Source organism: Hemitrygon akajei, chromosome 27, assembly GCF_048418815.1.
Source record: "Hemitrygon akajei chromosome 27, sHemAka1.3, whole genome shotgun sequence".
NCBI classification, from domain to species: Eukaryota; Metazoa; Chordata; class Chondrichthyes; order Myliobatiformes; family Dasyatidae; genus Hemitrygon; species Hemitrygon akajei.
The window spans coordinates 40,891,673-41,035,851 of record NC_133150.1 but is presented as its reverse complement, the minus strand read 5'-3'; the positions used below and the strand labels follow the sequence as shown (position 1 = coordinate 41,035,851).

The window sequence follows — 144,179 nt, the reverse complement described above, 5'->3', positions numbered from 1 at the left end:
GAGAGGTGATAGGCAGGTCAGAAGAAGTAAGAGGCCAGGGTGGGGAATAGAACAAGGGGAAGGGGTCGAATTTTATTAACCGTAAGAAGAAACCAATATTCATGCCATCAGGTTGGAGGCTATCCAGATGGAATAGAAGGTGTTGCTCCTCTACCCTGAGAGTGGCCTCATCTGATTCAATACCACCCTAGGGTGAGACAATTGATGAATGGTGATGTTAACTTGTATTTAATGAAGCCTTTAGGATAAGATCAGAGGAGCCATTAAGTGGCCATATCCTGTATTAACACAGTGTTAAAGGTATATACCTGTATTTGTACAGTTGGGGGACATCGCTCAAATCTGCAATAAAATATATATATATATATTGGCTACCTGGTGTTTATGGTCAGAAGCTCTTGGACCAGCTACAAGTATATTAAAATTCAGATTTGCTGTTCATTTGGGATGTTCTCCCATTGTAAATATGCATTTCGGCAATGGTTTTCTGTCTATTTTCAACAATTTCAACAATTAAAGTTAAGGGATAAGTAGCAATAACTATTTGAATGCATTTAATCATTGATTGTTGTCTTTTTGTTTACAAAGTATAAAACATCACTCTACTGTTGTGTGTGGAGTGAACAGAAATAGATCCTCTGTATCTGCTGTGTTGAATAAAGTTCTTTTGTATCTCACACGTTCGGTGTCCAGCTGGCTCAGTTCAACACTGTTACATACCAGCAGCAATAGATCACACATTGAGTCAGGTTTTAATGTTAAAACCATTATCTTTATTAGTACCTACTCAGAATATAGAGAATTAGATGAAAAACAAACAGATGTTAAAGGTTTGTGTGTGTGTTACTCCCAAACTGTCAAGCTTAGGAACAGTTCTTGAAGTCTTAAGTTAGCAACTGGAAAGGTCCAGTAATCTGCAGAATACATGAGGGGAGAGATTTGTAAATCCACATTAAGATGTAGAGAGGAGGTGATAACGAAGAATTCCACAGGTTCCACGCTGGGAAAACAAAGTAACAGTCACTGAAGATCTCGTCCGTCAAGTCGTCATAATATCACAAGGTGACAGCCAGAGAATATCCCGTCGCACAAGTAGTAACCACTTAACACACTCGAATCCAGGTAAGGGTTAACTACCTGGATTCGAGTGGTCACCACAGGAGTGACCAACCACACCATTCGAGTGGTCACCACAGGAAACTCCAACAAGATCCACGTATGGATCATATGAAGTGACAGTCACACATCCAATACACACGGTGCGCCGTTAATCAACCCAATCCTTTGGGCATGGGAAAAGCATCAGACTTTACTCATTCATAATGAGCTGTTCCTGCTCACAGTTTGAAATGTTGTCTCTCTCTCTACTGTGTCTCAGCAGCCTGATGCAGCTTGTTATACTGACGTCAAGGCTCCGCCTCATCCAGGCGTTTTTTAAAGTGACACTCACAGTAAACAAAACCCATGGTCACGTAACAGCACTCACAACAATCTCGTAGAGTTACTGAGCAGTGCAACACAGATAAAGGTCTTTTGGCCCAGTCTGTCCATGCCAGCCAGTGCCCATCTAGCTGGTCCCAATTCAGGAAGGGAAAGACGAGCGAACACACACCAGTGCACAGTGAGAGATCAGCAGTGGAAAGGGTGAGCAGTGTCAACATTTCTGAAGATCTATCCTGGGCCCAACATATTGATGCAATTACAAAGGAGGCACTACAGTGGCATATTTCATTAGAGGTTTCAGAAGACTTGATATATATTCAAGGACACATAGATTTCTGCAGACGTACTGTGGAGAGCATAACTGGTTGCAGCACTGTCTGGTACAGAAGGGCCACTGCACAGGGTCAGAAGAATCTGTGGAAAGTTGTAAACTCAGCCAGCTCCATCATTGGCGCTACTCTGTCCAGCATCGAGAACTCTTTCAAAAGGCGATGCCTCAAAAAGGCAGCATCCATCAGTGAAGACCCCCATTACCTAGAGCAGGTCCTCATTGCTATCATCAAAGAGAGGTACAGAAGCCCAAAGACACACAGTCAATGTTTCAGAAACAGCTTCAACACCACCCCCCCACCAGCAGATTGATGAATGGGCAGTGAACCCCTCACTGTTCCTCTCTTTCTGCATTACTTATTTAATTTAATTTTCCATATATATGTAGTTATTGCAATTTTCTTTATTTATTATTATGTATATTCATGTACCTCTGAAGCAAAACAAATTTCATGACAAAGGGCACTGATATTAAACCTGATTCTGATTTCCTACATTCAGCCCACATCTCTCTAAGCCTTGCCCCTCCATGTACCTATCCAAGTGTTTCTTAAATAGCACTTTTGTACCTGCCTCAATCACTTCCTCTGGAAGACTCCGCAACTCAAACCTCTGCTGCCTTGCAGTTACACCTACTCATTGGCAAGGCTTGGGGAGTACCTGGAGCTGGAGTCCCTATTCAAGTCCTATGTTGAGTTCAATGCTGAATGGCAACTCCTGTGATGTCACTGGTGCCAAACTGTATCTATCTCTGCCGTTCCTTTGGAATCATCAGCTGCGTGGAGAGTGGAAGCCTGGTACACGGGCAACAGTTTGCTTTTCACATTGTACTAGCTTGCTTATAACATGGACAGCTGGGACCACAACATCCATGGTCAACCCCAACCAGCAGAGGTCCTCTTATTATCTTTTAATTTTTTTTCTCAGCTCAAGCTGGTAAAACCTGAGGCTCGGCCAGAGCCAAGCACATTTATTTCTCAACTGTTAGGAGGTTTTGGACTATTCTAGTGGTGTAGATATTAGTATTTAGTCAATGAAAATCCTGTTCCTGTTCCGTAGTCCTTCAATTTGCTCTCTTAATTCGGTATATTTCTCTTATTTTTCACCGATTTATTTCTGCATGTTGCATATGTTTCAGATGTCTTTTTCTGTTTAGTTGTTCTTTCTTATTTATACTGTAATATTATATCTGGACAGTTATTATCGATTATTCAATCAGTAATAATGGATTGGTTGTACTATAACTTATTGAACTTTGACACCAAAACTGGATAAGGCTTGAATGGAGAGTAAGTTATGATGTATTTTTGTGAGTTTATGTTTTAAGGCAAGGTTTTGGCAAATGATGTCTGCCAGTTGATTGTGCCCATGTAAGTAATCAGATTGAGTTAAATTGCTGCAGGATCTATTATTATTATGTTTTTCTCTCTCAGATCAAGCTGGTAAAATCTAAGGTATGGGGATAGCCAAACACACTCATTTATCAATTGCTAGGAACTTTCAGACTATTTTAGTGGTGTTTAGTGTTGCGGTTTTCTGAAGACTTACATAGATATTGGTGAGTAGCTCTAATTGCTTAATGCTATTTGGATGCATTTAGGATGGTACCAGCTCTGGATATTAGTATAGATAGATAGATACATAGATACTTTATTCATCCCCATGGGGAAATTCAACTTTTTTTTTCCAATGTCCCATATACTTGTTGTAGCAAAACTAATTACATACAATACTTAACTCAGTAAAAAATATGATATGCATCTAAATCACTATCTCAAAAAGCATTAATAATAGCTTTTAAAAAGTTCTTAAGTCCTGGTGGTAGAATTGTAAAGCCTAATGGCATTGGGGAGTATTGACCTCTTCATCCTGTCTGAGGAGCATTGCATCGATAGTAACCTGTCGCTGAAACTGCTTCTCTGTCTCTGGATGGTGCTATGTAGAGGATGTTCAGAGTTATCCATAATTGACCGTAGCCTACTCAGCGCCCTTCGCTCAGCTACCGATGTTAAACTCTCCAGTACTTTGCCCACGACAGAGCCCGCCTTCCTTACCAGCTTATTAAGACGTGAGGCGTCCCTCTTCTTAATGCTTCCTCCCCAACATGCCACCACAAAGAAGAGGGCGCTCTCCACAACTGACCTATAGAACATCTTCAGCATCTCACTACAGACATTGAATGACGCCAACCTTCTTAGGAAGTACAGTCGACTCTGTGCCTTCCTGCACAAGGCATCTGTGTTGGCAGTCCAGTCTAGCTTCTCGTCTAACTGTACTCCCAGATACTTGTAGGTCTTAACCTGCTCCACACATTCTCCATTAATGATCACTGGCTCCATATGAGGCCTAGATCTCCTAAAGTCCACCACCATCTCCTTGGTCTTAGTGATATTGAGACGCAGGTAGTTTGAGTTGCACCATATTACAAAGTCCTGTATCAGTTTCCTATACTCCTCCTCCTGTCCATTCCTGACACACCCCACTATGGCCGTGTCATCAGCGAACTTCTGCACATGGCAGGACTCTGAGTTATATTGGAAGTCTGATGTGTACAGGGTGAACAGGACCGGAGAGAGTACGGTTCCCTGCGGCGCTCCTGTGCTGCTGACCACTGTGTCAGACCTACAGTCTCCCAACCGCACATACTGAGGTCTATCTGTCAAGTAGTCCACTATCCAATCCACCATGTGAGAGTCTACTCCCATCTCCGTTAGTTTGTGCCTTAAGATCTTGGGCTGGATGGTGTTAAAGGCACTAGAGAAGTCAAGGAATGTAATCCTCACAGCACAACTGACCCCCTCTAGGTGAGAGAGTGATTTGTGCAGCAAATACGTGATAGCATCCTCCACTCCCACCTTCTCCTTATAAGCAAACTGAAGAGGATCCTGGGCGTGCCTGGTTTGTGGCCTCAGATTCTGTATTATCAGCCGCTCCATGGTCTTCATATCGTGCAACGTCATACATTGTGGCAATGTATACAGGTTAATGGTCCAAAGTAGTTTAATTTCCTCTTTTAATTCAGCACATTTCTGGCATTTTTCCCTTATTGGTTTCTGTATGTTGTGTGTGTTTGGAATGGGTATATCTATTAAGTAAGATGGTGTTGCTTGTTTATCCCATATTATTATTACCAGATGGTTATTATGGATTATCTGGTCTGTAATAATGAATTGGTCATAATATAACTTGTGGGACTCTGACTCTAAAAGTGAATTAAGCTTGAATTTATTGTAAGGTATGGTGTTCACTTTATCTATGCCTCCCATAATTTTAAGCCCTTCAATAAAGTCACTCCTCATTTTCCTGCATCCTGAGGACTAATAATCTAACCTGGCCATCCTGTCCATATAACTCAATGTCCCCTAATCCTCTAATACTTGGTGCTCTGACAGATGAAGGCCAGTGTGCTGGACATTTGCTTCAGCATCTCTGTCACCGTTTTTGATGAACCGTGCCCTTGTACTTCTAGATCACACTGTTGCATTATGTACCCACGCACCATGTCTTTCATGGTATAAGCCCAATGGCGGCTTACCTTTCCAAAATTCATCATCAAACACAATCAGTGTATTGAAATCCATTTGCAGCTCCTTATTCAACTTCCCTAACTGACCAAGATAATCCCATAATCTACACTAAACTTCTCCACTGACAATAACATCTCCTAATTTTCTGCTCTTCACAGACTTATTTGTGCACTTGCATCCAAATGATTGCTATAAACAAGGAATAACAATGGCCCTGACACTGATCCTTGTGGCATGATATGAGTCACTTCAAGCCAATTTTGATTTCTCCTTGCTATCTTTCCCTGGATTCCATGGGACCCAGCTTTCCTGATCAGCTTCCTTTATGGAGCCTCATTGAAAGCCTTTCTAAGATCCAAGTAGACAGCATTCAAGACTCTGAAAGATTCATTAGGCATGACAATCCTTGAGAAGATGATTGTGTGATTTATTCTTTCTGTGCCTCTCATGATTCTAGATCTCTCTATAAGATATATAGACCTCGAGAAGGTCATTGAAGCAAAGAAGCACCACCTGAATCCACAGCTGGTGACAAACTGAGTTTGGGGCAGGGCTCAAAAACAACACCGAGATTCTCTCCTATTGAGAATGTCACACTTTATTGAACATTGTACGGTCTCTCGTTTTACTCAAAATCCATCTTTCTCTTCAATTGTTAATTGACTTTTGAGCTCTTTATCCAATGATTGTCCATCTGATCAAGCCTGACAAATATTTGATTTGAGTTGAACATGACAGTCTCCTCTGTATCCTCTTTAAAGGTTTCACATCCTTCATATAATCTGATAAACAGAATGAAATGCAATGCTTGAAGTCTGGTCTAACCAGGACTTTATAGAATTGCTACAATACTTACTGGCTTTTAAACTCAATCCCCCAAGTAATGAAGACCAGCACAACATGTACATTATTTCAAGAGGTTTAATCAGAGAAATTATTTAAGGCATGGTTGGATAGATTTTTGCATAGCAGCCGAATGAAAGTTTATTGGGAACAGGCAGGTAGGTGGAGATGAGTCCATGGCCAGATCAGCCAAGATCTTATTAAATGGCGGAGCAGGCTCATTTGGCCAGAGAGCCGACTCTTGCTCCTATTTCTTATGTTCTTACTTAACCAGTAATCATGCTTTGTGAACCAGTAAATTAGCAAATAGAATTATTATATGTACTGAAATACAGTAAAAACAAACTGTCTTGCATGCCACCCATACACATCAATTCATTACAACAGTGCATTAATGTAATACAAGGGAAAACAATAACAGAATGCAAGATAAAGTGTTACAGTTTCAGACATGGTACAGAGCAGGGAGACTAAGATGAAATTTATGAGGTAAATTGTGAAGTCAATCATTACATTTTTGTAATAGATGATTATTCAATAATATTGTAACAGGAGGATAGAAGCCATCCCTGAGACTGGTATTGTGTGCTTTCAGGCTCTTGTATCTTCCACCTTATGGAAGTGGAGAGCAGAGAGAATGTCTCAGATATGTGGGGTTTTTGATTCTGCTGGCTGCTGTATTGAGGCAGCAAAAAGCACAGACAGAGTCCGTGCAGGGTTGGTCATTTTCCATGATGTTCTGAGGTACGTTCTCAATTCTCAGCATTATCTGTGGTCATGGGCAAAACACTTGCAATGACAACCACCATGCATTGATAAGAACTGGGGAGGGTGAAAGCTGACATGCCAAATTTCTTTGTTTCCTGAGGAAGTAGATGCACGGGTCACATTTCTTGGCAGTGGCATCAATGTGGTTGGACAAGGACAGACTGTTGCTGATATTCACACCTCGGTGTCAGGACTGTTCCCTCAGACCACTCTCAGCATGCACACGCAGGCACCTCCCAGTCTCCAGCCAGGTAATAGGATTCATCTGCTGCTCATTCCAGACCAATCACCTGCTGCCTATTGAACCCAGTTGCATCCACAGTCCTTGTTCATTCATTGACCCAGCTGGCCTTGACCAGTTGTTCCTGGCCTTCACTCTCACTGCATAAAGTTGTCCTTTGTTGCCTGCTGTGTTTGTTTTCTGTTCTCTTTTATTTTTGCTCCTTACCACTTGTTATATTGTGGTCCATTAATTAACTTATTGTCCTCTCTAAATCATCCCCTCTGCTCTGCTTTGGTGTCAGACTTCCTGTGTATTTCTTGCAGCTCTCAACTCACTCACCCTCAGGACTACTGCTGTAAGCAACAGCAAGTGTATCAGCCCCTTCCTGAAATGAATAACCAGCTCCTTTTGCCTAATTTTGAGGGAAAGTTTGTCACAATGTCACCAGGCTCTCTTATGTGCTTCCACTACTCCACCTCATTGTACATTGAGCTATGGCCCACTAGGAAAAGGTATGGTTGGAGTTAGATTTGAATCTGCCACTACTATAAATGTGTTGGGAGTAGAATAAGGGGTGAGGACACTAGTTTTGAGAATAATGGTGGTGGCGGTGTTGCTGCCTACCATTACAGATTGTGGATTGTTGGCAATTAAGTGAAGGATCCAATTGCAAATGGAGGCGTTGTCCCCTATATCTAGGAGTTTGGAGATGGGTGTACAGTACTTGAATTTATTATGTTGAAGGTGGGCATCACGTAATTGGTCGATTTCCCGGTCTTGTCCATCTATAGATTAACGTTTGACCTACTAACTGTGCGTGTGAACAGCTTCATTGTTTCCGGGTGACATGTCAGGCAGACCATTTCGGCTGCACTGACGCGATAAACGTTCCGTAGCTGTAACAGTGGCGACAAGGACTAAATCTGTGACACTCCCTGTTTTAGAATAAATGTTTGCATTTGAACAAGGAGTTAATTGGAAAAGTTGAGGAATACTGTGATTCGCAATACCTCTGAAATATTTACGTGGAATGTTTGGACCTTCGAAATCTCATGAGGAACTTGAGATCAAATGGGTCTCATTCCAATCCTGAACCATCAGTTATCGTGGACCGCTTTCGATTCAACAATCGTATTCAGTTAGAAAATGAATGGGTAGCAACGTTTGTTGTTGAATTAAGAAAACTGACTGAATTTTGTGATTTTTGGAGCTGTTCCAGAAGATATGATACGGGATTGCATAGTTGTCGGCATGTATGTGTTGTTTGCCTTCAGTGTCGCGTATTGGCAGAATCAGAGCTCGAACTTAAGTCACCTTCTGACATGGCAAATGGTATGCAAGCAGCAGTTAATAATGCAGTTTTGTTGCAACGGTGAAAAGTACACCAGCTACAAGTGCCGCAGGAACTCAGGAAAAGAAGGGAATTATATTCCGGGTTTCCGATGTTACCGTTCCGGTGACTATCACCTGAAGCCTGCTGACTGTCGACATCGAGATTCCGTCTGTTATACCGGCCAAAAGAAAGGACACTTGACAAAAATTTGCCGATCTCCGCCTCCATCTAAACCAGATCCTCCCACAGCAGCACAGTACGCGGTTAGAAACTTCTGTAATGTACTCAGCTGATCGAGGGCCAGTTCTCGCTTCATGGATGGTTTTAAAGAGTAAAGAGAAATGGCGGACCCGTTTCCTTTGAGCTCGACACTGGGTGTGCTGTTACTATATGCAGTGGAAAGGCATGGGTAGACGTGTTTGGCTCTGACTCCGAAGACACACGCCACCGCATTACACTGAAGCCTTACACTGGGGAGCAGTTACAGCTGTGGCAGGGTTCTTCTTGAGCGTGAAAATCAATCTACTATTGAGGGAGAAGGAGTGAATTTACTCGTGTGCGATTGGCTACAGCAAGTGCCTGTTTTAGGTCTGTATCAGATGAAAACCGGCAAGTCGGTCAAGCGGAAACATTATTTTTCGGCAATCCTGATGAAGGTAAACTCAAGGGTACCAAAGTACGTCATCAAGGAACAGGTACAGCCAAACCAGCATTATTCAAGGCACGTTCCCTGCCGTACGTGCTTCGCCCCAAAGCCGAAGCGGAGTTTCGCGATTGCAAGAAAACGGGACCATTGATCCTGCGAGATTTTCACGATTGCAACCGCAGATGTGCCAGTAATCGAGAGTGATGGGAGCGTAAGAATATTTAAAAATTTAATCTAATCTAATTATTAATCAATTAATCTAATTAGCTTAGAAGTAGGCAATGGAGGCAGTTGAGTGCTCCGTTTGCAGGATGTGGGAAGTCAGGGCGTGCACTGTTGTCCCTGATGACTACACCTGCAAAAGGTGCATCCAGCTGCAGCTCCTGACAAACCGTGTTAGGGAGCTGGATGAACTTCGGATCATTCGGGAGGCGGAGTTACAGGGAGATAGTCACCCCTAAGAGTCAAGAGAGAGGTAGCTGGGTAACTGTCAGGAGAGGGAAGGGGAATAGACAGGAAGAGCAGAGCACCCTTGTGGCCGTTCCCATCAACAATAAGTATATCGTTTTGGGGTACTGTTGGTGGGGACGACCGACCAGGGACAAGTTGCAGTGGTTGCGTCTCTGGCACCGAGACTGGACCCTCAGCTCAGAAGGGAAGGAGGGAAAAGAGGAGAGCAGTAATGATAGGGAATTCGATAGTTAGGGGGACAGATAGGAGGTTCTGTGGAAGAGATCGAGAATCCCGGATGGTCTGTTGCCTCCCTGGTGCCAAGGTCCGCGATATCTCGGATCGAGTTCTCAGTATTCTCAAGAGGGTGGGTGAGCAGCCGGATATCATGGTCCATGTAGGGACCAATGACGTGGGTAGGAAGAGTGAGGAGGTCCTGAAAGGTGAATTTAGGGAGTTAGGTGCCAAGTTAAAGGACAGAACCTCCAGGATAGTAATCCCAGGATTGCTACCAGTGCCACGTGCAGGTGGGTTTAGAAATAGATAGTGCAGACCAACACGTGGCTGAAGACATGGTACGGGGGGGGTCAGATTTATAGATAATTGGGCAGTTTTCCAGGGAAGGTGGGACCTGTTCCAGCGGGATGGTTTACATCCGAACTGGAGGGTGAAAAATATTCTTGCAGGTAGGTTTGCTAGAGAGGCTCCAGTGGATTTAAACTAGATACAAGGGGGGAGGGGAACCAGAGTGTAGGAACAGATGTATGGGAGAAGGAAGAAAAAGAAGATAGTAAAGTTGTTTATACTGTTAGAGATAAACAGAGAGGAAGAGGTGGAAAATATCTTAAGTGCATTTACTTTAATGCTAGGAGCATTGTAAGAAAGGTGGATGAGTTTAGAGCATGGATTGATACCTGGAAATATGATGTTGTAGCTATTAGTGAAACATGGTTGCAGGAGGGGAGTAATTGGCAACTAAATTTTCCTGGATTTCGTTACTTCAGGTGTGATAGAATTGGAGGGACAAGAGGGGGAGGTGTTGCTTTGCTTGTCAGAGAGAATATTACAGCCGTGCTCTGGCAAGATAGATTAGAGGGCTCGTCTAGGGAGAGTATTTGGGTAGAATTGAGGAATAGGAAAGGTGTAGTAACACTTATAGGAGTGTATTATAGACCACCTAATGGGGAGCGAGAATTGGAGGAGCAAACTTGTAAGGAACTAGCAGATATTTGTAGTAAATACAGGGTTGTGATTGTGGGAGATTTTAATTTTCCACACATAGGCTGGAAAGTCCATACTGTAAAAGGGCTGGATGGTTTGGAGTTTGTAAAATGTGTGCAGGATAGTTTTTTGCAGCAATACATAGAGGTACCAATTAGAGAAGGGGCAGTGTTGGATCTCCTGTTAGGGAATGAGATAGGTCAGGTGGCAGAGGTATGTGTTGGGGAGCACTTCGGGTCCAGTGATCACCATACGATTAGTTTCAATATAATTATGGAGAAGGATAGGACTGGACCCATGGTTGAGATTTCTGATTGAGGAAAGGTTAACTTTGAGGAGATACAAAAGGATTTAATAGGAGTGGATTGGGAGAATTTGCTTTATGGGAAGGATGTAATAAGGAAATGGAGGTCACTTAAAGTTGAATTTTTGAGGGTACAAAATCTTTATGTTCCTGTTTGGTTGAAAGGAAAGGTTAAAAGTTTGAGAGAGCCATGGTTTTCAAGGTATATTGGAAAAAAGAGAGATATCTAAAATAAATATAGGCAGCATGGAGTAAATGAGGTGCTCGAGGAATATAAAGAATGTAAAAAGATTCTTAAGAAAGAAATTAGAAAAGCTAAAAGAAGATATGTGGTTGCTTTGGCAAGTAAGATGAAAACAAGTCCAAAGGGTTTCTACAGTTATATTAATAGCAAAATGATAGTGAGGGATAAAATTGGTCCCTTAAAGTACCAGAGTGGACAGCTATGTGTGGAGCCAAAAGAGATGGGGGAGATTTTGAACAAATTCTTCGGTATTCACTAAGGAGAAGGATATTGAATTGTGTAAGGTAGGGGAAACAAGTAAGGAAGTTATGAAAACTATGATGATTAAGGAGGAGGAAGTACTGGTACTTTTAAGGAATATAAAAGTGGATAAATCTCCAGGTCCTGACAGGATGTTCCCTAGGACCTTGAGGGAAGTTAGTGTAGAAATAGCAGGGGCTCTGACAGAAATATTTCAAACGCCATTGGAAACAGGGGTGGTGCTGGAGGATTGGTGTATTGCTCATGTTGTTCCATTGTTTAAAAAGGGTACTACGAGTAAACCTAGCAATTATCGGCCTGTAAGTTTGACGTCAGTGGTGAGTAAATTAATGGATAGTATTCTTAGAGATGGTATATATAATTATCTGGATAGACAGGGTCTGATTAGGAACAGTCAAACTGGATTTGTGCATGGAAGGTCATGTTTGACAAACCTTACTGAATTTTTTGAAGAGGTTACTAGGAAAGTTGACGAGGGTAAAGCAGTGGATGTTGTCTATATGGACTTCAGTAAGACCTTTGACAAGGTTCTGCATGGAATGTTAGGAAAGTTCAATCATTAGGTATTAATATTGAAGTAGTAAAATGGATTCAACAGTGGCTGGATGGGAGATGCCAGAGAGTAGTGGTGGATAACTGTTTGTCAGGTTGGAGGCCAGTGACTAATGGTGTGCCTCAGGGATCTGTACTGGGTCCAATGTTGTTTCTCATATACATTAATGATCTGGATGATGGGGTGGTAAGTTGGATCAGTAAATATGCAGATGATACCAAGATTTGTGGTGTTGTGGATAATGAAGTAGGTTTTCAAAGCTTGTAGAGAGATTTAGGCCCGTTAGAAGAGTGGGCTGAAAGATGGCAGGTGGAGTTTAATGCTGATAAGTGTGAGGTGCTACATTTTGGTAGGAATAATCAAAATAGGACATACATGGTAAATGGTAGGGCATTGAAGAATGCATTTGAACAGAGTGATCTAGGAATAATGTTGCATAGTTCCCTGAAGATGGAATCTCATGTGGATAGGGTGGTGAAGAAAACTTTTGGTATGCTGGCCTTTATAAATCCGAGCATTGAGTATTGGAGTTGGGATGTAATGTTAAAATTGTACAAGGCATTGGTAAGGCCAAATTTGGAGTATTGTGTACAGTTCTGGTCACTGAATTACAGGAAATATGTCAACAACTTAGCGAGAGTACAGAGAAGATTTACTGGAATGTTACCTGGGTTTCAGCACCTAAATTACACAGAAAGGTTGAACAAGTTAGTTGTTTATTCTTTGGAGCATAAAAGGTTGAGGGGGGACTTGATAGAGGTATTTAAAATTATGAGGGGGATAGATAAAGTTGACATGGATAGGCTTTTTCCATTGAGAGTAGGGGAGATTCAAACAAGATGACATGAGATGAGAGTTGGGGGCAAAAGATTAGGGGAACACGAGGGGGAATTTCTTTACTCAGAGAGTGGTAGCTGTGTGGAATGAGCTTCCATTAGAAGTGGTAGAGGCAGGTTCAGTATTGTCATTTAAAATAAAATTGGATAGGTATATGGACAGGAAAGGAATGGAGGGTTATGGGCTGAATGCAGGTCAGTGGGACTAGGTGAGAGTAAGCGTTCGGCACGGACTAGAAGGGCTGAGATGTCCTGTTTCCGTGCTGTAATTGTTATATAGTTATATAATATGTCGAGATTACAAGATCACCGACCGAGACATACCCGATTCCAAAGATAGAAGGAGATTAGTCTCGGCTCGAAACGTTGGCTACTCTTTTCTCACGGATGCTGCCTGAGATGCTGAGTTCTTCCAGCGTTGTGTACGTATTCGTGGACCTGCACTTCATCCACCTTCACTGCTGTTGTGATGTATCAACGTCTTCTGCCAGCTCTGCCGTTGAGAACTTGGTTGGATCACAGTTTATCTGAAAACTCTCTCCTTTGACCATTCCACCATTGTCTTTCCTGGGTCTGTCCACTGGGGCAATACAGGGAGTTGTGCTTTGGAGTCTCCAAGCTCACCGGCGGGCCAGAGCTCTGCGTGGAGTGGAAGTCAGTCCATAACTTAACTGAGAACCTGTTCAGTCCTGACTGAGTGAGAAAAGTAGAGGGGGGTGAGGGGGAATGTCACTCAACCTTACTCACCGCAACACTGGACTGTTCCTTCAATGTATGGACTCAATTTCAAGTTCTCTTCATCTCATGTTCTTGATATTTATTGCTGATTTATTGTTATTTTTTTTTGCATTTGCCCATTTCATTGTCTTTTGCCCATGGGTTGTTTGTACGTCTTGTGTGCGGTTTCTCATGGAGTCTGCGGTGTTTCTTTCTATTTACTGTGAACGTGTGACAAGAAAAGGTCGGTGTTAAAGAGGAAGAAGAGATTTATTACAGTTAGTATGTGGACTACATTTTTTTCTAGTGTCACCTCCTGGGTAAGCGGTATTCCTTGGATTGTTTACCCGTTATGTCTAATTGTTTGTCTTTCGACTATCTGGGTTTTTCACTTTGTTTTCTAGGCGTCCCATTTCAGATCATGTAGATTTTTAAGCTCTCTTTGTACTTATCACTTTTATTGGATGGGATAATTAGCATGGTATTTGCAATGTTTTGCATTGGAGTTATCGTCCTTGGGGATTATTGTTTTGTGTGGACACCTGTGTCATATGATTGACACTGAATTCCTATATATTCCAGGGTGTATTTTAGGGGGTCATGCCAACCCCTCCTTGCTCAGTGATTGTAGATCCTTGTCTGATGAAACCCAGAGTTCTCTGTGTAATGTGAGTGACTTCATTTCTTCAAAACTCTGTATAGAGTGCCTGTCTTCTTGGTAGTTTTCCTGCAAACTTAACTGGACAATGAAAGCAAGCCCCACTCACGAGGAGTAGCCCCATCGATGACCGCCAGTTTTCACCCATCATAAGCTCAGTATGATCTGTCCCCTGTCCACAGGCTATCGCAGAGGTGAATGTGGGGCTGTGCAGCACACACACGGCAGAGCCAGCTTCAGGAACAGTCACATAGAAACATAGAAAATAGGTGCAGGAGTAGGCCATTTGGCCCTTTGAGCCTGCACCGCCATTCAGTATGATCATGGCTGATCATCCAACTCAGAACCCTGTACCTGCTTTCTCTCCATACCCCCCTGATCCCTTTAGCCACAAAGGCCATATCTAACTTCCTCTTAAATATAGCCAATGAACCGGCCTCAACTGTTTCCTGTGGCAGAGAATTCCACAGATTCACCACTCTCTGTGTGAAGAAGTTTTTCTCATCTCGGTCCTAAAAGGCTTCCCCTTTATCCTTAAACTGTGACCCCTCATTCTAGACTTCCCCAACATCAGAAACAATCTTCCTGCATCTAGCCTGTCCAATCCCTTTGGAATTTTATACGTTTCAATAAGATCCCCCCTCAATCTTCTAAATTCCAGTGAGTATAAGCCTAGTCAATCCAGTCTTTCTTCATATGAAAGTCCTGCCATCCCAGGAATCAATCTGGTGAACCTTCTCTGTACTCCCACTATGGCAAGAATGTATTTCCTCAGATTAGGGGACCAAAACTGCACACAATATTCTAGGTGTGGTCTCACCAAGGCCTTGTACAACTGCAGTAGAACCTCCCTGCTCCTGTACTAAAATCCTTTTGCTATGAATGCCAACCTACCGTTTGCCTTTTTCACCGCCTGCTGTACCTGCATGCCCACCTTCAATGACTGGTGTACAATGACTCCCAGGTCTTGCTGCACCTCCCCTTTTCCTAATTGGCCACCATTCAGATAATAATCTGTTTTCCTGTTCTTGCAACCAAAGTGGATAACCTCACATTTATCCACATTAAATTGCATCTGCCATGAATTTGCCCACTCACCTAACCTATCCAAGTCACCCTGCATCCTCTTAGCATCCTCCTCACAGCTAACACCGCCACCCAGCTTTGTGTCATCCACAAACTTGGAGATGCTGCATTTAATTCCCTTGTCTAAATCATTAATATATATGTAAACAACTGGGGTCCCAGCACTGAGCCTTGCGGTACCCCACTAGTCACTGCCTGCCATTCTGAAAAGGTCCCGTTTACTCCCACTCATTGCTTCCTGTCTGCCAACCAATTCTCTATCCACATCAATTCCATACCCTCAATACCATGTGCTTTAAGTTTGCACACTAATCTCCTGTGTGGGACCTTGTCAAAAGCCTTTTGAAAATCTAAATATACCACATCCACCGGCTCTCCCCATTCACTCTACTAGTTACATCTTCAAAAAATTCTATAAGATTCGTCAGACATGATTTTCCTTTCACAAATCCATGCTGACTTTGTCCGATGATTTCATCTCTTTCCAAATGTGCTGTTATCACATCTTTGATAACCGACTCTAGCATTTTCCCCACCACCGATGTCAGACTAACCGCTCTATAATTCCCCGGTTTCTCTCTCCCTTTTTTAAAAAGTGGGGTTACATTAGCCACCCTCCAATCCTCAGGAACTAATCCAGAATCTAAGGAGTTTTGAAAAATTATCACTAATGCATCCACTATTTCTTGGGCTACTTCCTTAAGCACTCTGGGATGCAGACCATCTGGCCCTGGGGATTTATTTGCCTATTTTAATCCCTTCAATTTACCTAACACCACTTCCCTACTAACATGTATTTCCCTGAGTTCCTCCATCTCACTAGACCCTCGGTCCCTTACTATTTCCAGAAGATTATTTATGTCCTCCTTCGTGAAGAAAGAACCAAAGTAGTTATTCAATTGGTCTGCCATGTCTTTGTTCCCTATGATCAATTCACCTGTTTCTGACTGTAAAGGACCCACATTTGTCTTGACCAATCTTTTTCTTTTCACGTATCTATAAAAGCTTTTACAGTCAGTTTTTATGTTCCCTGCCAGCTTTCTCTCATAATCTTCTTTCCCTTTCCTAATTAAGCCCTTTGTCCTCCTCTGCTGGTCTCTGAATTTCTCCCAGTCCTCATGAGTGCCGCTTTTTTTTTGCTAATTTATATGTTTCTTCTTTGGACTTGATACTATCCCTAATTTCCCTTGTCAGCCACGGGTGCACTACCTTCCCTGGTTTATTCTTTTGCCAAACTGGGATGAACAATTGTAGTTCATCCATGCGATGTTTAAATGCTTGCCATTGCATATCCTCCATCAACCCTTTAAGTATCATTTGCCAGTCTATCTTAGCTAATTCACGTCTCATACCTTCAAAGTTACCCTTCTTTAAGTTCAGAACCTTTGTTTCTGAATTAACTATGTCACTCTCCATCTTAATGAAGAATTCCACCATATTATGGTCACTCTTACCCAAAGGGCCTCGCATGACAAGATTGCTAACTAACCCTTCCTCATTGCTCAATACCCAATCTAGAATGGCCTGCTCTCTAGTTGGTTCCTCGACATGTTGGTTCAGAAAACCATCCCGCATACATTCCAAGAAATCCTCTTCCTCAGCACCCTTACCAATCTGGTTCACCCAATCTATATGCAGATTGAAGTCACCCATTATAACTACTGTTCCTTTATTGCACGCATTTCTAATTTCCTGTTTAATGCTATCCCCAACCTCACTACTACTGTTAGGTGGCCTGTACACAACTCCCACCAGCGTTTTCTGCCCCTTAGTGTTATGCAGCTCTACCCATTTCGATTCCACATCCTCCAGGCTAATGTCCTTCCTTTCTGTTGCGTTAATCTCCTCTCTAATCAACAATGCTACCCCACCTCCTTTTCTTTCCTGTCTATCCCTCCTGAATATTGAATATCCCTGTATGTTGAGCTCCCATCCTTGGTCACCCTGGAGCCATATCTCTGTGATCCCAACTATATCATATTCATTAATAACTATCTGCACATTCAATTCATCCACCTTGTTACGAATGCTCCTCGCATTGACACACAAAGCCTTCAGGCTTGTTTTTACAATACTCTTAGCCCTTATACAATTATGTTGAAAAGTGGCTCTTTTTGCTTTTTGCCCTGGATTTGCCTGCCTGCCACTTTTACTTTTCACCTTACTACTCTTTGCTTCTACCATCATTTTACACCCCTCTGTCTCTCTGCACTTGTTCCCATCCCCCTGCCACATTAGTTTAAAGCCTCCTGAACAGCAGTAGCAAAACAACAGCAGTCACCTTCAGCAAGATACCTGATGGGGTCGACAGTCTTTGTCCCGCCACCCTACTGATGGTATCTTTAATGTGTAGCACTTAGTGTAATACCCAGCACTGCCTGTAAGAACGTTGTGCGTTCTCCCCGTGACTGTGTGTGTTTCCTCTGGGTGCTCCAGTTTCCTCCCACATTCCAAAGACACACAGGTTAGCAGGTTAATTAGGCAGTGGTTTCTTGTTGGGCCTGATGAGCTTGTCACTGTGCCATACCTCTAAATTAAATTTAAAATTAAAATATACAGGTGTCAATGGACAATGTCCCCTGAGACAGTGGTGGTTATGAACACTCCTACGTTACTGAGCATTTTTCTCTGCAGATACTGCCTGGCTCTCTGATTTACTGCAACAGTTTCTGTGTTGTTCTTGTTGTGGGCAGGGTCGGGAAAAAGGAATTCTCTGTGTGGGCAACAGGGATGTCCCACTGGCCGAGCAGATTCAATAGAGTGGGAAGGACTTTGAAGAAAACTGTTGTGACTAAGCATTGTGCTAACTGCTTAATCAGTGGCTCTCACGAACATCCCCTGTGATTCTGGGAATAAAAGAAGGTATTTCCTGTGATTCTCAACATGTCGCCATTTCTGGCTCAGCCCATAATTCACCAGAATCCCCTTATTTAAGTGTGATCATTCAGTCCCGCTAACATTTTAGCACTCTTCACAAATTTTTATCACTTGATGAAATTAATGTACTGTCTCTGTTGTGTATACTTCATGAACCTCAATCGTTCAGATGTCAGATGTCATCCGCTGGCTCACTATGATTTCTAATGACTCTTCCTCCTGCATAATTCCTTGTTTCTATTCTAAGGAAGGGTTTCACTTCAGACCATTATTTAGATGATGTGTAGTAAGAGCTGGATGACTGATGAACAAAGTTCCAGACTGTGGTGTTTATTCTAGGTAGCCCTGAGCTACACAAAAAAGCATATTCAAGACCTTTACGAAATAATCAGCAATGCCAAGAGACAATACCAGCCCAAAATTGAATCCCAGATGACTGTCAGATGTGGAATGTCTTAAATGCTGTAAAACAAATCAGTATGTTTGGCCACACTACATCCCTTCCCAGTAAAGTTTATGCATTCTGAGCATGTTTGGAACAGAAAGGGTTTGGAATGTCATCATTTGCCCTGACAGCCTCCAGTGCTTCTGATCCCCCAGTCACTGTGACAGATGTCCATTCAGTCTGGAGACTCAACCTACAGAAAGCATCTGGACTGGATGGTGGACCTGGCCATGTTCTCAGATCCTGGGTGGATTAATTGGTGAGGGAGTAGGCAGACATTTTTAATTTCTTCCCGCCTCCATCTGAGGTACCCTTCTGCTCTAAGATGAGCACTATCATCCTGGATCCAAAGTAAAACAAAGTAATTTATTTAACCACTATTGCTCATTAGCTCTGACATCCACCATTATGAAGTGCTTTGAGAGCCCGTCATGGCACACATTAACATTAACCTCCTAGACAACCTCAGTCTGCTGCAATTCACCTACTGCAAAAACAAGACTATGATGGAGGCCATCTTCCTTTACTCTTCTTCGGAGCATTTGGACAGTAAAGAGCTCCGATGTTAGACAATTGCTTATTGAATAAGACTCCATCTTAAATACAATAGTTTCAAGTACACTCATCTCCAAACTCCTTAATGTGGGGCAGAGCACCTCCATTTGCAATTGGATCCTTCACTTCCTGATCAACAAACCACAATCTCTAATGGAAGGCAGCAACACCACCACTACGATTATTCTCAAAACTGGTTACCTGAAAGATTGTGTCCACAGCCCCTTGTTCTACTCCCAACACATTTATGACTGTGGTGGCAGATTCAAATCTAACTTCATCCATACCTTTGTAGATGATACCACCATAGTGGGCCATAACTCAATGAACAATGAGGTGGAGTAGAGGAAGCACATAAGGGAGCCTAGTGACATCGTGACAATCAACTTCCCCTCAGAATTTGGAAAAAAGAGCTGGTTATTGACTTCAGGAAGGGGGTGGTACACTTGCTCTTGTTTACATCAGTAGTCCTGAGGTTGAGCGAGTTGAGAGCTGTGAGAAATTTAGAGGAAGTTTGACATAAAAACAGAGCAAAGGGGATAATTTACAATGAACAATAACTTTACTAATGGACCACCATAATAACAAGCTGGTGGGGGGGGTGCAAAAACAAAAGAGAACAGAAAATAAACACATCAGGCAACAAAGAAAACTTTATGCAGTGGGAGTGAAGGCCAGGAGCAATTGGTTAAGGCCAGCTGGGTCGATGAATGAACAAGGACTGTGGTTGCAACTGGGTTCAATAGGCAGCAGGTGATTGGTCTGGAATGAGCAGCAGATGAATCCTATTACCTGGCTGGAGACTGGGAGGTGCCTGTGTGTGCATGCTGAGAGTGGTCTGAGGGAACAAGTCCTGACACCGAGGTGTGAATATCAGCAACAGTCTGTCCTTGTCCAACCACATTGATGCCACTGCCAAGAAATGTGACCCGTGCATCTACTTCCTCAGGAAACAAAGTAATTTGGCATGTCAGCTTTGACCCTCCCCAATTCTTATCTATGTATCGTGGTTGTCATTGCAAGTGTTTTGCCCATGACCACAGATAATGCTGAGAATTGAGAACATACCTCAGTACATTATGGAAAATGACCAACCCTCCACGGACTCTGTCTGTGCTTTTTTCTGCCTCAATACAGCAGCCAGCAGAATCAAAGACCCCACATACCCTTTCTTTTTTTTTTACAATATTTTTATTCAGAAAAAAAAGATTTACAGAGTGCAACACATAGATACATCTCAACATAACTTGTGTGCATTCATATATTGTAATAAAATTGATCAAACTGTTTGGCATGACACATAAAGGTATACCACTCTGTAATCAAAAATTTAAAGATAAGTCATACATCATAAAAGAAATTTTTTATATAAAAAAAGTCAACCCCCTAACAACTAGCAAAGAAAAAAGCTGATGGATGACAATGGATAATTAGAAAAAAAATGACATATTCACTTAAGAAGAGAAGATAAAAATATACATAAAAGTCTGTGCACTGCTAAACTTCATAAATTGGAAAAGTAATTTAGGAAAGGTCCCCCAAATATCATAAAAAGATTGTTTTGAATTTAAGACTGAGCAGCAGATCTTTTCTAAATTTAAATAAGACATAATATCACGTAGCCATTGAAGATGTGTAGGAGGGGTAGACTCCTTCCATTTAAGCAAAATTGCTCTTCTTGCTAAAAGAGAGATAAAAACTAAAACCTGTAGTTTAGCAGTACTTAAGTTATATCTTCATTTGCAATAATACCAAACAAGGCAATAAGGGGATCTGGGTCAAATTGGACCCTAAAACGTTGTGAGAAGGTATGAAACACTTCCTGCCAAAACTTTTCAATTGTAGAACAAAACCAAAACATATGAATTAAAGAGACATCAGCAGAGTTGCATTTATTACAAAGTGGAGAAACATTCGGGTAAAAACTGGACAGCTTCTGTTTAGAAATGTAAGCTCTATGAAGCACTTTAAATTGTAGAAGAGAATGATGAGCACAGAAAGATGATTTATTAACCCATTTAAGAATTTTATTCCATCTATCATCAGAAATCTGACAATTTAGGTCATCCTCCCAAGCTTTTTTTATTTTATCTAAAAAGTCTTGTCTAGAATCAATCAAGAAGTGTTAGATACCGGTAATAGAACCATTAACAAGAGGTTTTAAATTTAAAGGATCGTCCAGAAAATTTTTATCAGGACCTATAGGAAAATTAGCTAATTGGAAATGTAGAAAATCTCTAATTTGAAGGTATCTGTAAAAATGTGTTTTTGGAAGTGCAAATTTATTTGACAATTGATCAAATGAAGCAAGAGATCCTGAGATAAACAAGTCCCAAAAACACTTAATACCTAGTACATCCCAATCTTTAAAGACTTTATCAGTCATGGAAGGGATAAAAAAATAATTAATGAGAATGGGAGATGATAATGAAAAATTCGCTAAACCAAAAAATTTTCTAAATTGAGACCAGATCCTTAAAGTTTGCTTAACGATTATGTTATCTGTTGTTTTATTTGCTGAAAAAGAAGAGTATGATCCAAGAAGAGAGACAATAGAGAAATTTTTTACAGGATTAACTTCTAAGGAGACCCATGATGGGCAATCTTTACGATAGATATAATAGGACCAGAAAATAATATTCCTTATATTGGCAGCCCAATAGTAAAACCTAAAATTGGGTGGGGCTAGTCCATCCATCTCTTTATTTCTTTGTAAGTCAACTTAAACGAGCTTGTTTATTATTCCAAATATAAGAGGTTAAAATTGAATCTAAAGAATCAAAGTACGTCTTAGGAATAAAAATAGGTAAGGCCTGAAAAAGATATAACAACTTAGGAAGAATCTTCATTTTAATCCAATTAAGGATAAAGAAAGAGGGGACCATTTAGAAAGCGTCTTCTTCACATAATTCAATAAGGGGTTTAAGTTTTCTTTAAATAAATTCTTGAAGTTTTTAGTAATTGTTACACCTAGATATGTAAATTGACTTGTAACAACTTTGAACGGAAATTTGGCATTTGATGACATTAGGTCATTTAAAGGAAATACTTTTATGTAGGTTCAGCTTATATCCTGAAAAAGAACTAAGCTGGGAGATTAAAGAAAGAACCAAAGGTAAAGAAGTTTCAGTGTTAGAGATAAAAAGTAAAATATCATCAGCGTATAATGAAATTTTATGAGACATACCTTCCCTTAGTATACCAGAAATGTCCTTAGATTCTTGAAGTGCTATTGCTAAGGGTTCTATAGCTAAAGGAAAAAGTAAAGGACTAAGAGGACAACATTGTCTAGTTCCCCGCTGTAATTTAAAGGGCTTAGTAATTTGGGAGTTAGTAATAACCTGAGTGGTAGGAGACAAGTAGATTAATTTAACCCAACAAATAAAATTAGGCCCAAAATTAAACTTTTCTAAGGTCTTAAAAAGATAATTCCACTCAATCCTATCAAAGGCTTTTTCTGCATCTAAGGATAATATACACTCTGATTTTTTTTGGATGGTGAATATATCACATTCAATAACTGACGTATATTAAAATGTGAGTAACGATTTTTAATAAATCCTGTCTGGTCATGTGATATAATAGATGGTAGAATATTTTCAAGTCTTCGAGCTAAGATTTTGGATAAAATTTTTGCATCAACATTTAATAAAGAAATCGGTCTGTATGAAGAACATTCAGCTGGATTTTTATTTTTTTAAGAATAAGAGAAATAAAAGCTTCATTAAAAGATTGTGGGAGTTTACCTGATTTAAAGGACTCTGATAAATCAGAGGATGAATAAAGTGTAAGTAATGTAGTGAAAATTTTATAAAACTCCCAAGAAAGCCATCAGGTCCTGGGGTCTTACCAGAATGTAAAGCACGTATAGTCTCAGCCACTTCTTCATTGGAAATAGGCTGATCTAACTGTGCTAGACCATCAGCAGACAATGTAGGAATGTTGATATTACTGAAAAAAGTATTCATATAGGTATCATCTGAAGAAGAATCAGACTGATACAACTTAAGGTAAAAGTCTTTAAATACGTTGTTAATTTCAGAATGGTCAGATGTCTTAGTTCCATTATCTTTAAAAATTTCTGTGATTTGATGGTTAACTGTAAAAGATTTTAAGCGATTGGCTAATAAACTACCAGTTCTATCCCCATGAATGTAAAATTGAGTTTTATCTCTCAACAGCTGTCGTTCAATTGGGTAAGTCAGCAGAAGATTATACTTGAATTGGATTTCAATACACTTATTATATATACTTGGATCTGGAGATAGAGCATACTTTCGATCAAGATCTTTTAATATCGCTGCTAGGTCAGACCTTTCTTTGTCAGCTTTTTTCTTTATATAGGTAGAGTAAGAGATAATTTCTCCACGAATATATGCTTTAAAAGTATCCCAGACTATATTACCAGCAGTATCTCCTTTAAAATTTTCTTTAAAGAAAAAAGTAATATAGTTTTCCAAAAACATTAGAAAATTTTTATCAGATAACAATGGTAAGTTAAAATGCCAACTTCTATTTGGTACAGAGTAAACAGGTAGTCTTAAAGTCAGAAGCACAGGTGCATGATCAGACAAAGCAATCTCCTTATAATCCCAGGATTGTGCCAGTGGAAGCAAGTTTCTATCTATAAAAAAGTAGTCAATCCAAGAGTACATATGATGAACCTGAGAGAAATATGAATATTCCTTTTCTTGGGGGTGTAAAAAATGCCACACGTCAAGAATACCACATTGAGATAAAAAAAAGATTTAAAAAGTAGGACTGATTTATTAGTGACAGGGGTTTTACTTGTGGAGCGGTCTAATATAGGGTCAAGCCAAAAATTAAAATCTCCACCCATCACTGAGGAATACCGATTCAAATCAGGCAGAAGAGAGAAAAGACGTTCAAAGAACAAGGAGTCATCTGTATTTGGAACGTATACATTCACAAATACCATTAGCTTATTCTCAAGACTACCCAAAACAATAACAAAGCGCCCATTTGTATCAGAAATTACATTATTTTGAATAAAGGATACATGCTGATCAAACAGGATAGAGACGCCTCTTGATCTAGTTTGAGAGGGTGAGTGAAAATGTATAACCTTCCATCCTTTGAAAGAACGTGAAATATCATCTTTACGAATACAGTCTTTTTTACCGAGACTAATACTTATATTTTTCCATGGTTTTTTTTCATAATTAGCAAACTTATTTACTTTGATATTTTGTTTATATATATATTTACAATCGTTTATTCAGCACAGCTATACATATATATTTTCTGGACCCACATACCCAAGACATTCTCTCCTCTCCCCACTCCCATCAGGCAGAAGATACAAGAGCCTGAAAGCACACAATACCAGTCTCAGGGACGGCTTCTATCCTCCTGTTAGACTACTATTAAATAATCATCTATTACAAAAAGGTGGATGATTGACTTCACAATTTACTTCATAAATTTCATCTTACTGTCTCCCTGCTCTGTACCATGTCTGAAACTGTAACACTTTATCTTACATTCTCTTATTGTTTTCCCTTGTATTACATCAATGCACTGCTGTAATGAATTGATGTGTATGGGTGGCCTTCAGGAGAGTTTTTTACACTGTACTTCAGTACATATAATAATTCAATTTGCTCATTTACTGGTTTACAAGTCATGATTACTGGTTAAATAAGAACATAAGAAATAGGAGTAGGAGTTGGCCATCTGGCCCATCGAGCCTGCTCTACCATTCAATCAGATCATAGCTGATCTGGCCATGGCCTCATCTCCACCTACCTGTATTTCCCCCAAAATCTTTAATTCCGCTAGAATGCAAAAATCTATGCAACTTAGCCTTAAATATATTTACTGGTTAAACTGCTTGAAATAATGTGTATGTTGTGTTGCCCTTCATTAATTGGGGGATTGAGCTTAAAAGACATTAGGTATTGTAGCAATTCTATAAAACCTTGGTTAGACCAGATTTGGAGCATTGCATTCCATTCTGCTGATCACATTATATGAAGGATGTGAAAACTTTAGAGAGGATGCATAGGAGACATTAATGTTCAGCTAAAAGCAAATATTTGTTCAGCTTGAGCAGATGGAGAATCATTGGATAAAGAGCTCAAAGGTCAATTAATAATTGAAGAGAAAGATGGATTTTGAGTAAAATGAGAGAGTTGGACCTTACAATGGTCAATGTGGTGCGACATTCTCAATAGAAGAGAATCTCGGTGTTGTTTTTGAGCCCTGCCCCAAACTCAGGTTGTCACCAGCTGAGGTTCAGGTGAGATATTCTTTGCTTCAATGACCTTCTAAAGGTCTATTGATCTTATAGAGAGCTAGAGAATCATGAGAGGCACAGAAAGAGTAGATCACACAATCATTTTCTCAAGGAAAGCCATGCCTGATGAATCTTTTAGAGTCTTGAATGCTGTCTACTTGGACCTTAGCAAGGCTTTCAACAAGGCTCCATAAAGCTGGGCCTCATGGAATCCAGGGAGAGATAGTGAGGAGGAATCAACATTGCTTGAGGTAGGAAGCAGAGGTGTTGTTTGAAGGCTATTCTTGGCATGGAGATTGATGATTCATGTCATGCCACAAGGATCAGTGTCAGGGCCCTTGTTATTCCTTATTTATATCAGTCATTTGGATGCAAGTACACAAGTAAGTTTGTGAAGAGCAGAAAATTAGGAGATGCTATTGATAGGGGAGAAGGTTAGTGTAGATTACAGAAGTATCTTGATCAGTTAGGGAAGTGGACTGTAAGGCTTCAGTGTAATGCGGTGGCGTGTGTCTTCGGAGTCAGAGCCAAACACGTCTACCCATACCTTTTCACTGCATATAGTAACAGCACACCCAGTGTCGAGCTCAAAGGAAGCGTGTCTGCCGTTAATCTTTAAAACGATCCATGAAGCGAGAACTGGCCCTCGATCAGCTGAGTACATTACAGAAGTTTCTAACCGCGTACTGTGCTGCTGTGGGAGGATCTGGTTTAGACGGAGGCGGAGATCGGCAAATTTTTGTCAAGTGTCCTTTCTTTTGGCCGGTATAACAGACGGAATCTCGATGTCGACAGTCAGCAGGCTTCAGGTGATAGTCACCGCAACGGTAACATCGGAAACCCGGAATATAATTCCCTTCTTTTCCTGAGTTCCTGCGGCACTTGTAGCTGGTGTACTTTTCACCGTTGCGACAAAACTGCATTATTAACTGCTGCTTGCATACCATTTGCCATGTCAGAAGGTGACTTAAGTTCGAGCTCTGATTCTGCCAATACGCGACACTGAAGGCAAACATCATGATGACCACACCTGCAAAAGGTGCATCCAGCTGCAGCTCCTATCAGACCGAGTTAGGGAATTGGAGCGGGAGCTGGATGAACTACGGATCATTCGGGAGGCAGAGGCAGAGGCAGAGATAGATAGGAGTTATCGGGAGGTAGTCACACCGAAAAGTCAGGAGGTAGGCAAATGGGTGACAGTGAAGAGAGGCAGGGGGAGCAGACAGAGAGAGCAGAGCACCCCTGTGGCCGTTCCCATCAACAATAAGTGCACCGTTTTGGATACTGTTGGTGAGGATGACCTAGCAGGAACAAGTTGAAGTGGTCCTGTTTCTGGCACTGAGGTTGGACCCTCGACTAGGAAGGGGAGGAGTGAAGAGAAGAGAGCGGTAGTGATAGGGGATTCTACAGCCAGGGGGGTGGATAGGAGATTTCGTGGGAAAGATCGGAAGTCTCGGATGGTATGTTGCTTCCCTGGTGCCGGGGTCTGAGACATCTCAGATCGAGTGCAGGTTATTCTCAAGAGGGAGAGCAAGAATCCAGATGTTGTGGTCCATGTAGGGACCAATGACGTGGGTCGGATGAGTGAGGGGGTCCTGCGTAGGTAGTTCAGGGAGTTAGGTGCGAAGCTGAAGAGCAGGACCTCCAGGGTAACAATCTCAGGATTGCTACCTGTGCCACGTGCGAGTGAGACAAGGAACAGAAAGATTTTTAATACGTGGCTGAGAGGATGGTGCAGGAGGGAGGGCTTAAGGCTTTTAGATAATTGGACTTTGTTCCAGGGAAGGTGGGATCTGTTCCGAAGGGACGGTTTACACCTGAACTGGAGCGGTACTAACATTCTTGCAGGGAAGTTTGCTAGTGCTTCTTGGGGGGGTTTAAACTAAATTTGCAGGGGGCGGGGATCCAGAATGAGAGAGAGGATAGCGAGATGAAGAATAAAGGACAGGTGGGGACTACACGGTTCCAGAATATTAAGTGTGTAGTAGAGAAAGGTGAGGCGGAACAAGTGATAAGGAGGACACATGTACACAGGGATGGTCTGACGGAACATGGCGTTAACTGTGCAGAAAGAATAGGTAAATTTAGGAAGGACAACATAATTCTAGGGGCGTATAGCCCGATGGGAGTTCGGGGAGCTGGGTTAAGCACAATAGGCAGAGATTCAAACAGAGAGAGGAGAAATGGGCTAGAAATTCTATATCTGAATGCACGAAGTGTCAGAAATAAGGCGGATGAGCTTGAAGCTCGGGTGCGAATGGGTAACTATGATGTTGTTGGGATAATGGAGAGATGGCTGCAGGGGGATCAGACCTGGGAAATGAATATACAAGGGTATACGTGCTATCGTAGGGACAGAGATGTAGGCAGAGGGGGTGGGGTGGCCCTGTTGGTGAGGAATGAGATTCAGTCCTTTGCAAGAGGGGACATAGGATCAGAAGTGGAGTCTGTGTGGATAGAATTGAGGAATAGTAAGGGCAAAAGGACCCTAATGGGTGTTGTCTATAGGCCATCAAACAGTAGCATGGATATTGGGTGCAAGTTGAATAGGGAGTTAACATTGGCATGTGGCAAAGGTAATGTAGCAGTAGTTATGGGGGATTTCAACATGCAGGTGAACTGGGAGAATCAGGTTGGTGATGGACCCCAGGATCGGGAGTTTGTAGAGTGCCTACGGGATGCATTCTTGGAACAGCTTGTACGAGAGCCGACCAGGGACAAGGCTTTTCTGGATTTAGTGTTATGTAATGAACAGGATTTGATAAGCGATCTTGAAGTAAAGAAGCCATTAGGAGGTAGTGATCATAATATGATGTTTTTTCTGCAATTTGAGAAGGATAACGGCAGCTCGGAGGTGTCAGTGTTGTAGTTGAGCAGGGGAAACTATGGAACCATGAAGGAGGAGCTGGCCAAAGTTAACTGGATGGATATCCTAGCAGAAAAGCTAGTGGAATAGCAATGGCAGGTATTCTTGGGAATAATGCACAAGGTGCAAAATCAGTTCATCCCCCAGAGAAGGAAGGATTCCAAGGGGGGAAAGGGGCCACAGTGGTTGACAAAGGAAGTCAGAGATTGCATAGCATTAAAAAAAAAGGAAGTATGACAGAGCTAAGGTGAGTGGGAGGACATATGATTGGGAAATTTTTAAGGTACAACAGAACTTAACTAAAAAGGCAATACGGGGTGAAAAAATGAGGTACGAACGCAAGCTAGCCAGGAATATAAAGGAGGATAGCAAAAGCTTTTTTAGGTATGTGAAGAGAGAGAAGATAGTTAAGAACAATGTTGGGCCCTTGAAGAATGAATTGGGTGAAATTCTTAAGGGAAACAGAGAAATGGCAGAAGAATTTAATAAGTACTTTAGATCTGTCTTCACTAAGGAAGACACAAACAATCTCCCAGTTGTATGGATGGGCCAAGGACATAGGGTAACAGAGGAAATGAAACAGTTTGACATTCGGAAGGAAACGGTGATGAGTAGACTGATGGGACTGAAGGCTGACAAATCCCCAGGTCCAGATGGTCTGCATCCTAGGGTATTAAAGGAGGTGGCACTGGAAATTGCAAATGCATTGGTAATCATTTTCCAATGTTCCTTAGATTCAGGATCAGTTCCTGAGGATTGGAGAATGGCTAATGTTATCCCACTTTTTAAGAAAGGAGGGAGGGAGAAAACAGAGAACTATCGACCTGTCAGCCTAACATCAGTAGTGGGGAAGATGCTAGAGTCCATTATTAAAGATGAAATAGTGGCACATCTAGATAGCAGTGATAGGATTGGGCCGAGCCAGCATGGATTTACCAAGGGTAAATCACGCTTGACTAATCTATTGGAGTTTTTCGAGGATGTAACCAGGAAGTTAGACAAGGGAGATCCAGTGGTTGTAGTGTACCTCGATTTTCAGAAGGCATTTGATAAGGTCCCACATAGGAGATTGGTTGGGTAAAATCAAAGCTCATGGCATTAGGGGGAAGACATTGACATGGATAGAAAACTGGTTGGCAGATAGAAAACACAGGGTAGCGGTGAATGGGTGTTTCTCGGAATGGCAGGTGGTGACTAGTGGGGTGCCACAGGGCTCGGTATTGCTGTTACGATTTACGTCAACAATTTAGATGAAGGCATTGAGAATAACATCAGCAAGTTTGCTGATGATACTAAACTGGGTGGCAGTGTGACATGTGATGAGGATGTTAGGAGAATTCAGGGTGACTTGGATAGGCTGGGTGAGTGAGCAGATACTTGGCAGATGATGTTTCATGTGAATAAGTGTGAGGTTATCCACTTTGGGAGTAAGAACAAGAAGGCAGATTATTATCTGAACGGTGTAAAGTTAGGTAAGGGAGAAATACAAAGAGATCTAGGAGTCCTTGTTCATTAGTCACTGAAGGTGAATGAGCAAGTGCAGCAGGCAGTGAAGAAGGCTAATGGAATGTTGGCCTTTATTACAAAGGGAATTGAGTACAAGAGCAAGGAAATCCTCTTGCATTTGTACAGGGCCCTGGTGAGACCACACCTGGAGTATCATGTACAGTTTTGGTCTCCAGGGTTAAGGAAGGACATCCTGGCTGTAGAGGAAGTGCAGCGTAGATTCACAAGGTTAATTCCTGGGATATCAGGACTGTCTTACACAGAGAGGTTAGAGAGACTGGTCTTGTTCACGCTGGAATTAAGGAGATTGAGAGGGGATCTGATTGCAACATATAACATTATTATGGGATTGGACAAGATAGAAGCAGGAAATATGTTTCAGATGCTGGGAGAGTCCAGTACCAGAGGGCATGGTTTGAGAATAAGGGGTAGGTCATTTAGGACAGAGTTAAGGAAAAACTTCTTCTCCCAGAGAGTTGTGGGGGTCTGGAATGCACTGCCTCGGAAGGCAGTGGAGGCCAATTCTCTGGATGCTTTCAAGAAGGAGCTAGATAGGTATCTTATGGATAGGGGAATCAAGGGATATGGGGACAAGGCAGGAACCAGGTATTGACAGTAGATGATCAGCCATGTTCTAAGAATGGCGGTGCAGGCTCGAAAGGCCGAATGGTCTACTTCTGCACCTATTGTCTATTGTCGATCATGCACTCTGACAACTATGCAATCCTGTATCATATCTCCTGGAACAGCTCCAAAAATCACAAAATTCAGTCAGTTTTCTTAATTCAACAACAAACGTTGCTACCCATTCATTTTCTAACTGAATACGATTGTTGAATCTCAAAACTGGTGTCCTGAAAGATTGTGTCCTCACCACTTAATTCTACTCCCAACACATTTGTGACTGTAGTGGCAGATTCAAATCTAACTCCAACCATACCTTTTCCTAGTGGGCCATAACTCAATGTACAATGAGATGGAGTAGTGGAAGCACATAAGAGAGCCAAGTGACATTGTGACAATAAACTTTCCCTCAAAATTAGGCAAAAGGTGCTGGTTATTCATTTCAGGAAGGGGCTGATACACTTGCTGTTGCTTACATCAGTAGTCCTGAGGGTGAGTGAGTTGAGAGCTGCAAGAAATACACAGGAAGTCTGACACCAAAGCAGAGCAGAGGGGATGATTTAGAGAGGACAATAAGTTAATTAATGGACCACAATACCACAAGTGGTAAGGGGGCAAAAACAAAAGAGAACAGAAAACAAACACATCAGGGAACAAAGACAACCTTATGCAGGGAGAGTCAAGGCCAGCTGGGTCAATGAATGAACAAGGACTGTGGATGCAACTGGGTTCAATAGGCAGCAGGTGATTGGTCTGGAATGAGCAGCAGATGAATCCTATTACCTGGCTGGAGACTGGGAGGTGCCTGCGTGTGCATGCTGAGAGTGGTCTGAGGGAACAGTCCTGACACCAAGGTGTGAATATCACCAACAGTCTGTCCTTGTCCAACCACATTGATAGATAGATAGATAGATAGATAGATACTTTATTCATCCCCATGGGGAAATTCAACTTTTTTCCAATGTCCCATACACTTGTTGTAGCAAAACTAATTACATACAATACTTAACTCAGTAAAAGATATGATATGCATCTAAATCACTATCTCAAAAAGCATTAATAATAGCTTTTAAAAAGTTCTTAAGTCCTGGCGGTAGAATTGTAAAGCCTAATGGCATTGGGGAGTATTGACCTCTTCATCCTGTCTGAGGAGCATTGCATCGATAGTAACCTGTCGCTGAAACTGCTTCTCTGTCTCTGGATGGTGCTATGTAGAGGATGTTCAGAGTTATCCATAATTGACCGTAGCCTACTCAGCGCCCTTCGCTCAGCTACCGATGTTAAACTCTCCAGTACTTTGCCCACGACAGAGCCCGCCTTCCTTACCAGCTTATTAAGACGTGAGGCGTCCCTCTTCTTAATGCTTCCTCCCCAACATGCCACCACAAAGAAGAGGGCGCTCTCCACAACTGACCTATAGAACATCTTCAGCATCTCACTACAGACATTGAATGACGCCAACCTTCTTAGGAAGTACAGTCGACTCTGTGCCTTCCTGCACAAGGCATGCCACTGCCAAGAAATATGACCCGTGCATCTACTTCCTCAGGAAACAAAGAAATTTGGCATGTCAGCTTTGACCCTCCCCAGTTCTTATCAATGCATGGTGGTTGTCATTGCAAGTGTTTTGCCCATGACCACAGATAATGCTGAGAATTGAGAACGTACCTCAGAACATCATGGAAAATGACCAACCATGCACGGACTCTGTCTGTGCTTTTTGCGGCCTCAATACAGCAGCCAGCAGAATCAAAGATCCCACATACCTGAGACATTCTCTCTGCTCCCCACTCCCATCAGGCAGAAGATACAAGAGCCTGAAAGCACACAATACCAGTCTCAGGGATGGCTTCTATCCTCCTGTTACAATATTATTGAATAATCATCTATTACAATAAAGTGGATGATTGACTTCACAATTTACCTCATAAATTTCGTCTTACTGTCTCCCTGCTCTGTACCATGTCTGAAACTGTAACACTTTATCTTGCATTCTCTTATTGTTTTCCCTTGTATTACATTAATGCACTGTTGTAATGAATTGACGTGTATGGGTGGCATGCAAGACAGTTTGTTTTTACTGTATTTCAGTACATATAATAATTCTATTTGCTAATTTACTGGTTCACAAAGCATGATTACTGGTTAAGTAAGAACATAAGAAATAGGAGCAAGAGTCGGCTCTCTGGCCAAACGAGCCTGCTCTGCCATTTAATAAGATCATGGCTGATCTGGCCATGGACTCATCTCCACCTACCTGCCTGTTCCCAATAACCTTTCATTGAGTTTAAAAGCCAGTAAGTATTGTAGCAATTCTATAAAGCCCTGGTTAGACCAGACTTCAAGCATTGCATTTCATTCTGTTTATCAGATTATATGAAGGATGTAAAACCTTTAGAGAGGATACAGAGGAGACTGTCATGTTCAACTAAAATCAAATATTTGTTCTGCTTGATCAGATGGACAATCATTGGATAAAGAGCTCAAAGATCAATTAACAATTGAAGAGAAAGATGGATTTTGAGTAAAATGAGAGACCATACAATGGTGAAAGAAGTGTGACATTCTCAATAGGAGAGAATCTCAGTGTTGTTTTTGAGCCCTGCCCCAAACTCAGGTTGTCACCAGCTGGGGTTCAGGTGGTGCTTCTTTGCTTCAATGACCTTCTCGAGGTCTATATATCTTATAGAGAGATCTAGAATCATGAGAGGCACAGAAAGAATAAATCACACAATCATCTTCTCAAGGATTGTCATGCCTAATGAATCTTTCAGAGTCTTTCAGAATGCTGTCTACTTGGATCTTAGAAAGGCTTTCAATGAGGCTCCATAAAGGAAGCTGATCAGGAAAGCTGGGTCCCATGGAATCCAGGGAAAGATAGCAAAGAGAAATCAAAATTGGCTTGAAGTGACTCATATCATGCCACAAGGATCAGTGTCAGGGCCATTGTTATTCCTTGTTTATAGCAATCATTTGGATGCAAGTGCACAAATAAGTCTGTGAAGAGCAGAAAATTGGGAGATGTTATTGACAGTGGAGAAGTTTAGTGTATATTATGGGATTATCTTGGTCAGTTAGGGAAGTTGAATAAGGAGCTGCAAATGGATTTCAATACACTGATTGTGTTTGATGATGAATTTTGGAAAGGTAAGCCGCCATTGGGCTTATACCATGAAAGACATGGTGCGTGGGTGCATAATGCAACAGTGTGATCTAGAAGTACAAGGGCACGGTTCATTGAAAATGGTGACAGAGATGCTGAAGCAAATGTCCAGCACACTGGCCTTCATCTGTCAGAGCACCAAGTATTAGAGGATTAGGGGACATTGAGTTATATGGACAGGTTGGCCAGGTTAGATTATTAGTCCTCAGAATGCAGGAAAATGAGGAGTGACCTTATTGAAGGGCTTAAAATTATGGGAGGCATAGATAAGGTGAACACCATACCTTACAATAAATTCAAGCCTAATTCACTTTTAGAGTCAGAGTCCCATAAATTATATTATGACCAATTCATTATTACAGACCAGATAATCCATAATAACCATCTGGTAATAATAATATGGGATAAACAAGCAACACCATCTTACTTAATAGATATACCCACTCCAAACACACACAGCATACAGAAACCAATAAGTGAAAAATGCCAGAAATATGCTGAATTAAAAGAGGAAATTGAACTACTTTGCAACATTAACCTGCATACATTGCCACAATAGTAATATCCAGAGCTGGTACCATCCTAAATGCATCCCAATAGCATTAAGCAATTAGGGCTACTCACCAATACCTATGTAAGTCTTCAGAAAACCGCAACACTAAACATCACTAAAATAGTCTGAAAGTTCCTAGCAATTGATAAATGAGTGTGTTTGGCTATCCCCATACCTTAGATTTTACCAGCTTGATCTGAGAGAGAAAAAAGTAATAATAGTGAATCCTGCAGCAATTTAACTCAATCTGATTACTTACATGGTCACAATCAACTGGCAAATATCATTTGCCAAAACCTTGCTTTAAATCACAAACTCATAAAAAGACATCATAACTTACTCTCCATTCAAGCCTTATCCAGTTTTGGTGTCAAAGATCCATAAGTTATAGTACAACCAATCCATTATTACAGATTGGATAATCGATAATAACTGTCCAGTTATAATACTACAGTATAAATAAGAAAGAACAACTAAACAGAAAAAGCCATCTGAAACACATGCAACATGCAGAAATAAATCGGTGAAAAATAAGAGAAATATACTGAATTAAGAGAGCAAATTGAAGGACTACGGAACAGGAACAGGATTTTCATTGACTAAGTACTAATATCTACACCACTAGAATAGTCCAAAACCTCCTAACAGTTGAGAAATAATTGTGCTTGGCTCTGTCCGAGTCTCAGGTTTTACCAGACTGAGCTGAGAAAAAAAAATTAAAAGATAATAAGAGGACCTCTGCTGGTTGGGGTTGACCATGGATGTTGTGGTCCCAGCTGTCCATGTTATAAGCAAGCTAGTACAATGTGAAAAGCAAACTGTTGCCCGTGTACCAGGCTTCCACTCTCCACGCAGCTGATGATTCCAAAGGAACGGCAGAGATAGATACAGTTTGGCACCAGTGATATCACAGGAGTTGCCATTCAGCATTGAACTCAACATAGGACTTGAATAGGGACTCCAGCTCCAGGTACTCCCCAAGCCTTGCCAATGAGTAGGTGTAACTGCAAGGCAGCAGAGGTTTGAGTTGCAGAGTCTTCCAGAGGAAGTGATTGAGGCAGGTACAAAAGTACTATTTAAGAAACACTTGGGTAGGTACATGGAGGGGCAAGGCTTAGAGAGATGTGGGCTGAATGTAGGAAATCAGAATCAGGTTTAATATCGGTGCCCTTTGTCATGAAGTTTGTTTTGCTTCAGAGGTACATTGATATACATAATAATAAATAAAGAAAATTGCAATAACTACATATATATGGAAAATTAAATTAAATAAGTAATGCAGAAAGAGAGGAACAGTGAGGGGTTCACTGTCCATTCATCAATCTGCTGGTGGGGGTGGGGGGGTTGAAGCTGTTTCTGAAACATTGACTGTGTGTCTTTGGGCTTCTGTACCTCTCTTTGATGATAGCAATGAGGACCTGCTCTAGGTAATGGGGGTCTTCACTGATGGATGCTGTCTTTTTGAGGCATCGCCTTTTGAAAGAGTTCTCAATGCTGGGCAGAGTAGTGCCAATGATGGAGCTGGCTGAGTTTACAACTTTCTGCAGATTCTTCTGACCCTGTGCAGTGGCCCTTCTGTACCAGACAGTGCTGTAACCAGTTATGCTCTCCACAGTACGTCTGCAGAAATCTATGTGTCTTTGATGATATATCAAGTCTCCTGAAACCTCTAATGAAATATGCCACTGTAGTGCCTCCTTTGTAATTGCATCAATATGTTGGGCCCAGGATAGATCTTCAGAAATGTTGACATTGCTCACCCCTTCCACTGCTGATCTCTCACTGTGCACTGGTGTGTGTTCGCTAGTCTTTCCCTTCCTGAATTGGGACCAGCTAGAGTGGGCACTGGCTGGCATGGACAGACTGGGCCAAAAGACCTTTATCCATGTTGCACTGCTCTGTAACTCTACAAGATTGTTGTGTGCGCTGTTACGTGACCTTGGGTTTCGTTTCCTGTGAGTTTCACTTAAAAAACGACTGGATGAGGCAGGGCCTTGACGTCAGTATAACAAGCTGCATCAGGCTGCTGAGACACAGTAGAGAGAGAGAGACAACGTTTCAAACTGTGAGCAGGAACAGCTCGTTATGAATGAGTAAAGTCTGATGCTTTTCCCATGCCCAAAGGATTGGGTTGATTAACGGCGCACCGTGTGTATTGGATGTGTGACTGTCACTTCGTATGATCCATACGTGGATCTTGTTGGAGTATCCTGTGGTGACCACTCTTGTTAACCCTTACCTGGATTCGAGTGTGTTAAGTGGTTACTACTTGTGCGACGGGATATTCTCTGGCTGTCACCTTGTGATATTATGACGACTTGACGGACGAGATCTTCAGTGACTGTTACTTTGTTTTCCCAGCATGGAACCTGTGGAATTCTTCGTTATCACTTCCTTTCTACATCTTAATGTGGATTTACAAATCTCTCCCCTCATTTATTCTACAGATTACTGGACCTTTCCAGTTTGCTAACTTAAGACTTTAAGAACTGTTCCTAAGCTTGACAGTTTGGGAGCAACACACACACAAACCTTTAACATCTGTTTGTTTTTCATTTAATTCTCTATATTCTGACTAGGTACTAATAAAGATAATGGTTTTAACATTAAAACCTGACTCAATGTGTGATCTATTGCTGCTGGTATGTAACAGTGTTGAACTGAGCCAGCTGGACACCGAACGTGTGAGATACAAAAGAACTTTATTCAACACAGCAGATACAGAGGATCTATTTCTGCTCACTCCACACAAAACAGTACAGTGATGTTTTATACTTTGCAAACAAAAAGACAACAATCAATGATTAAATGCATTCAAATATTTATTGTTACTTATCCCTTAACTTTAATTGTTGAAATTGTTGAAAATAGACAGAAAACCATTGCCGAAATGCATATTTACAATGGGAGAACATCCCAAATGAACAGCAAATCTGAATTTTAATATACTTGTAGCTGGTCCAAGAGCTGCTGACCATAAACACCAGGTAGCCAATATATATATATTTTATTGCAGATTTGAGCGATGTCCCCCAACTGTACAAATACAGGTATATACCTTTAACACTGTGTTAATACAGGATATGGCCACTTAATGGCTCCTCTGATCTTATTCTAAAGGCTTCATTAAATACAAGTTAACATCACCATTCATCAATTGTCTCACCCTAGGGTGGTATTGAATCAGATGAGGCCACTCTCAGCGTAGAGGAGCAACACCTTCTATTCCATCTGGATAGCCTCCAACCTGATGGCATGAATATTGGTTTCTTCTTACAGTTAATAAAATTCGACCCCTTCCCCCTTGTTCTATTCCCCACCCTGGCCTCTTACTTCTTCTGACCTGCCTATCACCTCTCTCTGGGTTCCCTCCCTCTTCCCTTTCTCCTGTGGTCCACTCTCCTCTCCCATCAGATTCCTTCTTCCCCAGCTCTTTATTTTTCCAACCCACCTGGTTTCAACTCTGACCTTCTAGCTATCCTCTTTCCCTCCCTGCTCCTTGTTATTCTGGCTTCTGTTCATTCACTCCCATGGATGCTGCCTGACCTGCTGAGTTCCTCCAACATTTTGTGTGTGTTGCATTAGAATCAGAATGTCCCACACTCATTGCTTGGTTTCAATAGCCTGAGATGATTAACAGATTACATTGTATTTCAGGAAGCCTTGTTCCCATTTTAATTAATACTAATTATCTCTATAATCTCATAACTCCTGGAACATACACGGCAGTGAAGAAAATGATTGATAAAGACAGTGCAGTGGATGTTGTAGACATGGTCCTTTGTAAACCATTTGACATGGTGTCTCTTATTATGCTGGTCCAGAAAATTAATTCACACCAGCTCCATAGTGAGTTTGCAAGTTACAAACAAAATTGGCATGTTGATAGACAACTGAGGCCAATGGTGGAGGGGTGATTAACTGACTGGAGGCCTGTGACCAGTGGAGCTCTGCAAGTTTCAGAGTTCACACTTCTGTTACTTGTAATAGATATAAATGATTTGCATGAAAGTATAGGTACTTTTGTAGACAAAACAAAATTGTAGGAACTGTGGACAGTGAGGAATGTGGTTGAAGGATACAGCAGGATATAGATTAGTTGGGTGTTTGGTCAGATAAAGCCAGATAGACTTCAAATCATACAAACATGAGATATTGCATTTTGGGAGGTCAAATGCAAGGTAAAATTATGTAGTAACTGGCAGGACCATTTGGAGCACTGATCTACAGTGGGATCATGGCATGAAAGTCCACAGCCCTTAAAAGTAACAATGCAAGTCAGTAAAGGCAGTGTATGCATTGAGTATGAAAGTTGGCAAGTCATGTTGCAACTGTATAAAACTTTGGCAACGTTTGGAGTAAATTTAAAAAAAAATTTAAATTTATTTTTATATATTTTTTAATTTTATTTTTATTTCGAGTAATTGTGTGCCGTTTCGGTCTCTACACGATAATGTGGAGGCTTCAGAGATGGTGCAGTAAAGGATAACCATGATTTGGCTTGGATTAGAGTATAATAGATACATGGAGAGCTTGAACAAAGTTGGAGTGTCAGAGTATGAGGGTGACATATTGGAAGCGTATAAAATTATGAAAGGCATAGACAGGGGAGTAAGTCATATTTACCTGGGTAAAAGTATGAAAACCAAAGGACTTACATTTAAGGTGATCAGGGGAAAATCTTGAAGGAGATTTGAGAGGAAATTTTATACAGGAAGTGGATTATTATTATTATTACTGTGGTGCGACAGAAGAGAGAGAAGGAAAGCTGTGGCAGTCACTACCCAGCCACAGCCTTCGGCCTTCGTGTGCAGCAGCTGTGCCAAGGACTGCTGCTCCAGAATCAGCTTATTCAGCCACAGCCGACGCTGTTCCACTCCTGATTAAGTCCTTAACCGGGTACAACCATTGTCTACTTCGAAAGATGGAGCCATTAATAATAATAATTATTATTATTATTACATACTTTATTATTAGTTAAATCTGCACACTGTTAAGCGTGTTTTTTAACGTTGATTCAAATGCAATCTCAGCACAGCTCTGTGTAGTTGGATCATGATAAACACTCTGTTAATATCTAAATATATGAAAGAAATTGTGATTGAGGAAGGGGTGGTGGGAGTCGAGTGTCAGAGTGGATATTGTACCCTGAGGGGTAAGAGCATTTTGACATTTGTACAGATGATCTAGCCTCCAAGAGGGCCAAAATCTTGTCACGGTTTGGAGGCTTGTGTGCCTCAGTGACCCAGAGAGCTATGTTGGCTGGATTCAAGTGTTATGCTTTGGTTCTTGGTCTGGTCATCTTGCGAACAGGTCAAAGGGTGGAGACCAGGCTAAGAGTGGTTCACAGGTCCTCCAGTTTTGGGGTTCCGTTCAGGTAAAACAGCACTGTTGTGGAAACAGCAATGAAGAATCATTCTACATCTGAGTGCGATGGTATTCCAGAGTCTCTGCCCAGGATTTGCACGACTATCAGTCGTGAAAACTGAGATGAAGCTGCTGACATAATGAAGGAGGCACCGAACACCACCAGAGATGGAGGACCACCATTGCTGCTCCAAACGCCAGTGGCATAACAGAGATGATCAAGAGTCAGGCCCTCATTGCCAATAGGTCATACTTGCTGATGAAGGGAACTGGAACGTGGGGGGTGTGGAAGAAGCAGCTCAGAAAAAAGCTTGACAAAGTAATTATGTGGATTGATTAAGGCATAACAGTGATACTCAGTGGCCACTTTATCAGGTACATCTCAGCTCATAAATGCAAATAACTAATCAGCCTATCATGTGGCAGGAACTCAATGCATAAAAACATGCAGATATGATTAAGAGGTTCAGTTTTGTTCAAAAGAATTGAGAAGAAATGTGACATCAGCGATAAACAGAAAATCATCCGGTGAGTGTCGGTTCTGTGCATGCAAATGATTGTTAATAAGAGAGGTCAAAGGTGTTACAAACTACTGCTTTTTTAAACAATGCTTTTTATAAGACTTGTAGTTTTTAACAGACTCATTTTTGATAGTACAGTATGTGCTGGTTTGTCCCCACTCTCTGGAAGAAAGCGGTATTGCAGTTAAACAAATAATCACCTTCCTCATTTTTCCTCATTTACATTAACAAACAGGTGTCCAAGTGTACTTAACAAAGTGGCCTCTGAGCATAACCCTTCTGCCTGAAATAGATCCAGATAATGACCTTATCAAGCTTATTCTGAGTCCTGTGGAGTACCAAGAGAGAAAGGTTTCTGTTTGGGCCTTGTGGTTTGGCTTTGAAATTTGATATCTGCATAGGTGGGGTTGTCCTCATCCATAACAGAGCGTCCTGCTCTTGACTTCCTTTTAAATTTCATGTTTGCATACACAGTTTCATTTTCATTGTTAGCCGACTGGGCAGCTGCCTCATTGTTTCGAACATTGTGTATATCTGCATAAGCGATGTTTTCTTCCTGAAATGATAAACAAATTCCAAGATCTATTTTATGTCTGATGAATGTGGAAGGTGAGAATGTGAAAAGTTACTGGGAGAAGGCAGGATAACAGGGTGAGAAGGAAAATAAATCAGTCATATTTGAAGTGCCAAGAAGTCTTGATGGGCCAAATGGCCTAATTCTGCTCCTATATCTTATGGTCTATGGTCCTGTTGTGGATTTTTTAAATTATTTATCTTATGTTTATAGCTTGACTTATGCTCTCATCTGTAAGTAGAAACATGTTCACTACTCTATAATTTGGATACTGTTGCAGACATATACCAGATCATCCTCAGTTTTCTGCATTTAAATAAACCCTGATCCTTTCAATCAGCTTGTAGAATGTAATTTTTCAGAATGTTTGATAACGGTTTATGACTGAGTGGTAGTGATCCTTAGTGAGGACCAACTACTAAATGTACAATAACAGCATGTTGCTTCACAACAGCAACACACTAAAGCTGGTCCTAGATGTTTCACAAGGATTCAGCAAGAGAAGAGGATGAAAATGAAGTTGGGAATTATTTGGGCAAATTGCAATACATTTATGGTTTACAGTCTAAATGGTTTGTCGTAGGAGGTTAATTGATCACACGGGTGTAATTGGGTAGCTCATGGGCTGGAAAGACCTGTTACTCTGCTGTATTTATAACTAACAAAAGTTAAGAGGACAGAATTGCAGGAGTTCATGGGGTTAAATCCAGTGTGTGGGATTTGGGCAGCTGAAGCTACTGACATTGTGGTGGGATCAGAGACTGGAGGATGCACAAGAGGAACACACAGTTCTCTGAGGGTACAGCTTTTGGAGGGAAAGTGATGCCAACAAGGGAAAATGTATGGCAGAGCAGAATTCTTCAACAGTCTCCACCCTGCAGTTACCTTTGAGAATAAAAAGGCAAATGATAATATTGAGAAAACAGTGGAAGCTCTTTGATAATATTGAACCCAATCATTCAATAATGAAAAAGGTTAAATCAATTGGGACATTAATTAAGAAGGTAAGAATAACCAGCGAGCTGAAAATAGCAGAAAATATTACTAACAAAAATTGTTCATAACAGACCTAAGAGACAATAGACTATTCATACTGGTGTCAGGATTGAGGGGTAGAGTGAGAAAGTGGGTGGGTGGGGTCAGCACAGAACAGATATTTACTTATTTAGAGACACAGCATGGAAACAGGCCATTCTGGCCCAAAAGCCCGCATCACCCAATTAAACCCAAGTGACCAAACTCGAGCACCCAGAGGAGACCCACACGGTCACAGGGAGAACATACAAACTCCTTCCAGACAGGAGCAGAAGTGAATTCAGGTCGCTGTCACTGCAATAGTTACGCTAACTGCTACGTGACCGTGCCACCCCTAATTTATTATTCTGAATAGACCTGTCCTATTTTTTCTGATTTCACGTCAGAGTTCGAGACTCAGACAGAATATACAAAATGTAAACAGGAAAGTCATTGAACCCAAAGGGAGATTTAGACAACTAGACGTTCCATCTCTAACAGTAGAGAAAGAACCAATCTCACTCTTCACCATTCAGTAATGATAATAAAGACATTGGAGAATAGTCACATAAAATATTATAGATACACTTAAGGAAAAGCTCGATAAACACCATAGAAAGTGACAAATAACTATAAGGATATGCTGATGGGAGTACGTTCGGAGGATTCTGTAAAATATTGATATGGAATGGCGTAGTGAGGATGAATGACGTGCAAACTCCCATGTATTCCAATTGTTAAACATGCTGAAGCATTCGGACAATTTGGACAAAGCTGTGCAGAATATCTCCTTACCTTAGAAATTGCCTAGGGTTACTCATAGCCCTCTACTTTTCTGAGCTCCATGTACTTACCCTGGAGTCTCCTAAAAGACCCTATCATATCTGCCTCCACCACCATCGCCGGCAGCTCATTGCACGCACTCACCACCCTGTAAGAAAACTTACCCCTGACATCTTCTCGGTACCTACTTCCAAGCACCTTAAAACTGAGCCCTCTCGTGCTAGCCATTTCAGCCCTGGGAAAAAAGACTCTGACTATCCACACAATCAATTATCACCATACCTGGGTTTCATTGTTGCCTCCTCCATGACGTGTGTCGTGCTTCCATTCTGGAAAATACAACATTACTGCTAAAAAGTCCATGTCAGGAACAGATAACAACTTTTATATATATATATATATATATATATATAGATATGTGTGTGTGTGTGTGTGTGTGTGTGTGTGTGTGTGTGTGTGTGTGTGTGTGTGTGTGTGTGTGTGTGTGTGTGTGTGTGTGTGTGTGTGTGTGTGTGTGTGTGTGTGCACGTGTGTGCGTGTGCGTGTGTATAGACACAGTACAGAGTAGACACTTGCAGCCCTTTGAGCTACCATGGCACCCAATATAATCTCAGAACTACAGACCACGCCAACCACAGCTGCAACGCAATAATGATTCTATACACAGAGCAAACCTCTGCTCTGGTTACTGCACAATATTCAGAAATGATCATATTGTTTTATATCCCACCTTCTGTGCTACTGAAAACTGAGTTTTTCCATCTTTGAACATTGTAATGAAGGATTTAGATTTGAAATTTTAATTTTCTTTTTATTACTACAAATTCTGTCCGATCTGCTGCAATTCTACTGCATTTCCTGCAATGTCTGTACGTGCTTTTAGATAATATCTCCCCTTCACAATACACTGATTACCTGACAATATTTACACTGCCCCATGAACATCTCACTGATTTCTCCAGGACTCTGTTGCAGATTGTCACTCAGGCAGAAGGAACAAACTGACCAAAATAAAAGTCTTCTCATTTTCCAAATGGCCACAAAGCCACCTTTTGAATTCAACATTGAGATCAACAATTTCATACAGAATCCAAATGTCCTATCCTCAATGAACATGCTGAGTGTTCCTAGCATTTTTCTGCTTATATCTCAGGTATTGATCATTTGGGGAATTTCTCTTTGGAAAAGAATGCACTCCTTTTGTTCAGATCTTTGCAACAAACAGTGACTGATGAATAATACTACGCTGAAAGTAATCGTCTGGTTTGTTGGGGAGAGGGAGAGAGAGAGGCCTGGAACTACATCACAGGGAGCAGTCGAATTATTAGTTATAATTTTCAGCCATTGAGTTATATTCTGTCAGCCGATGAGTTGAAGGTTGCAGGGGGTTTATTCTCCAGTGATCAACTCCATTTCCCCATCTGATAATAAGAGCCAGAAATCACCGTACGCACAGTTCTCTTCACTGGCTACAAAGTCTATTTCAGGGACAGAAGATTATTTATTTATTTGTTTGGTGATACATCACAGAATTGGCTTTCTGACCCTTTGACCCACGCCAACTCATCAATCCTGAAAAACCTGACTAAACTTAACCTAATCATGGGACAATTTACAATGACCAAATAACATAATCTCTCCCATTTCTCGCACATCTGCCCTCACCCCATCTGCCCACCACTCCACCAGCCTCCAGATCCAATTTATAATTCTCCGTAACTTCTGCCACCTCCAACAGGATCCCACTACCAAGCACATCTTTTACTCCCCCCTTTCTGCTTTCCGCAGGGATCGCTCCCTACACAACTCCCTTGTCCACTCGTCGCCCCCCATCCCTTCCCACCGATCTCCCTCCTGGCACTTATCCTTGTAAATGGAACAAGTGCTACACCTGCCCTTACACTTCCTCACTCACCACCATTCAGAGCCCCAGACAGTCCTTCCAGGTGAGGCGACACTTCACCTGTGAGTCGGCTGGTGTGGGTATACTGCATCCGGTGCTCCTGGTGTGGCCTTTTATATATGGTGAGACCCGACGCAGACAGGGAGATCGTTTTGCTGAACACCTACGCTCTGTCCGCCAGAGAAAGCAGGACTTCCCAGTGGCCACACATTTTAATTCCACGTCACATTCCCATTCTGATATGTCTATCCATGGCCTCCTCTACTGTCAAGATGAAGCCACAGTCAGGTTGGAGGAACAATACCTTGTATACCGGGTGGGTAGCCTCCAACCTGATGGCACGATCGTTGACTTCTCTAACTTCCGTTGATGCCCCTCCTCCCCTTCTTACCCCATCCCTGATATATTTAGTTTTTTTTCCCCTCCTTTTTTTTTCTTTCTGTCTCTGCCCATCACTCTGCCTGTTCTCCATCTCCCTCTGGTGCTCCCCTCCCTCTTTCTTTCTCCCTAGGCCTCCCGTCCCATGATCCTTTCCCTTCTCTAGCTCTGTATCACTTTTGCCAATTACCTTTCTGGCTCTCAGCTTCACCCCTCCCCCTCCGCTCTTCTCCTATCATTTCTCATTTTCCCCTCCCCCTCCTACTTTCAAATCTCTTACTATCTTTCCTTTCAGTTAGTCATGACGAAGGGTCTCGGCCCAAAACGTCGACTGTACTTCTTCCTATAGATGCTGCCTGGCCTGCTGCATTCCACCAGCATTTTGTGTGTGTTGCTTTAATTTCCAGCATCTGCAGATTTCCTCGTGTTTGCCATTGGAACTCCAATCCTGGCTTTTTGTTGACAGCAGCCAAATCAAGTTCCTTAAAATTCAGCAGCTAGCTATCATATTCATCATGAAATAATTAAAGAAAAGAAAGAAACCTACCTCTGTTTTTTTTCCTAAGGCAACAAAGTAGACAAATGACAAGTAGTATGAGGAGACTCCCAATGACACGGAGCACAATTATGTAAATAGGCCTGTGGTAAAGAATAGGAAAGGGTCAGTCCTGGTTCATCACTTATTCTTGGCCATTTGTTAAGTCTGGCATTTACACAGCATTTTTCAGGAGCTCAGGATGTCTGCAGCTCAGAAAATGATCATTAGACACTGTTGACAGTGTGGGAAATTGCAACAGCCAATCTGTTCACTCCAAGGTCTCACAAGTAGAAATGTGATTATGGCCAATGATAGTGATGTTGGTTATAGATTAACTACTGTTCAGGCCATTTGGGAATCCTACCATGTTCCTTTACAAACATTTCATCAGAACTCTTGTATAAAAAGATTGATTGGTGGTTTCTTCTCTGACAGACAGCATTGCTGACCGTGTAGCCGAACCTGTTCTTTGAACGGCTTCCATGGTTTTCTTTGTTTTGTGGTTGTCTGCAGTTTTGGTTGGCTTGGAAGAGTCAGGCTAAATGGCCTGTCATTCTAATATATAACACTGACTTTATGACTCAGGACATGAACTTCAACAGCCATAATTAAATTATTAAATATTTAGTGTAAGAAAATTATCTTTGACATCCGGACAAGAAAATCAGGAATGCTCAGTTTCCAATAGCTGATTTCATTGAAGTTAATCATGTAAAGCATGTTTATCACAGTTAAAGAGAAACAAACTTCCCTCCCAACTGGGTCTATTTGAAACCACTTGTAGAGAGAACTTTACATTTACTTTACATTTTATTTGGTGTAGAGTCTTTGCTTCCTGTAGTCGTCGTCTTTTCTGTCACAGTATTTTCACAGATATAAATTGGACCTGTTAAAAGAAAACAAAATTAAATTTCATTTGCTTTATACTTGCAAGAACAAGAAAGTTCAATTGTTGGACCAATAGTTACTTGAACATGGTGGACCAAAAGTGATCTACTACTCAATGAACATTTAAAGATTAAAGGTGAGATTTATTTGTCACATGTACATCAGAACATACAGTGAAATGCATAAGTTGCATCAAAGACCAACACAGAATTTGTTCTGGCTCCAGCCTGCAAATGTTCCATGCTTCCACTGCCAAAGTAGTTTGCCTACACGTTACTAATACTATAACGTGTTTTTCTTTGGAGCATGCGAGGAAACCAAAGCACCTGGAGGAACCCATGTAGTAACTGGGAGAACGTGTGTGTAAAATTTATGTCTGGCGTTCTGCATTTGCACTAGTGACAGATACCTCATTCCCAGAAGCTGTCATAAAATCCTGGCAACAATTTTCTATGCATATAATTTCTCTGATCCTCTTGATGGCGGGAGAGTTTCTACCCCTCCAGTGTGCACTCAGATATTTGAGTAACTCTCTTCATTTTTGAAGCATCTGTTCAAACTGTACCGTGTCATAGTCTTAAGTACAAGAATAAAATGATGATGATCAATATTCTCCTGGAATTGTCCCCATTCCAGATCTTGTGGCCTGTGAAACATCCCTCTCAACATGTTGCAGCTATATAGGACCCTGGTCAGACTGTACTTGGAGTACTGTGCTTAAGTCTGGTTGCCTCACTATAGGAAGGACGTGGAAAGCATAGAAAGGGTGCAGAGGAGATTTACAAGGATGTTGCCTGATTGGGGAGCATGCCTTATGAGAATAGGTTGAGTGAACTCGGCCTTTTCTCCTTGGAGTGACGGAGGATGAGAGGTGACCTGATAGAGGTGTACAAGGTAATGAGAGGCATTGATTGTGTGGATAGTCAGAGGCTTTTCCTCAGGGCTGAAATGGTTAGCACAAGAGGGCATAGTTTTAAGGTGCTTGGAAGTAGGTACAGAGGAGATGTCAGGGTTTTTTTTACACGCAGGGAGTGGTGAGTGCATGGAATGGGCTGCCAGCGGCAGTGGTGGAGGCAGAAACGATAGGGTCTTTTAAGAGACTCCTGGATGACTACATGGAGCCTAGAAGAATAGAGAGCTATGGGTAAAGCATAGGCAGTTCTAAGGAAGGGACATGTTTGGCACAGCTGTATTGTGAAGAGCCTGTATTGTGCTGTATGTTTTCTATGTTACTAATTCCATCCATCCCTCAGCAAATATTTCACGCATTAAAGAGACCCCTTAGAAGATTTTAGAAGATCAAGCACAAGACTCAAAGCATATCGGTGGATCAATTCGATCCAAGGAAATGTGTCCTGTTCACCAAAAGCAGCAAAGCCGAGTATTTGAAGTAGCTTAGAATTCAAAACAAAACAAAGTAATCAATTAAAACATTGAAAATATAGAACATGAGGAAGTTTGTAGAAAACATATGTACCTACCTGAAAACTTCTATCGGTACAGGAAGAGATTAATTGAAAAAATAAGGAGATCTAACAGACTGAAATGGAGGAGTTTATCCTGGGCTCAAAGATACACAAGACCAATTCAATGCATTGCTTTTGTGTTTTGTCCTTCTTCATCATATTTCCTGATACCAATGTCAGGCTAATTACTCTATCATTTCCTCTTTTTTCTCTACCTCCTTTTTAAAATAGAATGGTTAGCTTCTCTCCAATCCATTAGAATTAAAAATGGCCAACAATGAATCTCTATTTTTCTCGTGCCAATTCCTCATGTTCTCTGTGATGTAGAGTATCAGAACCTGGAGATTTATTGGTTTTCAATCACATCAATTTTCCATCACCTTTCCTCTATTATTGATTATTACCTACTTTCTGCCTTGCAATAAACCCAAGGATCTCCAGAAATCATTTCATTCTCTGAAAGGTGGTAACAATATACTCTCCAGGCTCATGAGTGAAGTTCCAACAACACAAAATCCAGCACGCATCAGTCATTAAATTGTACTCCATCGACCATCATAAAGAATCAAACCCTGCACCACTTACCCATGCCATTGACTTCAATCACATATCTGCAGGTCCTGACACTGTTGGAGATGGACACATTGACTACTTCACTGGAATTTTCTCCAATAGCATTTGAGGCTTTGCAATAATACAGATGATTTTTGTATTTTAGGGAATGGCAATGCAGATCCAGTTTATCGGTACCAGAGATCTTTGAATCCCCAGATGGCGTCTTTTCATACCATGAGTACTGAATGGGAAGGGATCCATTGACAGACTCGCAGGACACTGACACGGAGTCCCCACAACTTGATCCATTTGTTGGTGGTGAAAATCGAAGCAAAGGAACAGACGGGGGTTCTGTGGAAAAGAATCAGTGAACATCTGAAAATCAAACACTCTGAACATTTCAGCAGATTTATATCTCAACCAAGACCCACCAGTTTGGAATCTCAGCAGCTCGTCTACCTCTCTGTCTCTGCATCCTCACAACTGTCTGAACGGCCGTGTCTGGCATTATCCCAGAACACAACATAACTCCAGATCAGGACAGCAGTGATGACACTGTGTCAGTCACTCTCTCTCAGCAGTAACGAGACAGCTTGAAGTGGCACCTAACAGCTTGACTCTGCAGAGGCAGAATTTGTGTGTGTCCAGGAAATCTCCCCATAATGTGAAAGCAGAAAATTGTTAGATATGTACAAAATAAATGGTGACTAGAGGGAGAGAGTATAATTGTGATTGTTTCAGTGGCCTACAGCAGGAAGGGAATCTATTAGTACATAGGAGCAGAATTAGGCCATTCAGCCCATTGAGTTTGCTCCACCATCCCATCATAAGGAGAGGAAAAGGAGGAGAAAATGGCAGCACGACGCAGCACGCACGGCCTCTCTGGAGATGGATATCTGTCACTTGTTAAGTAGGGATCCGTGCACAATCCTGATTTGATGGAAACAGACATGAGAGCGTGGAGGAACGTCTGGAGAAACTTCTGAAATGCCAGCTTTGCTGTCGCTGCTACCGTGTGGTCCGGAATCTCCGGAGGAGAAGGCCTCCGAGACCTCGGCTTTACTTGTTTTGGCGGCCGGGACGAGGTCGAAGGCGCTCAGCAGAGGATGGCGCTCGGGAGGCTGTATCGGAGGGGTTGGTTGGAGGCTCGAAGTTTTTGGATGGACTCAGAGTCTGCTGTGGTTGGGTGCTTCCAAAGCATTAATTGTCAGTGCCTGGAAGTTTATGGCAGGGAGAGTTTCTCCCTTTTGCTGCCTGATATCGGGACTATTGGAGTCGATCGGGACTTGAGACTTTTTTTAAAACCGTGCCCATGGTCTGCTTTCATCAAATTATGGTATTGCTTTGCACTGCTGTAACTATATGCTATAATGATGTGGTTTTGTCAGTGTGAGTCTTTGGTTTGTCTTTTTTTTTATTTTGTGATATCCCTCTGGAGGAGCATTGTATCATTTCTTAATGCATGCATTTCTAAATGACAATAAATGAGGACTGTGTCCTCATAATCTAATGACTGATTTATTATCCCTCTAAATCTATTCTCCTGCCTTCTCTCTGTAACATTTGACACCCTATAATCAATAACCTGTGAAACTTCACTTTAAATATACCCACAGTTGACTGTGGCAATGAATTCCACATATTCATCATCTTCTGGCTCAAGAAATTCCTCCTTAACTCTCTTTTAAAGGACATCCGTCTATTCTGAGTCTGTGCCCTCTAGTCCTAGATGCTCGTACTATTGGAAACATCCTCTCCACATCCACTGACATTTTCAATACTCGATAGCTTTCCATGAGCTCCTTCCTCATTCTTCTAAACTCCAGCAAGTACAGGCCCAGAGCCTTCATACATTAGTGAAGTTTGATGTCATCTGGAATTTAATAGCTGGATTCCTTTAGAATTGATGTACAGAGAGTTCTTGGGAAACAAGTCCATTGCTCCCTGAAAGTGGCAACACAAGTGGATATAATGGTAATGAAAGCATTCAGCACATTTGCCTTCTTCATTCTACATGTTGGATACTAAAGCCAACAAGGCATTTTGTAGCTTCATAAAACATTGATTAGGTCAACATTAGGAACATAATATGCATTTCTGGTTGCAACACTATAGGAAGGATGTTGAGGGTTTGGAGAGGGTAAAGAGGCTCACCACGATGTCACCAGAGGTGGCATGGTAGCACAATGGTTACCACAATGCTTTACAGTCCCAGCGACCCGGGTTCAATTCCTGCCACTGTCTGTAAGGTGTTTGTACATTCACCCCATGACTGCAAGGGTTTTCTTTAGCTGCTCCGTTTTCATCCCACAGTCTAAAGAAGTACCGGTTGGTGGGTTAATTAGTTATTGAAAATTGTCCAGTGTTTGGGCTAGGGTTAAATCTGGGGAAGCTGGGCAGCAGGGCTTGAAGGACTAGATAAGCCTATTCCACCCTACATCTCAATGAATAAATAAATAAATAGATAGACAATGAAAGAATGACTAAATAAATGTTACTGGGACTGGAGTGTACAAGCTGTGGGCAGTAGTTGGACAATCTTGGTGTGTTTTCACTGGAGAGTTAGAGGCAAAAATTTGGAATGATAATGTAGGTGGCATGATGAATAGGTTGCAGATGACACTGTAGTGTGGTGGACAGTGGAGAAATTCATTAAAGTTTACAATGGGATCTGTTAAATAAACCAGTGTTCAGCGGTATTACTCTGTGCTAGCAGGATCCATACACCCGAGCCCGTCCCATCTTGCTACATCTAATTCATCTCCCTCTCCTCACTACTACTACCGGATGGGAGATGGCGGAGTCTTGGGTCCCACAGCACTGGCTCCCAGATTTGTTTCACTCAAGTCAACTCAACTAAACGGATTCACTTTCGTGGACTCTGCGACTCATGTTCTGTGTACTGTTCTCAGTACTACGATGTGGTGAGAGGTATAATAGACTAGAGTCACACACTGCCAGATTCCTTAGCTGTAACTCCGCAGCATCCTCTCTAAACTGGAACACACTTTTGAAAGGTTAAATTCAGAATTCTATTCCATTGCATTGGTGTGACAGCTTTTGGAATAGCCACTAATCAGTCAATTTCAAAGTTTAAAGTACATATATTACCAAAGTATGTACAGTATTCTATATACAGCCTTGAGGTTTGTCCCCTGACAGAAACCACAAAGCAACAAAACCAAATAGAACCCATGAAATAAACGGTCAAACACACGTGTAGGAAAAAAAAAACTGATGCAAAACATAAAAGTAAGCAAATTATATTCAGAACTGAAATTCATGAAAGTGAGTCACAGACACAAAACTAGTCATCACTGCAGCCAATTCAGGACCCCGTTAATTGCAGGTCACAGACTCAGTTCAGGGCAGAGATAAGTCAGCCTTGTGGAGTTTCAAGCTGAACACGGGCCTGTCTCTTGCATACAACATGCATTTCTGTACTCAAGAAATTCTAAAGCTAATGATGACCGTAAGACATCAGAGCAGAATTAGACCATTTGCCCCATACAGTCTGCTCTGCCATTCCATCATGACTCATTTATTATTCCTCTCAGCCCAAAACACCTGCCATCTCCCACAACATTTCACACTCTTACTAATTAACAAATTATCGAGCTTTACTTTACTTTAAATATATCTTCAGTGACAAATTAAACAAACTACTGAATAAATTCATCCTCCATTTCTTCGTCCCTCATTATTACTTCTTCAGCATCATTACCCAGTGATCTGATATCCACTCTCGCTTCTCATTTACTCTTCATATATCTGAAATTATTTTATATTGTTGGCTAGTTTTACTTCATATTTCATCTTTTCGCTCCTTATGGTTTTTCTTGCTGCCTTCTGCTGTTTTTGAAAAGCTTCCTTAACAAAATGTTTTACTATATCTGATGTCCTTCCTTCTGTTTTTATGGCAGTGTCAATGTCTCACAACTCAACACGCATTCCAGCATCTTCAATGCAGAAGCCAGCTGTATGAATGGAATGCTCTCAATCTGTCTGGATGTGCAAGTCCAACTGTGTTTAAGATGCTCCACGTGTTCCTGGAAGAAGTGACAGACTTAACTGTTCACTGCACTTTATTTCTACCCCATGGAGACCGCAATGTGTAGCTTCTACAAATGCAAAGGAATTCCTTACCCTCACTAGAAGTATAAGAGCAGCAGTAACAGAGTTACAAAAAGAAATATTTAAGTATCCTCACTTGAAATTTGAACTTACCGGTGCCATTGATTTTCGGTTCATAATGACAGAACTCTCCATTGTTGAAGATTGTCACATCTACCATTCCACTGGATTTTTTTCCAAGGCTATTCGAGGCTCTGCAGTAATATTGATGGGCCCGGAGATGTGAGGGTTGACAAGGTAGAACCAGTTCATTGGTCACTGAGATCTTTGGGTCCACAGTTGAGTTTTTTACATGCCATGTGTACTGAATGGGAAGGGATCCTTGGAGAGACTCACAGGACACTAACACTGAGGCCCTGAGACGTGAGACATTTGCTGGTGACAGATATCGAAGCACAGGAACAGACACGGGTTCTGTGGAAAGGAATTCAACAATCAGGCACTGAATAAACATCTGAAAATCAAATACACTACTGACACTTTATTAGGTCCACCTGTTCACCTGCTTGTTAATACAAATACCTAATTAGTCTATCATCTGGCAGCAACACAGTCCATAAAAGCATGCAGACATCATCAAGAGGTTCAGATATTGTTCAGGCAAAACATCAGAATGGGGAGGAAATGTGATCTTAGTGACTTTGACCGTGGAATGATACTTTGTACCAGAACGGGAGATTTGAGTATCTCAGAAACTATTGATCTCCTGGGATTGTCATGTACAACAGTCTCCAGAGTTTAAAGAGAATGGTGTGAAAAACAAGAAATATCCAGTGAGCAGCAATTATGTGAACAAAATACCTTGGTAATGAGAAAGGTCAGAGAAGGATGGCCAGACTGGTTCAAGCTGACAGAAAGATGACAGAAATACAAATAACCATGTTTTATGACAGTGGTACGTAGAAGAGCATCTGGACACTCAACACATTGAACCTTGAAATGAATCGGCCATAGCAGCAGAAGACCATAACGATAAACTCAGTGGCCACTTTGTTAGTCATAGGACGTTCCTAATGAAGTGGCCACAGAGTGTTTAAAGACACAACTTGTGAGTTATCCATCAAATGTTTGGAGGCTTTCAGGAGAAAATGAAATCATGACTGGGTTCAGTAACTTGCCGTAGAGAGGGAAACATTTGGCACTGATATTAATGCAGAGAGAGTGAAGGATGGACAGGGTCTGGATAAAGATCTCGTGATCTGTGCTGAGACAGAGCAAAAGGAGGAGTAGATTGCTGTTCTTCAGACACATCCACGAGATTGGCATTTCTGCACTGTACAAGCTTAACCCTGTGATCAGCACATCGTCACTCCGCAGGACATCTAATGTACTGACCCTTCCCAAAGGAAACATGGATGAGACATTTACTTTATGGAAGGCAGAAAGTCAATCACTGAGAAACTTACCATTAGATACTTGTAAACGTACGTTAAACATTGGATCAATAACTGGTGTTGTAATTCCACAGCTGTACCATCCTGTATCTCCAGAGCGAAGATCCTCCATAGTAACACTAAATATTCCCTGTACCGACTTATCTGTGATTGACACTCGTCCCCTCCGTCCGTGTTGCCCATTTGTTTCCACTATAACTGAACATTCGCGAGTCCATCCATGGCACCAATACTTTGTGTGCGAGTGGTACTTTGCTTCATAGTGACAATCGATTGTGATTGCTCTTCCCACAACTCCTTTTACATATTTCTCTGCCCACAATGCACCTGAAACTGAGAGAGGCATTTCCAGATTTGAGGGGAAAGGAACAACTTAGGTAAACAGACATCTTTGAACACAACTGTAAAAACATGTCCAGGTCACATCCAACATGTGGTCCATGACACCACAGCCAATGATATTGGTCTGAAGTGCAGTCAGTGCTGTTACTGTGTCAGTGCTCTCTCCCCTGTCTCAGTACATTGTGGGTTCACTTCCCACTCCAGAGTCCTGAGCAGAAACCCAGGGCTGACCTTCCACTGCAGTACTGAGGGAGAGCGACAACTCTGAGTTTTCAGTTAATACTGATCATGTTAGTCTTTCATATGTACACAAAGATACCAGTTAACTTATTTGGGATGGATGGAGCTGCTGTACATAGAGATTTGTGTGTGTATGTTTCTTGTATTCCAGGGTTGAGTCGGGTTGGTAGGAACATTTGAGGTTATGTTTCAATTCTCTCCATGATGCCAATGACCTGAATCCTCCTCACTTACAGACAAGTTTATAAGCTGCAGAAAGAAACCCGTCACAACATTTGAAACTGTGACCTCTGGTTCTGATGGAAAGTTTATATTTTGTACCTGTCAAGTATTTCTATGTGTAGTTAGAATGTGATGCAACAGTGGTCGTAACCGCTTTAGTGTCTAGAAATCCAGGTGTGATTTCAGTTTCTGCTGGGATAAATTGAGAATTTAAATCTAACAATTATTTCTGGAATTAAAAGTCACATGTCAATAATGATTGAATACCAGACTGTCAAAATCCCATCAAGATCAGAAAGGCCTTTAAGTACAGACATCTCTCACCCCTACTCACCCTAGTTTATCTTTGACTGCACATCTAGTAATGTTCTTTACTAATTACCCCACTGAAATGGCCCAGGGAAGACACTGATATCAAGAGTATAATGTCAATTTTCATAGTGATTCTTGCAGAGTGAGATCAGATTCCAGCAATGGTAGTCCTGATGTTTCCACTTAACAGCCTCCAGGACTTTTCTCCACCTGGACATTTTCTTCCTGTTGCACAGATGTGGTGGTGGATCAAACCCAAGTGCTGAACACGGGCGTGGAGGCTGAGGAAGGAGACGCTGCCGTCGTAGCGAGCGTGGGAAGGGTTCCAAGGGGGATTTTTCCCCGAGTCTTGGTTTTGGTAGATTATTCCAGAACAAGGCTACACTTAGAACTGATTGCTCTAAACACCATGGAGTGAGGTTACTTGTACACAAGTTGATGAACAAACTGGCACCTTCTAGTACTGGTCACAGGACTCTTATACTACTGTTTGATGGAATGCAGTTGTTCGTAATTATTGCAACCCGGGAATAGATTAGGAACTAACAAGGTATCAAAGGCCAAATTCCTGACTAAGCCAGCCAGGTGCCAGAAGGGACCATGATACTTCCCCCACTTGGCTCCACATTATTCCCCTTTTCTCCTTATCTGCTTCCACCTCTCACACACCTCCAAACTCCACCCCTTTTCCTCCTCATTCTGTTTGCCTGTCGTGCTTCACCCCTCCTCAGTCCCGACCACCTAGTGGACCCAGTCGCATGCCTCCCCCTCTCCTATTTACACTGTCACCCTCTCCACTCACACCTGATTCAGGGTCTTGACCCAAACGATTGACAATTCCACTCCCACTGACAGAAGCTGCTTGACCCACTGAGTTCCTCCAGGAGTGAACTCTCAACTCCAGTTTCTGACATCTTTTGTGCCTACAGATATTCAAGGACTGTTCTGAAAATAGTGTACGATCCCCAAAGCAACACTGATTATGCAAACGTCCAGCACAATTTGTCACTCACCAGGTAGGAAACCGATCAGAATAATCAAAGTCCACATCGTTTTACTCGCAGAGACCCAGCCAGGACCTGTCTGTCTTCAGAGAGAAATAACTGTGAAATAAAAATGAGGAAGAAGGCAGCAGGAAGTTTGTTCAAAAAACCAAGGGTGATGCAACCAGTGTGTGGTACATGAGAATCTGGAAAGCTTTGGGCTATATTTATCAAGATAGAAATACTTGAACAATATCTAAAGACCGAATGAAATGGTGAAGAGAGTTGAAATATTGGACACAAGCAACAGCAGATGTTCTAATCTGAACTGCAAATGGCTGGAGGCATCCTGAAACGGGATTAATCTGAAATATTGACCACTCTGACTCCACAGATCCCACATGCCTCCTGAAGTTCATCCAGAAGTTTTATTTTTTACTTAAATTAAAATATACTCACTAGAGTTTAACAGAATGAGGGAGGATGTCATTGAACTTGATTGAATATTGAAAGGCCTAGTGAGAGTGGATGTGGAGAGGATGTTTCTTGCAGTAAGTGAGTCTAATATCAAATGGCACAGTCTCAGAGTACATGAACTTTCCTATAGAATGGAAATAAGGAAGAATTTCTTTAAACATAGGGTGGTGAATCTGTGGAAATCACTGACACAGATGGCTGTGAAGGCCAAGTCATTGGATATATTTAAAGTGGAGGTTGATAGGTTCTTGATTCATAAGTGCATCAAAGGATACGGGGGAAGGCAGGAGAATGGGGTCGAGAAGGTGTAATTCTGAGCGTATGCCTTCTGGGTCTTAAGGTCTTCTAATACAGGCACCAGTCTGGTGAATCTATTCTGCGACTTGAATTCTTGAATGCTCATTGATCGTCCTATACCAGACACCCTCTTTAACACCTACTTTACCATGTCCCTCTGTTCTGAATCTCGGGGAGTTATGGACTTGCACCCCAGGATTTGTACATCGTTCTGGACTTGCCTTGATAATGCAATCAAACACGAGGAAGACATGACGTGAGTCCTGATGAAGTGATTCAGCCTGAAAGGTCGATTGTTTACTCTTTTCTACAGATTCTGCCTGGTTGGTTGAAATCCACCTGTATTTTCCCTGTGTTGCCATAATTTTTGAGAACTTACAGCTGAGGAGGGAGCAAAGTGGGAAATGGGTGTGATGTAGAAGGGGCTTTTCATGCAAACTGAACATTCATACTTGGCTTCATTCTCTCTCCTCTTTGAACCTTGAAAGCTAATCTCTTCTGAATTGTATTCCATCTGTCAGTGCAATTTCGAGACCTCTAATGGAATTTCACTTAGATGTGATGGGAAAACCCACTGAATGGAATTACACATTCACACTGGTGTAAAATCCACTCTTAACGGAAATCAACTCCATTTGACAGTAAATGATTTGTGTGAGTAGCCCACCCCTGTAGTTTTTATTTCCCACAGAATAATAGAGCACTGTAAATAACACACACAAAATGCTGGTAGAACACAGCAGGCCAGGCAGCATCTATAGGGAGAAGCACTGTCGACGTTTCAGGCTGAGACCTTTCGTCAGGACTGTAAACAGACAGCTCACACTTGTCAAAGGAGAGAACATTTCTATCTTTCCTATCTCACTCCCATGGTCTCTCTGACACCTGAAACTGCTCACCTTTGCTCACCTTCTCAGTTGCCAGCTTCACAATATCTCTGTTCACCTGGTTAGATCTTTCAATGTTACTCTAAGTGTGATCTATCCAGGTTTACGCTGTACGATTCCCGGGGGCAGATGAAGTCTGAGTAGGGCTTCAGTACAAGGGAAAACAAGTCTCACGTCACACATATTGGAGAAGTAATTCAGAATCAAATCTATGAAACCTTGACTATCTAAATCAATTCCATTGATGCTGCCTGACCTGCTGATTTTCTCCAGCATTTTCTGTGTGTTGCTTTTGATTTCATTGTAGTGTGAGGATTGAAGTGATCCAAGAGTGTGGCTGATTTATTTTAGTTGCTGACTTTGCTTTTGTTTATAAACACTTAATTTCACATTGTATAAAATAGATAAAAGATAAAATAATTCAGTATACATGGAGAGCTTTTGTTACATTTGTTTTAGGGGATAACAGTGCAGTATATCAGCCGTGAATGTATATCCGCTTAAATTCTGTACATGTATAGTATGAGTGCTATTTCTATTGTATTAGTCACTGCTGCCATCTGTTTACTGTTCACCTTTAGCAAAGGATGTGGTTTGAACTTCTGTCTTCTTTATATGTCTTACCAAACAGAATATAGAGAAGTATAAACGGATGTCACACATTGAGAGATCGTTCCTGTATCTACATTCAGACATGGCACTTGTGAGGAGAGAGAGCCACTGAATTGGGTCAATATTTCAGACTTTTATGTGAACAGAGATAGAGGGTAAAAAACAATAAACACTAAGCCAAGCAGGACTGTTAACTAAAACTCTCAAATGAGAAACAAAGACAACACTGCGCTGAAAGGAGTGTTATTTGATATTTTATATTTATTTTTTAATTGATCAAACGACATCAATATACCTCCTTCAAAACAGTCACCTATATATTTAATCCCCTTTTGAAACCAATTATGTAAAAGTTTATTATCCATTGTGAAAGGAATAAGCCTATTTTGAATTAAAGTCCTTTTTGCTAATAAAGATTTCTTTATCTCATCATCCATGTTTACCTTATTCCATAAATCAATCAAATGTCTTAATATAGTAGATTCTTTTTTTTCCCGTATCCATTTGGATTCCCATTTATATATAAAATCTTCTGACGTATTTTCTCCTATCTTATCTAATTTTTCTTCATCAAAAAAAGACGCAATAAATCTAAGTTGATTTGCTTTATAATAATTCTTAAAGTTTCAAATATCAAATTTGATATTTGATATAAATATCAAATAACACTCTTTTCTGTTATTTTCAAATAAAAGCTTATTTACGAGAAAAGTTGGGACAAACAACGTTGATACCAAAACCTAGTGAAATAGAAATATTAATTCAGAAAGGAAAAATTAAAAAATTTACATCTTGTATGTATAATTTGATTCAAAAGCAGACAATTAAATTAGGAATTCATAAATCAGGACAAAAATGGGAATCTGATCTGAATGTTAAAATTGATGGAAAAAATTGGTCAAGATTATGTTCTGATAGTGTGAGAAATACAATAAATATTCGACTTAGATTAATACAATATAATTTTTTACATCAATTATATATAACACCACAGAAAATAAATAGATTAAATTCAAATATGTCTGACCAATGTTTTCGATGTAAACAAGAAATTGGTACTTTTTTACATTCTACTTGGTCTTGTTCTAAAATTCAACCATTTTGGATTAATTTAAGATTTTTATTGGAACAAATTATTGGAGTACAAATTCCACATACTCCATTGCTATTTTTATTAGGAGACATTGAAGGGACAATAACGAAATTTAAATTGAATAAGTATCAGAAAAAATTTATAAAAATTGCTTTGGCAGTAGCCAAAAAGTTATTGCAGTTACTTGGAAATCTGATTTAAATTTAACTATGGATCGTTGGAATAATGAAATACATAGTTGTATTCCATTTGAAAAAATTACGTATAATTTAAGAAATGAATATGAGATATTTTTGAAAATTTGGTCACCATACTTACGAAAGATAGGATTAGATATATAGGTCCTTTGAAGATAAAATTATAGTAATTGGGGAAAGTGAAAATAAATATCAAAATTATTTTGAACTCCATGGAACATGTGGGGATCCTCCAATATCCAGGCAATCTTTCTCTTCTTTCTTTTTTTTTCTTTTTCTTTAGATAAGGGTTAAGGGGGGAGGGTTAATATCACTTTTCTTACCATTTCATTATTACATTTATTCTTGTAATTTCTAAAATTCAATAAATAAATAATATTTTTAAAAAAACACTGCGCTGAAAGGAATAACTGAGTGTAAAACGTATACTGCTGGTCTTCTGAGTCAGTTGACCCGATAGTCCAATTTCTCAGGCCAGGCCGAATGGAAGCAGGCAACGAAACGTTGCTGTGCTTTTCTCACGTCTCAACAAGCACTACAATGAAAAGAATGGACTTAAATGCCATCACAATTAAATGATAATTAACTGACACGTGCATATTCACCAGCACCACTGCTATCTCTGCAACGATGCTGAATCCATGTTGTGACAGTTCTGGTCTCTTCCTGCATTGCCCCATCTTGGAAAACTTTTCAACAACCACGGTTCAATATGCTGATGAGAACAAGTGCAGAGATATAAAGCATCTTCAGCAATACATTTTTGTTTCAGCAACTAGATCAATAAACAATAACAATATAGCAAAAAAAAGTGAAAAGGCCATTGTGTTTAATTTTAATTCCAGTCCTCTTCACACCTGTAAATACAAAGGTGGGATTGAAAAACGTTTTCCATTCTGTTGTTGAGAAGTTATCCCAGAGCTGTAGTGTTATAGGTTATTGACCGGACTGGACTTGGGATATGGTGAACTGTATTGAGCCCCTTCTCTTCGAAAGGATGTGCTGTAAATGGAGAGGGTCCAGAGCAGTTTCCCAAGAACAACCCAGAAAGGGTTAATGTATCAGGTGTGTTTGACGGCTCTTGGCCTGTGTTAGCTGAAGTTTAGAAGAATCGCAGGGAGGGGAGGGTTCTCATTGAAGCCGCTTGAATAGTAAAGGGACCTTGATATAGTGTATGGAGAGGATGTTTCCCATAGCGGGAGAGTCCCTGACAGGAGGTTGCTGATATGTGGAATTCATTGTCACAACGTTTGTGGAGGTGGTGGGGGGCAAGTCATTTGGTACTTTGAAAGTGCAGGTTTATAGGTTTTTGATGAGTAAATATATGTCAAATTTATGCGGACAATAGGATTGAGGGGCATAATAAATCAGCCATTATACAATAAGGAACAGACTCAGTGGGCTGAATGGCCTAATTCTCCCCCTATATCTTATGGTTTGAAGTGATTGGACCATGCAGAGGGAGAGTGGAGCAGTGTGTTTATGTGAGGCATACATTGGTACTTCCATTTATTCTGGTTTGTAAGACAAGTAAAGAGCACAGAAATTCTTATGGTACCCTTTGAGAATTGCTTTGGGATTTCCTGGCACAGGGAAAGTTTCTTTTTCAGAATTAGAAACAGGTTTATTTTCACTGTTTTCTGATGTGAAATTTGTTGTTTTGTAGCGGAGAAACACAAAGCAAGTTCCTTCCCTCAGAACATTCACGAGCTCAGGTTTCACAAGTCAGATCACTGCTTCTGGCGTTATCTGCAGCTGATCAACACCCATCAGATAACCCTGAGCTGAAGAGGTCAAGAGCTCCAAACAGACTCTGGTGTTACCATTTCACATCCTCACAGGGCAGGTGAAGGATATGATGTGACGTTCCTCCTTGTGAAGGGGGCATTTCAAAATTCAATATTGAAATTAAATTTATTATCGAAGTCCATATATCTCACCATATACAACCCTGATTTAAATTGCAAAAATGCAGTTCACGTTCTCTCATTTTCAAGACACATTATTGTACTTTCCTGGGTTACAGTCACAGATCAGTACTGAGAAAAGTTATACCTTCTATTTGTAGATTCACACCCTGATGACTGATGCAAGCTGCAATAGTTACAGCTCACTCATTTTAATCAGCACCAACTTTTATTTCCATTGCTCGTTCTCCTTTAAGAACTTTGTGCAGTGACTGGAAAATGTCATGCTTCAGTCACTTTCTCACTCCATTTCTACAAAATGCACTGTGATAGGTCAGTAATCATGCACCTTATCAATGTTCAAAATCTACCTGGTAATTTTATGATCAACTACATTAATGTCACTGTATCCTCCCCTGAGATTCATTTCCTTGCAGACATTCACAGTGGGAAAAGGAAATACAACAGAATCAATGAAAAACGACACACAGATATAGGGAAACAAACGATGTGCAAAATAAGATAAACTGTGCAAAAGCAATAAATAAATAAATATATAACGCCGAGAGCGTGTGTTGTAGAATCCTTAAAGGTGAGTCCAGAGGTTGTGTTCAGTGATCATTTCAGTGTTGGGGTGACTGAAGTTATCCACCTTAGTTCAGGAGCCTGATGAACTCGAACGTATTGACATGGGACCTGAGGATCCAGTACCTCCTTCCCATTGGCAGCACTGACAAGAGAGCATGTCTGGATGATGTGGGTCCTCGACGATGGATTCTGCTCTCTTGTGGCAGGACTCCTTTGTAGATGTGCTCACTGGTGGGCTGGGCTTTACCTATCAACTGATCAGATCAGTCTTAACCAACCTCCACACAGACCGTCCCTGAGTAATGAATAGGTCTGTTTATACAGGTGCCTATAAGTCAATTTTGCTCGTAAGTCAGAAAACACAATGGATATCACTCTATATATTATCCATACCTCCATGGTATTGTAATGGAAGGCATCAACTGCATATAAAACTGAGACAAAAGGGTCATCCTGAAAAGTGGAGAGAAAGAAAACTAGTTCTGTTACTTGTAGGAACATAGAACATAGAACAGTACAGCACAGTACAGGCCCTTCAGCCCACAGTGTTGTGCTAATCTATACCCCATGATCAGTCTAGTCCTTCCCTCCTACATAGCACATGGCCCTCTATTTCCATACATATATGTAGGTGCATATCTAGTAGCCTCTAAATGTCCTTATCGTATCAGCCTCTAGTACCATGCCTGCAATGTGTTCCAGGAAGTCACCACTCTCCGTTTAAAAATCAAACCTCTTACATCTCCCTTAAACTTCCCTCCACTCACCTTAAATGGATGTCCTCTGATATTGGTCATTGTCACCATGAGAAAGAACTGCTGCCTGTCCACTCAGTCTATGCCTTATACACCTCTTCCACATCACTCTATCAATTTATCTCCCACCTTCCTTTGCTCCAATCAGAAAATCCCTGGCTCACTCAACGTTTACTTTTCCTCATAAGACATGTTCCCTGATCAAGGAAGCATCTTGGTAAACGTCCGCTGCACCCTCTTTGTTTCATTTCCAAATACCAAATCAAGTACAGCCTCTCCTCTTGTAGGCTTATCTACATAAGAGGAATTGTGAGAAGGGCATGGCATTTTTACACATAACAGAGTGTGAAGAGGTATATTCCAGGTAGCTGTGAATATCCCTGGTATTATAATAAACATCGGTAGTAAAACTGTCACCAGAGATAGAGAGATTGTGAAAGGCGAAGTAAGTGTTGGAAATTATCCAGGTAAATTTGAGGGCAGGGTGGAAGCTGGAGTCAAAGTTGATGATGTTGACAAGCTCTGCATGGATGCAGGCACCAGTGAAGTCATCAATGTAGTGTAGGAAAAGTGGAGGATGGACACCAGTGTAGGCTTGGAACATAGACTGTTCCACGTAGACAACAAAAAGGCAAGCATAGCTGGGACCCATGTGACTGCCATGGAAAAACATTTTGTTTGAAGGAAGTGGGAAGAGCCAAAAGAGAAATTATTAAGAGTGAGGTTCAAGTTCCGTTAGGCAGTGGAGAGTGGGGCTGGAGGGGAATGGTTGGGTCTGGTGTCCAGAAAGAAAGAGAGAGTTTCTGGACCATCCTGTGAGGGGAAGGATGTACAGTATATAGGGACTGGACAGCCACAGTGAAACTAAGATGATGGGGGCCAGGGAACTTGAAATCATTCAAAAGATCCAGAGTATGTGAAGTGCCACAGATGTAGGTAGGAAGGGACTGAACTAGAGGGGATAATGCAGAGTTGAAGTATACAGATTTGAGCTCAGTGGTGCTGGAACAATCTGAAACAATGGGTCTGTATGGACAAGCAGATTTGTGGATCTTGGATAGGAGGTAGAAACCAGGAGGTTTGGGGTGTGGGAACTATGAGGTTGGTGGCAGTGTATGGGATATCACCAGAGCTAATAAGGTCAATGATGGTGTGGGCTCCATAGTGGGATCTTGTTCAAGGGGTACGTAAAAGGAGGTGTCTGAGAAATTTTGCCCTTAAGTCAGAAAACGTAACAAATATCACTGAATATGATATCCATACTTCCATGATATTGTAATTAAAGACATCAACTGCATATAAAACTGAGAAGAAAGAGCAATCCTGAGAAGTGGAGAGAAAGAAAACTAGTTCTGTTATTTGTGGAAAGACTGAACATAGAACAGTACAGCACAGTACGGCCCTTCCATTCTACATTGCCTATAACATTCTATATTTGTACTAGACTCCAACACTTTGCCAACTATTGAGGTTAGACTAACTGACCTATGATTTCCTTTCTTTTGCCTCCTCCCTCTGAAAGAGTGGAGTGAAATTTGCATTCTTTCAGTTCTTCAAGACCATGCCAGAATCAAATGATCCTTGAAAGATCATGACAAATGCATTTGTTAACACTTCAGCAAATTCTCTCATGTCTCTGTGATGTAGGCCATTTATTTCAGGTGATTTATCCACCTTAACACTTCTGAATTTGCCTTGCAATTTTCCTTTGTTGTAGCAATGGCACTCACTCCTGCTTCCTGACACTCACAGACCTCTGGCACACTGTTAGTGTCTTTCACAGTTAAGACTGATGTAAAGTAACCATTAAGTTCATCTGCCATTTCTGTGTTCCCCATTACTACCTCAGCAGCATCATTTTCCAGTGGTTCAATATCAACTCTCACCTCCGTTTTACTCGATATAACTGAAGAAACTTACAGTACCCTGCTTTATATTATTGGGTACTTTGCTCTTATTTTTCAGCTTCTCCCTTCTTATAACTTTTTCAGTTGCATTTTGTTGGATTTTAATAACTTGCCAATCATCCAACTGCCCACTCAATTTTGCTACCTTTGCTTTTATGCAGTCCTTCACTTCCCTTGTCATCCACACTTGTCTACCCCTGACACTTAAGAACTTCTGTGGGACATATCTATCCTGCGCCTTGTGAACTATTCCCAGAAACCTCAGCCACCTCTGCTCTGCTGTCATCCCTGCCAATATCACCTTCCAATCCACCTGTACAAGTTCCTCTCTCATGCCTCTGTAATTCCGTTTATTCCATTGCAATACTTCTCCCTCTCAAATTGCAGTATGATTTCAATCATATTATGATCCTAAGGGTTCCTTTGCCTTAGGTTCCTGATAAAATCTGGATTATTACACAGCACCCAAACTAAGATAGCGTTTCCCCCGAGTAAGCTCAACCACCAGCTTCTCTAAAAAGCCGTCTCTTAGGGATTCAAGAAACTCCCTCTCTTGCGATCCAACATCAAACTACTTTTGCCAATGCATTTGTATATTGAAGTTCTTTTGCATATTGAAGGCTTTTTTTACCCTTGCAGTTTGTTAACGCCACTCATAAAGTATCAACATTTTCTGACCCTGTCACGTGTTTCTAAAGAAGTAATTCCATCTCTTATCAACAAAGTCAGAGAGCATTTAACTGGAGTAAGGAGAAATATGAGGCTCTCAGGCAGGAGCTTGCAAGTATAAACTGGAAACAGATGTTCTCAGGGAAACGTATGGAAGAAGTGTGGCAAATATACAGGGGATATTTGCGTAGAGTTCTGCATAGGTATGTTCCAATGAGATAGGGAAAGGATGTTCGGGTACAGGAACTGTGGTGTACAAAGGCTGTTGTAAATCTAGTCAAGAAGAGCTTACAAAAGGTTCAAAAAACTAGGTAATGATAGAGATCTAGAAGAGTGGTTGTAGACGGGTCATATTCTGCATGGAGGTCAGTGACCAGTGGTGTGCCTCAGGGATCTCTTCTTGGACCCCTACACTTCATGATTTTTATAAATGACCTGGATGAGGAGGTGGAGGGATGGGTTAGTAAATTTGCTGATGACACAAAGGTTGATAACATGAAAAACTGGGCTGAGAAGTGGCAGATGAAGTTCAACCCAGATAAGTGTGAGGTGGTTCATTTTGGTAGGTCAAATATGATGGCAGAATATAGTATTAATGGTAAGACTCTAGGCAGTGTGGAGTATCAGCGGGATCATGGGGTTCTAATCCATAGGACTCTCAAAACTGCTGCGCAGGTTGACTCTGTGGTTAAGAAGGCATGCAGTGCAATGGCCTTCAACAATTATAGGATTGAGTTTACGAGCTGAGAGGTAATGTTGCAGCTACATAGGACCCTGGTCAGACCCCACGTGGAGTACTGTGCTCAGTTCTTGTCACCTTACTACAGGAAGGGTGTAGAAACCATAAAAAGGGTGCAGAGGAGATTTACAAGGATGTTACCTGGATTGTGGGGCATGCATATGAGAATACTTGGAGTGAATGCGTCCTTTTCTCCTTGGAGCGATGGAGGATAAGAGGTGACCTGATAGAGGTAGATAAGATGATGAAAGGTATTGAACATGTGGTTAGTCAGAGGCTTTTCCCCAGGGCTGAAATGGCTAGCACAAGAGGGCACGGTTTTCAGGTGCTGGGGAGTAGGTACAGAGGAGATGTCAAAGGTAAGTTTTTTATGCAGAGAGTGGTGAGTGCATGGAATGGGCTGCCGGTGACAGTGGTGGTGGCGGATACGATAGCGTCTTTTAAGAGACTCCTATCTATATACATGGAGCTTAGAAAAATAGAGGACTATGGGTAACCCTAGGTAATTTCTAAGGTAAGGACATGTTCGGCACAGCTTTGTGGGCCAAAGGGCCTGTATTGTACTGTAGGTTTTCTATATTTCTGTGTTTCTAGACCACCAGCTATGCCTCCCTGTCTGTCTGTTCGATACAAAATATATCCTTTGATATGAAGTTCCCAACTATAACCTTCTTTCAGCCACACCTCAGTGATGCCCACAATGTCATTCCGACCAGTCACTAATTGCAGCATGAGTTCATCCCCATTTTTTCGAATACTACCTGCATTTAATTCCAGTACCTTCAGTCCTGCATTCTTCACCCTTTTGAATTTTGACTCTGTGGTACAATTTAACTTGTTGCACTCTCTGCATTTGTACTGAATCATTGGCTTGTCCTTCCTCACATTCATATTACATCCAATCATCCACTTGTAAACTTGCTGACTCATCCTCAGGTCTATCATACTGTTTCTCATCCCCTGCCACATTAGTTTAAACCACTCCCAACAGCTTTAGAAAACATGCCTGAAAAAATATTGGTCCACCTCGAATTCAAGTGCAACACATCCCTTTTGTACTGTCACACCTGCCCCAGAAGAGGTCCCAATGATCCATAAATCTGAATCCCAGCCCCCTACTCCAAACTCTTCAGCTACACATTTATCTGCCACCTCATTCTATTCCTATCCTCAATGTCATGTGGCACAGGCTGAAATATCAAGATTACCACCGTTGAGGTCTTGCTTCTCAGCTTCCTTCCTAACTCCTTGTATTCTGTTTTCACCTCCCTCTTTCTAGCAATGTTGTAAGTACCAATATGTAGCACAACTTCTGGCTGCTCAGCCTCCTTTTTCAGGATATTGCTGATGTGTTCAGAAAAATTGTGGACCCCTGGTACCTGGGAGGCAAATAAACATCTGTGTTTCTTTATTGCATCGACAAAATTGACTATCTGTCTCCCTAACTTTAGGTTTCCCTATTACTACTGCCTTCCTCTTCATTTCCCTATCCTTCTGAGCCACAGGGCCAGACTTATTGCCAGGGACATGGCTGCTGTTGTTTCCCCCAATTAGTTCTACCAAAGCAACAGTACTAAAGATGATGTACTTATTGTTGAGGGGAATGTCCACAGTGTTGCGCTCCAGTATCTGACATTTTGCCTTCCCTCTATTGACAGTCACCCATTTATCTATCTCCTGTAGAGTTGGAGTGACTCCCTCCCTATAACTCCTGTCTATCACCTCTTCACTTTCCCGAACAAGCTGCAGATATGGAAATCCCATATCTGACACAAAGAACAGAACACCGCCCCTGCAGATATACCCACTATTCTTTCAAGAGTAAATAAGAAAAGTAATAAGAAATAAACGGACCTACTTCCCTTGCTTCTGCCCGTTGTTGCTGAAGCCTGTCAAGCCAAAGCCTTACCACTCTGACTCAGACCATTCCAAAGATGACTGCTCTGCCGAGATGATACCACTCTTTTATGAAGATGAGCTTTTCCAAGTTCTGCTCCGGACCTGTGCAGAATGTTTCTACTGGGTCTGCTCTCTTTCCAGTCAGAGATTCCTGCTGAAAAATGGCTGCTTTATCAAGCTCCACGCTGGACATTTGTGGGAGTGCTTCTACTGCATCTGTGCCATTTTCCAATCAGAGAAATTGGAGATATTTGAAGTGGAGGTATATTGATTCTTGATTGGTAAAGGTAACAAAGGTAATGAGGAGATGGCAGGAGAATGAGTTTGGGAGGGCCTAATTCTGCTCTTATGCCTTTTGGTCATATGGGCTTCTAATACACACACCAATCTGGTGAATCTCTTCTGCAACATGAATTCTTGAGTGTTCAATGGTTGTCCAATACCATAGGCCCTCTTTACCACCTACTTTAACATCTCCCTCAGTTCCAAATCTCGGGGAGGTATGGAATTGCACTCCCAGATTTGTACAGCATTCTGGACCTGCCTTGGTGACAATTCAGTCAAACACGAGAGAGGAGAAAGACATGATATGAGTCCTGATGAAGGGTGTCAGCCTGAAATGTCAACTATTTGCTCTTTTCCGTAGATTCAACCTGGCCTGCTGAGTTCAGCATTTGGCATGTGTTGCTATAATTTTTGTGAATTTGCTGCTGTGGAGGAAGCAAAGTAGGAAATAAGTGTGAGGTTGAAGGGACTTTTCATGCAAGCTCAGCATACACACTTGGTTTCATTCCCTCTCCTCTCTAAAGGATGATTTTGCTCTTTGAAGGTATCTTTAAAGCTCATATTCCATCTGTTGGTGCAATTTCCAGAGCTCAGATGGGATTTCACTTTGCTTCAGTTCTCTGTGATGGGAAACCTTCTGAATGGAATCATACATTCACAGTGGGTAAAATCCATGTCAGATCTGTCCTTTAACCAAATAATGTCTATTTTGACAGGAGATTAGCTGTAATGGTCTGAATCCTCGAGTATCTGTTCATTTCCATAGATGCTGCCCGACCTGCTGAGTTCCTCCAGTATTTTATGTGTGTTGCTTTTGATTTCATTGTAGAGTGAGGGTTGAGGTGATCCAAGAATATTCATCATTTATATTTTATGAATTTTAGTTGCTGACTTAGCAATTGTTTAAAAACACAATTTCACATTGATAAAAATATAGATGATAAAAATAATTCAGAATACACAGAGAGCATTTGTGACTTTGGGTTTATTATTTTGGGTGTATAAGATAATGAGGGGCATTGATTGCATGGATAGTCAGAGGCTTTTTTTCCCAGGGCTGAAATGACTGGCACGAGAAGGCACAGTGTTAAGGTGATTGGAAGAAGTTGCAGTGGAGATATCAGGGGTACGTTTTTTACACAGAGAGTGGTGAGTGCATGGAATGGGCTGCCGGTGACGGGGATGGAGACGGATACGATAGGGTCTTTTAAAAGACTCCTGGAAAAGTATGTGGATCTGAGAAAAATAGAGAGCTATGGGTAACCCTAGGTAGTTTCTCATTTAAGGACATGTTTGGCACAGCTTTGTGTGCCAAAGTGCTTGTATTGAGCTGTGGGTTTTCAATGTTTCTATTACATTTGTTTTAGGACAAAACAGTACAGTATATTAGCCATGACTGTACAGGGTATATCTGGTTAAATTCTGTACGTTGTATAGTATGAGTGCTGACTCTATTGCATCAGTCTCTGCTGTCATCAGTGTAATGTTCACCCTCAGTGAAGAATGTGGTCAGAACTTCTGTCTTCTTTACTTGACTTAACAAACAGACTCTAGAGAAGTGCCAATGGATGCTACACGTTGACCTATTGCTCTGGTCTCTTCCTGCATTGCTCCATGACTTCTTGGAAAGCTTCTCAAACTTCTCAAAACTTCTTCTCAAAACTCTCCTCAAAATTTCTCAAATACTATGGTTCAATATGCTGATGAGATGCAAAACATCTTCAGCAAAGCATTTCTCTTTCAGCAGCTAGATCACTCAACAACAATAACAATTCTGTGAAGAAAAGTGAAAAGGCCTTTTATAATTGCTTTTAATCCTAATCCCAGTCCTGTGCATAACTGCAAATACAATGGTGGGACCTTAAAATGCTTTCCATTTGGTTATTGAGATGATATCCTAGAACTGCGGCTTTAGAAGGCATTGGTCAGACCACACATGGAGTATAGTGAACAATTCTGGGCATCTTGTGTATTAAAGGGTGGGTTGTAATTGGAGAGGGTCCCAGGAGTGAAAGGGTCAATGTATGAGGAGTGTTTGATGGCCTGGGCTTGTAGTCACTGGAGTTTAGAAGAATGAGGGGTGTTGTCATTGAAACCTCTTCAATAGTGAAGGCCCAAAACCTGGATGGCGTGTATGTGGAGAGGATGTTTCCTGAAGTGTGGGTGTCTCGGATCAGAGGCCATAGCCTCAGAATAAAAGACATTCCTTTATAACAAGGGTGAGAAGGAATTAATTTAGCCAGAGGATGTTGAATCTGTGGAATTCATTGCCACAGACAGCCTTGGATGCCAAGTCATTGTGTAAATTTAAAATGGAGTTTGATAGGTTTTTGATTAGTAAGGGTGTCAAAAGTTATGAGCCGAATGTGGTTGAGGGTGGTAATAAAACAGCCATTATAGAAGAGCAGACCAGACTGAATGGGCTGAATAGCCTAATTCTATTCCTATGGTCATTCTATCTTATGGTCTTCTGGTCTTAAGAGATGGAATAATGAAGGAAGAGTTTGGTACAATTTGTTTACATGAGGCATCCATCAGTTCTTTCCTGAATTGGTTTTGTAAGAGAAGTAAAAAGAATACAAGTTCCAGGCATCTCCTTATGTGATTTGCTTTGGGACATTCTTGGAAAGGGAAAGGGTCCCTTTCAGAATCAGAATCAGGTTACTGTCACTGTCTTCTGATGTGAAATGTCTTTTTTGCAGCAGAAAAAACAAAGCAAGTTCATTCCCTCAGACCATTAGGGAGCTCAGGATTAATAAATCGAGATTTGCATGTCGGACCAGTGCATCTGCAATTAGCTTCGGATAATCAACACCATGAGGTAATGTTGACCTGAAGATGTAACAAGCTCCAAACAGAGTCAGGTGTTACTGCTTCACATTCTCACAGAGTAGGTGAAGGATATTGTGTCACATTCCTCCTTGTTAGTGATGCATTTCAAAGTTCAAAATACAAATTAGGTTGATTATCAAAGTATAATTCATAAAAGTGCAGTTCACTTCTCTCATTTTCAAGACCCTTTATTGTACACTCATGGGTGACAGTCACAGATCAGTACTGAGAAAAGTTACGCCTTCTATTTGCAGATTCACACCCTGATGACCGCTGCAATCTGCAATAATTTGCAGCTCACTCATTTTATTCAGGACCCAACTTTTATTTCCATTGCTCGTTCTCCTTTAAGACCTTTGTACAATGACTGGAAATTTTCATCCTGTGTCCCTTTCTCACTCTGTTTCTATAAAATATGTTACGAAAGGTCAATGATCATGCACATTATGAAATCTCAAAATGCACATGGTCAATTTATTAAACAAGTCTGCTAATGTAGGGCTCTCAGTACCATTATCTGTGGCATTAACTACTCAGGCCAACAAAATGGCTTCTCTGTATTGTTATAACGAAATGGTTTCTCTGTAATGTTACTTAATGTTGTTATGAGTTTCTGTTACAGGAATGTTTGGTATAACTGCGGATAAGGGGGGAACTAACCAATGGAGAATTGTTATGCTGTCTTGTATGTGTGAGCTGGGCGAGAGCTTGCGGTCCTTTTCTGGAGGCAAGCGAAGAGGACGGACATGTGAGGAGCGGACAGCGGTTCCAGGGCAGCGGTTACTGGACGTCGACGGTTCGGACGGTGGCCGAAGGCTCGGAAGGTCATTGTGGATTGAACCAGAGCTGTGAGCTCCAAATTATTAAAATATTATGTGCACAAATTTATAAACTTACTGATTTGACGCCTTTAGTTTATCTGTTTTGACTAACTGATCACTAACAAATAACCATAAAGTTGTAATTATTTAAAAGCCCCTTTTATTCCCACTTGCTGCCTCCTGCTTGTCAGCCATTTTGCTATCCATGCCAGTATCTTTACTGTAATACCACAGGATTTTACCTTGTTAATCAGCCTCATGTGCGGCACCTTATCAAACGCCCTCTGAAAATCCAAATAAATGACATCCACTGCCTCTCCTTTGTCCACCCTCAAAGAAGTCTTGTCAGGCAAGATTTCCCTTCACAGAAACCATGCTGAATTTGACATGTTTTATCATTAGTCTCCAAGTACCTCAAAACTCATCCTTAATAATGGACCCGAATACTTTCCCAGCCACTGAGGTTTGGCTAATTGGACAGATATTATACTGAGAACATGAGTTGTAGAGTCCTTGCAGGTGAGTCCATAGATTGTGTTCAGTGATCATTTCATTGTTGGAGTGCCTGAAGTTATCCACCCAGGTTCAGGAGGCTGATGGCTGCATGGTTCCTGAGACCTGAGGCTCCAGTACCTCCTTCCTGATGGCAGCAGCGAGAAGAGAGCATGCTTGGATGATGTGGGTCCTTTATGATGGACTCTGCCCTCTTGTGCTAGTATTCCTTTGTAGATGTGCTCATTGGTAGGCTGGGCTTTACCAATCAACTGATCAGATCACTCTAAACCAGTCTCCATATAGAGCATCCCTGAGTAATGAATGGTTCTGTTTTTACAGATGCGACTTCATCAATATTGCCCGCAAAGCAGAAAACACACAATTGTCACTGAATATGTTATCCATACCTTCATGGTATTGTAATGGAAGGCATCAACTACATATAAATCTGGGACAAAAGAGTAATTCTGAAAAGTGGGGAGAAGGTAAAGTAGTTCTGTTATTTGTAGGAACATAGAACTGTACAGCACAGTTTGGGTTCTTCGGCCCACAATGTTGTGCCAATCGATACTCCATGATCAATCTAATCCTTCCATCCTACAAAGCCTGTGACAGTCTGTTTCCAGACATAAATGTATGTGACTATCTAAGAGCCTCTAAATGTCCACATTGTATCAGCCTCTGCCACCATGCCAGCAGTGCGTCCCAGGAACTCAGCACTCTCTGTGTGAAAAAACTTGCATCTTACATCTCTCCTAGGACAAAGGACACTCAAAGCTGCTGCACAGGTTGACTCTGTGATTAAGAAGGCATATGGCTCATTGGCCTTCATTAACCATGGGACTGAGTTTAGGAGCCAAGAGGTAATGTTACAGCTAAGTAGGACCCTGGTCAGACCCCACTTGGAATACTGTGCTCAGTTCTGGTCACCTCACTAAAGGAAGGATGTGTAAACTATAGAAAGGGTGCAGAGGAGTTTTACAAGGATGTTACGTGGATTGGGGAGCATGCCTTATGAGAATAGCTTGAGTGAACTTGGCCTTTCTCCTTGGATTGGCAAAGGATGAAATGTGACCTGATAGAGGTGTATAAGATGAGATGCATTCATTGTGTGAATTATCAGAGGCTTTTTCCCAGGTAATTCCCTAGGTAATTTCTAAAGTACGTACAGTTGGCACAGCATTGTGGGCCGAAGGGCCTGTATTGTGCTGTAGTTTTTCTATGCTCTATGTCTAAACTGCCCTCCACTCACCTTAAATGGATGACCTCTGATATTGGTCATTGTCACCATGAGAAGGAACTGCTGCCTGTCTACTCAGTCTATGCCTTAATACACCTCTTCTACGTCACTCTACCAAGTTACTTCTCACCCTCCTTTGCCCGAAGAGAAAATCACTGGCCCACTCCACATTTACTTTTCCTCATAAGACATGTTCTCTGATCCAGGCAGCATCTTGGTAAACCTCCTCTGCACCCTGACTGAAGTTTCCTCAACTATCCAACAATGAGGCAATCAGAACTGAACTAAATTCTCCAAGTGTGATTGAACCAGAGTTTTATAGAGTGTAACGTTACCTTGTGGCTCAGTCTTGTTCACGTGTAGAAGTGTCCAAACGTCAGAAATTTTCAACCTGGGAAAATTCAATAGTCTTTTATCCTACACATCATACCCCCAACAGATCTGCTTTTTAAACTGACACTCTTCCACTCTTAACCCAGATCTGAGGAGTAGTCCCTGACCTGAAACTGTGTTTAATGAAAGGTCCTTGTTATGGTTATGGCTCCAAAACTATAAACAAGTTCAACGGAAAATGAGAAAGCTAAGAAATGTGAATCTCAGTATGTGTTTTTACCTTAAGTGAGGCGTGCACGTACATGTGGTATTATCCTGAAATAGGCAATTCAAATCTTTTACTTATAAACCGTAATGAATTATTGCAACAAACAAGAATGCATAATCAATATTGTTTAATGTTACACTGTCAAGCTGCAACTAGTGTATATCAACAGGTTGGAGCCCATATCCCAGAAAGGATGTGTTGTCATTGGAGAGAGTCCATTATTGAAAGTTTCCCTAGAATGATTCTGGGAATGAAGGGGTTAATATATGAGGAGCATACTACAGCTTTGGACCTGTACTCAATGGAACTTAAATCAATGCATGGGGATCTCATTGAAAACTACCGAATGTTGAAGGGACTAGATAGGGTGGATATGGGTAGGATGTTTCCTATGGTGGGGTTATCTAAAACTCGAGGGCACATCCTCAAAATTGAGGGCTGTCCTTTTAGAATAGAGGTAAGGAGGAACAGAGGTAAGGTAACTCTCTTTTGGCTAGAGAGTAGTGAATCTGTAGAATTTGCAGCCACTGCCAGCTGTGGAGGCGAAGTCCGTAGGTATAGTTAAGGCGGATTTTGAGAGGTTCCTGATCAGTCAGGGCATCAAAGAATATGACAAGAAGGCAGGTGTCTGGGTTGAGTGGGATCTGGGATCAGCCACGATGGAATAGCAAAGCAGGCTCGATGAACTGAATGGCCTAATTCTGGTCCTATGTCTTATGGACTTATGGTGTTATCTCTTCTTTAGCAGAGTACCAAAACTGAACACAATACTCCAGGTATCATCTCACCAGTTCTCTTGTACAAATGAAATATCACATTCCAACTTCTCCTCTCTGACTGATGCCTAAAGTCTTCTTCACTGCACTGTCTACCTCTGACTACACTTTCCAGGAACCATGTACTGAATTCCAAGATCCCATTGTTCTTTAACACTTCCTCGGGCCCGACCGAGCTCTGTGAAAGTCTGACTTGATTTGATTTTGGAAATGGAAAACTCAGCCCATATCTAAAATGAACTCTTTTTGCTATTCCATAGCCCAAATGGCCAGCAGATCAAGTTCCTGTGTAGTTCTTCAAAATTCTTTTTACTGTCTGAAAAACGACCTGTCTGAGTGTCATCTGCAAATGACACATTTTTTTCATTGAAACTTTGGTCAACCCAACAGGTTGTTACATTCTGCTAGTTGCTCTGCCAGCAATCTGTGAGTCAGTGTACATCAGTGAATATTACAGTGAGGGGAAGCTGTACCTTGGGGTATGGCAAATACACAAGCGTAACTCATTTCAGAGTATGGGATGAGATTAATAATGGAGCGGTCATGGAGAATACAGCATGACAATCCTTTCAGTGTAGGAGATGAATCTAATATCCTAAAAATAAACATGATAAGAAGAAACTAGTCTTGCTCTCCTTGGAGCTTATGGGGTTAAGAGTGGATATGATTGAAGGGTGTAACATTATGAAATGTACAGTGTGGATCGACAACAAGGAACTTTCCCATTCTCGGAGATGACATAGATTTAGAAGGGATTTGAATGAATTGTTTTTACCCAGAGACTGGTGGAAAAAGAGTCAAGTCAGTGTTTGTGAAGTGCAGAATGACATCTTCAGTCACATCTACATAGAAAGCTTTGGGCCATGTGTGGGAAGAGAGGGTTTATATACAGTGCTGAATAAATGTCTTCAGCACATGTAAAATAATGCTGTAACATGAAGATGCTTTCAAAAATAATGAAATGAGAAGTTTCTAAATAACACAAAAATGCTATAAAGAGCAGGAAATAGAAAAAAACTAAAAGAAATTCAGTATTGGGTATAACAACACTTTGCTTTTAAACATGCATCAGTTCTCTTAAATACACTGTTGAGAAGTTGTATAATAAAGTTGTCTGGTAGTTTGTGCCAAGCATCATAGAAAACTTGCCACAGTTCTTAATTGGCTCGCTGACATTGTATTTGCTGATAAACACTTAATTTCACATTGTTTATAAATAGATAAATGATAAAATAGTTCTGTGTACGCAGAGAGGTTTTGTTGTTACTTTGAGTTTTTTTTACAGTTGTTTTAGGAGAAACCAGTGCAGTATGTTAGCCGTTAATGTATATCTGCTTAAATTCTATAGTTTCTATGGTATGAGTGCTGACTCTATTGCATCAGCCACTCCTGTCATCTGTGTAATGTTCACCCTCAGCAAAGGCTGCAGTGAGAACTTCTGTCTTCTTTATTTATCTTAAGAAAAAAATATAGAGAAGTGCCAATGGATGCTACATAGAAATAAATGGTTCTGGCCTCTTTTTGCATTTCCCCGTCACTTCTTGGAAAACATCTCAATAACTGTGGTTCAATATTCTGATGAGGAGAAATGTAGAGACAGATCTTTAGTAAAGTATCTTTGTTTCAGCAACTAGATCACTGACCAACTATTTGGTGAAGAAAAGTGAAATGGCTATTTTACCGTTGTTTTTAAACCTAATACCAATTGTGTGCGCACTTATACAGTAAATACAATGGTGGGATTGTAGAACGCTTACCACTCTGTTGCTGACAAGTTATCCAAGAACTGCAGCTTTATAGGTTATTGGTCAGACTGCACTTGGAATATGGTGAACAGTTTTGTGCCCTTTATCTTCAAAAGGATGTTTTCTAACTGGAAAGGTGACCAAAGGAGGTTCCACAGAACGACCCAGCAACGAAAGGGCAAATGTACGAGGAACGTTCAATGGCTGTTGAGCTGTACTCACTGGAGTTTAGAAGAATGGTGGAGGTGGGGGGAGGAGTTCTCATTAAATCTCTTTTACTGTATAGTGAAGGACCAGGAACCTGTGAAGTGTATGTGGAGAGGATGTTTCCTGTAGTGGGTGATTTCCTGACCAGCGGGTGCTGATTCTTTAGATTTCACTCCACAGAATGCAGTGGAGGACAAATCATTGGATATATTTAAAGCAGGGTTTGATAGGGTTCTGATTAGTAAGCGTGTCAAAGGTTATGTGGAAAATAGGGTTGAGGGGGATAATAAATCAGCCATTAAAGAATGAGGAACAGACTCAATGGGCTGAATGGGCTCAGGTTTAACAGGTCCAGATTCACAAGTGGGAACACTGCATCTGGAATTATCTCTGGCTCACCGACATCCATCAGATAACCCTGAGCTGAAGATGTAATGAGCTCCAAACAGACTCTGGTGTTACTGCTTCACCTCCTCACATAGCAGGTAAAGGATATTATGTGATATTCCTCCTTGTCAGTGAGGCATTTCAAAGTTCAAAATTCAAATTAAATTTATTACTGAACATGTGCATCTCACCGTATTCTACCCTGATTATAATGACAATCATGCAGTTCAGCTTCTCTCATTTTGAATACCCTTTATTGTACACTCATGGGTTACAGTCACAGATCAGTTACTGAGAAAAGTTAGTCCTTCTATTTGCAGATTCACACCCTGATGACCAAAGCAAGTTGCAATAATTAGCAGCTCACACATTTTATTCTGCTGCCAAATTTATTTCCATTGTTTGTTTTTCTTTAAGATCTTTGTACAGTGACTGGAAATATTCATGATGCGTTGCTTTCTCACTCCATTTCTACAAGATGTGTTTTGACATTTCTGTAATCACACACCTTATCAAATTTCAATGTATATGTTCTAAATTTGTTATCAAAGTACATTTATATCACCACATATTACCCTTAGATTCATTTTCTTACAGTAGGTCAAAGAAATACAATAGATTCAATGAAAACGACACACAGATATGCACAAAAAACTATGTGCAAAGGAAGACAAAATGTGAAATACAATAAATAATAACTAACTAAATAAATAACACTCAGAATATGAATTGTAGAATCCTTGCAAGTAAATCCATATGCTGTGTTCAGTGATTATTTCACTGTTGGGGTGAGTGAAGTTATTCACACTGCTTCAGGAGCCTGATGGCTGAACTGCCCCTGAACCTGGTCGTTTGGTATCGTACCTCCTTCCATTGACAGCAGCAGGAAGACAGTGTGTTTCGATGATGGGAGTCCTTGATGATAATCCTCCTTTCTTATGGCATTACTCCTCTGTAGGTGTGCTCACTGGAGAGCTGGGTTTTACCTGTTGATTGATCAGATCAGTCTTAACCAATCGCCATATTGACTGTCCCAGAGTCACGAATGGCTCTGTTTTTACTGATGCCTATAAGTCAATTTTACCCATATGTCAGAAAACGTGACTGATATCACTCAGTATGGTGTCCATACCTCCATGGTTTTGTAATGAAATGCATCAACTGCATATAGAACTGAGAAGAAAGAGTAATTCTGAAAAGTGGAAAGGAAGAAAACTAGTTCTGTTATGTGTAGGAACAGAGAAAATGGAGAAGTACAGCACAGTTCAGGCCCTTCGGCACTCAATATTGTGCCACTGTATACTCCATGATCAATCTAATCCTACCATCGTACATAGCCCATAATACTCTGTTTTTTGTACTTGCATGTGTATGTCTGTCTGAGAGCCTCTTTGATGTCCGTTTTGCATCAGCCTCTACCACCGTGCCTGCATGGTACTCCAGGGACACCCCACTCACTGTGTAAAAAACAACTACCTCTTACACTTCCCCTAAATGTACTTCCACTCACCTTAAATCAATGTCCTCTGGGATTGGTCACTGCCACCATGAGGAAGAGGTGTTGGTGTGCACTCAACCTATGCCTTATATTGGACAATACTGATTGAAATGGAGTTTCATAGAGCTGTAACATTAGCTTGTGATTCGTGAACTCAATCCCTTCAATGACTGAAGTTCAGCACAACATTCACGTTGCTTAACATCCTTTCAACTTGAGCAGCAACTTTGGGGAATCTACGGACTTGGACCCCAATAAACCTCTGTACCTCTACATTGCTAATAATCCTGTCATTAACCTTGTAATCTTTGTTTAAGTTCGATCATCCAAAGTGCAACACTTCACATATTTCAGTGTTAATCCTAGCAGCGTCTCTACTTTTTGCGAAGGCTGAGGGAAGTCCATCTCCCACCCCCATCCTCATCACATTCTACATGGGTTGCATTGAGAGCATCCTTAGCAGCTGTATCACTGCCTGGGTCAGAAATTGCACCATCTCTTTCGCAAGACCCTGCGGTGGATAGTGAGGTCGGCGGAGAAGATCATCGGGATCTCTCTTCCCGCCATCACGGACATTTACACTACACACTGCATCCGCAAAGGAAACAACATTATGAAGGACCCCATGCACCCCTCATACAATCTCTTCTCCCTCCTGCCATCTGGGAAAAGGCTTCAAAGCATTCGGGCTCTGAATGACCAGACCATGTAACAGTTTCTTCCCCCAAACTATCAGACTCCTCAATACCCAAAGCCTGGACTGACACCTTGCCCTACTGTCCTGTTAATTATTTATTGTAATGCCTGCACTGTTTTTGTGCACTTTATGCAGTCCAGTGTAGGTCTGTAGTCTAGTGTAGCTTTCTCTGTGTTGTTTTTTTTATTACGTAGTTCAGTCTAGTTTTTTATACTGTGTCATGTAAACCATGATCCTGAAAAATGTTGTCTCATTTTTACTATGCACTGTACCAGCAGTTATCGTCGAAATGACAATAAAAGTTGACTTGACTTGATTTGACTTGAAACTCCACCTACTACTTCTCCATCCATCACTGCATCCTGTCTCTATCCTGGGAATGAACTGTACAGAATTCAATCTTACACATTACTCTTCTGACCAGATTTGCTTTCTAAACTGACCCTCTACCACTTTTATTCCAGATCTGAGGAGGAGTCCCTGCCCTGAAACTGGGTTCAGTGATAGTTCTCGGCATGGAACATCTATGCATATTCCTTTCCATAGATACTGCCTGATCTGCTGAGTCCTCCAACATTTGTGTGTGTTCCATCAGCATATAGGTGGAAGATAGAAAATCTGTCTGAATGGTTTCACAGCTAGCTCCCACATGACATCAGCAAAACCAAAGAGCTGATTATTGACCGCAGGAGGAGTTATCCAGAGGCCATCAGGGCAATTATAAAGCAGTCATGAGATCTTTTTTAAATCAAGAGTTTTTAAAATTATCTTTCTTTGAGAAAAAGGTTGTGTGTATCCACCTAGATTTTTAAACATCTAGATGCAATATGAAAATGAAAAATATTTAAAATGAGCTACCTCTTCATGTAGAAGTTTGTACATTTATTGAATATGCTGTCCGAGGGAATGGTTGAGACATGCACAACAGCAACATTTCAATGACACTTAGACAGCTCTCTGGATAGGGAAGGTTCAGTGGGATATGGGCCAAATGCAGGTGAATGTGTCTAGCTTAAATCAGCATCTCTCTCAGTATGATGGAGTTGGGATGAAGGGCTTATTTCTGTGCTGTACTGTACTCCACTCTATTGTGCATTCGAGTTCCAGTTACAGGTCAGCACTGAGAAAAGTATCTCCTATGATTTGTAGATTCACCAACTGTGGTGAACTAGATATACCTGTCTGACTGCTCCTGTGGCTCCTCCCAAGACCCTGCTGACTACCCCTGTGGCTCCTCCCACAGACCCCTGTATAAAGGCGACTGTGGCCTGCTGCTCTCCCTCATTTTCCCCAGGATGTAGTGTTGTCCTTCAGTCAATAAAAGCCGATATCTCACTTCCTAAGTCTCGGCGTGAGTTATTGATGGTGCATCAATTTTATTGACTGAAAGTTACAACATGGAAACCGCTTTACGCCCAGAACGTCTAGACTTGGACCCCCGAGACCCTGGAGCAGCTCTTGCCTTTGAACACTGGCTGGTGTGCTTCCAATCGTACTTAGAGGAGGTTCGTGCCACCGATTCGGCTGTTCGGCACAAACTTCTCTTCTCAAGGGTCGCCCCAAAAGTTTATTCGTTCATCAGGGACATATCCACCTACGAGGAGGCGCTTGCCGCCCTCCGAAGACAGTACCTGCGGCCTGTAAATCCAGTTTATGCACGGCACCGCTTGGCCACGCGAAAACAGCGGCCTACGGAGTCGACTGCTGAATTCCTCAGCGAACTACAGATACTCGCGCGAGACTGTGGCTGCAAAGCGCTCTCAGCGGAACAGCATAAGGAACTCTTGGTCCGAGATGCTTTTGTGACTGGGGTTCGGTCAGTGTGTATCCGCCAGCGGCTGCTGGAAAAAGCTGATCTTACCTTACGCTCTGCGATAGAGACGGCCAGTTCGATAGAGGCTGCGCAACGGTACGCCGAAGAAGTCCAACCGAGCCATTCCCCGGTTCCGAGCGAATTCGCCAACGCCGCAGCCAGTCGCGGTATCTCAAACCCCACGAATTCGCCAGGTATGAAACTCTGTTACTTTTGTGGGCTTCGGAAACATGCCCGGGAACTCTGTGCGGCGCGCGAAGCGACTTGTTCCAACTGCGGGAAGAAGGGCCATTTCGCCAAGGTCTGTAAATCTAAACCGCGCCCGGGGTCGAGCAGCGCCGCGTCTGAGACCTGGGGGCCGCCATTTTGCATGACCGGATGTGGACAACCATCTTTGCCGGCGTCACCTGGCCCCGCCCCTACCTACCCGTGTGCGACCTGGGAGCCGCCCTTTTGCACGCCCGGATGTGAGCGGCCATCTTTGCCGGCGTCACCTGGCCCCGCCCCTACCTACCCGTGTGCGACCTGGGAGCCGCCCTCTTGCATGCCCGGATGTGAGCGGCCATCTTTGCCGGCGTCACCAGGCCCCGCCCCCGCCTCGCCATCTTGCATGCCCGGATGTGAGCGGCCATCTTTGCCGGCGTCACCAGGCCCCGCCCTCGACACGCCCCGTTCAACGCTGGCTTCCGTGACCCTCGATCAAAGCGCCCCGCACCAGCTCGCAAGGTCGATGATGGACATCCTGGTGGAGGGGCACAGGACTCGCTGCCTGTTTGACACGGGCAGCACTGAGAGTTTTATTGACCCGGCCACAGTGAAACGCTGCGGACTCGTGACACGGCCGGTCCGTCAGAAGATCACCTTGGCTTCAGGGTCGCATTCCACAGACATCCGGGTGGGTTGTGTAGCGACATTGGTGGTGCAGGGCACAGAATATCGGAACTTTGCGTTCCTGGTCATGCCTCGACTGTGCGCACCTGTGCTATTGGGGCTGGACTTCCAGAGCCATCTCGAAAGTGTGACTATGGCATATGACGGGCCCCTCCCACCACTCACTGTCAGGAATCCTCAGTTTGGTGGGACTTCGCCATATACTCCGTTACCACACGCACATACACCCCGAACCCCACATCCCGCCCAGCACCATGCCGATAGCTGTGCTGCTGACACTATTTGCAACCTCTCCACCCTCAAGATCCCTCCCCCATCGCTGTTCACCAACCTGACCCCCGACTGTAAACCTGTGGCAACTAAAAGTAGGAGGTACAGTGCGGGGGACAGGGCCTTTATTCATTCAGAGGTGCAGCGGCTGCTCAGGGAGGGGATCATTGAGCCAAGCACAAGCCCATGGCGGTCCCAGGTGGTCGTTGTTCGGACTGGGCAGAAAAATAGGATGGTTGTGGACTACAGCCAGACCATCAATAGATTCACGCAGCTTGACGCGTACCCCCTACCCCGCATCGCGGATATGGTCAACCAGATAGCTCAGTACAAGGTGTACTCGACAATTGATCTGAAATCCGCTTATCACCAGCTCCCCATCCGCCCAGAGGACCGCCCCTACACCGCCTTCGAGGCGGGTGGCAGGCTCTATCACTTTCTGCGCGTCCCATTTGGTGTCACAAATGGGGTCTCAGTCTTCCAGAGGGAGATGGACCGGATGGTGGACCAGTACAAACTGACGGCCACATTTCCCTATCTAGATAACATCACCATCTGTGGTCGCGACTGGTCGGACCATGACGCCAACCTCCAGCGTTTTTTCCAGGTGGCCGATGCTTTGAACCTCACTTATAACAAGGACAAGTGTGTGTTTAGAACCACACGGCTCGCTATCCTTGGGTATGTCGTGGAGAACGGGGTCATTGGCCCTGACCCCGACCGTATGCGCCCCCTGTTAGAACTCCCTCTTCCCACTACTCTCAAGGCCCTCCGGCGGTGCCTGGGTTTTTTTTCCTATTACGCCCAATGGGTTCCCCATTACGCAGACAAGGCCCGCCCCCTGGTCAAGTCTACCACCTTTCCCCTCTCTGCCGAGGCCCGAGCGGCCTTCAGCTGCATTAAAGGGGACATTGCCAAAGCAACGATGCATGCGGTAGACGAGACCATTCCCTTCCAAGTAGAGAGTGACGCCTCTGACGTCGCGCTGGCTGCTACCCTCAATCAAGAAGGCAGGCCAGTGGCGTTTTTTTCTCGTACCCTTCAAGGCTCTGAACTTCGGCACTCCACGGTGGAGAAAGAAGCCCAAGCCATAGTGGAAGCTATTCGGCACTGGAGGCACTATCTCGCCGGCAGAAGGTTCACCTTGCTGACCGACCAGCGCTCGGTTGCGTTCATGTTCAGCAGCCAACAGCGGGGCAAAATCAAAAATGATAAAATTTTGCGATGGAGAATAGAACTCTCCACCTATACTTACGATATCCTGTACCGGCCTGGCAGGCTCAATGAACCGTCTGATGCCCTATCCCGGGGACCGTGTGCTAGTGCCCAGCTCGACCAGCTGTATGCCCTTCATGCCCAACTTTGCCACCCGGGGGTCACCCGGTTTTATCACTTCATTAAAGCCCGGAACCTGCCGTACTCCCTGGAGGACATCAGGACGATGACCAGGGACTGCCAGATCTGCGCTGAGTGCAAACCGCACTTCTACCGTCCTGACACTGCGCAGCTTGTCAAGGCCACCCGCCCTTTTGAGCGACTGAGTATTGACTTTAAGGGCCCCCTTCCCTCCACCGACCGCAATGTCTACTTTCTCAGTATTATTGACGAGTACTCGCGATTCCCCTTTGCCGTTCCCTGCCCCGACACTACTACCACGTCGGTCATCAAAGTCCTGTGCCAGCTCTTCACACTGTTCGGATATCCCTGCTATGTCCACAGTGATAGAGGGTCCTCCTTTATGAGTGACGAGTTGCGCCGGTTCCTGCTTGCTAGGGGCATAGCTACTAGTCGCACCACGAGTTATAATCCCCGGGGGAATGGCCAGGTGGAGAGGGAGAATGCCACAGTGTGGAAGGCCATACTTTTAGCCCTTAAGTCACAAGGGTTGCCGGTCTCCCGATGGCAGGAGGTCCTCCCTGAGGCACTCCACTCTATCCGCTCCCTGTTGTGTACGTCCACTAATGCCACCCCTCATGAACGCTTATTCTCTTTTCCCAGGAAGTCTGTCACTGGGACCACCCTGCCAGTTTGGCTGACGTCCCCGGGGCCGATGCTGCTGCGTAAACATGCGAGGAGTAATAAGTACTCACCACTGGTCGAGAAGGTTCACCTCCTGCATGCTAATCCCCAGTATGCCTACGTGGTCTTGCCTGATGGGCGGGAGGACACGGTCTCTGTCCGCGACCTGGCGCCCGCCGGAGCAGCAGACCACTACCCCGAGCACTCCACGGTAACTATGCACCCTGTACCCGAGGTGACTCCGCACGCCCCGTGCCCCACACAGACTCCGTATGCGTCTGTTCCAGGGCCCTCGCTCACACGCGAGGGGTCCCTGACACCTCCTGTTGGGACAGAATTAACCCACTCTCCACCTTCGGAGCACACACCACCTCCGGCACCTGTGCCGTCATCACCTCCGGCTCCTGTGCAATTGCAGCCGGAGCTACGTAGATCGCAGCGAACGATTCGACCACCTGATCGACTTAACCTGTAAATATGCTTGGGAATTTTTTTAAACAAAGGGGGGGTGAATGTGGTGAACTAGATATACCTGTCTGACTGCTCCTGTGGCTCCTCCCAAGACCCTGCTGACTACCCCTGTGGCTCCTCCCACAGACCCCTGTATAAAGGCGACTGTGGCCTGCTGCTCTCCCTCATTTTCCCCAGGATGTAGTGTTGTCCTTCAGTCAATAAAAGCCGATATCTCACTTCCTAAGTCTCGGCGTGAGTTATTGATGGTGCATCACCCACCTTTGACTTGACCATTGCACCTCACAACAAGATACAACTCACTCATTTTAGTAGTGCAATTACTTGAGTCGAGTTATATGTTCTCCAAAGGGGTTATCTATTGGTGGGTCCTCATGTGTCGATAGAGGCTGATCCAGGAGTCACAAATTCTGGTGTAATGTGGGCAGAACTAAGTGGTGGGTATGGTTAGTTGTTGGGTCTTGGCTCAATCTCTCCTTTCACACCTGCAGCTTGTTCTCCGCAGCACAGTGGAGGTTTACGCTCATATAATGCATTTCCCTCTTGAACAGATTTCCTCCAAGTGAATCTGTTAAGTGCATTGTCTTCCCAGCTTTTAGATATAATCTTGAATTTCTTCAGGCTGATTTTTATATTATCTTTAAAGCTAACTTTCCTTCAACTGGGAGTAAAGGATCTATCTGTCTGGGGAGATGTTTAGGCATCTCAATAACATGACCTATCCATCGGAGTTGGTGTTGCTTTATCGTGGTGGAGATGCTGTTTGTGTTGGCTCCTCCAGTTTGCTAGTGTTAGTGTGTCCGTCCATCCCACTGATCCTCAGGATCTGTTATCAGGTCCTTTGGTGGCCTTGTTCCAGGATTTTCAGGTGTCTACTCCACACAGTAATATAGGAAGTACAAAGGTTTTGCTTAGACCTGTAGGTCACGTTTTTAAAACCATAAGACCATAAGACATAGGAGCAGAATTTGGCCTTTTAGCCCATCTAGTCTGCTCTGCGATTCTCTCATGGCTCATCCCCGATACCTGTCAACCGCATATACCTGCTTTCTCACCATGTCCTTCGATGCCCCGACCGAACAGGAAACAATCAAAGTCCACCTTAAGTATACCCATCGACTTGACCTCAACCACGTTCTATGGCAGAACATTCCATAGATTTGCTAGTCTCAAGGGGAAGTTGATGCAAGCAGTGGTGAGCTGTGGTGGAGGCGTAAGCGAGACCAGGTTGTGGCAAGTGGTGTCGGGATCCAAGCAGATTGAGTCAAGGCAGGTTTGTGACGTCCCTGAGAGAGGGGAAGTCTCAATGTCTGATTGATTTAAGCAGGAGGCTGAATTGGAAAGTTTGCGCAGGGACTGAGTCATGGCAGTGGGGTTCAGACCGTAGAGTGGTCCATGAGTGAGAGACGACCTGATGTTTGGATCACTTAAGTACTGGGCACGATTGAAGAGGTTAGGGTGTTGGGACCGGAAGCAAGGCGAGGACTGGACTGCAGTGCCAGCTGCAGTGATGCCTGGATTTGTGATTATGGTCTTGTAACATTGACTCGGCTTTGGGATGAACTGTGGCTGTAGCCTGCTCCATCTGCATCGATGTCTGGCTCTTTGATGAGCCTTTGGTTCTGAATGCTAATTGTTTGAATTTTTTGATTCTAAAGTATGTTCTGTGCTTTGGGTGACTGATGGTATTTTCTTTTCAGTGTGTTCTTTTGAGATTTGTTTATTTTGTGGCTGCCTGTAAGGTGACAAATCTCAATGTAGTATACTTGCTTAGATAATAAATGTACTTTTTTTTACACTGAACTTTGTATATGATTGCTATAAGAGTATGCCTGAGCTCTGGGGGCAATTGTTCTTTTTCACAGACCTTCAGGAGCAGGGCATACATGTTGTCCAGGAGTGCTGGTCCCCTTTCTTTGAAGATTTCTACTGGAATCCTATCAAGATGAATGGCTTCATTACTGTTAAGGCTTCTGATGACATCATGCACCTCTTTCATATTGGAAATCCCCCATGTCTTCTATCACAGCTCCCTGGAGGATTTTCTTTGTAATTTCTGGTTCAGCAGTGCTGTCATGGTTAAGAAGTTCTTGGAAGTGCTCTCTGATTGTTCATTGACATCCTGCTGATACTTCAGCAATTTCTTTCCCTCCTTTGAGTTCAAGAGTTTTAATCTGCAGTAACGTGGTCTGTAGACTTCTTCGGCGGCAATGAAGACACTTCTCGTGTCATTAGAGACTGACAATCTCTGGATTTCCAGATCTTTCTCAGTCCACCAAGAATCCTTTCACTCCCTCACCTCATGCTGGACATTTTCTTTGGCTCTGGAGAAAGCTTCCCCTTTATCCTTGCTGCCGATATCATTCTGCTCTGCACAATAGGCTTTCCTTTACTTGGAGATAAGCTGTTCTATCTCTATGTCGTTACCAAACACACAAACCAGATGTTTCCTGGACTTTTACCCAAGGATGTTTTTGCAGATATTGAGGATGGTGGATTTAAGCAGACACCAGAGTACTTTGATATCCTCTGGATATTCCTGTTAGAGGTTTTCCATAAACAAGGCTTGACAGTGCTCTTGCACGGCAGTGTCAAGCAGGCACTGGAGATTTAGTCTTGGCCTGGTCTATTTCTTATGAATCGTAGTCTTTTTTCATGAGTCTGAAGGACATTAGAATTTTTCATGTGTCTGACGCTGGTTATTGTAGGAAAGGCAGATGAGCCCAGGGCATGGATCAACACCTGGAATTACGATATTCCAGCCATTAGTGAGACTTGGTTTCAGGGAGGTAGGACTGGCACTCGATAATCTGGAGTTCCTTTGTTTTAGACCCTACAGAGCAGGAGGGATTAAAGGTGTGGTGTTACCTGTCAAGGAAAATGTCACAGCAGTCCTAACAAAGTCCTAACAAGAGACGGTGCGATACTTGATCTGCTGTAAGTGAATGATGTCGGGCAGGGGACAACAGGTTTTGTAGGGGATCACTGGTGATAACACTGCCATTAGTTTCAGTGTAAGTATACAGGATAGGTCTGGTATGCAGGTTGAGTTTCTAAATCTGTTGCAATGAATGAGGTGAACCCAAACGCAGGACACAGGCCCAGAAATTAAGTTAGGATGCAGACGAGGGCATGAGCATTGAACGGCAAACTGGAGGGTGTGCAGGAAAGCAGAAGGCAGGCAGAACTATCTTGACATGGAGTGTAGAAAGGAAAGCGGCAGTAAATAACCTTTCTTAGCATGGAGAGACGGAGTTACACAGTTAAACCTCAGTGCTGAAGTAAAGCTTAGAATACTTACCTTGAGTTTCACAGGGAGCCCTTGGAACTGAGGTAGAAATTGACACGAAGAGACTGAGTTTCACAGGTAAATCTCGGTACTGAAGCAAAACTTAGAACACACAATCCTAAGCGGCCGGGAAACATTAATTACCACACTGGCAAAACCAAACATCTGGCAACTAGTGGGTGCAAAGCCGAGGTTCTTATGCTGCAGGTCTAGAAGAAAACCAGGTGTGCCACCGTCAAAGGGAATTAGGAGAAAATGGGGAATTAATGGTCGGGACCATGACAAAATCAGAGAAAGGCCAATCTTGATGGTATCAGAAAGGATCTAGCAAGAGTGAATTGGGGCAGCATGTTTTCTGGGAAAGGTGACTTGGTAAGTGGGAGGCCTTCAAAAATGAAATTTTGAGAGTACAAAGCTTGTATGTGACTATTGGAATAAATGGAATAGATAACAGGTATTGGGAACCTTGGTTTTCAAGAGATATTGAGGTGCTGGTTAAGAAAAAGAAGGGATTTGCTTAGCAGGTAGGAAGTATAAGGAATGAAAGTGAATACTTAAGAAAGAAATCAGAAGGGCTAAATAAAGGTACGTAGTTAACTTAGCTGACAAGATGAAGGAGAATCCTAAGAGATTCTACAGATATGATAAGAACAAAAGGATTGCAAGGGACAAAATTGGTCCTCTGGAAGATCAGAATGGTAACCCATGCATGGAGCCAGATGAATGGCGGGATCTTAGATGCAGTTTTCATCTCAGTATTTACTCACAAGACAGACACAAGGCTTATAACATTCATGCAAAAGAGCATCAACTTCTTCGACTCTATACAGATTACAGAGGAGGAGGTGTTTGCTGACTTGAGGGAAGATAGGGGGGACAAATCCCCAGGGTCTGAGAAGGTGTTCTATCAGACCCTGCAGGAGACAAATGCTGAAATTGCTGGGGCCCTAGCAAAAATAATTAAGCCATCCTTAGTGATAGGTGGGGTCCCAGAGGATTGGAGGATAGCCAGTGTTGTTACGATGTTTCTTTCCTCTCTTTTCTATAAGTGTATACCTCAGGTGAATTTTATGTGGAGATTTGTGGCACAGTTAGTCCGTGTTGGCAGGAACATCTCTGACTCCATCACACTGAGCACTGGATCCCCACAAGGCTGTGTGGTTAGCCCATTGCTGTTAACACTGCTAACACATGACTGCAGCCAGATTCAAGGAGAACCTGATCATTAAATTTGCTGATGATACCACAGTGGTGGGGCTCATCATCAAAAATGATGAAACAATGTACAGGGAGGAGGTCAAACACCTAGAGAGCTGGTGCAGTGACAACAACTTGATGCTTAATGTCACCAAAACCAAGGAGATGATCGATGATTTCAGACGGTCTCAGCCTGAGCACACACCCCTCAGCATCAGCGGCTCCACAGTGGAGAGAGTGGAAAACATCAAGTTCCTTGGGGTGCAGATCTCGGACAATCTCACCTGGTCCAGGAACACCACTGGGATTGTGCAACGAGCCCAGCAGAGATTGCACTTTCTGAAGAAGCTTAAACAAGCATCACTCCCCACTAACATCTTAACTACATTCTACAGAGGCATGGTTGAGAGTGTGTTGACCTTTTGCATCACAACCTGCTACTCCAGCTGCAGTGCTGCCGACAAAAAAGCCTTGCAGAGGGTGGTTAGGGGAGCAGAGAAGGTTATTGGGGTCTCCCTACCTTCTGTCCAAGACCTCTTTCAGAGTGGATGCCTCCAGAAGACATGGTACATCATTAAAGACCCCTCACACCCTCTACATGAACTGTTTGTTCTTCTGCCATCAGGTAAACATTACAGGAGCATCAAAACTAAAACCACAAGGCTTGTAAACAGCTTCCTCCCACAGGCAGTCAGACTGCAAAATAGCTGCTCTACCCGACTCTGCTTTGGACATTTTTAACTTGCACTGGACACTTATAACTTGTTTTTAACTGACATGTGGCTGTTGTGTTTTACTATTTATTGTTATGTTTATTATTTAGTGTTGCGTTTGTTATGTTATGATTGCACTGCTCCTGGGAAACGCTGTCTCATTCTGCCCTGCCGAGCTGATGTACAGTTAGAATGACAATAAAGTTTTTGAAAGTTTTGAATCTTGAATATATGACTATATGATATCTAAGTACAATATCTGAAATACAATTTCTCATGGAAATGTTTTTTTGATGATGAACTTTAATAAAAAATAAATTACAAAAAAAGGCTCTAAAAGTAATCCAAGAAATTATACTATAGGTCAATGCTCCTGTCATTACTAGTGGGAAAGTAATTAGAAGGTATTCTAAAGGGCCGGAAATACGAGTATTTGGATAAGCGTGTACTGATTAGGTATAGTTAGCATGCCTTCATGCATGGTTAGTCATGTCTAACCAATATTATAGAGTTTAGCTAGGAAGTTACCAGGAAAGTTGATGAAGGCAAAACTGTTGATGTTGCCTACATGGACTTTAGCAAAGCATTTGACAAGGTCCCACATGGGAAATTCACCAAGAAGATTCATTTGATCAGCATTCAAGATGAGGTAGTAAATTGGATTGGTCCTTGGCTTTCTACAAGAAGCCAGAGAGTGATAGTAGATGGTTGCATCTCTGCCTGAAGGTCTGTGACTAGTGGATTGGCACAGGCATCAGTGCTGGGTCATTGATGTTTGTCATTTATATCAAAATCTGGATGACAGTGTGGTTACCTGGATCAGCAAATCCGCAGATGACACTGAGAATGGGAGCGTAGTGGACAGCTCTGAAGAAGACCATGGCTTGCAGAAGGTTGTCAACCAAATGGAGACAAGGGCTGAAAAATGGTAGGTGGAATTTAATGCAGAGAAGTGGGAGGTTTTGCACTTCAGTAGGACCAACCAGGGTAGGTCTTACACAGTGAATGGTAGCGCATTGAGGAGTGCTGTAGAACAAAAGAAATTGGGAGTAAAGGTCGATAATGCATTGAAATTGGCGTCACCGGTGATAGGGTCATAAGAAAACTTACAGCACATTGGCCATCATAAATTTAAAAAAATCAGAATATCGAGTACTGGAGATGGGATATTATGATGAAGTTGTATAAGAAATGGATAAGGCCTAATTTGGAGAATTGTATGCAGCTTTGGTCACTTACCTCCAGGAAGGGTGTAAGCAGGGCTAAAAGAGTACAAAGAAAATGCACACGGATGTGGCTGGGTCTGGAGTTCCTAAGTTACATGGAAAAACTAAATAGGTTACAACTTATATCTTGGAATATAGAAGATTGAGAGGAGATTTGATAGAGGTATACAAGATGTTGAGTGGTAAAGATAGGGTAAATGCAAGCAGGCTTTTTCCACTGAAGTTGGGTGGGGCAATAACTAGATGTCATGCGATAAGGGTGAAAGGTGAAAGGTTTAAGGTTAACATCAGTGAAACTTGTTCACTCAGTGGGTCGTGATAGTATCCAATGAACTGCACAGCAAGTGTGCATGCAAGCTTAATTTCCACATTTATGAAAAGTTTTGATAAGTTCATGGATAGTTGGGATATGGACGGCGATGGTGCTGGTGCAAGTAGATGGGAGCAGGCAATTTAAATGCATTGGCATAGGCTAGATGGGCTGAAGGGGCTGTTGATGTGCTGGATTTTTCTATGACTATGCCATGGAGGACAGATCTGCCTACAATCTGTCCAGCTGTCATCTTTGCCAATCATGACCTTTGTCATATACACATCATGGCAGTCCCTAGCTCGGCCAATGACATAATAAATGAGATACCACTGTTTAGATCAGGCATGATGCCAAGATGCCTTCACTGTGTAATAATATTCCTAAATACATAAGGAAAACATCCTGCCTATCTGAAATGAAATCTGCCGATGATGGAAATACTCAACAGGTCAGCAGCAACTATAAGGAAAACAACAAAGCTAATAATTCAGGTCAACATGTTTCAATAAAATCATTCCATTGGGATATCTTGATCTGAAGATTATTTGGTTCACTCTCCAGAAAATTTCCAGCCATTGACACCTTAAGGAGGATCTAGGACCCTGAATTAATGAGTGAAGTCATATTCTATACAGAATGAATGGATGCAGTTTTTATTGAAAACAGAACTTTATGAAGAAGCATTTTCATTAATATGCTTATAATTGTTTATTGAATTAACCAACAGTGAAAATAGTAATTTGAATCTAACAGAACAGATTTTAACATGAAAAGGATCTACTGCTTTCCTGACAAATATGACAAATAAACTTTTCTTGGGCTTCAAGCGGGTACAGGCATCAATTATAACTGACTTTTCGATAACAAACTCTGCCATCTTCTTCAGCGATGATGAGGAAGATCCCTGAAGAAGATGGCAGAGTTTGTCATCAAAATGTTGGTTATAATTGATACCTGTACCTGAATGGAAGCCCGAGAAGAGATGTTAACATGGTAAAAGAATTCTGAGCAGTTCATGATCATAAAAAGGTTAAAAATTGATACTGGGTTTCTGCCGGAAATCTAGAAAAATGGCATAACATTAAGATCAGTGTGGGTGAAGTGTTGCAATTGGATTTCAATTAAACAAAGCCAGTATCTTGAAGCATGACAAAATTATTTGGTTTGATTTCACCTTCATTAAGTCAATGTTTTAATGACTGAAGATTAATTCTGCATAGAAGTTCCACAAAGCTTGAAAAGTGACATTTAATCTTGCTGGAAAACTCCCCCACGGTCGGTGTAATCTGCGAACATTCACTTTATCTCATGGACTAGGCTGTGAGGATCTGATTGATCACGTCTCTGTAAAAGCAAAAGTGAAATTATCAGATTGATTGACACCGGGAACTATGCAATACTGTATGATGCTGTGTGCCTGTAATGTTGCACTCGGGTGATGTGTATGCAACAGCTTGTGCATTGGAAATAAAGTGGGCATTGACTTTGAGTTACATTTCATGCGGACACCTCGCAACAGAATTCTGAGTGAAGTACAGTGTCCAATATATTTTCTTGTCGAGTACTGGACTTCATTCTTCACATGGACAGTGTGCGAAAACCTACTTACAGTATAACATCTTCATGCAACTTTGGTTTGACAAAAGGTTAAAAGTTCTACATGAATGTTTTTTTCCTTTAAATGATAGTCATATTTGAATGAATTTAGTGTGAAGAAAGATGAGGTAACTCGATAGATATGTACAAGATGATAAGAGGCAAAAAATTGAATGCGCATTTTCCAAGAGCAGAAATGTTTAACACAAGGGGGCATAATTCAAGGTGATTGGAGAAATGCATTGAGGGAATGTCAGAGGCAAGCTTTTTTTTTTTACACAGAGAGCTGCGAATGTATGGCACCTACTACCAGGGTTGGTTCTGGAGGCAGATACATTAGCTACATTTTAAAAACTCACAGAGAAGTTGAAGGCTATATAGGAGAGAAACGTTAGATTGATGCCAGAGTTGGTTAAGAGGTCAGCACAACATGGTCTATCGAAGGGCATGTACTGTGCTGTAATGTTCAATGTTTTATGTTCCAATTCATGGAAACCATCGGGAGCATCTACTGACCTAGACTTACCTTTTTGTCTCTTACGAACCATGTGACAGCGATAGTCCAGATTCCCAGCAGAGCAAAGAACAGTCAGCATCCCACTTTCCATGTCATGTAACTGAACAAAGGGGAAGAGATACAGAATCAGTGGCAGGAGAGGAGACACCTTGGTATTTGAAATATTTACCTCCTGGTTCCTCTGTGAAATGAGTGAAGTGGAGCAATAAAAGCAGCAAGGCCAGGATAGTTCAGCTGGGAGATTAATCTCATGCTGGACTGAGGGAGGGAAGATAACCTATGATCATCATTTGGAGATGTAATTGCTGAAACACGACTGCAGATACTGTATGGTGTGACAGTACATAATGGAGATGAATTTAGCAATGGCAGGAAAGGAAATGATGAGGTTGGGTAACGACGAGTCTGGGGATTATCTAATGTCATTGAAATGGTCCATAGTGGTTAACAAAATGATTTACAACAGTGAGCTGTAACATTGGGTTCAATTCCTGCCACTGTCTGTAAGGAGTTTGTACATTCCCCCTGTGACCGCATGGACTTCATCCGGGGGCTCCAGTTTCCTCCCATATTCCAAATACATATGGGTTAGGGTTAGTGTGCTATTGGCATGCGATGTTAGCACTGGAAGTATGGCAACACTTGTGGGGTGCCCAGTAAAATCTTTGCTGACTTGATTTGATGCAAAATGATACGTTTGTCAGGAAATGTAGAGGAGGCTTGACCAAAATCGAGCAGCAGAGACAGTTTAGCAGTAAACAATACTTCACTGATAGACCACAAAATAACAAGTCATGACGGGTCACAGAACAAGAAAGAACAGAAAATAAATGCAACAGGGTAAACTTTATGCATGGAGAGTGAAGGCCAGTTGGTTTGATAGGTGAACAAGAACTGTGGTTGATTACTGGGGTTAAATAATGAGTCCAGAATGAAAGGCAGGTGAATTCTATTAGTCAGGTGGCGACTGGGAGGTTCCAGCATGTGCAGGCCTGAGAGCATTTCAACATATGTCTCATTGTGAGTGTGAAAAATATAATCAGTATTGCTGAAAGAGGACACAGATCTTCAGAAGTTCAACAATGAAACCTTATGGACAGGTGCTGTGTGAAAGTTGATAAATGATCAAGAATTAATTGAAGAAAGGAGTTGGGGATGAAATACACAGATCAATAAGGACAATTAAAAGAAGTCCAGAAAAGTAATCAGCAAGGTGACTCAATAATCTCAATATCCCTTGGGCACCATGGCAACGTGGCAATTAGCATGACACTAATTAGCTTGGGGCGTCAGAGTTCAATTTTAATGTTTTTTGTAAGGAGTCTATATGTCCTCCTCATGGAATGCATTGGTTTTCCATGGTGCTCCAGTCTCCTCACAGAATCCAGAAATATGTCTGTTAGTTGGGTAGTTGCTTATTGTAAATTATCCTGTGATTTGGTTAGGGTTAAACTGGGGGTTGCTAGGCAGTGTGTTTTGAAGGGCCGGAAGGGCCCATTCCATGTTGTATCTCAATAATTGGAATACATTAAATATACAGTGATAGGTATGGCAATGGAGGAATCAAAATCAACAATGCACATGGGGCTCACTCATAACCCAATGGCTAAAGAGCCCATGAAGTGAATCTGAAAATTCGAGCATTTAGAACAGGGGTTCCAACTTGCTTGTTCAAACAGAGCGTAGGAAACAGCAAAGTGTGCAAATACAAAAAAGAAAGAAATAATAATAATTAAATAAGAAATAAATACTGAGAACATGATATGAAGCGTACTTGAAAGTGAGAATATTGGTTGCGGAAAAAGCCAAGGAAAAAAGATGCTGGCTATTCAATCTGCTTATGATTCCTATCAGCTTGTACACCTCTATCAAGTCCCCTCTCATTCTCCTTCAGTCCAAAGCAAAACTACATCTCTCACTCAGCCTATCCTCATAAAACATGTTGCCTGTACCAGGAAGCATCCTGGTAAATCTCTTCTCAAGCTACTACGTCCTACAATAATGAGGTGACCAGAACTTAACACTATACTCCAACTGCTATGCTTAAATTATTAAAAGTTTAGGATAAGAAGATTATCTTTGATCTTGGGTTTGATACTTATACTAGAAAATCAGAAATAATCAGTTTCCAATACATGATTACATTGAAGTTAATCATGTCAAATTTGTTTAACACCAGTTAAAGAGAAACAAATTTCTCTCCCAACTGGCTCTACTTGGAAGCAGTAGCAGTGAAACCACATGTAGAGAAAACCTTATACTTTACATCTGATCTGATGAAGATCCTTCCCTTTGTTCAGTTGTCATCAATTCCATTACAGTATTTTCACAGAAATGAAATGGCCCTGTTAAAAGAAAATAAAATTCAATTTCAAACAAGCGAAGATCTGCAGATGTTGGAGAACCAAGTAACACACACAAAATTCTGGAGGAAGTCAGCAGGCCAGGCAGCATCTATGGAAAAGAGTACAGTTGGCATTTTGGGTCCAGACCCTTCATCAGGACTGCTGAAATTCAATTTCATCTGCTTTGTAACTGCAAGAACAAAAGATCACAATTGTTGGACCAATAGTTACATGGGCATGGTGGACCAAATGTGATCTGTTACTCAATGAACATTTAACGATTAAAGATGTGATTAATTTGTGACATGTTCATCAGAACATACAGTGAAATCCATCATTAATAACAACCACCAACATTTGTTTCTACCTGTAAATGCTTGCATGAACACCTGAACCTGTCACGTCTCGCTGCATTTGATTCGATGCAAACCATAAAAGTATGCAAATTACTTTCAGAATTGAGTCACAGGCACAAAGTCAGTCATCACTGGAGCTGATTTAGCAGACCGTTAATTGCAGGTCGCAGCCTCAGATCAGGACAGAGATAAGTCAGCCTTGCGGTGTGTCAACCTGAACAACAGGCCTGTCTCTCGCCTATGATGGGCATTCCTGTACTCAAAAAGTTCTAAAATTAATGGTGACCATGAGACATCGAAGCAGAATTAGGCCATTCAGCCCATCTGGTCTGATCTGCCACTCCATCATGGCTGGTTTGTTATCCCACTCAATCCAAAACACCTGCCTTCTCCCATAACCTTTCATGCCCTTTCTAATCAACAAATTATTAAGCTCTGCTTCAAATATACCCAATAACTTGGCCTCAATAGTATCTGATGCACAAATCCCAGAGATTCACCCCCCTCTGGCTGAAGAATTTTCACCTCACATCTGTTGTAAAGCACGTCCTCCTCATGGAATGCGTGGGATTTCCACGAGTGCTTCCGTTTTCTCCCACAGTCCAGAGGTGTACCAGGTAAGTTCATTGGTCATTGTAAATTGCCCTGTGATTAGGTTAGGGTGAATTGGTTTTGTTAAGGTTTGCTGGGCTGGTGTGTCTCGAAGGGTCAGAAGGGCAGAATCGGCACTCTATTGCTAAATAAATAAAATTAAATGTTGTGTTCTGAGACTGTGCCCTTTGGTCCTGTACACCCCCACTACAGCAAAACATCCTCCCCAAATCCACTCTATCTCAGCCTTTCAGTATGGTTCAGGTTTTAGTGAGATTCTCACTTATTCAAAGTAAAAATGTGTTATCAGAGTACAGACAGGTCACCGCATGCAACCCTGAGATTCTTTTTCTGTAGGAAATCTTAGAAAATCTACAGAACAGTAATTGTAAGCCGGATCAATGAACAACAAACTGTGCAAACTCTGACTTTATTGTCCCCAAACTTTGCCATAGAGCCATCAAAACCAAATCATTCCACAAAACGTGAAAAGAAGCCGTCCCAACACAGTCCACTACAGAACACCCCGAGTCACAGATAGGCAACCAGAAAGGGGCCCTTTATTCACTCTCTTTGTCTCTTTTCAGTCAATCAATCTTCTTTCCCTGCTGGAATCTTTTCAGTAATAATGTGGCTTCTTATCTCATTTTGCGGCCTCATCTGTGGCATCTTGTCAAATGCCTTCTAAAAATCCAAGTAAGCAACATGTACTGACTCTCCTTTGTTAATCCCACCTGATAGTTCCTCAAAAATATCCAACAGATTTTTTAGGCAAGATTTCCCCAACAGGAAATCATATTTTATCATGCACCCTAAAACCTCAGCCTTTGAAATGTCTTCCCAAACATGGAAGTCAGGCTAGCTAGTCTGTAATTCTCTTTCATTTACCTACATCTCTTCTTAAAGAGTGGAGTGCAATTTCCAATTGTTCAGTCCTACAAAACCATTCCAGAATCCAGTTATTCTTGAAAGATCACTAGTAATGCCTCCACAGTCTCTTCAGCTTCCACTTTCAGAGCCCTAGCTTGCAGTATATCTGATCCAGGTGACTTATCTACCTTCAGGCCACTCATCTTCCCAATCACCTCACCTTAGTAACAACAGCAACACTCACTTCTGCGCCCTGACATTGCTGAATTTCTGTCACACTGCTTGTGTCTTTTTTAGTGACAAATTATGCAAAATACTGAATAAGTTTGTCCTCTATTTCTTCATCTCTCATAACTACTTCTTCAGCATCTGATATCCATTTGTGCTTCTATTTTACTCTTCATATTGTTATGAGTGATGAACAGACCTGATGGACAATGGGGTGAAGAGTTAACCATCCCCCCCCCGAGAAACACAAACTATTACTGTTGCTATGCTGACCATGAAAGAGAGACGAAAAACAGGCAAGAGCATCTGCGACAGATAAGAGAGAGGGGGAAATTGCTGATTAACTGTCTTGTGACTCCTTTTCAAATTATTTACTGTTTCGCTGCAAGGACAATAGTTTGCTCAATAACATTCCTCAGTGGACTGAAGGAGTGGCCTTATTTGATGGACACAGTCATTCAGGAGTGATGGATAGCTGAGTCCCCGTTAGTAGCGATAAAAAGACAGGTCTGGAGAGACACCTGCCAGACATGCCAGTGGACACTGATTGAGTGTTGGAACCCACAAGAAAGGTGGGGGCTTTGGAGGCTGAACCAGGAGGTCGGTCAGTAAGGCTATCAGTGTAAAAGCAGGGCCGGTGGGGACTTGTGTGTGTGTCCACTCATGCCAGAGTGATGAGTCCACCACAGAAGAACGGTCCAGCAGAAGGACAGAGAGGTCATAACTGAATGACCACACCGATACGACGGATTAAGAAAGCAAAGGAAGGTTTGGCTGCTGTAGCTGTTACATCTCGCTCGCTCTCTCTCTCTCTCCAACGATTACAATACAACCATAACTACATCAGCACTCGTGAACTGAACTGAACTTTATACTTTTCTATGACAATTCATTTACCCCTAGACATCGATAAAACTTGTTTATTATTGATTATTATTATTCCCACACTTTTAGGTTTATTACTGCTACTTTGTGTTATATGTATATTTGCATTATTGATATGGGTTTGCTTATTTTTATTAATAAACACCTTTAGTTTGGAACCACCAGACTCCAACGGATACTTCTATCTCTGCTGGTCTGACACCCAGTTACGGGGTATGTAACAACATATCTGAAATTCTTTTGGTCTCCACTTTTATATTATTGGCTAGTTTTCCTTCATATTTCATCTTTTCTCTCCTTATTGTTTTTCTTGTTCCTTTCCCAATTCTCTAACTTAACACAAATTGTTTGCTATATCATATGTCCTTCCTTTTATTTTTATGACAGTGTGACTGTCTAACAACACAACACCCATTCCAGCATCATTAATGCAGAAACCAGAAGTATGACTGGAATGCTCTCCACTTGTCTGGATGTGCAAGTCCAACTGTGTGAAAAGTGCTCCACATGTTCCTGGAGGAAGCAACAGACGTAACTGTTCACTACACTTTATTTCTACTCCATGGAGGCTGTGATGTGTAGCTTCTACAAATGCAAAGAAATTCCTTACCCTCACTCGAAGTATAAGAGCAGCAGAAATACAGAAACAAAAATAAATATTTAAATGTATCCTCCCTTGAAAGTAGAACTTACTGGTGCCATTGATTTCTGTCACAAAACTGCAGATCTCTCTGTTGTTGAAGGTTATCATATTTACCATTCCACTGGATTTTATTCCAAGCCTATTCAAGGCTCTGCGGTAATAGCTATGGGCCTGGAGGTTTAAAGATTGACCAGGAGGAGCCAGTTCATCTGTGTCTGAGGTCTTTTGATCTTCAGATGAGTTTTTTTTTATGCCAGGTGTACTGAATGGGAAGGGATCGCTGGAGGAACTCACAGGGCACTGATAGTGAACCCCCGAGACGTGAGACATTTGCTGGTGACAGATATTGAAGCACAGGAACTGACACAGGTTTTGTGGAAAGGAACTCCACAATCAGACACTGAATGAAAATCTGAAAATCAAACACTCTTCTGCCACTTTATTAGATACACCTGTTCACCTGCTTGTTAATGCAAATATCTAATTAGTCTATCACCTGGCAGCAACGCAGTACATAAAAGCATGCAGACATAGTCAAAAGGTTCAGTGGTTGTTCAGGGCAAACATCAGAACGGGGAAGAAATGTGATCTTAGTGACTTTGACATGGAATAATAGCAGGTGCCAGAAGGGGAGGTTTGAGTATCTCAGAAGCTGTTGATCTCCTGGGATTGTCATGTACAAAAGTCTCTAGAGTTTACAGAGAATGGTGTGAAAAACAAGAAATATCCGGTGATCAGCAATTATGTGAGCAAAATGCCTTGTCAATGAGAGAAGTCAGAGAAGAATAGCCAGACTGGTTCAAGCTGATAGATAGATGACTGGAAATCAAATAACCATGTTTTATGACATTGGTGTGTAGAAGAGCAGCTGAACACACAACACATTGAACCTTGAAATTAGTCAGCCATAGCAGCAGAAGAGCATAGAGATAAACTCAGCTGACATTTTTATTAAGCTTAGGAAGTATCAAATGAAGTGGCCATTGAGTGTTTAAAGGCAGCAGCTTGTGAGGTATCCATCACATGGTTGGAGGCTTTCAGGAGAAAATGAAATCGTGACTGGGTTCAGTAACCTGCCATAGAGAGGGAAACATTTGGCACTGATATTAATGCAGAGAGAGTGAGGGATGGACAGAGTCTGGACAAAGAACTTGTACTCTGTCCTGAGGCTGAGCAGGAGGAGGGGGAGATTGCTGTTCTACAGACACATCCACGAGATGGGTATTTCTCCATTCAACAAACGTAACCCTGGGATCGGCAGGTCATCACTGCCCAAGACATCTAATGCGCTGACCCTTCCCAGAGGAAACATGGATGAGACATTTATTTCACTGAAGGCACAAAGTTAATCACTGAGAAACCTACCATTAGATACTTGTAAATGTACGTTAAACATCGGATCGGCACCTGGTATTGAAATTCCACAGCTGTACCATCCTGAATCTCCTGAGTGAAGATTCTCCATAGTAACAGTAAATATTTCCTGTTCCGGGTTATCTGTGATTGACACTCGTCCCCTCCGTCCGTGTTGCCCGTTTGTTTCCACTAAAACTGAACATTCGTGAGTCCATCCATGGCACCAATACTTTGTGTGTGAGCAGTATTTTGCTTCATAGTGACAACCGATTGTGATCGCTCTTCCCACAACTCCTCTTCCACATTCCTCTGCCCACAATGCACCTGAAACTGAGGGAGGCATTTTCAGATTTGAGGGGAAAGGAACAACTTAATGTAAACAAATATTTTTTAACATGATGGTAAAACAGGTCCAGGTCGCGTCCAGCATGTGGTCCCTGACACCACAGACAATGATTTTGGTGTGAAGTGCAGTCAGTGCTGTTACTGTGTCAGTGCTCTCTCCCCTGTGTCAGTACATTGTGGGTTCACTTCCCACTCCAGAGTACTGAGCAGAAACCCAGTACTTTCACTGCAGTACTGAGGGAGAGCTGCAATATTGAATTATAAATTACCTCAGATCATGCTTAACTTTCAAATGTACACAAAGGTCCCAGGTAATTTATTTGGGATAGATAGCACTACTGTACATGGAAGTTTGAGTGTGTTTCGTGCATTCCAGGGTTGAGTCAGGGGCTGGTACGATCACTTGAGTTCATGTTTCAATTCTCTCCATGATGCCAATGACCTGACTTCCTCCTCACTTTCAGATAAGTTTATAAGCTGCAGAAAGAAACCCGTCATGATGTCTGAAACTGTGACCTCTGGCTCTGATGGAAAGTTTATATTTTGTACCTGTCACGTATTTCTATGTGCAGTTAGAAGTTGGTGCAACAGTGGTCATTACCACTTCAGTGTCTAGAAATCATTCAATTGCTGTTGGGATACATTGAGAGTTTAAAACTGATTAATTATTTCTGGAATTAAAAACCACATGTCAATAATGATAATGATCAACTACAAGATTGTCAAAATCCCATCTGGATCAGAAAGGCATTTAGGGACAGACATCTCTCATCTCTACCCACCCTGGCTTATCTTTGACTCCACATCTAGTAATGTTCTTTACTAATTGCCCCACTGAAATGGCGCAGGAAAGACACTGATATCAAGAGAATAACGTCAATTTTCATAGTGATCCTTGCAGCGTGTGATCAGATTCCAGCAACGGTAGTCCTGATGTTCCCACTTAGCAGCCTCTAGAAATCTCCACCTGGACATATTCTCCCCCCACTTGGCTCCACACTATTCCCCTTTTCTCCTTTATCTGCTTCCACCTCTCACCCATCTCCAAACTCCACCCCTGTTCCTCCTCATTCACTTTTCCTGTCGTGCTTCACCCCTCCTCAGTCCCGACCACCTAGTGGACTCAGTCTCACACCTCCCCCACTCCTATTTACACAATCTAGCTCTCCATTCACACCTGATACAGGGCCTTGACCCAAACCATTGACAATTCCCCTCCCCCTGACAGAAGCTGCTTGACCCACTGAGTTCCTCCAGGAGTGTACTCTCAACTCCAGTTTCTGACATCTTTTGTGCCTACAGATATTCAAGTACTGTTCTGAAAATGGTGTACGATCCCCAAACCAACACTGATTATGCAAACGTCCAGCACAATTTGTCACTCACCAGACAGGAAACCGATCAGAATAATCGATGTCCACATTGTTTTATTCACAGAGTCCCAGCCAGGACCTGTCTGCCCTCAGAGAGAAATAACTGTGAAATAAAAATGAGGAAGAAGACAGATGGAGGTTTGAACAAAATACCAAGGGTGACGCAACCGGTGTGTGGTACGTGAGAATCTGGAAAGCTTTTGGCTATATTTATCAAGATAGAAATACTTGAACAATATCTAAAGACTGAATGAAATGGTGAAAAGAGTTGAAATATTAGACACAAGCAACAGCAGATGTTCTAATCAGAACTGTAAATGGCTGGAGGTGTCCTGAAACAGGAGATTACGGTAATCTGAAATGTGTCCACTCTGTCTCCTCAGATCCCACATGACTCCAGAAGTTTTATTTTTTGCATGACTTAAACATGCTCACTGCAGTTTAGAAGAATTGGGGGGGGGGGTGTCTCATTGAAACCTATTGAATATTGATAGAGAGAGTGGTTGCAGAGAGGATGGTTTCTGCAGTAAATGAGTCTACAACCGGGCGGCACAGCCTCAGAGTACAGAAACGTTCTTTAGACATAGGGTGGTGAATCTGTTGCATTCATTGCCATGGATGGCTGTGGAGGCCAAGTCATTCAATATATTTAAAGTGGAGTTTGATAGGTTCTTGATTCATAAAGGCATCAAAGGGTATGGGGGTGGCAGGAGAATATGGTCGAGAAGGCTTAATTCTGCTCCTATGCCTTTTTGGTCTTGTGGTCCTCTAATACTGGCACCAACCTGTTGAATCTCTTCTGCAACATGAATTCTTGAATGTTCATTGCTCATCCAATGCCAGAAGCCCTCTTTGACACTTACTTTACCATCCCTGTCTGTTCCAAATCTTGGAAAGTTATGGACTTGCCTTGAAGATAATTCAATCAAATGCGACACACGAGGAAGACATGATGTGAGTCCTGATGAAGTGACTCAGCCTGAAAGATCAATCATGTACTCTTTTCTATAGATTCTGCCTAGTCAAAGGAGTTCCACCAGCTTTTCACCCGTGTTGACATAATTTTTGGGAACTTGCTGCTGAGGAGGGAGCAAAGTGGAAAATAAGTGTGATGTAGAAGGGGCTTTTCATGCAAACTCAGCAGACATACTTGGCTTCATTCTCTCTTCTCCTTAAACCTTGAAAGCTCACCTCTTCTGAATTCCTCAGACAGTTGAGGATGTTTGGTATGGGCCCCCAGATCCTAAAAAATTTCTATAGGGGCACAATTGAGAGCATCCTGACTGGCTGCATCACTGCCTGGTGTGGGAACTGTACCTCCTTTAATCGCAGGACCCTGTAGAGAGTGGTGCGGACAGCCCAGCACACCTGTAGTTGCGAACTTTCTATGATTCAGGACATTTACAGAGACAGGTGTGTAAAAAGGGCCTGTGGGCCATTGGGGACCCAAACCATCCCAACCACAATCTATTCCAGCTGCTACCAACCAGGAAGCGGTACCGCAGCATAACAGCCAGGACCAACAGGCTCCGGGACAGCTTCTTTCACCAACCCATCAGGCTGATGAACTCACGCTGACTTGAGTGTCCTCTATATTGCATTGACAGTTCTATTTATCATAAATTATTATAAATTACTATGATTGCACATTGTGCATTTAGATTGAGATGTAATGTAACAATTTTTTACTCCTCATGTATGTAAAGAATGTATGAAATAAAGTCAATTCAATTCAATTCGAATTCTATTCCATCTGTCGGTGCAATTCAGAAGCTCTGAGGGGATTTCACTTTGCTTCAGTTAAATGTGAGAGGAAACAATCTAAATGGAATTACACATTCACAATGGGGTAAAATCCACATCAGATCCATTCTTAAACCAAATCAATTCCATTTGATGGTAAATTATCTGTGTGAGTAGACAACTCCTGTAGTGTCTATTTCCCGCAGAATAATAGAGCACAGTAAACTAACAGTTCACACTTATCTAAGGAGAAGAAATTTCTATCTTTCCTATCTCACTCCCATGGTCTCCCTGACACCTGAAACTGCACATATTTGCTCACCTTCTCAGTAGCTACCTTCCCAATATCTCCATTAGATCTTTCAAGGTTACACTGTGGTTAAGACGGCATGCGGTGCATTGGCCTTCATCGATTGTGGGATTGAGTTTAGGAGCTGAGAGGTAACGTTGCAGCTATATAGGACTCTGGTCAGACCCCACTCGGAGTACTGTGCTCAGTTCTGGTCACCTCACTGCAGGAAGGATGTGGAAACCATAGAAAGGGTGCCAAGGAGGTTTACAAGGATGTTGCCTGGATTGGAGAGCATGCCTTATGAGTACAGGTTGAGTGAACTTGGCCTTTTCTCTTTGGAGAGACGGAGGATGAAAGGTGACCTGATAGAGGTGTATAAAATGATAAGAGGCATTGATTGTGTGGCTTGTCAGAGGCTTTTTCCAAGGGCTGAAATAGCTAGCATGAGAGGGCACAGTTTTAAGGTGCTTAGAAGTAGGAAAGGAGGAGATGTCAGGGGTAGGTTTTTTATGCAGAGAGTGGTGAGTGCGTGGAATGGGCTGCCAGTGATGGTGATGGAGGCGGATACAATAGCGTCTTTTAAGAGACTCCTGAATAGGTACATGGAGCTTAGAAAAATAGAGGCCTATGGGTAACATTAGGTAATTTCTAACATAAGGACATGTTTGGCACAGCTTTGAGGGCCGAAGTGGCTGTATTGTGCTGTAGGTTTTCTATGTTTCTATTTTTCAAAGTGTGATCTATCCAGACAAATGCTGTCTGATTCCCTGGGGCAAATGTCCTGAATCATGGGAAGTTCAAAACTACAGAATCACTTGGCTGTCTGCAACACCTTAAGTGCGGCCTGGCTGATATCTTCTTAAGGCTCTTTGCTTTTATACTCTAATCCCCTTGATATAAATGCCAACACTGCATTGGCCTTCTTTACCATAGATTCACCCTGTAGATTAACCTTCTGGGAGTCCTGCACGAGGACTCCATAGTCCCTCTGATGTTTGAACCTTCTCCCCGTTTAGATAATAGCCCACCCTATTGTTCCTTTTACCAAAATGCATCATCATACATTTCCCAACCCTGTACTCTATCTGCCACGTATTGGTGGTCCATGTCAGCTGTTTTGACAACATAACTGCAAGGAACTTTAGGTTTTCCACACTTTCCACTACCTCTCCATGTTTATGGAGAGGGGTGTGTACTCTGTCCATTGATCTCCTGAAGTCAATGATCATCTCTTTTGTTTTGGAAGTGTTAAGGACCAGGTCGTTGTCCTTACACCACTCTGTCAGATGATCCACTTGGAGCCTATAGGCTGTTTCATCCTCGTCCAAGATCAGGCCAACCACTGTGGTATCGTCCGCAAATTTAATTATGGAGTTGGAGGTGTAGATGGAGGTACAGTCATGTGTGAAGTGTGTGTAGAGCATAGGGCTCAGCACACAGCCCTGCGGGTGCCTGTTTTTCAGATGAGGGTGATGGAGGTGGGATTACCAACTCTGACTTGCTGTGGTCGGTCTGTGAGAAAGTCCATGACCCATGAGCACAGGGAGGAACCAAGGCCAAGAGTTTTCAGTTTGCTGACCAGTTTATGGGGGATGACTGTGTTAAATGCAGAATTAAAGTCGATAAGTAACATCCTCACATAAGTGTTCGGTTTCTCCAAATGAGTCAGAGCAATATGGAGGGCTGTTGTGACTGCATCTTCTGTGGAGCGGTTTGCCCGGTAGGCAAACTGGTGTTTGTCCAGATCAGGTTGGATTGTCGCCTGAATGTGTGAGAGTACAAGTCTCTCAAAGCACTTCATGGCAATGGGTGTCAGCGCTACAGGGCGATAGTCATTCAGGCACTTCACAGCTGATTTTTTGGGCACTGGGATGATGCTGGCAGTTTTACGGCACGTTGGAACAACAGCTCCATTCTTCCAATTTGCCTAAGTCCTGCTGCAATAGCATTGCTTCCTCAGAACTACCTTCCCCTCTACCTATCTTCATATCATCCACATACTTTGCCACAATGCCATCGATTGCATTACCTAAATCATTGATAAACAATGTGAAAAGCCATGGTCTCAATACTGACCACTGAGGAACACCACTTGTCACTGGCAGCCAACCAAAAGAGACCTCTTTTATTCCCACTTTCTGCCTCCTGCCTGTCAGCCATTCTGTTATCCATGCCTGTATCCTTCCTGTAACACCATAGGATTTTACTTTGTTAAGGAGCCTCATCAAACACCTTCTGAAAATCTAAGTAAATGACATCCACTGCCTCTACTTTGTTCACTCTGCATGTTAGTTCCTCAAAGAAATCTAATAGATTTGTCGGGCAATATTTCCCTTCACAGAAACCATGCTGACCTTGACTTATTTTATCATTAGTCTCCAAATACATCAAAGTTTCATCCTCGATAATGGATTCCAAAACTTTCCCAACCACTGAGGTTAGGCTAATTGGCCAGATATTATACTGAGAACATGAATTGTAGAGTCCTTGAAGGTGAGTCCATAGATTATGTTCAGTGATCATTTCAGTGTTGGGGTGCCTGAGGTTATCCACCCAGGTTCAGGAGCCTGATATCTGCAGGAAAATTGACTCCCTCACACTGGGTCTCCAACTTGGACACAGAGCCAGGACTCCAATTTGGACACAGAGCCGGGATTCCATCTATTCGTGGTGGCCCAGAACGTCCATAGCCGCACTGGCGAAGATCACGAGTTTCTAATGACTGGCTTCTGGTAATGACCTTCTTGATGCAAGTTTCTGATGACGGTTCAGCAAAGGAATAGATGCAATAGATGTTGCAGGCTCGAAATGAGGATCAGGTGCCTCAATCAAGGTGCCCAACGGGACACGGGGAGAAAGGAATAACTGGAATGCAGAGTCCACGGACCGGACCGTGAACTGGAATGCGGAGTCCACGGAGCAGACCGTGATAAAAACAAGACACATGCCACTGACAAAGGCATTCAGGATACATTGGAACTCTTCTTCAGAGTGTGCTGCGAAGGTGTTGTCATTCGCATACGGAAGCTCCGTGATAGTGATGGTGCTGACCGTGTTCCTGACCTTGAACCGGTTGAGGTTGGAAAGTCTTTTGTCCATTCTGTACATGATTGGGATTCACTGTGGCAGATCTTAGCCGGTGATCTTGGCATTCAGAACGAGGTAGTAAAGTAGATAAGACATCGGCTTTGTGGGAGAAACCAGAGAATGGTATTAAAGTGATTCCTCTCTAACTAGAAGCCTATGACTAGTGTTGTTTGTCATCTATATCAATGATCTGGATGAAAATGTGGGTAACTGGATCAGCAAATTTGCAGATTAAACCAAGGACTTGGGGGTGTAGATGATGGTGTGGAAGGCTATCATGGCTTACCGAGAGATTTACATCAGCTGGAAAAGTGGGTTGAGAAAGGGCAGATGGAATTTAATGCAAACAGGTGCGTGGATTTGCACTTCAGTAGGACCAACTGGGGTAGGTACACAGTGAACAGTAGGGCATTGAGGAGTGTGGAAGCACAAAGGGATCTGGGAATACAAGTCCACAATTCATTGAAAGTAGCATCACTGGTAGATAGGTTCTTAAAAAAAAAGCTTTTGCATATTGGCTTTTTTAAATCAATGTATTTAGTGCAGGAGATGGGATGTTATGTTGAGGCTGTATAAGATACTCTTGAGGCTGAATTTGGAATATTGTTTGCAGATTTGGTCATGTACCTAAGGAAAATGTAAGCATGTTTGAAAATATACATAGGAAATTTACAAGGATATGGCTGGTTCTTGACGTCCCGAGTTATAAGGAAAAAATGAATAGGTGAGGACTATATTATTCAGAATATAGAAGACTGAGAGGGGATTTGAGAGTGGTATACAAAATTATGAGGGGTATAGATAGGGTAAATGCTAGTAGACTCTTTCCACTGAGGTTGGGTGGGACTTCAACTGGAGGTTATGCATTAGTAGTGAAAGGAAAGAAGTTAAACAGGAACGTGAGGGAAAACTTCGTCAGTCAGAGGGTCATGAGAGTGTGAAATGATCTCCCAGCATAAGTGGTGCATGTGAGCTCAATATCAATGCTTAAGAGAAGTTTGGATATTATGGGTATGGAAGTTTATGGTCTCAGTGTAGGTCGATGGGGGTAGGCAGTTTAAACGGGACAAAGAAATGGAGGACAAACCTATTCAGTATTTTCCATAATTTGTCACTGAGGAAGGCACAAGCTGTGTGACAAAAATTCAGCAATGTCAGGGGGCAGAAGTGAGTGTAGTCGCTGTTACTAAGGTGAGGTGCTTGGGTAGCTGAGAGGTCTGAAGGTAGATAAGTCTCCTGGATCAGATAGTCTACACACCAGGATTCTGAAAGAGGTAGCTGAAGAGACTGTGGTGGCATTAGTAGTGATTTTTCAAGAATAGCTAGATTCTGGAATGGTTTTGTAGGAATGAACAATTGGAAATGTCACTCCACTCTTTAAGAAGAGGTACGTAAATGAAAGGGAATTGTAGAGCAGTTAGCCTGACTTCAGTGGTTGGGAAGATGTTGGAGTCCATTATAAAGGATGAGGTTTTGTGGTGCTTTGAGGAGCATGATGGTTTCCAGTTAGGGAAATCTTGCCTAATAAGTCTCTTGACAATTTCTGAGGAAATATCAGGTGTGATAGATAAAGGAGAGTGAGTACATGTTGCTTAATTAGATTTTTAGAAGGCATTTGACAAGGTGTCACACACAAGGCTGCTAAATGAGCTAAGAAGCCACATTAATACGTCTTAATAAGCTGATAAGGAAGGCGGGCTCTGTCGTGGGCAAAGTACTGGAGAGTTTAACATCGGTAGCTGAGCGAAGGGCGCTGAGTAGGCTACGGTCAATTATGGAAAACCCTGAACATCCTCTACATAGCACCATCCAGAGACAGAGAAGCAGTTTCAGCGACAGGTTACTGTCGATGCAATGCTCCTCAGACAGGATGAAGAGGTCAATACTCCCCAATGCCATTAGGCTTTACAATTCAACTGCCAGGACTTAAGAACTTTTTTTTAAAGCTATTATTAATGCTTTTTGAGTTAGTGATTTAGATGCATATCATATTATTACTGAGTTAAGTATTGTATGTAATGAGTTTTTGCTACAACAAGTGTATGGGACATTGGAAAAAATGTTGAATTTCCCCATGGGGATGAATAAAGTATCTATCTATCTATCTATCTATCTAAGATTGTCTGACTGACAGGAGACAAAGAGTGTGAACAAAGGGCCCCTTTCTGTTTGCCTGTCAGTGACTCGTGGTGTGCTGCAGTGGTCTTCTTTTCATGTTTTATGTCAATGATTTGGTATTGATGACTTTGTGGCCAAGTTTGTGGACAATAAAGTCAGAGTTCAGTTTGTTGCTCATTATTCCTGTTTACTGTTTCTGTTCTGTAGACTTGCTAAGTATGCCTGTAGAAAAAGAATCTCAGGGCTGCATGTGGTGACCTGTCTGTACTCTGATAATACTTTTTTACTTTGAATTTGACTTTGAGTGAGGGTGATCTCAATAAATCCTGAACAATATTGAAAGTCTAAGATAGAGTGGATTTGGGGAGGATGTTTTGCTGTAGAGGGTGGTGTCCAGGACCAGAGGGCACAGTCTCAGAACACAACAATGTCAATTAATTCTATTTATTTAGCAATAGAGTGCAGATTAAACCTTTCCTACCCCTTGAGACACAGCTGTCCAGCAACCCTTGACAAAACCAATTAAAACTAACCTAATCACAGAGCAATTTCCAACGACCAATTAACCTACCTGGTACACCTCTGGACTGTGGGAGAAAATGGAAGCACCTATGGAAATCCCACACATTCCATGAGGAGGACGTGCATTACAACAGATATGAGGTGAAAATTCTTTAGCCAGAGGGTGGTGAATCTCTGTAATTTGTTACATCAGACAGCTGTTGAGGCCAAGTCATTGGGCATATTTAAAGCAGAGCTTGATAATTTGTTGATTAGAAAGGGCATCAAAGGTTTTGGGAAAAGGCAGGTGTTTTGGATTGAGAGGGTAATAAACCAGTCATGATGTAATGGCAGAGAGACTGGATGGGCCGAATGGCCTAATTCTGCTCTGATGTCTTATGGTCCCATTGTCGTATGGCTATCATTAACTTTAGAATTTTTTTTTGTTTTTTTTTGAAATTTATTTTTTTATTGAAGTTCAAATAAATAAATACTTTGTGGAGATTTTGTGATATATATGATTATATGATATATATGTACAATGTCTGAAATACATCTTATGGAAATGTTTGTTTGATGAACTTCAGAATTTCTTGAGTACAGGAATGCCTGTCGTAGGCGAGAGACAGGCTGGTGTTCAGCTTGATGCTCTCTCTGTGACTAACTGAGGCTGTGACCTGCAATTAACGGGCTTCTGAATCGGCTGCAGTGATGAGTGGCTTTGTGTCTGTGACTCACTTTTGTGAATTTCAGTTCTGAATGTAATTTGCTTTTTATGGTTTGCTTCAGTGTGTTTCTGCACATTGGGAGTTTGACTGTTTTTTCATGTATTCTATGCGGTTTCATTGCTTTTTGTCTGTCTGTAAGGGGACAAATCTTAAGGCTGTACATAGTATACATACCTAGATAATAAATGTACTTTCAACTTTGACCTTTGAAATTGACTGTTTGTGATTTCATAAGAAGTTACACCAATGCAATGGAATAGATTTCTGAATTTAACCATTCAAAAGTGTGTTCCAGTTTAGAGAGGATGCTGCAGAGTCAGAGAGTTATAGATTATGGAAACAGGAGATTCAGCCCAAGTCCACAGTGTCTTTCTGAGCTTCTCCCATTTCCCTGCATTTGGTCCACATCCTTCTGAAGCTTTCCTGTACATGAAATTGCCCAAGTGTATTTGTACGCACCTCCAGCACTTTATCTGGCGGCCTTTTCCACGTACACACCGCTCTGTGTGGAAAACACTCCCCCTCCAGTCCCCCTAAATCAGGAGAGTTCAATGCCATCAGCCGTTCCTTTGGACACTTTCATAGTTCAAAGTTCAAAGTAAATTTATTATCAAAGTATCTAAACCATAAACAACCTAGAGATTCATCATTTTGCAGATAAACACAATAGAATGCATAGCAAAACACACACAAGTGACAGCTTTAAATAAAACATCTCTTTTATAATTATTGTGTTTGTTACCTTTTGTATTTTCTTGTGCTATATCAGACCAGAGTAACAACAATTTCATTCTCCTTCACACTCACTATTGTACAGGAAATGACATTACACAACATTGAATCTTGAATCTGCTTGTGTAAATTTGATTTTACCTGACCATTTCCCTCAGTTCCAGGTGCTTTACAGGCAGAAGATAAAGTAAGAGGAGTGGTGGAAAGAGCGATCACAATCGATTGTCATTATGCACCAATGTATCGTTCACACACAAAGTATTTGGGCCACATGCAGGATTGTCAATGTACATCATTAGTGAATACAAATGGGCAAAATGAGCAGTATGGAAGAATGATTTTCAGAGGAAACACATCCCAAGGATATTTTCAATAATCATAAAAAGTGAATCATTTCCCAGAGCTAAAATATTGTTATGATATCCTATTCCACCAGCTGGTCTGACTGTGTTCCATGCAGTCACTACCCTCACTGTAAAAAAAAAACTTGTTTCACAAATGGCATTTAAACTTTTTCCTTATCACCTTCAAACTATGGCCACTATTATTTGATATTTCAGACCTGGAAAAAGAGATTCTGACTATCTATGACTTCAATAATTTTATAAACTTCTATCATGTCCCTCCTCAGCCTCTAACTCTCCAGTGAAGAAAACCAAGATTGTCCAACTATTGCCCACAGCTTATACACTCCAGTTCCGGGAACATTTATTTATTCATTCATTCATAGTCTATCTGTCTATCGATCTATCTATTTATCTCTCTGTTTGTTTATTTATTGAGATAAGGGGTGGAATAGGCCTTCCCCTTCCGTCCCTGCACCCAGCTTCCCCAAATTTAACTCTAGACACTGGACAGTTTTTAATGACCAATTAACCTACCAACCGGTACTTCTTTAGACTGTGGGATGAAAAGGGAGCACCTAGAGAAAACCCTTGCAGTCATGGGGTGAATGTACAAACTCTTAACGGACAGTGGCAGGAATTGAACCCGAGTTGCTGGGACTGTAAAGCATCGTGGTAACCAGTATGCTTCCATGTTGCCCTAGTGACATCCTGGTGAGCCTCCTTACCCTCTCCAAAACCTTAACATCCTTCCCATAGTGTTGCAACCAGAAATACATATTACATTCCTAATGTGACCTAAGTTTTGTGAAGCTACAAAATGCCTTGTCAGCTTTAGGCTTCAACATCTAGAATGAAGGCAAATGTGCTGAATGCTTTCATTACCTGTGTTGCCACTTTCAGGGAGCAATGGACTTTTAGCCCAAGAACATTAATTCTAAAGGAATCCAGCTATTAAATTCCAGATCATGTCAAACTTCCCTAATGTGTGAGGAGCGTTTGAGGGCTCTGGGCCTGTACTTGTGGGAGTTTAGAAGAATGAGGAAGAATCTCACGGAAAGCTATCGAGCATTGAAAAGGCCAGTGGATGTGGGGAGGATGTGGGGCTCCTTATTTAAGAAAGGATGTGTTGACTTTGGAGAGGTTTCAGAGAAGATTCATGAGAATGATTCCGGAAATAAGAAGATTAACACATGAGGAACGCTTGTCTGCTCTTGGACTGCACTCCTTGGAGTTTAGAAGAATGAGGGAACATTCCGAATGTTGAAAGGCATAGACAGAGTGGATGTGTCAAAGTTGTTTCCCGTGGTGGGGGAGTTAAATACGAGAGGGCATGACTTGGGGATTGAAGGGCGCCCACTCAGAACAGAGATGCGAAGAAATTTTTTTTATTCAGAGGGTGGTGAATCTGTGGAATTTGTTGCCACGGGTGGTGGTGGCAGCCAAGTCACTGGGTGTATTTAAGGCAGAGATTGATAAGTACCTGAGTAGCCAGGGTAGCAAAGGTTATGGTGAGAAGGCGGGGGAGTGGGACTAAATGGGAGAATGGATCAGCTCATGATAAAATGTCGGAGCAGACTCGATGTGCCTAATGGCTGATTTCTGTTCCTTTGTCTTATGGTCTTATGTTTCCAACAAAGCGGCTATCTAGGACTAGAGGGCACAGATTAGAAAAGAAGGATGTGCCTTTAAAAGAGAGTTAACTAGGAATTTCTTTAGCCAGAAGCTGGTGAATATGTGGAATTCATTGCCACAGGCGACTGTGGAAGCCAAATCACTGGGTATATTTAAAGTGGAGTTTGATAAGTTATTGATTAGTAAGGGTGTCAGAGGATACAGAGAGAAGGCAGGGGAATAGACTTAGAGGGATAATCCATCAGCCATGATAGAATGGTGGAGCAGACTCAATGGGCTGAATGGCCTAATTCTGATCCAATGTCTTATGGTCTATGGACCTCCTGGTTCTCCAGTCTCACATGATTCCTTGTCAGCTTCATATAGATATCAAAACTAACTTTCTGCTCCAGGTCACTGAAACAATCACAATTATACTCTCTCCCTAAAGTCACCATTCATTTTACACATATCTGACAATTTCCTGCTTCCACATGAAGCCATTCAAAGTCAAGCTGTTAGGTGTCCCTTTACCGCTGAGAGAGAGTGACTGACACAGTGTCATCACTGCTGTCCTGATCTGGAGTCCTGCTGTGTTCTGAGATAATGGCAGACACGGCAGTTCAGGCAGCTGTGAGGATTCAGAGACTCAGAGAGGTTGATGAGCTGCTGAGATTCCAAACTGGTCGGTCCTGGTTGAGATACAGAATTGCTGAAATCTTCAGAGTGTTTGATTTTCAGATGTTCACTGATTCTTTTCCACAGAACCTGTATCTGTTCCTTTGCTTCGATTTTCACTACCAACAAGTGGCTTAAATTGTGGAGACTGCATGTCAGTGTCCTGTGAGTCTGTCCATGGATCCCTTCCCATTCAGTACTCATGGTATGAAAAGATGCCATCTGGGGATTCAAAGATCTCTGAGACCAACAAACTGGATCTACATTGTCAATCCTTAAAATACAAAAATCATTTGTATTACAGTATTGCAAAGCCTCAAAAGCTAAGGGAGAAAAGTTCTGTGAAGTGGTCAACGTATCCATCTCTAGACAGTGTCAGTATCTGCAGAAATGTGACTGAAGTCAACAGCACAGTAAATGATGCCGGGTTTGATTCTTTATGATGGTCGATGGAGTACAACTCAATGACTGATGAGTGCTGAATATTGTGTTGTTGGAACTTCACTCAGGAGCATGGAATGTATGTTGTCACCACCTTTCAGAGAATGAAAAGCCTTTCGGCACAGCAGTTGAAACATGAATCACTCACCACATAGTCTCCTGCCACTGATCTGCTCTTACTGGCTAGGTGTATCATCTGGTAATATTTATGGCTGTTAATTAAGATAGTCTTCTAAGCTAATCCACTTCAAAGTTTAAAGTAAATTTGTTATCAAGTTACATACATGTCACCACATACTACCCTGAGATCCATTTTCTTGTAGGCATTCACAGTAGATACAAATAAATAAAACAGAATCAATGAAAAACTCCACACAATCAAACGTGTATAAACAACCAATGTTGCAAAGAAGACAAATTGTGCAAATAAAAGAACAAATTATTAATTAGTAAAAAAATAATATTGTGAACATAAGATTTAGACTCCTTGAAAATGAGTCTATTGGTTGTAGAATCATTTTCATGTTGAAATGAGTGAAGTTATCCACAGTGGTTCAGGAGCCTGATGGTTGAAGGGTAATAACTATTTCTGAACCTGTTGGTATGAGACCTCCTTCCCAATGGCAGCAATGAGAGGAAGGCATGGCCTTGATGGTGGCAGTCGTTGATGATAGATGCTGCTTTCTCATGGCAGTGTTCCTTGTAGACTTTCATCCATACTTGCTCTGCCTGAATTTATAAACAATTATCTGTTCTGCATTTTATAGAAAATGGGCTGAGTCATAAAATCAAAGCAGTTGAACCTTGATAAAAAATAAAGAATCACATGGGTTGTCTGTGTCCTGAAAACCCACATATCTTTCCCTTGTAGATGGAATAGTCAGATGTGACTCAAAAAATTGTGTATTCTCATTCACTAAGCAAAAGTGTAGAAAGATTGAACTCAAATGAATTCTATGATGAGCAGTTTCAAGCACAGAAACTTTATCGGATAGGGCTGGGTTAAGTTCAAAGTTCAAAAAACATTTATTCTCGAAGTACGTATACCATATACAACCTTGAAATTTATCTCTTTACAGGCAGCCACAAAACAAAGAAACCACAATGGAACCTATTGAAAAAAGATTGTCAAACACCCAAAGTGCAGAGAAAAAAAAACAAATCATCAAATAGTAAGAGTATGCAAATAACATTCAGGACTGAAGTTCATGCAAGTGAGTCCACAGCCATGAAGCCATTCAGAGCCTATCTAGGACCCGTTAGTTACGGGCCACAGCTTCAGTTCAGTGCAGAGACGAGTAATCCTTGAGGAGCAGTTAGCCTCACATCAGCCCATCCCTCTTGTTCAGTCCTGTCACCCTGATCTTTTCAATCTGGCCTGCTGCTGAATTCAGCCAAACAGCAGATCATTCCTCATTCTTGCACCCAGTCCCTGCCTCTTCAATGCACTCTCGTGCCTGGGTCCTGCTGCCCCAATTCAGCTCGTACTTGACCTTTCCATTCTGGACCAAAGCTTAAATCGGTCAGACTTTGTCTTGTTCCTTGCTCTTGGGCCACTGATATTGTGTGCAGATTTGGTCCGATGAAACATTTTCTTGTTGTGGAAGGAGGCGAGCAAAGGATCAGCAGACTGATTTCTGGAGATCATTGGGTTTATTGCAAGGTAGAAAGTAGGTAATCACCAATAATAAAGGAATGGTGATGGAAAATTGATGTGATTGAAAACCAAAAAATCTCCTGCTTTCAGTGTTGTGTTTGATCTTCTAAAAGCTTCTGAGGGGATCTCTGTAATGCATGAAATATTCCCTGAGGGATGGATGGAGTTCCTTTTAAAAGGGATGTTTCACAGGCTGCAGGGTCTGGAATGGGGACAATTCCAGGAGAATATTGATCATCATTTTGTTCTTGTACATAAGTGTATTTCACTGTGCAGTTTGAACAGATGTTTCAAAAATGAAAAGCTTTATTCAAATCTCTAAGTGCTCACTATAGGGGTAGAAACTCTCCCACCAGCAGGAGAATCAGAGAAATTATATGCAGAGAAAATTATTGCCAGGATTTTATGACAGCTTCTGAGAATGAGGTATCTGTCACTAGTGCAAACGCAAAGTGCCGGACATAAAGTTTACACACACGTTCTCCCAGTTACTACGTGGGTTCCTCCAGGTGCTCGGGTTTCCTCCCCTGCTCCGAAAACACAAGTGTTAGCATTAGTAATATGTAGGCAAACTACTCTGACACTGGAAACATGGAACATTTGCAGGCTGGTCCCAGAACGAAGCAAGAAACTGAATTTTACTTTCTTTCAACAGGGCCAATTCATTTCTATGAAAATACTGTGATTGGAACGACAACTCCACAAAACGAAGGATCTACAAATGAAATGTAAAGTATAAGGTTCTCTCTACAGATGGTTTCAAACAGACCCATTTGGGAGAGAAATTGGATTCTCTTTAACTGTGATAAACATGCTTGACATGATTAACTTCAATGAAATCATGTATTGGAAACTTAATATTCCTGATTTTCTTGTCCAGATGTCAAAGATAATAATGTGCAGCAGTTCTGATGAAATGTTTGTAAAGGAACATGGTAGGATTCCTGAATGACCTGGACAGTAGTTACTCTCTAACCAACATCACTATCATTGGCCATGATCACATTTCTATTTGTGAGACCTTGGAGTGAGCAGATTGGCTGTTGTAATTTGCCACACTGTCAACAGTGTCTAATGTTCATTTTCTGAGCTGTAGACATCCGGAGTTCATGAAAAATGTTGTGTAAATGTCAGAGTTTACAAATGGCCAAGAATAAGTGATGAACCAGCACTGACCCTTTCCTATTCTTTACCACAGATCCACTGTGCTCAGTGTTGTTGGAATTCTATTCATACTGCTTGTCGTTTGTCTACTTTGCTACCTGAAGAGAAAAAACAGGGGTAGGTTTCTTTGTTTCTTTAATTATTTCATGATGAATATGATAGACAGCTGCTGAATTTTAAGGAACTTGATTTGGCTGCAGTCAACAAAAAGCCAGGATTAGAGTGCCAGTGTGTTGGTTTACAACACCTCAATGAATGGTGTTGCTTCCACTGTAACCCGGTGACTCCATTATTCCCGAAACATCAGACGATGGGATCTGACCTCAAACGTGGAATGGTAGAGGACCAAGAGGTTGGGGAGAAGAAAGATTTTGATGGTCTCACCTGTTCTAATCAATTTTGGGGAATTAGCTCTTGTGATTGAAAGTGCATTCAATAAGCTGTTCCTCAGAACAGTCTCCAATTAAATGCAATCATTTGGACAATGTATATGTAAAATCATACTCCCGTGTAATTCTCAAAAAATGGCGCATCTTTTACCAATCTACCACTGACTGCATATCACTGGAGAAAATTCTCTGCTCTCATCGTACAAAGTTGCTGTAGATTAAGTCAGAGGTCTGCTTTATTGAGATGATCCTGAGATGGGCATCACAGTAGCGTAGAGGTTAGCGCAACACGATTATTCCTCGGGGCTTTTTGAAGTTCCAAGTTCAATTCCGATGCTGTTCTGTGGAGAGTCTCTGTGTCTTCCCCATTGACACCTTGGGGATGGTATTTGGTTATTGTAAATTGTTCATGTTTAGGTTAATGTGAGTCAAGTTTGTCAGGATTAATGTGTCAACGTGGCTCAAAGGACTGGAAGAGCCCACTCACAATGTATCGCTAAATAAATAAATAAATGTCGTTAAATTGACTTTGTAAACCAATGAAGAGAACTGTGAGTACAGTGATCTTCTGTGTGTTATTATCAGATGGGGAAATGTAGATCACTGGAAAATAAAGCCCCTGCAGCCTCCAACTCATCGGCTGATGGAATATATCTCCTTGGCTGAAAATTATGACAATTAATAATTCATCTGAGCCCTGTGATGTATTTCCTGGCCTCTCTGTCTCTCCAACTGACCAGACAATTACCTGCAGTGTAGTGTTATCCCCCAGTCGCTATTTGTTACAAAGATCTGAACAAAAGGAGTGCATTCTTTTCCAAAGAGAAATTCCCCAAGTGATCAATATTGGGATATTGGCAGAAAAGTGCTGGGAATGCTCAGCATGTCAGACGGCAGCTGTGGGGAGAGGAACTGCTGATCCTTCAAGGCAACGACCTTACATCAGAACTGGAAAATGTGAGCGATAACAAGTCTTGAGGTGCAGAGGAAGTATGGAAGGAAGCACAAAAAAGCACGATTCTGATAGAGTACAAAATAGAATATAGTACATCAGAAAAGATTATGTGCGAGGCAAAAGGTGGGTGGTAATATAATTAATGAAGATTTAAAGATGGGCAGGCTCTGAAATTTGATCTCTGCATCGGTGACATTATCCTCATCAGTAACAGAGTGTACTGCTCTTGATTTTCCTTGACACTTCTCTTTATATAGTTGACTACTAATTATTTTAAAAAACGGACAGGCTTTGTGAAATACAATCTGTTCACAATTCAGCTTCAACTATTCTGCCCTCACTCAAGAGCTTTACCCATTTTCTGAAGATATGCATATAGCTAAACTCTACTCCAGGTGTAGTTGTAGTTTTAAGGCAGTTTTATTGTTCACCAACACATTACAGTAAACCAGGAGCTCAGTAAAAAGACAGTGCTTCGAGGTGTTCTCACAAGAGATGGATCCAAATATTGATTAAAATCCCTTCAACTCATAAGTGTTTCTGACAAATGAATGAATAAATAAACAAGTGACTCTAAAATGGCCGACCTGATGTCGAAAGTCAACTGCTTAGAAACACTGTAGTAAGGAATGAACAACAGCTGTAAACCTACAAATAAGCCGTGATATCTCGTTGCTAGAAATAAAATAGCAAACAAGTCAAGAGGGACCTAACATCCACCAATAGTCAAAGGCCATCAAAACCGTTCATTCAGGATAGGACATTTGGATTCTGTATGAAATCGTTGATCACAGTGTTGAATTCAAAAGGGGTTTTGTGGCCAGTAGGAAAATGAGATGATTTTAATTTTGGGCAGTTTGTTCCTTCTGCTTGAGGGACAATCTCCCACTGTGGCCTGGACATATCAATGAGATGTTCATGGGACAGTGTGAATATTGTCTGGTAATCTGCTCCATCATATTGTGAAGGAGAAATATTCTCTAAAAACACGCAGAGATAATGTAGAAAAGCTCAGTAGATCAGACAGAATTTTAAGCAATAGAAAACAATAAAAAATGTCAAATCTAAAACCCTTATAACAATGTTCATAGATGGAAAGCATTAGATTTCAGTTGCCCAGAGAAGAAGGGGCGGGGAAGGGGATGGGTAATACAAGATGATCCTTTCTGAATATTGTGTAGTAACCAGAGCAGAGGTTGTGTGGAGAATCATTATTGTGCTGCATCCTGGTTTCCTATGGTTCTGAGATTCAGTATGGTGACCATGGTAATGTAGCGGTTAAGCACAAAGCTATTACAGCTCATGGCGTTCTGGAGTTTGCAGTTCAATTCCAGAGCCGTTCTCAAAGGAGTCTCTGAATGTCCTCCCTGTGGGATGCATGGATACACTCTGGGTCCTTCAGTTTCCTCCCACAGTCCAAAGACGTACCAGGTAGGTTAAATGGTCAATGGAAATTGTGTCAACATTACGTTAAGGTTAATCTGGTTTGTCAGAGGTTGCTGGGGAAGGCTGAAAGTGCCTGCTCTGTGCTGTATCACTAAATAAACAAATACATAAATCTTTATGTCTGTTCCTGACATGGAATTGTTAGCAATAATGTTGTATTTTCCAGAATCCAAGCACAATGCATATCACGGAGGAGAGAAGAATGAAACCCAGGTATGGACATGAAGTGTAATTTGTCTGAATAACTCAGAATGTTTAAAAATTGGATTACATGGGAGTTCACACATCATTCATCCCCACTAGGCCATTCCAGCGTCAATATTTTACAGAAACCTCTAAACACTCCTCTCATTGAATCCCATCAGCATACCCTTATAGTTATTTGTCCCCTTCTCTTGTGTTTATCCAGCTTTTCTTTAAGTGTATCTGTAATATTTTATGTGATTCTTTTCCAAAGTCTTTATTATCATTACTGAATGGTGAAAAGTGAGATTGGTCCTTTCTCTACTGTTAGACATGAAGCGTTTAGTTGTGTAAATCTCTCTTTGGGTTCAATAATTTTTCAGTTTACATTTTGTATATTCACACTGAGTCTCAAACTCAGATGTGAAATCAGAAAAAATAGGGCAGGTCTATTCAGAATAATAAATTGGGGATGACACGGTAGTGTAGCAGTTAGCGTAACTCTATTGCAGTAACAGTGACCTGAGTTCAATTCTGCTGCTGTCTGAAAGAGTTTGTATGTTCTCCCTGTGACCGTGTGGATCTCCTCTGGGTGTTCTGGTTTCCTCTCACATTGCAAAGATGTTACTATGTTAATTTGGTCACATGGGTTTAATTGGGTGATGTGGGCTAGTTGGGCCAGAATGGCCTATTTCCCTGTTTCCCTGTTATCTCTAAATAAGTAAATATCTGTTCAATGCTGAACTCACCCACCCACTTTCTCACTCTACCCCTCAATCCTGACACCAGTGTGAATATTCTAATGTCTCTTTGGTCTGTTACGAACAATCTCTGTTAGGGATATTTTCAACAGATTTCAACTTGCTTGTTGTATATTATTACCTTCTTAATTAATATCTGAATTGATATAACTTGTTCTTAATTGATTAAGATCAATATAGTCAAAGAGCTTCAATTTTTTTCTCAATTTTATCAGTTATCTTTCACTGTCCCAAATATTACTAAATGGTGGAGATTGTTAAAGAATTGTAATAATATTGTAATTTGCCCAAATAATTTCCAAGTTCCTTTTTAAGCTCTTCTCTCGCTGAACTTCGGTGAAAAGCCTCGGACCAGTTTAGTGTGTTGATGTTGTGAAGCAACATGCTGGTGTTGTACATTTAGTAGCGGGTCCTCACTAAGGTTCACAGCCACTGAGTCAAAAGCTGTTATTAAACATTCAGGAAATTTAATTTCTGCAAGCTGATCGAAACAATCAGGGTTTATATAAAGGGTGAAAACTGAGAGTGATCTGGTAGTTGTCTGCAAGAGTATCAATTTGTTTTACAGAATAAAGAAGGTGTTCTATGTGAACACAATGAGATATTAACATAAGATAGTTTATTAAAAATCTCCAGGAACTTAAAACCTTAAGACCATATGGTATAAGAGCCGAATTGGGCCATTTGGCCCATCAAGATTGCCCCACCCTTCAATCATAGCTGTTTTATTTCCCCCTCACACAATTTTCCTACTTTCTCCCCATAACCTTTCACATCCTCAACTTTCATATTCATCAGTCATAAAGTAGAACTTGGAATTTTTTTTCAGGAAATGGCCACGATGGAAGAAAATGTCACTTATGCAGATCTACACCATGTTCAAAACAATGAGGCAGCTGCCCAGTTGGCTAACAATGAAAATGGAATTGTGTATGCAAAAGTGGAATATACAGGGAAATCTGGAGCATTACACTCTGTTACTGATGTGGACAATGTCAACTACACAGATATCAAATTCAGCTATCAACATGCAAAGCCCAAACAGAAAGCTTTCTCTCCTGGTACTCCACGGGACTTGGAATAAGTTTGATAAAGTAATTATGTGGATCAATGAAGGCAGAAGAGTTATGCTTGGTGGCTATTTTACACTTGTACACCTGCTTGTTAATAAAAACGCCTAGTCAGCCAATCACGTAGCAGCAACTCGATACATAACAGCACACATATCGGCTGATGAATAACTGTCACATTTCTGTCAGATTGAACCAGTCTCACCATTGTCCACTACTGGACCTCAGTTTATTTTCTAATCCTTTGGGTTCTTCCAGGATTCAAGAATGATGAACAGTCTTAATTCTAATGATCATTTATTTTACAGTACAAACAAACGTACAAATACAATGCAAACTAAATAAAGAACTAAGAAGTAAGTGAACAGTAACAAATGTGAAGACAAAAAGATGGCACATCTGAAAAATATATTACTTTTAAAGTTATGATTAGGAAAGTTCCTTCCATAGAAATAAATTAGTTAATGGGCTACACAATTAAAACAATTACATCACATGGGTAATGGGCTAATATTTCGCCAGTGAAAAAAGAGGAAGGTGATAAATGACTAGTTTAACTGCAATTACACTTTCTGCCAGTGAGTGGGGACAAACCAGCAGATACTGTGAAAAATGAATCTGTTGAAAAGTAAAAATCTTATAAAAAGTATTGTTTAAAAAAAGCACTAGTTTGCAACACCTTTGACCTCTCTCATTAACAAGCATTTGCAAGCACAGAACTGACACTCTCTGGATTTTTTTTGTTCATCACTGATATCACATTTCTTATCAATTCATCTAAACAAAACTGAACCTCTTAATCATATGTTTTTATGCATTGAATTCCTGCCATATGATTGGCTGATTAGTTACTTGCATTTATGAGCTGAGGTGTACCTAATAAAGTGGCCATTGAGTATCACTCTTATGCTTTAATCAATCCACATAATTACTTTGTCAAGCTTTTTTCTGAGCTGCTTCTTCCACACCCCTCACGTTCCAGTTCCCTTCATCAGCAAGTATGACCTATTGGCAATGAGGGCCTGACTCTAGATCATCTCTGTTACACCACTGGCGTTTGGGGCAGCAATGGAGGTCCTCCATCTCTGGTGGTGTTCGGTGCCTCCTTCATCATGTCAGTAGCTTCATCTCAGTTTTCACTACTGATAGTCATGTAAATCCTGGGCAGAGACTCTGGAATACCATCGCACTCAGATGTAGAATGATTCTTCATTGCTGTTTCCACAACAGTGTTGTTTCACTTGAACTGAACCCCAAAACTGGAGGACCTATGAACCACACTTAGCCTGGGCTCCACCCTTTGACCTGTTCGCAAGATGACCAGACCAAGAACCAAAGCATAATGCTTGAATCCAGCCAACATATTTCTCTGGGTCACTTACACACACAAGCCTCCAAACCTTGACAAGGATTTGATCCCCTTGGCCTGATCATCTCCTCAAATGTCAAAATGCTCTTGTCCCCCAGGGTACAATAACCACCCTGACACCCCACTCCCACCAGCTCCTCCTCAATCATAACTCCTTTCAGGTAGTTACGTATTAACAGAGTGTTTATCATGTTCCCGTTATACAGAGCTCTGGTAAGACTGCATCTGGACCATTTTCTACAGGTCTGGTTCTTCCCACCTGAGGAAGGATACACTTACATTGGACTGAGTACAGCCAAAGTTTTCTGAAAAAGATTCTAGGGATTTTTAGGAGGTACAGAAACCTAAAGACACACACTCAATGTTCCAGAAACAGCTTAAACCCCTCCACCAGCAGATTGATGAATGGACAGTGAATCAATGAACATCACCTCACTATTTATTCCTCTCTTTCTGCATCACTGATTTAATTTAATTTTCCATTTATGTACTTAGGGTAATTTACAATTTTTTATTAATATGTATATCAATGTACCTCTGAAGTAAAACAACAGATCTCATGATGTAGGGCAGTGATATTAAACGTGATTCTGATTTCCAGCATTCAGCCCACATCTCTCTGAGCCCTGCCCCTCCATGAACCTATCCAGGTGCTTCTTGTACCTGCCTCATCACTTCCTCTGGAAGATTCCACAACTCAAAGCTCTGCTTCCTTGTGGCTATACACACTCATGGGTAAGGCTTGGGGAGTATCTGGAGCTGGAGTCTCTATGCCAATCCTACGTTAAGTTCATTGCTGATCGGCATTGCGACGCCACCCCTGCAAAACTGTATTTGTCTCCGCTGTTCCTTTGGAATCATTAGTTGTGTGGAGAGCAGGAGCCTTGTACACAGGCAACAGCTTGCTTATCACATAGACGGCTGGGATACAACATCAATGGTCAGCCCCAACCAACAGAGGTCCTTTTAATTATCTTTTTTTTTCTTAGCTCCTGCTGGTAAAACCAGTGGTACAGCCAAAGCAAAGCTCTATTTTATGGACTTTGACTCCAAAACTGGTTAAGTCTTGTATGAAGAGTAAGTTATGAAGTCCTTTTATGAGTTTGTATTTTAAAGCAAAAGTTTGGTGAATGGTGTTTGCCGCTTGGTTGTCCCCATGTAAGTAATCAGATTGAGTTAAACTGCTGCAGGATCCATTATTATTATTCATTATTTTTTCTCAGATCAAAGTCGTAGGACCTGAGGTACAGGAATAGCCAAACACACTCATTTCTCAATTGCTAGGAACTTTCAGACTATTCTAGTGGTGTTTAGCATTGTGGCTTTCTTAAGACTTATATAGATATAGGTGATCTAATTGTTTAATGCTATTGTGTAGTGCTTTTGGGATGATACCAGTTGTAGATATTACTATCGGGACAATGTATACCATGTTACTGTTCCAAAGTTGTTTAATTTCCTCTTTCAATTCAGCATAATTTTGGCATTTCTCACTTATTGATTTATGTAAGTTATGTGTGTTTGGAATGGCTATATCTATGAAGTAAGATGATTTTGCTTGTTTATCCTGTATTATTCTATCCAGATGGTTATTATGGATTAACCTGTCTGCAATAATGGATGGGCCATAATATAATTTGTGGGATTCTAACTCTAAAATTGAATCAGATTGTATTTATTGTAAGATATGGTGTCCACCTTATCTATGTCTCCCATAATTTGACGCACTTCCATCAGGTCTCTACTCATTTTCCTGCATTCTGAGGAATAATGATCTAACCCGGACAACCTATCCCGATAACTCAATGTCCTCTAATCCTCTAACACTCGGTGCCCTGACAGGTGAAGGCCAGTGTGCAGGACATTTGTTTCAGCACCTCTGTCACAGTTTTCAATAAACTATGCACTTGTATTTCTCTGTCACAATGTTGCATTACGCACCCTAGCACCATGTCATTCATAGTATAAGTCCGATGGTGGTTTGACTTTCCAAAATTCATCATCACATATTTGTATGTATTGAAATCCATTTACCACTTCCAGTTACAGCTGTGGCAGGCTTCATCTTGAGCATGAAAATCAATCACACGAACAGCCAGTGAGGGAGAAGGAGTGAATTTACTCGTGTGCGATTGGCTACAGCAAGTGCCTGTTTTAGGTCTGTATCAGATGAAAACCGGCAAGTCGGTCAAGCGGAAACATTATTTTTCAGCAATCCTGATGAAGGTAAACTCAATGGTACCAAAGTACATCTTCAAGACACAGGTACAGCCAAACCAGCTTTCTTCAAGGCACTTACCCTGCCGTACATGCTTCGCCCCAAAGCCGAAGCGGAGTTGTCGCGATTGCAAGAAAACGGGACCATTGATCCTGCGAGATTTTCACAATTGCAACCGCAGATGTGCCAGTAATCGAGAGTGATGGGAGCGTAAGAATATTTAAAAATTTAATCTAATCTAATTATTAATTAATTAATCTAATTAGCTTAGAAGTAGGTAATGGAGGCAGTTGAGTGCTCCGTTTGCAGGATGTGGGAAGTCAGGGCGTGCACAATTGCCCCTGATGACTACACCTGCAAAAGGTGCATCCAGCTGCAGCTCCTGACAAACCGTGTTAGGGAGCTGGAGCTGGAGTTGGATGAACTTCTGATCATTCGGGAGGCGGAGTTACAGGGAGATAGTCACCCCTAAGAGTCAAGAGAGAGGTAGCTGGGTAACTGTCAGGAGAGGGAAGGGGAATAGACAGGAAGAGCAGAGCACCCTTGTGGCCGTTCCCATCAACAATAAGTATATCGTTTTGGGGTACTGTTGGTGGGGACGACCGACCAGGGACAAGTTGCAGTGGTTGCGTCTCTGGCACCGAGACTGGACCCTCAGCTCAGAAGGGAAGGAGGGAAAAGAGGAGAGCAGTAATGATAGGGAATTCGATAGTTAGGGGGACAGATAGGAGGTTCTGTGGAAGAGATCGAGAATCCCGGATGGTCTGTTGCCTCCCTGGTGCCAGGGTCCGCGATATGTCGGATCGAGTTCTCAGTATTCTCAAGAGGGAGGGTGAGCAGCCAGATGTCATGGTCCATGTAGGGACCAATGACGTGGGTAGGAAGAGTGAGGAGGTCCTGAAAGGTGAGTTTAGGGAGTTAGGTGCCAAGTTAAAGGGCAGAACCTCCAGGATAGTAATCCCAGGATTGCTACCAGTGCCACGTGCAGGTGGGTTTAGAAATAGATAGTGCAGACCAACACGTGGCTGAAGACATGGTGCAGGAGGGGGGTGGGGTTCAGATTTATAGATAATTGGGCAGTTTTCCAGGGAAGGTGGGACCTGTTCCGGCGGGACGGTTTACAACTGAACTGGAGTGGGACAAATCTTCTTGCAGGTAGGTTTGCTAGAGAGGCTCCAGTGGATTTAAACTAGATACAAGGGTGGAGGGGAACGAGAGTGTAGGAACAGATGTATGGGAGAAGGAAGAAAAAGAAGATAGTAAAGTTGTTTATACTGTTAGAGATAAACAGAGAGGAAGAAGTGGAAAATTTCTTAAGTGCATTTACTTTAATGCTAGGAGCATTGTAAGAAAGGTGGATGAGCTTATAGCATGGATTGATACCTGGAAATATGATGTTGTAGCTATTAATGAAACATGGTTGCAGGAGGGGAGTGATTGGCAACTAAATTTTCCTGGATTTCGTTGCTTCAGGTGTGATAGAATTGGAGGGACAAATGGGGGAGGTGTTGCTTTGCTTGTCAGAGAAAATATTACAGTGGTGCTCTGGCAGGATAGATTAGAGGGCTCGTCTAGGGAGAGTATTTGGGTAGAATTCAGGAATAGGAATGGTGTAGTAACACTTATAGGGGTGTATTATAGACCACCTAATGGGGAGCGAGAATTGGAGGAGCAAACTTGTAAGGAACTAGCAGATATTTGTAGTAAATACAGGGTTGTGATTGTGGGAGATTTTAATTTTCCACACATAGGCTGGAAAGCCCATACTCCAAAAGGGCTGGATGGTTTGTAGTTTGTAAAATGTGTGCAGGATAGTTTCTTGCAGCAATACATAGAGGTACCAACTAGAGAAGGGGCAGTGTTGGATCTCCTGTTAGGGAATGAGATAGGTCAGGTGGCAGAGGTATGTGTTGGGGAGCACTTCGGGTCCAGTGATCACAATACCATTAGTTTCAATATAATTATGGAGAAGGATAGGACTGGACCAAGGTTTGAGATTTCTGATTGGGGAAAGGCTAACTTTGAGGAGATGTGAAAGGATTTAAAAGGAGTGGATTGGGAGAATTTGTTTTATGGGAAGGATGTAATAGGGAAATGGAGGTCATTTAAAGGAGAATTTTTGAGGGTACAAAATCTTTATGTTCCTGTTTGGTTGAAAGGAAAGGTTAAAAGTTTGAGGGAGCCATGGTTTTCAAGGTATATTGGAAACTTGGTTCGGAAAAAGAGAGATATCTACAAAAAATATAGGCAGCATGGAGTAAATGAGGTGCTCGAGGAATATAAAGAATGTAAAAAGAATCTTAAGAAAGAAATTAGAAAAGCTAAAAGAAGATATGAGGTTGCTTTGGCAAGTAAGGTGAAAATAAGTCCAAAGGGTTTCTACAGTTATATTAATAGCAAAAGGACAGTGAGGGATAAAATTGGTCCCTTAAAGTACCAGAGTGGACAGCTATGTGTGGAGCCAAAAGAGATGGGGGAGATTTTGAACAAATTCTTCGGTATTCACTAAGGAGACGGATATTCAATTGTGTAGGGTAGGGGAAACAAGTAAGGAAGTTATGAAAACTATGATGATTAAAGAGGAGGAAGTACTGGTACTTTTAAGGAATATAAAAGTGGATAAATCTCCAGGTCCTGACAGGATGTTCCCTAGGACCTTGAGGGAAGTTAGTGTAGAAATAGCAGGGGCTCTGACAGAAATATTTCAAACGTCATTGGAAACAGGGGTAGTGCTGGAGGATTGGCGTGTTGCTCATGTTGTTCCATTGTTTAAAAAGGGTTCTATGAGTAAACCTAGCAATTATCAGCCTGTAAGTTTGACGTCAGTGGTGGGTAAATTAATGGATAGTATTTTTAGAGATGGTATATATAATTATCTGGATAGTCAGGGTCTGATTAGGAACAGTCAACCTGGATTTGTGCATGGAAGGTCATGTTTGACAAACCTTATTGAATTTTTTGAAGAGGTCACTAGGAAAGTTGACGAGGGTAAAGCAGTGGATGTTGTCTATCTGGACTTCAGTAAGGCCTTTGACAAGGTTCTGCATGGAAAGATAGGAAAGTTCAATCATTAGGTATTAATATTGAAGTAGTAAAATGGATTCAACAGTAGCTGGATGGGAGATGACAGAGAGTAGTGGTGGATAACTGTTTGTCACGTTGGAGGCCGGTGACTAATGGTGTGCCTCAGGGATCTGTACTGGGTCCAATGTTGTTTCTCATATACATTAATGATCTGGATGATGGGGTGGTAAGTTGGATCAGTAAATATGCAGATGATACCAAGATTTGTGGTTTTGTGGATAATGAAGTAGGTTTTCAAAGCTTGCAGAGAGATTTAGGCCCATTAGAAGAGTGGGCTGAAAGATGGCAGGTGGAGTTTAATGCTGATAAGTGTGAGGTGCTACATTTTGGTAGGAATAATCAAAATAGGACATACATGGTAAATGGTAGGGCATTGAAGAATGCATTCGAACTGAGTGATCTAGGAATAATGTTGCATAGTTCCCTGAAGGTGGAATCTCATGTGGATAGGGTGGTGAAGAAAACTTTTGGTATGCTGGCCTTTATAAATCAGAGCAATGAGTATTGGAGTTGGGATGTAATGTTAAAATTGTACAAGGCACTGGTAAGGCCAAATTTGGAGTATTGTGTACAGTTCTGCTCACCAAATTACAGGAAATATGTCAACAACTTAGAGAGAGTACAGGGAAGATTTACTAGACTGTTACCTGGGTTTCAGCACCTAAATTACACAGAAAGGTTGAACAAGTTAGGTGTTTATTCTTTGGAGCGTAAAAGGTTGAGAGGGGACTTGATGGAGGTATTTAAAATTATGAGGGGGATAGATAAAGTTGACGTGGATAGGCTTTTTCCATTGAGAGTAGGGGAGATTCAAACAAGAGGATATGAGTTGAGAGTTAGGGGGCAAAAGATTAGGGGAACACGAGGGGGAATTGTGCCAGAGTTTTACCTCGCACAACCATGCTCCCGGCTCCACTTCACGCTCAATGTAAGAAAGATACGAGGAGGCGTTGGGAACGGGCAAAGGAATTTGCTTTTCAACGAGGGAAACAAGTGCTGACTCAAAACCAAGCATTGATACATTTCAGACCCGGGGCGCCAATAGTTTTGCCTCCGTGTATAGTTTTGGTGCGGTGCTACCCCGGAAGGATACGGACGGACTTTAAAAGCCTGTCGCTTTCGTGTCATTAACCCAGCCGAAGGAATCTATTACAGTTGAACCAAGGTAGCATTGACATTAGTTTTTCGGGCGATGCCTTTTCACCATTACCTGTGTTGCCAACGTTTCGAGATTCATACGGATCACAAGCCATTGGTGGGACTGCTTGTTGAGAGCAAGGCCGTTCCGCAGACGGCGTTACTAATGGTGGACTCTACCTGTCCGCTCATCAATACACGATATCTTGGGTCCACAGCAGAAACAATCAGAGAGCAGACGCCTTAAAGCCGTCTACCGTTTCGTGAATATTCTGGCGAGTCAGAACTTTGAGGTGAACTGGTAAGACTGATGAATGGGTCAACGCATCTCTGATCGTCGCTTCTTGGGTGAAAGAAGAGACTGAGCGAGATGTAACATTGGTACAAGTAAAACGGTACGAGGAAGACGAATGGCAAACTAATGTGCCCTAAACTGTGCTAACATGTACCAAACGTCAAAACGAGCTGAGCATCTCCGACAGTTTTCTACTGTGGGGGAAGCTGTTGAAAGTGTTGATTCCTGATCAACCCTCGATCCTGGGGTTCCCAGATTGCGCTGATCAGAACGGGTCAGAAAACCGGTGAAATATTATCAAGCTGGGTTTGTCTAAAAACTTGCGGGTGGAGAGATATTCTATCTTTTTCCACGGGTACAGCCTGACCTACTGAGTACTCCCAGCATTTACCAGTCTCTGTAACGTCCCGCGCCGGCGGTCGCTCACCGGACAGAGAACAGGTGAGAAGAAACAGAATCCACTTTGTTCTATTGGCAGTGACCGACCGGGCAGCACTTGTCCGCTCGAAGAACTAAGTAACTAACAAGGGAAATACGACGTGGAATTTGAAATCTGACTGAGGAGTTAATAGTGACTGTGACAGAAATACTGCTTACACTCGAGCCGCGTGTGATGTTCTCTTTCTTCCCTTTATTGAAAAAGTCTTTGCGTTACTTTGTTTAACGTGGGGAGGCTGATGCACAGGCACCGTCCTTGACAGATCGCGCCCAGGGTCCAGTAGTCTGGAGTGCCAGGCGACCGTGGACCCCAATTTCAGGTAATTCCCTCCCCTTCCCCCTCCCCTTATCCTAGGTCCCTCTCTGCCTCTCTCTTCCCTTTCAACTTTCTGCTCCTTTACCTCTACAGTTCTTTCATGCTTATCCCCTCCCCCCTTTACCCTTCCTCTGATTGGTTCTCCACCTGCCGCCTCTAGCCCTTCCCCCTCCCCTAGCTCTATTACTGGGCTTCGGCCCTCTCTTCCCCCCCCCCCATTCCTGATGAGGGGACTCGGCCCGAAACGTTGGCTACTCTTTTCTCACGGATGCTGCCTGACATGCTGAGTTCTTCCAGCGTCGTGTACGTATTCGTGGACCTTCACTGCCGCCACCTTCATCCACCTTCACTGCTGTTGTGATGTATCAACGTCTTCTGCCAGCTCCGCCGTTGAGAACTTGGTTGGATCGCAGTTTGTCTGAAAACTCTCTCCTTTGACCATTCCACCATTGTCTTTCCTGGGTCTGCCCGCTGGGGCAATACAGGGAGTTGTGCTTTGGAGTCTCCAAGCTCACCGGCGGGCCAGAGCTCTGCGTGGAGCGGAAGTCAGTCCATAACTTAACTGGGAATCTGTTCAGTCCTGACTGAGTGAGAAAAGTAGAGGGGGGTGAGGGGGAATGTCACTCAACCTTACTCACCGCAACACTGGACCGTTCCTGCAACGTGTGGACTCAATTTCAAGTTCTCTTCATCTCATGTTCTTGATATTTATTGCTGATTTATTGTTATTACTCTTTTTTTTGCATTTGCCCATTTTATTGTCTTTTGCCCATGGGTTGTTTGTCCGTCTTGTGTGCGGTTTCTCATGGAGTCTGCGATGTTTCTTTCTATTTACTGTGAACGTGTGACAAGAAAAGGTCAGTTTTAAAGAGGAAGAAGAGATTTATTGCAGTGAGTATGTGGACTACATTTTTTTTCAGTGTCACCTCCTGGGTATGCGGTGTTCCTTGGATTGTTTACCTGTTATGTCTAATTGTTTGTCTTTGGTCTATCTGGGTTTTGCACTTTGTTTTCTAGGCGTCCCATTTCGGATCATGTAGATTTTTAAGCTCTCTTTGTACTTATCACTTTTATTGGATTTGGGATAATTAACATGGTATTTGCAATGTTTTGCATTGGAGTTTTGTCTTGTTTGGACACCTGTGTTATATGATTGACACTGAATTCCTATATATTCCAGGGTATATTTTAGGGGGGTCATGCCAACCCCTCCTTACTCAGTCGTTGTAGATCCTTGTCTGATGAAACCCAGAGTTCTCTGTGTAATGTGAGTGACTTCATTTCTTCAAAACTCTGTATAGAGTGCCTGTGTTCTTGGTAGTTTTCCTGCAGACTTAACTGGACAATGAGAGCAAGCCCCACTCACGAGGAGTAGCCCCATCGATGACCGCCAGTTTTCACCCATCATAAGCTCAGTATGATCTGTCCCCTGTCCACAGGCTATCGCAGAGGTGGATGTGGGGCTGTGCAGCACACACACGGCAGAGCCAGCTTCGGGAACGGTCACATAGAAACATAGAAAATAGGTGCAGGAGTGGGCCATTTGGCCCTTTGAGCCTGCACCGCCATTCAGTATGATCATGGCTGATCATCCAACTCAGAACCCTGTACCTGCTTTCTCTCCATACCCCCGATCCCTTTAGCCACAAGGGCCATATCTAACTTCCTCTTAAATATAGCCAATGAACTGGCCTCAACTGTTTCCTGTGGCAGAGAATTCCACAGATTCACCACTCTCTGTGTGAAGAAGTTTTTCCTCATCTCGGTCCTAAAAGGCTCCCCCTTTATCCTTAAACTGTGACCCCTCATTCTGGACTTCCCCAACATCAGAAACAATCTTCCTGCATCTAGCCTGTCCAATCCCTTTAGAATTTTATACATTTCAATAAGATCCCCCCTCAATCTTCTAAATTCCAGTGAGTATAAGCCTGGTCGATCCAGTCTTTCTTCATATGAAAGTCCTGCCATCCCAGGAATCAATCTGGTGAACCTTCTCTGTACTCCCTCTATGGCAAGAATGTCTTTCCTCAGATTAGGGGACCAAAACTGCACACAATATTCTAGGTGTGGTCTCACCAAGTCCTTGTACAACTGCAGTAGACCCTCCCTGCTCCTGTACTCAAATCCTTTTGCTATGAATGCCAACATACCATTTGCCTTTTTCACCGCCTGCTGTACCTGCATGCCCACCTTCAATGACTGGTGTACAATGACACCCAGGTCTCGTTGCATCTCCCCTTTTCCTAATCGGCCACCGTTCAGATAATAATCTATTTTCCTGTTCTTGCAACCAAAGTGGATAACCTCACATTTATCCACATTAAATTGCATCTGCCATGAATTTGCCCACTCACCTAACCTATCCAAGTCACCCTGCATCCTCTTAGCATCCTCCTCACAGCTAACACCGCCGCCCAGCTTCGTGTCATCCACAAACTTGGAGATGCTGCATTTAATTCCCTCGTCTAAATCATTAATATATATTGTAAACAACTGGGGTCCCAGCACTGAGCCTTGCGTTACCCCACTAGTCACTGCCTGCCATTCTGAAAAGGTCCCGTTTGCTCCCACTCTTTGCTTCCTGTCTGCCAACCAATTCTCTATCCACATCAATTCCATACCCTCAATACCGTGTGCTTTAAGTTTGCACACTAATCTCCTGTGTGGGACCTTGTCAAAAGCCTTTTGAAAATCTAAATATACCACATCCACTGGCTCTCCCCTATCCACTCTACCAGTTACATCTTCAAAAAATTCTATAAGATTCGTCAGACATGATTTTCCTTTCACAAATCCATGCTGACTTTCTCCGATGATTTCACCTCTTTCCAAATGTGTTGTTATCACATCTTTGATAACCAACTCTAGCATTTTCCTCACCACCGATGTCAGACTAACCGGTCTATAATTCCCTGGTTTCTCTCTCCCTCCTTTTTTAGAAAGTGAGGTTACATTAGCCACCCTCCAATCCTCAGGAACTAATCCAGAATCTAAGGAGTTTTGAAAAATTATCACTAATGCATCCACTATTTCTTGGGCTACTTCCTTAAGCACTCTGGGATGCAGACCATCTGGCCCTGGGGATTTAACTGCCTTTAATACCTAAAATTTACCTAACACCACTTCCCTACTAACATGTATTTCCCTCAGTTCCTCCATCTCACTAGACCCTCGGTCCCTTACTACTTCCGGAAGATTATTTATGTCCTCCTTAGTGAAGACAGAACCAAAGTAGTTATTCAATTGGTCTGCCATGTCTTTGTTCCCTATGATCAATTCACCTGTTCCTGACTGTAAAGGACCTACATTTGTCTTGACCAATCTTTCTCTTTTCACGTATCTATAAAAGCTTTTACAGTCAGTTTTTATGTTCCCTGCCAGCTTTCTCTCATAATCTTTTTTCCCTTTCCTAATTAAGCCCTTTGTCCTCCTCTGCTGTTCTCTGAATTTCTCCCAGTCTTCAGGTGTGTCGCTTTTTTTTTTGCTAATTTATATGTTTCTTCTTTGGACTTGATACTATCCCTAATTTCCCTTGTCAGTCATGGGTGCACTACCTTCCCTGGTTTATTCTTTTGCCAAACTGGGATGAACAATTGTTGTAGTTCTTCCATGTGATCTTTAAATGCTTGCCATTGTATATCCACCGTCAACCCTTTAAGTATCATTTGCCAGTCTATCTTAGCTAATTCATGTCTCATACCTTCAAGTTACCCTTCTTTAAGTTCAGAACCTTTGTTTCTGAATTAACTATGTCACTCTCCATCTTAATGAAGAATTCCACCATATTATGGTCACTCTAACCCAAGGGGCCTCACATGACAAGATTGCTAACTAACCCTTCCTCATTGCTCAATACCCAATCTAGAATGGCCTGCTCTCTAGTTGGTTACTCGACATGTTGGTTCAGAAAACCATCCCGCATACATTCCAAGAAATCCTCTTCCTCAGCACCCTTACCAATTTGGTTCACCCAATCTATACGCAGATTGAAGTCACCCATTATAACTACTGTTCCTTTATTGCACGCATTTCTAATTTCCTGTTTAATGCCATCCCCAACCTCACTACTACTGTTAGGTGGCCTGTACACAACTCCCACTAGCGTTTTCTGCCCCTTAGTGTTATGCAGCTCTACCCATATCGATTCCACATCCTCCAGGCTAGTGTCCTTCCTTTCTATTGCATTAATCTCCTCTCTAATCAGCAATGCTACCCCACCTCCTTTTATTTCCTGTCCATCCCTCCTGAATATTGAATATCCCTGGATGTTGAGCTCCCATCCTTGGTCACCCTGGAGCCATGTCTCTGTGATCCCAACTATATCATATTCATTAATAACTATCTGCACATTCAATTCATCCACCATGTTACGAATGCTCCTCACATTGACACACAAAGCCTTCAGGCTTGTTTTTACAACACTCTTAGCCCTTATACAATTATGTTGATAAGTGGCTCTTTTTGCTTTTTGCCCTGGATTTGCCTGCCTGCCACTTTTACTTTTCACCTTACAACTTTTTGCTTCTACCCTCATTTTACACCCCTCTGTCTCTCTGCACTTGTTCCCATCCCCCTGCCACATTAGTTTAAAGCCTCCTGAACAGTAGTAGCAAAACAACAGCAGTCACCTTCAGCAAGATACCTGATGGGGTCGACAGTCTTTGTCCCGCCACCCTACTGATGCTATCTTTAATGTGTAGCACTTAGTGTAATACCCAGCACTGCCTGTAAGAACATTGTACGTTCTCCCCGTGACTGTGTGAGTTTCGTCTGGGTGCTCCAGTTTCCTCCCACATTCCAAAGACACACAGGTTAGCAGGTTAATTAGGCAGTGGTTTCTTGTTGGGCCTGATGAGCTTGTCATTGTGCCATACCTCTAAATTAAATTTAAAATTAAAATATACAGGTGTCAATGGACAATGTCCCCTGAGACAGTGGTGGTTTTGAACACTCCCACGTTACTGAGCATTTTTCTCTGCAGATACTGCCTGGCTCTCTGATTTACTGCAACAGTTTCTGTGTTGTTCTTGTTGTGGGCAGGGTCGGGAAAAAGGAATTCTCTGTGTGGGCAACAGGGATGTCCCACTGGCCGAGCAGATTCAATAGAGTGGGAAGGACTTTGAAGAAAACTGTTGCGACTAAGCATTGTGCTAACTGCTTAATCGGTGGCTCTCACGAACATCCCCTGTGATTCTGGGAATAAAAGAAGGTATTTCCTGTGATTCTCAACATGTCGCCATTTCTGGCTCAGCCCATAATTCACCAGAATCCCCTTATTTAAGTGTGATCATTCAGTCCCGCTAACATTTTAGCACTCTTCACAAATTTTTATCACTTGATGAAATTAATGTACTGTCTCTGTTGCGTATACTTCATGAACCTCAATCGTTCAGATGTCAGATGTTATCCGCTGGCTCACTATGATTTCTAATGAGTCTTCCTCCTGCATAATTCCTCGTTTCTATTCTAAGGAAGGGTTTCACTTCAGACCTTTATTTAGATGATGTGTAGTAAGAGCTGGATGACTGATGAACAAAGTTCCAGATTGTGGTGTTTATTCTAGGTAGCTCTGAGCTACACAAAAAAACATATTCAAGACCTTTACGAAATAATCAGCAATGCCAAGAGACAATACCAGCCCAAAATTGAATCCCAGATGACTGTCAGATGTGGAATGTCTTAAATACTGCAAAACAAAGCAGTATGTTTGGCCACACTACATCCCTTCCCAGTAAAGTTTATGCATTCTGAGCATGTTTGGAACAGAAAGGGTTTGGAATGTCATCATTTGCCCTGACAGCCTCCAGTGCTTCTGATCCCCCAGTCACTGTGACAGATGTCCATTCAGTCTGGAGACTCAACCTACAGAAAGCATCTGGACTGGATGGTGGACCTGGCCATGTTCTCAGATCCTGGGTGGATTAATTGGTGAGGGAGTAGGCAGACATTTTTAATTTCTTCCCACTTCCATCTGAGGTACCCTTCTGCTCTAAGATGAGCACTATCATCCTGGTTCCAAAGTAAAACAAGGTAATTTACTTAACCACTATTGCTCATTAGCTCTGACATCCACCATTATGAAGTGCTTTGAGAGCCCGTCATGGCACACATTAACATTAACCTCCTAGACAACCTCAGTCTGCTGCAATTCACCTACTGCAAAAACAAGACTATGATGGAGGCCATCTTCCTTTACTCTTCTTCGGAGCATTTGGACAGTAAAGAGCTCCGATGTTAGACTATTGCTTATTGAATAAGACTCCATCTTAAATACAATAGTTTCAAGTACACTCATCTCCAAACTCCTTAATGTGGGGCAGAGCATCTCCATTTGCAATTGGATCCTTCACTTCCTGATCAACAAACCACAATCTGTAATGGAAGGCAGCAACACCACCACTACGATTATTCTCAAAACTGGTTCCCTGAAAGATTGTGTCCACAGCCCCTTATTCTACTCCCAACACATTTATGACTGTGGTGGCAGATTCAAATCTAACTTCATCCATACCTTTGTAGATGATACCACCATAGTGGGCCATAACTCAATGAACAATGAGGTGGAGTAGAGGAAGCACATAAGGGAGCCTAGTGACATCGTGACAATCAACTTCCCCTCAGAATTTGGAAAAAAGAGCTGGTTATTGACTTCAGGAAGGGGGTGGTACACTTGCTCTTGTTTACATCAGTAGTCCTGAGGTTGAGCGAGTTGAGAGCTGTGAGAAATTTAGAGGAATTTTGACATAAAAACAGAGCAAAGGGGATAACTTACAGTGAACAATAACTTTACTAATGGACCACCATAATAACAAGCCGGGGGGGGGGGGGGTGCAAAAACAAAAGAGAACAGAAAATAAACACATCAGGCAACAAAGAAAACTTTATGCAGTGGGAGTGAAGGCCAGGAGCAATTGGTTAAGGCCAGCTGGGTCGATGAATGAACAAGGACTGTGGATGCAACTGGGTTCAATAGGCAGCAGGTGATTGGTCTGGAATGAGCAGCAGATGAATCCTATTACCTGGCTGGAGACTGGGAGGTGCCTGTGTGTGCATGCTGAGAGTGGTCTGAGGGAACAGTCCTGACACCGAGGTGTGAATATCAGCAACAGTCTGTCCTTGTCCAACCACATTGATGCCACTGCCAAGAAATGTGACCCGTGCATCTACTTCCTCAGGAAACAAAGTAATTTGGCATGTCAGCTTTGACCCTCCCCAATTCTTATCTATGTATCGTGGTTGTCATTGCAAGTGTTTTGCCCATGACCACAGATAATGCTGAGAATTGAGAACATACCTCAGTACATTATGGAAAATGACCAACCCTCCACGGACTCTGTCTGTGCTTTTTGCTGCCTCAATACAGCATCCAGCAGAATCAAAGACCCCACATACCCTTTCTTTTTTTTTTACAATATTTTTATTCAGAAGAAAAAAAAGATTTACAGAGTGCAACACATAGATACATCTCAACATAACTTGTGTGCATTCATATATTGTAATAAAATTGATCAAACTGTTATAGCATGACACGTAAAGGTATTCCACTCTGTAATCAAAAATTTAAAGATAAGTCATACATCATAAAAGAAATTTTTTATATAAAAAAGTCAACCCCCTAACAACTACCAAAGAAAAAAGCTGATGGATGACAATGGATAATTAGAAAAAAAATGACATATTCACTTAAGAAGAGAAGATAAAAATATACATAAAAGTCTGTGCACTGTTAAACTTTATAAATTGGAAAAGTAATTTAGGAAAGGTCCCCAAATATCATAAAAAGATTGTTTCGAATTTAAGACTGAGCAGCAGATCTTTTCTAAATTTAAATAAGACATAATATCACGTAGCCATTGAAGATGTGTAGGAGGGGTAGACTCCTTCCATTTAAGCAAAATTGCTCTTCTTGCTAAAAGAGAGATAAAGACTAAAACCTGTAGTTTAGCAGTACTTAAATTTATATCTTCATTTGCAATAATAACAAACAAGGCAATAAGGGGATTTGGGTCAAATTGGACCCCAAAACGTTGTGAGAAGGTATGAAATACTTCCCACCAAAACTTTTCAATTGTAGAACAAAACCAAAACATATGAATTAAAGAGACATCAGCAGAGTTGCATTTATTACAAAGTGGAGAAACATTCGGGTAAAAACTGGACAGCTTCTGTTTAGAAATGTAAGCTCTATGAATCACTTTAAATTGTAGAAGAGAATGATGAGCACAGAAAGATGATTTATTAACCCATTTAAGAATTTTATTCCATCTATAATCAGAAATCTGACAATTTTGGTCATCCTCCCAAGCTTTTTTTATTTTATCTAAAAAGTCTTGTCCAGAATCAATCAAGAAGTGTTAGATACCGGTAATAGAACCATTAACAAAAGGTTTTAAATTTAAAGGATCGTCCAGAAATTTTTTATCAGGACCTATAGGAAAATTAGCTAATTGGAAATGTAGAAAATCTCTAATTTGAAGGTATCTGTAAAAATGTGTTTTTGGGAGTGCAAATTTATTTGACAATTGGTCTAATGAAGCAAGAGATCCTGAGATAAACAAGTCCCAAAAACACTTAATACCTAGTACATCCCAATCTTTAAAGACTTTATCAGTCATGGAAGGGATAAAAAAATAATTAATGAGAATGGGAGATGATAATGAAAAATTCGCTAAACCAAAAAATTTTCTAAATTGAGACCAGATCCTTAAAGTTTGTTTAACGATTATGTTATCTGTTGTTTTATTTGCTGAAAAAGAAGAGTATGATCCAAGAAGAGAGACAATAGAGGAATTTTTTACAGGATTAACTTCTAAGGAGACCCATGATGGGCAATCTTTATGATAGATATAATAGGACCAGAAAATAATATTCCTTATATTGGCAGCCCAATAGTAAAACCTAAAATTGGGTGGGGCTAGTCGATCCATCTCTTTATTTCTTTGTAAGTCAACTTTACTTAAACGAGCTTGTTTATTATTCCAAATATAAGAGGTTAAAATTGAATCTAAAGAATCAAAGTACGTCTTAGGAATAAAAATAGGTAAGGCCTGAAAAAGATATAAAAACTTAGGAAGAATCTTCATTTTAATCCAATTAAGGATAAAGAAAGAGGGGACCATTTAGAAAGCGTCTTCTTCACATAATTCAATAAGAAGTTTAAGTTTTCTTTAAATAAATTCTTGAAGTTTTTAGTAATTGTTACACCTAGATATGTAAATTGACTTGTAACAACTTTGAACGGAAATTTGGCATTTGATGACATTAGGTCATTTAAAGGAAATAGCTCACTTTTATGTAGGTTCAGCTTATATCCTGAAAAAGAACTAAACTGGGAGATTAAAGAAAGAACCAAAGGTAAAGAAGTTTCAGTGTTAGAGATAAAAAGTAAAATATCAACAGCGTATAATGAAATTTTATGAGACATACCTTCCCTTAGTATACCAGAAATGTCCTTAGATTCTTGAAGTGCTATTGCTAAGGGTTCTATAGCTAAAGGAAAAAGTAAAGGACTAAGAGGACAACCTTGTCTAGTTCCCCGCTGTAATTTAAAGGGCTTAGTAATTTGGGAGTTAGCAATAACCTGAGTGGTAGGAGACAAGTAGATTAATTTAACCCAACAAATAAAATTAGGCCCAAAATTAAACTTTTCTAAGGTCTTAAAAAGATAATTCCACTCAATCCTATCAAAGGCTTTTTCTGCATCTAAGGATAATATACACTCTGATATTTTTTTGGATGGTGAATATATCACATTCAATAACTGACGTATATTAAAATGTGAGTAATGATTTTTAATAAATCCTGTCTGGTCATGTGATATAATAGATGGTAGAATATTTTCAAGTCTTTGAGCCAAGATTTTGGATAAAATTTTTGCATCAACATTTAATAAAGAAATCGGTCTGTATGAAGAACATTCAGCTGGATTTTTATTTTTTTAAGAATAAGAGAAATAAAAGCTTCATAAAAAGATTGTGGGAGTTTACCTGATTTAAAGGACTCTGATAAATCAGAGGATGAATAAAGTGTAAGTAACGTAGTGAAAGTTTTATAAAACTCCCCAAGAAAGCCATCAGGTCCTGGGGTCTTACCAGAATGTAAAGCACGTATAGCCTCAGCCACTTCTTCATTGGAAATAGGCTGATCTAACTGTGTTAGACTATCAGCAGACAATGTAGGAATGTTGATATTACTGAAAAAAGTATTCATATAGGTATCATCTGAAGAAGAGTCAGACTGATACAACTTAAGGTAAAAGTCTTTAAATACGTTGTTAATTTCAGAATGGTCGGATGTCTTAGTTCCATTATCTTTAAAAATTTCTGTGATTTGACGGTTAACTGTAAAAGATTTTAAGCGATTGGCTAATAAACTACCAGTTCTATCCCCATGAATGTAAAATTGAGTTTTATCTCTCAACAGCTGTCATTCAATTGGGTAAGTCAGCAGAAGATTATACTTGAATTGGATTTCAATACACTTATTATATATACTTGGATCTGGAGATAGAGCATACTTTCGATCAAGATCTTTTAATATCGCTGCTAGGTCAGACCTTTCTTTGTCAGCTTTTTTCTTTATATAGGTAGAGTAAGAGATAATTTCTCCACGAATATATGCTTTAAAAGTATCCCAGACTATATTACCAGCAGTATCTCCTTTAAAATTTTCTTTAAAGAAAAATGTAATGTGGTTTTCCAAAAACATTAGAAAATTTTTATCAGATAACAATGATAAGTTAAAACGCCAAATTCTATTTGGTACAGAGTAAACAGGTAGTCTTAAAGCCAGAAGCACAGGTGCATGATCAGACAAAGCAATCTCCTTATAATCACAGGATTGTGCCAGTGGAAGCAAGTTTCTATCTATAAAAAAGTAGTCAATCCAAGAGTACATATGATGAACCTGAGAGAAATATGAATATTCCTTTTCTTGGGGGTGTAAAAAATGCCACATGTCAAGAATACCACATTGAGATAAAAAAGATTTAAAAAGTAGGACTGATTTATTAGTGACAGGGGTTTTACTTGTAGAGCGGTCTAATATAGGGTCAAGCCAAAAATTAAAATCTCCACCCATCACTGAGGAATACTGATTCAAATCAGGCAGAAGAGAGAAAAGACGTTCAAAGAACAAGGAGTCATCTGTATTTGGAACGTATACATTCGCAAATACCATTAGTTTATTCTCAAGACTACCCGAAACAATAACAAAGCGCCCATTTGTATCAGAAATTACATTATTTTGAATAAAGGATACATGCTGATCAAACAGGATAGAGACGCCTCTTGATCTAGATTGAGAGGGTGAGTGAAAATGTATAACCTTCCATCCTTTGAAAGAACGTGAAATATCATCTTTACGAATACAGTCTTTTTTACCGAGACTAATACTTATATTTTCCCATGGTTTTTTTCATAATTAGCAAACTTATTTACTTTGATATTTTGTTTATATATATATATATATATATATATTTACAATCGTTTATTCAGCACAGCTATACATATATATTTTCTGGACCCACATACCCGAGACATTCTCTCCTCTCCCCACTCCCATCAGGCAGAAGATACAAGAGCCTGAAAGCACACAATACCAGTCTCAGGGACGGCTTCTATCCTCCTGTTAGACTACTATTAAATAATCATCTATTACAAAAAGGTGGATGATTGACTTCACAATTTACTTCATAAATTTCATCTTACTGTCTCCCTGCTCTGTACCATGTCTAAAACTGTAACACTTTATCTTACATTCTCTTATTGTTTTCCCTTGTATTACATCAATGCACTGCTGTAATGAATTGATGTGTATGGGTGGCCTTCAAGAGAGTTTTTTTTACACTGTACTTCAGTACATATAATAATTCAATTTGCTCATTTACTGGTTTACAAGTCATGATTACTGGTTAAATAAGAACATAAGAAATAGGAGTAGGAGTTGACCATCTGGCCCATTGAGCCTGCTCTACCATTCAATCAGATCATGGCTGATCTGGCCATGGCCTCATCTCCACCTACCTGTATTTCCCCCAAAATCTTTAATTCCGCTAGAATGCAAAAATCTATGCAACCTAGCCTTAAATATATTTACTGGTTAAACTGCTTGAAATAATGTGTATGTTGTGTTGCCCTTCATTAATTGGGGGATTGAGCTTAAAAGACATTAGGTATTGTAGCAATTCTATAAAACCTTGGTTAGACCAGATTTGGAGCATTGCATTCCATTCTGCTGATCACATTATATGAAGGATGTGAAAACTTTAGAGAGGATACATAGGAGACATTAATGTTCAGCTAAAAGCAAATATTTGTTCAGCTTGAGCAGATGGACAATCATTGGATAAAGAGCTCAAAGGTCAATTAATAATTGAAGAGAAAGATGGATTTTGAGTAAAATGAGAGAGTTGGACCTTACAATGGTCAATGTGGTGTGACATTCTCAATAGAAGAGAATCTCGGTGTTGTTTTTGAGCCCTGCCCCAAACTCAGGTTGTCGCCAGCTGAGGCTCAGGTGAGATATTCTTTGCTTCAATGACCTTCTAAAGGTCTATTGATCTTATAGAGAGCTAGAGAATCATGAGAGGCACAGAA

The 144,179-nt window shown here is 41.7% G+C and overlaps 1 protein-coding gene across 1 annotated transcript; it reads right to left on the bottom strand.

Moving 5' to 3' along the window:
* Nucleotides 1–46,172: 46,172 nt before the first annotated feature.
* On the bottom strand, nt 46,173–107,957 carry LOC140717010 (uncharacterized). Its single transcript, XM_073030205.1, has 9 exons — nt 107,814–107,957; nt 93,841–93,931; nt 91,419–91,441; nt 88,282–88,308; nt 55,936–56,005; nt 53,819–54,139; nt 52,690–52,826; nt 48,309–48,480; nt 46,173–46,255 (listed from the first exon to the last, which is right to left on the bottom strand). Exons 1-9 carry the CDS (start codon nt 107,955–107,957, stop codon nt 46,173–46,175), a joined length of 1,068 nt encoding a protein of 355 aa, XP_072886306.1.
* Nucleotides 107,958–144,179: the final 36,222 nt, after the last annotated feature.

Coding starts and splice junctions, on each gene's coding strand:
- LOC140717010 (XM_073030205.1), bottom strand. CDS start 107,957: ATGGACAAAAGACTTTCCAACCTCAACCGGTTCAAGGTCAGGAACACG. Junction 91,442..93,840: donor GGTTCGTAAGAGACAAAAAG/GTAAGTCTAGGT, acceptor GTACTCTTTTAG/CCCTGCTTACACCCTTCCTG. Junction 56,006..88,281: donor GGCTCCCTGTGAAACTCAAG/GTAAGTATTCTA, acceptor CTCTGAAGACAG/ACAGGTCCTGGCTGGGTCTC.